This window comes from Eptesicus fuscus, chromosome 3 (genome assembly GCF_027574615.1).
Source record: "Eptesicus fuscus isolate TK198812 chromosome 3, DD_ASM_mEF_20220401, whole genome shotgun sequence".
In the NCBI taxonomy this organism is placed as follows: Eukaryota; Metazoa; Chordata; class Mammalia; order Chiroptera; family Vespertilionidae; genus Eptesicus; species Eptesicus fuscus.
In genome coordinates, this window is record NC_072475.1 from 104,612,629 (window position 1) to 104,726,749 (window position 114,121).

General features: G+C 44.7%; 1 protein-coding gene and 1 pseudogene across 1 annotated transcript; both read left to right on the forward strand.

The window, feature by feature from the left end:
* Positions 1-11,120: 11,120 nt before the first annotated feature.
* On the forward strand, positions 11,121-53,306 carry MINDY4B (MINDY family member 4B). Its single transcript, XM_054710171.1, has 13 exons — positions 11,121-11,133; positions 11,877-11,913; positions 13,619-13,646; positions 15,514-15,681; positions 23,864-23,983; positions 24,701-24,792; positions 31,655-31,820; positions 32,375-32,440; positions 36,686-36,813; positions 38,383-38,455; positions 39,188-39,346; positions 51,237-51,417; positions 52,913-53,306. The coding sequence occupies exons 1-13, from the start codon at positions 11,121-11,123 to the stop codon at positions 53,053-53,055; spliced, it is 1,374 nt and encodes a 457-aa protein (XP_054566146.1). The 3' UTR covers positions 53,056-53,306.
* A 7,167-nt stretch (positions 53,307-60,473) lies between these two features.
* LOC103302128 (PRELI domain containing protein 3B-like) lies at positions 60,474-67,020 on the forward strand (annotated as a pseudogene).
* Positions 67,021-114,121: the final 47,101 nt, after the last annotated feature.

Genomic DNA, 114,121 nt, shown 5'->3' on the forward strand with positions numbered 1-114,121 from the left:
CCTCAGGGGCAGGAGGTGACCCGGCAATCAGGGGAAGGTGACACCCCCATCACACCTCTGCTGCTGCCACTGCCAGCAGCGCAAGCCTCAGCCGGCCCTGGTTACCTGCTCCTAGGGCGGCCCTGGGCGGCTGGGCAGCTGCCATCCAAGGCTTGCCTGTGCCTCAGGCTGGCCCTAGGCGGCTGGGCAGCCGACATCTGAGACTTGCCTACACCTCGGGAGGCCCTGGGCGGCTGGGGGTGAGGGGACTGGGGGACTCCAGAGGCAGGTGCGCTGAATAGCTGGACCCGCCTGGGGGTGGGCCTGGCTGTGTCACGCTTGCCGCCCCAGCAGGGCTGAGGGGACTGGGCACCGCCATCTTGTGGCTGTGGGTGCCACCATCTTTGAGGGCGTGTCAATCAATTAGCATATTCCCTCTTTATTAGATAGGATGTCACCCCAATAAATTCAATTTTAAAAAAGGATGCAGTTGTAAAGCTATCCAAAAAGTAACAGTATAATAAAAAAATTGCAGGGTAAGTTCTTCCAAAAACTAAAATATGTAAAAAAATAAAGTATATGTCATCTACTGAAATTGTTAAATGCTTAGAATTTTAACACAAATTTTCCTCTTTAAGGAATTTTCTTTTTCTCATAGGGAAACTTTCTCCAGATATTTCTATTATAAACCTAGCTACAATGACTGTAATTATATACTTTTGGCTCTTGTGTGAGATTTTTTTATAGGCCTAATTTTTTTAAATACAAATTTTTAATCACTGCTTGTGAACATTAAATATTTTAAACTTTTTATTATGAAAATTTTCAAATATACACATGAAGAGAGAAAATAATATAATGAACACCTACATATCACATCTTTACCAATTTCTAACCAATTTTGCTTTACCTATATGGCCTCATCCACTTCCACTCCTCCCCAATCCAAGTGGATTATTTTGAGGCATATCTCAGACCTCACATCATTTCATTTGTAAATATTCTGTACACATCTCAGGTAAGGACTCTTAAAAACATTATTGTAATATTATTATTGTTACAGAATTTACCAGGTGACCGAAGAACACACAGGAGTACTTGGAGACACAGGAAATACCCATTTATTTTCATATGTTTCACATGTACCGGTACAGTGACTCAGGGGAGACTGTTTCTCCCAAATCCTGAGCCCCCCAATATGGAGGAAGCTTTCCCTTTATACCCTTTAGTTTCTTTGTCCCCCAAATATGGGATGGGATATCCGGACCTTTTGCAAGCTTTGCAAAAAGCCCCATGTGTTGGGGAGGGGACCATGAGACCACACCTAAAGGCCTGGCCTGGCACCAGCGCTGATAACTTCATCTGGGGGTTGTGTATTGTTCATGGTTTATGGCCTCTCTAAAATGGGAGTAGTACTTAGGTAAACAGGTCTTGCAAGACCAGATAATTAAAGAAGGGGCAGTGACTAGACTATAGGCTAACAAGAATGTGCATTAGGTTACTGGCACAGGTTCAGATTGCTACCCCCCAAAAATGTCTCATTTTCCCCATCATTATCACACCTAAAAATCAATAGTTTTTTATTATTATCAGTCATACAGTGTTTAAATGTCCTCAGTTTTCTCATCCTTTTGGGTTTTTTTGTTTGTTTGTTTGTTTGTTTTATTTTTGCGGGATCCAAATAAATTCCATAGATTGCAATCATGTAATATGTCTCTTTTAATGTATGGGTTACCTGCACTTTTACAAGAAAGACCAATGAGCTGCTAGCTTGCTTAAACCACTGTTGCTTGGAGTGTCGTGACATCCTAACACCTCGCCTCTCCACTAGACTGCAGGTGCCTCAGCCCAGAACCACTGCAGGCCCTAGCTTTCAGGACAAGTCTATGGCTCATTAGAGGCCTGGGCCACCTAGAGCAGTGGTCGGCAAACTCATTAGTCAACGGAGCCAAATATCAACAGGACAACGATTGAAATTTCTTTTGAGAGCCAAATTTTTTAAACTTAAACTTCTTCTAACGCCACTTCTTCAAAATAGACTTGCCGAGGCCGTGGTATTTTGTGGAAGAGCCACACTCAAGGGGCCAAAGAGCCGCATGTGGCTCGCGAGCCACATTTTCCCGACCACGGACCCAGAGCAAGGGCAGGGCTAATGTTCAGAGCCCAATTCAGTCTTGGGCCAAGACATTTTCAGTCTGTTTAAGGCCATCTATTAGCCAGGACAGCAAACAGGACTCACTGAAAGTACCAGATTTCCCCTCAGAGTAGCTCAGGCCTGGTTCACCTAAAGCCTGAAATTTCTTTCCCATGTTGAGAAGGAGTATGCTGAGATTTAGTGAATTTGTAAAATGGTGTTTTACAGACCCAACCTAGGACAGCTGTCAGCAAACTTTTTCTGTAAGGGGCCAGATAATAATTACTTTAGTTTCATGTGGTCATATGGTCTCTGTTGCAACTATTCAATTCTGCTGTTGACTGCAAAAGCAATCATAGAGAGTATGTAAACAAAAGAGTGTGTTCCAATAAAACTTTATTTATGGATATAAATTGAATTTAATATAGTTTTCATGAAATATAATACACAGTATATTAGTATCAATTATATCTTATAATTATACATTGTTATACTATGAAATAGTATGGTATTTAGTGTCATAAAATATTATTTTTCTTTAATTTGTTTTAGACCATTTAAAAACGTAAAAACCATTTTTAGCTTTCTGGCCCTACATAAACAGATGGCACCAGATTTGTTAGCCCGTGGGCCAAAATTTGCCAATCCCTGATCTAGACCAATCTTCTCATTTCTCTTACTGAGAATTAAACTGAAAACCAGAGAGGTGAATTAATGCACCCAAAGTCACACAGCAAGTTGATGACACAGGCCAAAGAGGAGAAGATGCAAAAACAGGAAACGCAAGAACTATTTGAAAGGCCAAAGACAGAAAACCACAGCTTATACTCAATGCCACGTGGATACACAGTGACAACAGAGAGCTCAACTGCAGTGCCTGTCGCCTAGTAACCACAGCATCTCTGATGAAAGATTGCTCCAACTTCTTATTTATAACTTACTTCCCAATAGGGAGGGTGAGTGATTTGTTTATATTTAGTTACAAGAGCTTGAGAAATCCTGATCTACCATCTTAGGATAGACACAACCTTATAGCCACAGCTGCCAGGAGATGGAAGAAAGCAAAGAAAGCCGCAAGGAACAGTGTTGTCCCTGACACCAACAACAAGGGTCACATATAGCAGTTACTGACTGTGCCATAAATAGCAGATGGTGTGAGGGAGACAGGAGGGAAGGGAAGCATTCCTATTCAGACCCTACGGAGGTGGTCATTAGGCAAACCTTTCTGAGCCTTGTTCATTACTGGGAGCTTTTGTTAATTTGCCTGCTTTTGACTTAGCATTATTTTGCTTCTGGTTCCTAGAATTATGTTCCTGAGGATGAACTCTGCTGTCTCTAAAGGGCTTCCTTGGGTCCATAGGAAATTGATGATCTGAGGTCTATGGAGAGAGCACAAAGCATTACACATACCACAAACAGCCCATAAGTAGGCAAGGGTTCATGGGCCCGAGTCAGAGATTTCATGTGGAGTTAGGTAGAGTTGACAAATGAGGCCAAAATCAGAGAAGGTGGACACTGAAGGGGTTATCTGAAGTGTATCTAACGTGGTCCAATCAGCTCCCCTCCCCTCTTTTGTTTTACCTCTGCAGGCTCAGAGAGGATAAATGACTTCCATAAGATCATACTGCAGATTCTGAGTCCATAGTTCATTGATCGCTGCTCCATGATCTTTCTGTTGCCTGAACAGCCTCTAAACTGAGGCAGAAAATATCTCAAAGCAGCAACATGATGAATAGATGCAGAGCCTTCATTTCCTTCCTTCCTTCCTTCCTTCCTTCCTTCCTTCCTTCCTTCCTTCCTTCCTTCCTTCCTTCCTTCCTTCCTTCCTTCCACAAATGCAAACAGACAACCACGTGTCATTGCACCATCATAGGACAGTAGTTGAAAAGTGACATTTTTTAAAAGAATGAGGAAGATAAGCTCTAAAATGGTAACCACTCCATTTGTGTGGTGCTTTTCAATTAACAGAGACCTCGCAACGCCCTGGGTTTTGTAATAACTATAAAAGTGCAACCAGGCAGGAGTTGTTATCACTGTTTTGAAGAGAAACAACTTAGAAGTCATAAATACCAGCTATGTGCCACTGTTCTAAAAGCTTCAGAGGTATTAATTAATGAATCCTCATAGTGACCCAATAAGATAGTTAAAATTATTATCCTCATTTTACAAGAGTAGAAACTGAGGCACAGAGAGGTGAAATGTTTGGCCCAAGATCACTGCCACTATGTAGATGTGGTGGACACACCTAGGGAGACCCCGACTCCCAACAAATCACGCTTCGGTATAATACTCTCACCTAGCATGTTGGTGGGACCTGTACTTGACTTGCTTCTTATCAGCAGAACATGGGATAAGGAAGGGCATCACCTTAATGATAAAGGGGTCAATTCTCCAAGAAGACATAACAATCCTTAATATGTATGCACCTAACAACAGAGCATCAAAGTTTGTGAGGCAGCCCTGGCCGTGTGGCTCAGTTCATTGGTGCGTCATTCTGTACACCAGAGGTAGCGGGTTTGATTCCCAGTCATGGCACATAACCAAGCTGTGGGTTTGATCCCTGGTAGGGGCACATACAGAAGGCAACCAATCGATGTTTCTCTCTCACATCTCTTTCTCTCTCTCTCATTCTTCCTCTCTCTCTCTCTAAAAAAAAAAGAAAAAGAAAGAAAAAAAAGTGAGGCAAAAACTAATAGAAGTTCAAGGAAAAATAGATGAATCCACTATCCTAGTTGGAGACTTCATAGTTGAACTCAACAACATCATCAACAAACTGAATATAATTGACCTCTATAGACTACTTCATCCAACAACAGCAGAATACAATTTTTCTCAAGCTCACATGGGATGTTCACCAAGAAAGACATTCTGGGCCATAAAACGCACCTAACATACTATAAGATGTTCTGTTAGAGCCCACAATTTTGGATATAAAACACACCTATCTGGTTAAATGGTTGATCTCTTAGAGTTGTTACAAAACTTAAATTAAAAAAAAAATAGAAGTCATACAGCTTCTGCTTTTAGACTACAATGAAATTAAACTAGAAATCAATAACAGAAAGATAATGGGGAAATTCCAAAATATGTGGAGATTAAACAACACACTTCTAAATAAAACATGGACCCAAAAAAAAAACAACAACCTTGAGATAAATTTAAAAATACGTTGAACTAAATGAAAATGAAACATGACTTATCAAAATTAGTGGAATGTAACAAAAGCAGTGCTTAGAGGGAAATTTATAGCATTGAATAAATCCTATCTAATAAAAGAGTAATATGCAGATTGACCATCATTCCAACACACAAGATGGCTGCCCCCATGTGGTCAAATATCCTGCCCCCATGTGGACACAAGATGGCCACCACAAGATGGCCAGTAGGGGAGGGCAGTTGGGAGGGACCAGGCCTGCAAGAGAGGGCAGTTGGGGGTGACCAGGCCGGCAGAGGAGGAAAGTTGGGGGTGACCGGGCCTGCAGGGAAGGGCAGTTGGGGGGGACCCAGGCCTGCAGTGGAGAGCAGTTGGGGGGGACCAGGCCTGCAGGGGAGGGCAGTTAGGGGTGACCAGGCCTGCAGGGGAGGGCAGTTAGGGGTGACCAGGCCTGCAGGGGATGGCAGTTAGGGGCAAACAGGCTGGCAGGGGAGCAGTTAGGCATCGATCAGGCTGGCAGGGGAGTGGTTAGGGGGTGATCAGGATGGCAGGCAGAAGTGGTTAGGGGCAATCAGGAAGGTAGGCAGGCGAGCTGTTAGGAGCCAGCAGTCCTGGATTGTGAGAGGGATGTCCAGTGGGATCGGGCCTAAACAGGCAGTCAGACATCCCTCGAGGGGTCCCAGATTGGAGAGGGTGCAGGCTGGGCTGAGGGACAACCCCCCTCCATGCAAGAATTTCGTGCACAGGGCTGCTAGTATATTATAAAGAAGAAAAATCTAAAAGTAACAATCCAAGTTTCCACCTTAGGCAACTAACAAAAATAAGAGTAAATTAAACCCAAGTAAGGTGAAGGAAATAAGTAATAAAAATTAGAACAGAAATTAATGAAATTAAAAAGAGAAAATCAATAGAGAATATAAATGAAACCAAAAGGTGGTTCTTTGAAAAGATAAAGAAAATCAATAAGCCTCTAGCCAGCCTAAGAAAAAACAGAAAGAGGATACAAATGACTAATATCAGGAATGAAAGGATAATAAAGAAATACTATGAATAACTCTATGCTCACAAATTTGATAATCTGAATGAAATTGACCAATGCCTTGAAAGACCAAAACACACAAGAAAGACCATTTGAATACAGCCAACAGAAAAAGGCAAAGGTGATGGGACATCACTCCCATGAAAATGTTATATGGAAAAGTGAAGGAATTTTGCAGATGTAATTAAGACCCCTAATCAGTTTGACTTTCAGTTCATCAAAAGGGAGATTATCCCACGTGGGCCTGACCTAATCAAGTGAGCTCTTTATAAGAGATCTTGGGCTTCCCCCAAGATCAGACTTGAAGCATCAGAGACCCCCTTTTTCCTGCTCATCTTAAAGAAACAAGTTCTGTACTCACAATAAAACGAATTCTGCCAACAGCTATGTGAGCTTGCCAGCGGACCCTGAGCCTAGATAAGAACTCAAGACCTAGCCAACACCTTGATTGAAGCCTTGTGAGGCCCTGAGCAAAGGACCAGCTAAACCATGCCTAGACTCCTGACGCATGGAAACCGTGAAATAGTAAACATGTTGTTTTAAGCTGCTAAATCTGGGGTAATATTTTATACAGCAATGAATAACTAATACTGTACAGTCAAGGAGCAGAGATTCCCAACCAAACAATCTGACTCCAGGACATGTACTTTAAATGTTGGTTCTCAGGTTCTTTCTGACCCCCAAATGAGAGGGTTGTTTTCACCCCCAGACCAACCAGTTTTCTAATTCTCCAACACCAACTAGATGTCCTAAAATTGAAATCCTTTCTTAACTACCTGGAGTTAGACTCCACAGGTTTAAGCGCTTGGTCCCACAAGACTGCTGTCACTTTAGTACAAGTACCAAGTCATCTGTAGTTCTGACCAACCATCCATAAGTTGGGGTTCCCACAACCCCCTCCTCAAGTTCAGTAATTTGCTAGGATGGCTTACAGGACTCAGGAAGCCACTTTGCTTATGCATAACATTTTGTGATAAAGGATACAAATAAACAACCTGATGAAGAAGGATACAGGAAGCGTGAGGTCCAGAGAGTCCTGAGCATACAACCCTGGACCCAGTGGAGTTGGGGAATGCCTCTCAGCACATGGATGTGTTCACAAACTTGGAAGCTCCCCAAATCCCATTGTTTAGGGTTTTTATGTAGGTTTCATTACATAGTCATGATTGATTAAATCATCGGCCATTAGAGATGAACTCAACCTCTAACCTGTCTCCCCTCCCTAGATATTGGGGTCTGGGGCCGAAAATGTCAGGCTTTTCATGAAGGCATGGTCTCTCTGTGACCACCTCTCATTCTGAAGTCATCGAGGGCCCAGCCAAGCCGAATTAGAACAAAAGACAGTCCTAACATCCTTGCAACACAGGACATGCTAAGGATTTTAGGAGTTCTATGCCAGGCACTGGGGACAGTGACCAAATATATATTTTACATCATACCACACTGGTCTTTAGGCCTTTCAGATGAGGACCGGGACTCACACCAGTGGCTAAGTGACCAATAGAAGGCTACATGGCCAGTAGCAAGGGAGTTGAGTTAGGGCCAATGCCCCAGTATTATCACTTTAGGACTTTTGACTTTTAGCTCTATCCCTGGCCCAGGCTGCAACCCCTAACATACATAAAGGCAGGGAAAATAAAGCTTTTAAAAGAGCATTTTTAACATATAAGAGGCAAGAAAACATTGGTTATAGGTTAGTAATTTTCACATAAATCATATTCATTTTGATTCTCTGAGGTAAGTAAAAGAAGATACGGAAAATGAAGCTCAGAGAGACTAAATAACTTCTCCAAGGTTACACAGTCAGGAAGAGGCCCTGGGATTTAGTCCTGGGCCTGACACCCTCTTCCTCCCCTACACCAAAGAACAAAAGGAGGCTGTATCAGCTATCTTCCAGTTTCCAGTGGATTGGTGGACATCTTTAAGGAAGGAATATAATCAGGAAATTTCCATCTCCACAGAAAGTAGAAATAAAGAAAATGAATGATAATTAAAGCATAAAGGATTTAACTTAATCCTAAGGAAGAACTTTTCCAGGGTAAGGTTAATTAAACACTAATGAGATTTTGTTTTTAAAAAAATCAACGTCTCTAAAATTCTGCTTCTGATTTCTGTTTATGAAGCATCAAATGAAAACATCAAGGAGAAAGGTTGGGGATAATTTTGCAAGCTAGTCAAAAATGCTTGCAAGCCCAACGTTTTTCAAATCTCAGTTTAAGACTAAATTGAGTAAATGATTATAAAGATCAGTCATAACTTTCTGGGAAACTATAGAAAATGTTAATAACATTAAATTTTTACATACCAGTTTCCACGTTTGGAAGAAATACTAGCTTTTCTCATGAAATCAGTGCTATTATTTTTTCAAAATGTTAGCAAAGAAAGCAAATGGATTAAGGCACAGATTCCTGCACTTACTCAATGCATCTCCTTTATAGGGGGACAATCTCTACTGTCGCCTCCCACCCCCAACCCACCGCCTGGCTGCAAAACTCTCCTCCCTAAGGCCCCTGCTTTGTCCTTGCTCTTTGCCTATGCCGCTGCAGGCTTATTGCTACCCCAAGCCTTTGATGTGTCAGGGCCAGTCTTAGGACAGAAGTTTTAGGTGATTTCATATGTCATGTGGAGGAGGCAAGGCATTAAGAATATTGAAGGGGCAATTCCAGATTCTACATATTTCTGTATCCACACCCCCCCGCCCCCCGTCCTATTTATTCCTCCAGATCTGGATCAGTACCCCCAATGCTATCTTTTCTTTTCACCCCACTTCTTACAGCCAGGACTCCTACTCTAAGTCTTTGGACAAAATGCCTAAGAAAATGGTGGTTTCCTCTGATGTAGGAGAATCAGGTGCTTAACTCTTGGTGTATTCCAGAGACCAGCGCTTCCATCTGTAGAGCCCTTATCAACATCTAACTGAGAAGAGAGAGAAAGGTAGGGAAGTAAAATCAGCATTTTCTTTATTGAAAAAGGTGGGACCATGAATTCTAAGTCAGAGATAAAAAGAATAAGAAGGGCTGGGCAAGGAATGCTCAAGAACAATGATGAAATTTGACAATATGTAGCAAAGTCTTTAAAATTACTATATTTGATTCAGGGAATTAAACAATGGGAAGATAAAAAAAGGTCTAAATAAGTGATATGCCATTTACATAGATTATCAGAAGTCTCAATATAGTAAAGGTATGAAATTATGCCCATTTCACAGATGAATAAACTGAGGCATAGAGAGATTAAATAATTTGTCCAAGGCCATAAAGCTAGTAGGAGGTGAAACCATGATTCAAAACTAAGAGTTTGGACCCAGAAGCCATGCTCTTTTCTCTCTCTCTCTCTCTCTCTCTCTCTCTCTCTCTCTCTCTTCCTGACCCCTGAGCTCCCACGGTCTCCGAGCCACTGTCCACGTAGCACTTTCTCTTTTGTATGTGTCTGTTTCTTCCACTAGAAGAGCATGAACCACATCTTATCTGCCTTGGCATCTCCAAGTGTCTGGTACACAGGAAATACTCAAAATATGTTTATTAAACCCAAAATCTTTTTTTTTTAAACAATAGAATGGTTTATTGGTAAGCAGCCTAATCATTAAGATTTATACTTCTGCCATCACAGAATTCTGTAAATTAGACACAGACAGCCCAAAATATACATATTTAATAATGAGTCTTAAGAAAAATAATTTTCTTAGCTTTGGGTTGTTAAATAATTTAAATAGCAGGCCCAGAATTTATTTTTTAATATGATTTTCTAAATAGAAAATTCGTAGACATTTCTGACCATGATATTATTTGAGTGTGAAAATCAAGTAAGTTCTTAAATGTTTTATACTGGGGGGGAGCAATAAGTATTAAATACTGATACTACCATTAAAATTATAAAGAGGAAAACAATAAAGCTTTTTTTAAAAAAAGGAGGAAACTTAGAAAGAATTTTTATGCCCTTTATATTTACAATAAAAATACTAAATCTGGTGGAAATTTATGGACCTGTGAAGTGGTTAAACAACCACCAAAAATTAGCTGAAGAAACTAGAGGTGTAAAAACCTGGAAACCCAGGCAAAGCTGTGGACACCTAAATTCATCTCTGGTTCATGTAGTGACTTGCTGTGTTTCAAGGTCTTCACAATCTTATCTAATTAAAGAATAATATGCAAATTAACTGTCACTCTGTCACAAAGATGATGGTGTCCATAGCCACAAGATGGCGGCACCCAGTCTCTCAGCCCCGCCAGAGTCCCCCAGTCCTGGGGGGGCAGCTGCTGAGAGCGGGCAGCGTGAGCAGACTGGTGGAATGCTTGCCTCATCACCGCGGCGACAAGGCAAGCATTCCGTGCTCGGCCGCGGATGGGCCTCTGGGCCGTGGAGAGCCTCTGGGCAGCGGGCGCGGAGCGGCCAGGCCCTGCAGAGAGCTACTGGAGCATGGATTCTACAGAGGTTCCTATGGCCCCACGAGGGTCCCGGCATCCGCTTCTTGCAGCTTCTGCCGGGGTTTCCGTGGCCCCACTTGCCCGGAGGCAGGGCATCGGGGCGGCACTCCAGGCCTCAGGGCCATCCTGTGGCATGCCAGTCATGCGGGGCGGGACTCTGGGACTCGGACCGGAGGGGCAGAGCCTGGAACCATGGGAAGGAGTGCAGGTGCCGGCCCTGTGGGTAGGGGCGTGGCCTTGGCTAGCCCAGAGATTGCGGGAGGGGAAACTCGGGCACAGGAATTACTAGAGTTAAAAGCAGGGACGTGGGCACAAGGGACAGACGTGGAGTCAGCAGAATGAGGGTGAACACCAATAGAGACGAGGGGCCACGGAGTAGTGTACACAAGGATGTACCCTGAACGTGAGAGCGCGCCCAGTCCATAGGGCACAGCTTTGCTGCCCTCAGAGGCGTCGTGAAGATAGTCCTGCTAGAAGGAGGTTTGAACCCAGGCGGAGGGCAGGGGCGGGGCCGAGTTACCTCGCAGGTGCTCGATACCGTGGAAGAGGCTCTGAGAAAAGCTGAGGTGCCCTTAGAGGGCATGGCCAGGGCGTGGCTTAAGGCGTTGTTGGACAGATGGGGTGTAATGTGAATAAGCAAAATGACGTGACCGGCGTGAGGGGCGTAGTGAGGTGTAAGGGGGCGTAGCCAAGATGGCCGCCCACATGAACCTCATCCCAGTAGCAAGTGCAGGGGTTTGTGCTCAGAGCATTCAGGTAAGGTCCCATGGCCCGAGGGTGGGGGGCGTGGGGGAACGGTCCCAGGTCTTGCACGATTTCACACGATGGGTCACTAGTGTTATATATAAGCAGTCCCCTCAGTGCTGACCACTTGAGTCATAATAAACCCAAAGGACCTCTTTTCCTTGACCTCTTAGCATTCCCAGGATTTTACAAAACTCATGATCAGAAATGTTTATAGAGAAAACTAGAGGCCTGATGCATGAAATTCGTGCAAGGGGCTCGGCCCTCGCAGCCCTGGCTGGCCCTCACAACCCTGGTTTTGTCCAGAAGGACTTCCAGAAGGTCGTTCAGCTGTTCAGTCTAATTAGCATATTAGCTCTTTATTATATAGGACGACCTCCGGCTGAAGAGGTTCAATTTTAGTATTCAACCAAGACAGAAAAGACAACAACACTTTCTGGTAACCAGTTTGTTTGTTTGTTTGTTTTGTTTTTAATATATTTTTATTGATTTCAGAGAGGAAGGGAGAGAGGGAGAGAGAGAAACATCAATGATGAGAGGGGATTATTGATTGGCTGCCTCCTGTACACCCCCTACTGGAATTGAGTCTGCAACCCAGGCATGTGCCCTTGACCAGAATCGAACCCAGAACCCTTCAGTCCACAGGCCGATGCTCCATCCACTGAGCCAAACCGTCTAGGGCACCAGTTTGTTTTTGATGAACACCACTGTATTACTCAAGGTGCTATATAGAAACAGATCCAATAAGATAGGAAAGAGAGAGAGAGAGAGAGAGAGAGAGAGAGAGAGAGAGAGAGAGAGAGAGGTTTATTTTAAGAAATTGGCTCACATGATTGCGAGGCTGGCAATTCTGAAATATACAGACAGGGCCGGCTGGCAGGTGGAGACCCAAGGAAGAGGTGATGCTTCGGCTCAAATCTGAAGGTTGTTTGGAGACAGACTTCCTTCTTCCTTTGGGGACCCGTCTTTTCTTTTAAGGCCTTCAACTGATTGGATGAGGCTCACCCACATAATGCAGAATCATCCTCCTTACTCAAAATCTATTTAAATGTTAATAACATGTAAAAAATACCTTTGCAGCAACACCTCGACTGGTGTTTGACCAAAAACTGGTTACCATAGCCTAGCAAGTTGACACATAAAATTAACTATCACAGCCATCAATATTCCTTATTATCTCAGTTATTACAACTACAATTTGTTTCTCCCTTAAACAAATCAAGCTAGTTCTTCTACAAACTGTGTGCAGGATTTCTGTGTACTAAAATCTACATCAAATATCTGTTGGCCTGTGTTTTCCCTGGCCTACATATTACTCAACTGTAGTTGGCAGAGTTCTTTGATATAACAGGGTGGCTTTTACCCTCTTGGGCTGCATGTTTTCTGTTCACTAATATTTCCTAGAGGCACTACAGCACTGGGCAGTATCACGTTCCAGCAGCATGCATCTCTCATCAATTAAAGTATCCCAGTTGCTTTGATACAGATAAGTAATTGCAATCCTTTTGTTTATAAATCTGTGTCTTGGATTAAACATTCATGGCATCTATATAGTGAACAAAAATACACAAAGTATTCCACCTCTAATGAAAGTTTAACCAGGATCTGATAACGGGCTCACAGAGAGCCCAGAGCAGCAGCTGAAGTGTGATCTCCTTGCTGGTCAAAGGTAGGGGCAGCAGTCCTCACCTGGCCACCTGTGACAGCCACCACCTCTCTCCACTGCCAGACCTCTGGTCCATCTTAACTGCTTCCTTCCTTCATTTCTGTACATTATATAACTAAATGGCTGTGGCATTCCTGGACCAGGAACAAAGCTCCCAAGAGCTGGATTTGGAGGAGATAACTAGGAAAATTTCTTTTCTTGACAAATGGAGGGAAATCTTTAGTTATCACAGGTAAGATGCTCTCGTTTTCTCATTTTTCTATTTCTAGAAATAGAACCAGAGGGATTTTAGGTGTTTAAGTAATCATCTTTTATCCTTGCTCCATGAAAAGCTTCCATTATCAATTTACATTTAAAACACTTCAGGCATAACTATTTGCAGAAAAAGACTTTCCCAGTAAGGCTGGGTTGAGGAGGTTTGCATGTGAGGGTGGAAAAGAGTGAGTAATTTTCTTGATGTTTTCTCTTTCCTCTTTAGGTTGGGAACCAATAATACAGCTTCTCAGGTAATTGCTTTTCTCAAAGCCAATGTGTTTTCTTCTAGTTGCTTCTTCAAACAGCCATGTTAACAGCAAAATCCACTTATTCTATGCACATAATGTCACTCAGGCACCGGCATTTAACATGTGGAAACATACAGCTAGAAAGCCTGCTGAATATCTTTTCTTGTGCTTTCTTTTTTCATACAAATCTCTTTCTACTTTTAAGAGCTATTTTTCATCATTAAAGCACCATATGGTTATTATTTTAGCAAAAAGTAATATTAGAATCTAGAGTTCCCACACTTGTGAAATGACACTGTATTTTGAGAACAAAGAGCTCAGTGTCCCTGAAGAAAAGCAGTTTTGAAAACACTTACCTTTATTCAACTTCTGAGAAATTGTTTTCCTTCACCATTTTCAAAGGAGAGGAAGATGACAGAATTCTGGTGTTAAGAAAGTATTTTAAAATCTGTTATACAATGTAAGATAAAAAATGTTTGTATTTCATGTCACCTGAAAAGGTTAGACGGTAATAGACTTTGTATTTAGATACTAATTCAATCATTGAATAAACACAGCACAAAATATTAAGGTGATTTTCAGTAGTATATGATATGATCAAACAATGGAATTATTAATACTTTAACCACAACACTAAAGCATCTTGCCCCAACTAACCTGTGATCAAAAGCCTTATTTGTGCTACTCTCTTAACCATAGTCTAAATGAGAATCAGGGAGATAGTGATTGTATTTTAGTCCTGGAAGTATTAAATGGAGATAGCTGACATTTGGGGTAATAGAATGCTCAAATGATAAAACAACCTTTGAAAGAAAATAAATAAATAAACGCCAAGTTATGCCTTATGCAGGTGGTGGAAATCCCTGGCACAAAGGTAAAGATTTTCCATTTGATTTACAAAATGCATCTTATCCCATCAGTAGCCTGTGACTTGGACGCTATATTTCTGAGATAAGAAAGCATCTTCGCCTCTAGGAATCCAGAAAAACTAAGAAAGCGGTTTCTTTCATGCTTCAGCTACCAATAGGGCAGATTTGTTTCATAACATTAGTGTAGAAGTTAAGTAAATTGGAAGAAGAGTTAATGCTAACATATTTAAATGCCATAAAATCAGTCACAAAAAAATAAAAATAGATTTTTTTACCTTAAAGATGGGGCATGAATTTTTTTTTTTAAAGAAGAAAATTATCCCTAGCTGGTTTTGCTCAGTGGATAGAGCATCAGCCTGTGGACTGAAGGGTCTCGGGTTCAATTCTGGTCAAGGGCATATGCCCCAGTTGCAGGCTTGATCCCCAGTAGGGGATGAGCAGGAGGCAGCCGATTAATGATTCTCTTTCATCATTCTATCTCTCTCTCCCTCTCATTTCCTCTCTGAAATCAATACAAATGTATTTTTTTAAAAAGAAAGAAGAAAATTATACTCACTTATTGGGGAATAGGAATCTGATAAAAGTAAAAGGAGGTAACTTGACTTCATTTCTTGGCCAGTTAACAACATAATAAAAAATACCTGGTATAGACTTGAAAGAGTTACCTGTTATTTATAATATGCTGTCCTCTCAAAACAAGACACACTGACATTTATATTCTTCTCTAAACATAATTTCGAGTCAAGGTCTTAATAGCATTAATTATGCTTCCATAGTTTCATTTAACCTCCTCGAGTCACATAAATCTTAGGAGAAGCCCCTTTGATGCAGACACTGGGGTTTTTCTGCCTTTTTTATTGCTATGTATCACAATTTTCAGACATCTTGGAAAGGGAGACAACATTTTCTGATAAAAAGTATTTCAGAGAGAAAGAAAGAAAAGGGGAGAGGTCATCACAGCACTGTTTGCTTTGTTTTTTTGGTGGTGGCATGTGACATAGAATCATGAAGGCAGCCATGTGTCTGCTGATAAGAGTGAAGATGGATCAGGAACACCTCAGCCCAAAAGACAAGGACTCTTGCCATCAAGTGGCCCTTGTTCTACTCCCAAGCCCTCTATCATCTCTTCAAAATCGAACAGCTTTCCTATCTCCCTAGCAATGGCCACGGTGAGTACAGCTTGTCAATTAAACATGAAATGAAACGTAATCTTCCCCAAGCAACAGGGCTGGAGAATCTTATCTGCTGTCATGTGAGAGCATTATGAAGATAAGACTACAGACGGTTGTTATTGGTAGAAGGAGGATATAATTAAAATGACTTATTTATAGTATTTTTCAAGGGCACTGCTGATGTTACAGTCTTTTCCTCCCAAACACTGAGTCTCTCTTTATTCACTTCCTGGACCTGACAGTTAAATTGGAGGGAACAAAGTCAGATGAGTCACCATATAAGGTAGGGTAGGGTAGGTTGGCTGGGGAGTGCTACAAACATGCAAGACAATGTCCAGGGGTGAGACAGGACCCTGTCCGCGTGTGGGCAGGAGGGAGGGAGGTGGGGACCTGTGCCAGCCCCAGTCCTGGGCAAGAGCTGATCTCAGGAAAAAAAGATGTTCTTGGACTGCCAACTAATATGCAGATTTGAAAAAGAACATGATACTTGAGGATCCAAGTAGATCTGGAAGCTTCTGGTCCTAAGGACCATTTGCTTATTTCAAAACTTGGCCAGGGTGGGTGCGAAGGCTATGGAGACCCAGCTAGGAGGCAGGACCAACAGCAACTCACTGGACTAAACAGGCCAGGGCTGGAGGCAGGGCTTTGGCAAATGTCCCAAAGAACCAGCTGTCATGGTCAAAGAGTCACATTGCAAACGGGAAGCTCAGCCAGGGACGGAGCCAGGAAAACAGTACCTGCTAGGTGTGAGATCCCTCCAACTGCACGACCCTCCAATATAGCCCCCACATTCACCTCATCCCCCAACTTCAACCTGTATTCTAGAGCCTTGGACAGAGACCTTTCCCAGGACCCTAAAAGCAAGAGGAGGAAGAAGCCCCTCCTTCCTGACCACAGGCTGTCCTGCACCCGGGCACGGGTGCAGACACCTCCGGGCCGAGCCTGGCCATCTGAGCACACAGCAGCAACAGGTGCGCTGTGCTCACAGCTCCGTGGTCCGGCACCGTCCTCGGCCCCTGCTGAGGGGGTTACTGAGGGGCCTGGAAGCCCTTCAGGGGGAGTCACAGTCTCCACCTGTTTTGTTTTATTTAATCCTCACCCAAGCATATGCTTACTGATTTTAGAGAGAGGAAGCAAGAGAGAGAGAGAGAGAGAGAGAGAGAGAAACATCTATGTGAGAGAACATGGATTGGTTGCCTCCCCTACACGGCCCAAGCATCATCCCATAACCTTTTGGTGTATGGGATGATGCTCCCACCAACTGAGCCACCCAGCCAGGGCTGCGCCTGCTCTTTGAGCACAGAGGTGGAGCTGGCCGGACCACAGCGTTCCTACTCTGAATACGGCCTTTCCCTAAGCTCCCCAGATTTAGGGACTCCAGCCCCTCCCCCACCTCCCTCACTCCATTGCTTTTTATCATGCATGTTCACACAGGCCCCACTGTCACATGTGCAGTACAAGTGTCCTGGAGACCTATTTGCTCCTTCTCATCAAAAGTCTTTCCACCTCAATCCACCTTCCCTCTTCTACTCAAACGCCAGAGGTCACAGAAGATAGGTCAGCAGGGCTCTCATAAGATGCTACACTTTGCTTGCTGGCCTCCCAGCCCCTGGGTGGTGCCTTCACTTGTGTCTTCGGTACCTATCTAGTGAATCCTCCCCTTTGGGTAATGAAGACAGTTGATGCGTCATCCTGTGAGGGTAACCAGCCTCCATGGTTACACGGCCACACTATGCTGGAGGAACAAAAGTTAGAGCAACTAGCTGTATTTTACTGGCCAAGATAATGCTTTTAATGAACACCCTCTAATAAAAATGTAGTATTGAAATAAATGCCTATGGAGAATATCACTTTAAAATTCATATATATATGGAAGTAGGCTACATTTTGTGTGAAAGAGAGAGAAACTATAATTCTCTACTGGTATTTGCCTGTGTGTGCTGCAGAAATTCCGGACGAGTGCATAGCATGGAGTCGGGGGATCATGGGGACCAGAGGCACGGGTGTGAGGGAGTCTTTCTCAGCGGCCTTCTTGTACTCTGGATTTTGAACCATGTGAATATACAATCTATTTTTAAAAACACACATACAAACTTTAAAAATAGAAAAATGCATTCACAGATGCTTCCAGAGCCTTCCAGTCCCCCTCTGTTCTGTGGAGGCAGGAGAGTCTGGATCTGAATTCTCTCCTTTCTCCACGAACACAAACACAACGCAGTTGGACACCGCCCCACTGACTTTTCCATCGCAATTCTCTACCTTTGGAGAAGACTGGGATACAAAGGAATCGGACCACGATAGCCTGAAATGGATTGATGGAGTATTAAGGAAGTCCCAGAAGTAGAGATGATTGATTTTTCTTAAAAAAAAAAAAAAAAAAAGATTTGGGCTTATTCCCATTATATGGGCCAGATGATAGGGTGTCCTTTAAATAGTGGTCCCATTAATTAAACACTCCCTGGGACTTGAAGATGACACCTTGGGGTTCTGAATACGTGAGTCCCAGGAGGTCGTTTAGAAGCTTGGCCAATTCTACACGTTTTGGCAGTGCGGCCGCCTGGCAAATTATCAGAGCTATTGAATCCTAACACCCACTGAATTATGCATTTTTGTCGCCATTCTGCTGTCTTCTTCCCCCTCTGTTTGAAGTAGGCATGCATGGGACTGCCTGCCATTGGCACACACTCTTCGTTGGGAATCTGCTCAGGAAGTAGGGTTAGGTGAGGGCCCTATGTACCCTTGCTTTCCCCAGCTCTCCTATCTCTCACCTTTTGTGGCCCTATTTCCAACGTGATAGCCTTCCTCCTCCCCCTTCTAACATCTGAGGTGGATGTGCTGCCGTGAGCTCTGGTCAGGACGGCGGGCCCAGGGGAGCTGACGGAGCTCGTGCACCTGCCCTGGGCTCTCCCACCAGCCTCACGCCATGCCTTCCTTCCCTCCAGCGGCAGTTTTCCATCCTCCTCCACAACCAGACCCTCCGGAACCCAACCTAGAACACACTCCTGTCGCCTCTTTTACTGGCAGCGAGTAAGCACACCTTGGTGTATTTGCATCTCTCCCCAGCAGGATCACACTACACTGGCTGGACCGCGTGTAATGCTGGGAGAGCAAGTATTCTGGGGAGACTGTAATAGATGAAGCTGTAATAGAGAACAGAGGGCAGCAGGCAGAGAGATGGCTTTTGGGGAGCAGGAAGCACAGCCTGGTGGCCACAGCGTAAGGTCTGGCGGATAGATGGGCCCCAGGTTATGTTTACTTAATCCATTAACTCACTGCTCTAGCTGATCCCCTGGAGAGGCATTTCAGCAGGGCTCATTCGTGTGCCACTTCAGAGGCACCCTCTAACCTGAGACTGACGGTAGTGCTCCCTCCTCCTCTGGCTTTCTGTCCGGTTTATCCAATGGGAACTCGGAAGGGAGACTGGAGGGAGGGAAGGGAATGAAGTCAGGTTGTGCAAAGCTGGCTGGATCCCCCTCCTCCGATGCAGTCCCCTCCCTAGGACTCTCCTTCTTGGTTCAGGTAACCACTCCTCCCCCCTGCATTAGTCATTGTGGTTTCCCTTTAAGTAGCCCACATCTTTTTAAATAGTTCCTCTATTAAACTTTCCTCAAGTTAATCATCCTGACTTGAGAGAGCCACTGTTTCCTGCTGAGACCCTGACTGGTATATGTTGAAAGGCTTGCATTTGGGTCCTGGCACTGCCATTTACTAATTATGTAACCTTGGGCATCCCAATTAATTGCTCTGGGCCTCAAGATCTTTACATGTAAAATGAAAGGGTTGAATTAGATTTTTTTTAAATTATTAAACAAATGCTTATTGTGAGCTACTCTGTACCAGGCACTACTCCAGATGTGGACAAATCCATGGCAAACACAACCCCGCCTAGAGCCTGGTCTGATGGGCTAAGATGCACTAACCCTGACAATCTCTGCTCCATGATGGGCCAGTAATTTTTAAGACAAGAAAAGATTTAGGGAAGGAGTTTCAAAGAGAATTATTCTACTTCATGTTGGGTGGGGGTGGGGGGTAGAAGAGGACTGGACCAGGTTGTCCCAAGGAAACTCTAAGCCCAGTGACAAAGGACAAACAGTTGGGATAAGGAAATTAAACCTGTTGAGTGTGTGTGTGCTAATGATCATCATCATTATCATCATCACAACAAACAGGAAAGAGGTATCCATTACAAATCCTAGAAAACAAAGTGAAAAGAGAAAAACTATAAACTGTATTTGTCTGTATTAAATAGTAATGATCATTACAATCATTTATTAAGACCACTTACCATTGTTTCATTCAGGCAGCAGAGCAACATATGTATGTCACTGAACATGTATCCGGTTAATCTTGTTGTAAATTACATTTGATGTAAAATAAACAGTAAGATGAAGCACCTTTGCTGTCACTCTAACCAGTGGGGTTGGCCTGAGGCCTGCAGGCCTCTGTCCTAGGCCTCCCAGGTGCATCCGGATGGTGACACTCTGCAACAGAAACAGGAGATGGGATGGTTTGACTTGCAGAATTTTTCTAATTGAATTTGTATTCTAAGCCTCTTTAGTCTCGACAGTCTTAGTCTCTGCATTCACACACAGCTTCGCCCTCATTCCTGCCAGCCTCCGGTCTTTTTCCCGGTGTTAGGACTTTCTTCCTACCTCACAGACAGGCTGTTTCACAAAGGTAGTAACACCCTCCGTTTACTCAGCACTCATGGTCCTTTTCTCTTTCAAGGATAACCATGTTAACCAAGCAGGGGTTCTCCCCATTTTGGGATAAGCAAATAAATCTTACAGCGGCTGGGCAACCTGTCGAGTTCATATGGTCAGTAGGAGCATAACTGGGACTTCTCTGCACTGGTCGGCCTTTCCTCTGAGCTGTGTAGCCTTGGTGGCAGGGAACCACTTTCTGTCACTTTCAGTCCTCTGCTGGGGATGTCCTGGGCTAGTGGCCCTCTTTGGCCATGGCACAGACTGAGTCTGTGTCTTCTAAGAGCAGCCTCCGTGCCTGTCTGCTCCCTCTCCTGGATTGGCAGTCACAGATGGCACATTCAGGATTAAAGCTGGGGAGGCAACCAGTGGTGTTAGAATGGGCACACATTCCAGCTCTGCTTCTACGAGCTGGGTGACCTTTGGCAAATACTTCTCTGTAAAGGGGGAGGGGGGTAATAATGTACCTACCTCAAAGAATTAAATTAACGTAGTGATTGTAAAGCACTAGCCCAGTGCCTGGTGCATAAAAATACTCAATAAATGCCAGATGTCATTCGCCAGCCTAGTTGAAATGCCACCTCCAAAGCCTTCCCAAGTGTTTCAGTCAGAGGTTCTCTCTCCTTCCTATGTTCGTTCATGGTACTTTGCACTTGATTTGTGGAGTTTCACACCTCTGTCTTGTACATAGTTGTGGGGTGTTAGACTTTTCACATATCTATAGCCCACACAGAATTAGCTCATGCTAAACAATGAATACATCTCTGATTATGAATGGATCCTCTTTTTTCATGTGTTTGGTTTATAAAGGCTTGTTTCCATTTTGATAGTTTCAAATCTCAATGTACTATCAAGTTCTCTGGAAAACTTTAAAGATTCTGGGGCAAGAGAACAGAGAATGCTTGTTTAATATCATTGAAACCACTATTGTACTCAGGACAGAAACACAGTCCTGTATATTCCTTTTTAAGAGAGAGAGAGAGAGAGAGAGAGAGAGAGAGAGAGAGAGATTTCCTCCTTTAGGTTTACTTCTTTTTATTTATTTATTTAACTAGAGGCCTGGTGCATGAAATTCGTGCACTTGGGGTGGGGGGTGTCCCTCAGCCTGGCTTAGTGGGCCTAAGCTGTCAGTTGGACATCCTTAGCATTGCCACAGAGGTGGAAGAGGCTCCCACCACTGCCACTGTGCTCGCCAGCCCGGGGAGCACACTGACCACCAGGGGGCAGCTCCTGAGTTGGGTGCCTGCCCCCTGGTGGTCAGCACACATCATAGTGACCGGTTATTCCACCATTCAGTCATTTGCATATTAGCCTTTTATTATGTAGGATACGCTGTAGATGAGGCCCCCTAGAACCGTAAGAAATGCAAAAAATTCACTGTTAACTCATTCTCGAATTGCCCCCACTTAAAATCAAATTGTCCCCTCCTCCCCCCCCCCCCCCCCGCCCCTGCCCCGTGGGGCGTGTGCTGCACCTTGGGAACCACTGGGCTTGACACTTTTCCTCTCTGAGCTTCATTTCTGAATACATACGCATATACCATGGGAATTGTAATCTCTTCTCCGCCTACCTCACTGGGTTGTCATGAGGAGGTTCTGAGCTAATGAAATGTTTCATCAAGTAAGTGATGTCTAAACAGGAAGGGGTTGTTATTTTTAAGCTCACAGGTAGCTTCTCAGGTAGCAGGTGCTGATTAGGGGAGGAGGGCATGATTGTTTCCTGGGACTGTAGCTATGGAAGCTTTGCAGAGGGTTCGGCAGGCCTCGGAGGGGCGGGCTCTGGCCAGCAGCCCTGTAGCGTTAGTCATCCCTGAAGGCGCTGATGGGGGGCAGGGAGTTAGGGGGGCGTTAGGGGGGTTGCGAGGCTGAAGGAGGAGTAACTGTCAAACCTTCCCCCTTGGCGCCATTCTTTAAATTGTACGTGGCTGTTTCACAGCTGTACCTGCTCAGGGCAGGGCTCCAATCTCCTGGAGCGGGGGTGGGGGCCTGGCCAGGGCGGAGCCAGACGGGCTAGGAGGGCGGGTTTGGCTGCGCCCCCAGCGAGGTTCAGTGTGCTTCCTCTGCAGAGATAGCGCTGCTGCTGGAGGGGGGGGGGGTAGGATCTGACCCTGGGGGGCTGCTCAGGCCTGCCTCCACCCGGGTCTGGAGTTGTAGGGAGGAGAGGCGTGCCCAGCCCTAGCGAAGGGGGCCCAGCAGCGGCGGGCCACGGGCCCCAGGTGCCTCAGGGGTGCTGACGGGTGGTTGCCGGTGTGCTCTTGTTTTGGGCGCCCCTGGCAGGGGTGGCAGGGGAAGAGATCAGGAGTCGGAGGCGCAGGCTGCAGGTACCCCTGAGGCTGGGTCTTCTCCCCATCCTGTCAGCCTCCCATCCCCCTGGGGGTGTGGGGGCTGGGGTAGGGTGTCCGAGCAGGGGGATTGGAAGAGTTCCCCGTGGCCACTTCCTCTTCCTTCTTTGCAGTCCAAGCTACTGTCAAGCACTCTCCTCAGACCCCCAGGAACTTGGCTCTGGCCGCCTGCCCCCTGCTGCACACCCAGCCTCCTGCTGGTCTGTCAATATGCAAATTGGTCATTACTGGGATGCCTTAACAGACAATTAGCATATTACCTCTTTATATGTATAGATTGATTTCAGAGACAGGAAGGGAGAGGGAGAGAGAGATAGAAAACCTTAAAGATTCTGGGGCAAGAGAACAGAGAATGCTTGTTTAATATCATTGAAACCACTATTGTACTCAGGACAGAAACACAGTCCTGTATATTCCTTTTTAAGAGAGAAAGAGGGAGAGAGAGAGAGAGAGAGAGAGAGAGAGAGAGAGAGAGAGATTTCCTCCTTTAGGTTTACTTCTTTTTATTTATTTTTTTAACTAGAGGCCCGGTGCATGAAATTCGTGCACTTGGGGTGGGGGGTGTCCCTCAGCCTGGCTTAGTGGGCTGTTTCACAGCTGTACCTCCCATAAATGATGAGAGAGAATCATTCATCGGCTGCCTCCTGCACACTTCCTACTGGGGATGGAGCCCAGAAACCACACATGTGACCTGACCTGGAATTGAACTGTGACCTCCTGGTTCATAGGTTGATGCTCAACCACTGAGCAATACTGGCTTGGCTATTCCTTTTTTTCTGGAGCAAGTCATGAATATAGGGACAGCAGCACAAGAACAGAGCCACCGCCTGGCGTGTACTTCGTGGGGTAGAAGGAGAGATGGCTAGCAATGAAAGGGGATACAAGGACTACATCAAATAGGGATTATATAGGTTTAGGGTTGGCACACTGAGCTTTCAGGATAAAATGTCCTCAGTGAACCTGACATGAATCTTTTGCACAGGACTTTACAATTAAAATAGAGAAGTGTAGCTCTAAATGTAGGAAGGGGACAGGCCACCTCCATGGTTTCACTGCCTTAGTTAAGATTGATGAGGAACGTGTCTCAGAAGAATTATCTTCCTTTGAACTCACCGTTTGTATTCCCTCCTCTCAGAAGCTGCGGCAGAGCCTCTTTGGAAATACGGTCTATGTCTTCAGCTGTGACTGGAAAAAGGCCTGTTTCAGGTTCCATGATCCTTTTTCTGACCTGGCTTTTGCTTTGGAAGTGGGAAAGGTAATAGCAGGTGACAATTTTTTAAAACCCCAATTCCATATTCCTTATCTATGTTCCCCTTTATTCTCATCCATGTAACACATGTTTTCATTGTAATAACTTGTAGAAACATATCAATAATTTAAAAATTGAGCTTAAATGATAACAGCTGTTTAAAATTATAACCTACTGTCTGAGTTGTAACAACGGCTCAGACTTCTTTTTCTTCTCTCTCCCTCCTTGTAACTTCCAATTTTCCTGGATCTTTACCCAAGTCCTAAGCATCCCTGAGGATTTAGAGGCAGGAGATCTAGCAACTTCTCTCTGGCTTATTCAAAACCTCAATAATTCATGTCATTGATCAGCAGTCACACAGAAGTTCGAGAGCTACACATCTATTTCCTTGTCTCCTACAAATGTGCAAGTTGATATGAAGCAGGGGCGCCAGGGAGTCAGGGGGGAAGAGAGCATGTATCCCCAGGTGCCAGTGCTCCATAAGGAAGTTGATGGCTGCAGATTCCAGCTTGGCAGCAGCCCATGGAGAAGGGTGGGTCAGTGTAGTACAATGTCCCTTGCTCAGTCTAGGGGTTGCTGTACACCAGAAGGGACGAGCTGCACGGAAGAACAGAGCATGATATCCATTTGCATGAGTTCTCCCTTGGAACGTCAGCCCTGAGAGGTTCCATTACAATTGTGAAGCTCTGCACCTAGCCTTACCATTCATCTTCCCCTTTGCAGGGAGGTGCCCAAAGCATTCAGATGGCCGTACAAGGATTGATCATCAAGTACTTGCTGTTTACAAGGGAGGAGAAAGACTGTAACTTCCACAGGTAAGAGGAAGTACTTGGAAGAGTCACTCATTTCATGAGAACCTTTATATGCTAAATAATGACAGCAGAAATCCCTGGGGCCCCTCAGGAAGGAGACTTGCTCACAAACAAAAATGGGGCTGGTTCTTCCCTCGGAGCTGAATTCTGTGATGGGGATGGCTCTCCTGGAGTTACTCTCAAAGCGCAGTTGCAGAATAATGCTGACAGTTTTATGCTCTGCTGCAGATCACCCTGTCAGGTAGAATAAAGCACCAGGTCTTGGGTAGGCTTCCTTGATAATATTCGACAGGAAGTTTCAACCTAGCAATTCCAGGGAGGAACAAAATGGCAATGAAAACCCCTGATAAGTGAAGGACAAATATTCCTCTCTAATCAGGCTACCAAAGTACAGTGTTTGGTAGTTGCCATTAGTTCAAATTACTTTATTCTTAGAAGTTAACAAACCCTATTGTTTGCAAAACTTTATGCTTGCTATTAAAGAAAATATAAATAAGTAAAAGGCATCTATTTGCCTTCAAGCAAGATAAGTCATCACCAAAACTGGAACTAAATGTACAATATATTCTAAGGTAGTGAATTGCCAGGTTCCTTAGAAGCAGAGCGAGCTGAAATTCCTTATATGAGGGGTTAATGAAGGGAATGCCCTCAGCTGAAACCTGGGAGAAAGAGTGGGAAGCAGGATGAGGAAGGAGAGGCTGAGAAAAAATAGGATTCTGAACAGTGACTCTAAATGACACACTAGATCAGATGGATTTAGTTGACATTTACAGAATAATTCACCCCAAAACTATGGAATATACATTCATTTCAAGTGCACATGGGTCTAAAGATAGACCACATGTTAGGACACAAAACAAGTCTCTACAAGTTCAAGAAGACTGAAATCATATCAAGCATCTTCTCAGATCACAATGGCATGAAATTAGAAATCAACTACAGTAAAAGCACCCCAAAACATTCAAATACATGGAGGCTAAATAGAATGTCATTAAACAATGAATGGGTTACCAATGAGATCAAGAAAGACATAAAAAACTTCCTGGAAACAAATTAAAATGAACATACAACTACCCAAAATCTCTGGGACACAACAAAAGCAGTCCTGAGAGGGAAGTTCATAGCACTACAGGCCTACTTTAAAAAACAAGAAAAATTTACAATAAATTATTTAACCCTACAACTTAAAGAATTAGAAAGAGAACAAGAAAAACCTAGAGTGAATAGAAGGAAGGAAATAATAAAGATCAGAGCAGAAATAAGTGACATAAAGACTGAAAAAACAATACAAAAAATAAATGAAACCAAGAACTGGTTCTTTGAAAAGATAAACAAGATTGATGAACCTTTAGACACATTTCATCAAAAAACAAAGAGATGACCCAAATAAATAAAATCAGAAACAAAAGCCGTGAAGTAACAACTGACATTACAAAAATACAAAGGATTATAAGGAAATACTATGAACAACTATATGCCAATAAATTGGACAATGTGGATGAAATGGAAAAATTCCTGAAAAAATTCCTAAAAAAATACAATCTTCCAAAACTGAATCAGGAAGAGCCAGAAAACCCAAATAGGCCAATAACAACTGATAAAATTAAAGCAGTAATTAAAAAACAAAAACAAAAAACTCCTGGCAAACAAAAGCCCTGGTATGGATGGCTTCACAGGAGAGTTTTACCAAACATTAAAAGAACTAACACCTATCCTCATCAAACTATTCCAAAAAATTCAAGAGGAAGGAACACTTCTGAGCTCTTTCTATGAGGCAAACATTATCCTAGATAATGACACTACAAAGAAAGAAAATTATAAGCCAATATACTTGATGAACATAGGTGCTAAAATCCTCAACAAAATATTAGAAAATTGGATCCAGCAATATATTAAAAAGATTATACACCATGACCTAGTGGGATTTATTTCAGGGATGCAAGGCTGGTGCAATATTCACAAATCAATAAATGTGATACATCACATAAAGAAACTGAAAGGAAAAAAATCACATGATCATATCAATGGATGCAGAAAAAGCATTTGACAAAATACAGCACCCATTTTTGATAAAAACTCTCAGCAAAGTGGAAATAGAGGGATCATACCTCAATATAATAAAGGCCATATATAACAAACCTATAGCCAATGTCATACTCAAATGGCAAAAACTAAAACCATTTCTCCTAAGACTAAGAACAAGACAGGAATGTCCACTTTCACTACTCTTATTCAACTAAAAGTCTTAATTACAGCAATCAGAGAAGAAGAAAACATAAAAGACATCCAATTTGGAAATGAGGAAGTAAAACTCTCAATATTCGCAGATGATATGACATTGTACATAGAAGACCCTAAATACTCCACCAAGAGACTACTAGATTTAATTAATGAATTCAGCATTGTAGCAGGATACAAAATTAAAACCCAGAAATCAATGGCATTTTTATACACCAATAATGAATTTTCAGAAAGAGAAACTAAACAAACAATCCCATTTACCACTGCAACAACAAAAAAATTAAGATATTTAGAAATAAACTTAACCAAGGAGGTAAAAGACTTATATTCAGAAAACTACAGGATATTGAAAAAAGAAATAGAAGAAGATATAAACAAGTGGAAGAATATACTGTGTTCATGTATATTCTGTATATTCTGTAGCAGTGGAAGAATATACTGGTAAAATTAACATCATTAAAATGTCCATACTACCCAAAGCAATCTATAGATTCAATGTAATCCCTATTAAATTACCAACAGCATAATTCACAGATCTAGAAAAAATACTCCAAAAATGTATCTGGAACCTGAATAGCCACAGCAGTCTTGAGAAAGAAAAAGAAAGATGAAGGAAACACAATACCAAATATCAAGTTATACTACAAATCCACCATAATCAAAACAGCTGGTACTGGCACAAGAGCAGACATATAGATCAATGGAACAGAACAGAGACACCAGAAATCAACCCAAGTCATTACACTCAGTTAATATTGGACAAAGGAGGCAAGAGCATACAATGGAGTCAAGACAGTCTCATTAAAGAGTGTTGGGAAATTTGAACAGATACTTGCAAAATAGTGTTGGGAAAATTGAACAGATATATGCAAAAAAAAAAAATGAAACTAGTTCATTTTTACACCATACACAAACATATTAGTAAGCTCAAATGGATAAAAGATTTAAATGTACGTCATGAAACCATAAAAATCCTAGAAAAAAAACATAGGCAGCAAATCTCAGACATCTCTCATAGCAATATGTTTGTGGATACATCTAGGGCAAAGGAAACTAAGGAGAAAATAAACAAATGGGACTACATCAAAAATTTTAAAGTCTGCATAGCAAAAGAAACCATCAACAAAATGAAAAGATGCTGGGAAAAAATTGCACTGTATGAACATATTGATAAAAGGTTACTATCCAAAATATATAAGGAATTCATGCAACTTAACAAAAGGAAGACAATCTAATTAAAAAATGAGCAAAGGACCTAAATGAACACTTATCCAAAGTAACAAATAGATATCCAAGAGACATATGAAAAAATGCTCAAAGTCACTAATCATCAGGAAGATGCAAATTAAAAAAATAATGAGGTATTACCTCACACCTGCCAAAATGGCTACCATCAACAAATCAACAAATGAGAAGGGCTAGAGAGGATGTGGAGAAAAGGGAACCCTAGTACACTGTTGGTGGAAATGCAGACTGGTGCAGCCATTATGGAAAACAGTATGGAGTTTTCTAAAAAAATTAAATATGGAACTGCCATTTGACCCAGTGACCCCTTAGGAATATGTCGTAAGAAACCCAAAACACCATTCAGAAAGAACATATGCATGCCTATGTTCATAGCAGTGCAATTTACAGTAGCTAAGATCTGGAAACAGCCCAAGTGCCCATCAGTAGATGAGTGGATAAAAAATCTGTGGTACATTTACACCAGGGAATACTATGCAGCAGTAAAAAAGGAGAATCTCTTACCCTTTGAGACAGCATGGAGGGACCTGGAGAGTATCATGCTAAGTGAAATGAGCCAAAGAAAGACAAGTATCACATGACCTCACTCATACGTAGAATCTAATGAACAAAATAAACTGGTGAACAATATTGAACCAGAGACATAGAAGCATGGGACAGAGTGGGTGGGTAGAAAGAGATTCACCAAAGAACTTGTATGCATATATGAATAACCCATGGACACAGACAATAGTGTGGTGAAGGCCAGGGGCAGGGCGTGGGGAGGGCGGGCGGGCTAGAAGCAGTGAGTGGGGAGGAAGGGGACATATGTCATACTTTCAACAATAACGATTTATTTTTTTAAAAAGAACAGGGTTCTTGTGAAGTCTAGCCTCAACCTGATCCCAGGAGCTCATTGCCCATCCACAGCTGAGGGAGCAGGGCTTTGGTACCTCCACTCCATCAGGCATTGGCCTTGGCCATCCTGCAGGAGAGGCATAACTCCTCCTCCCCTCTGGGCCAGGTGCCTCCAGTACTTCAGAGAAAGTTGGAAAGTAGGAGCCAGTAGCAGCAGTACTGGAAACAGCTGGGTGACATGTCCACCATCTAAGTAAAAGGGATCCCAGGGAATCTAGATGGAGCGCACACAATTTGCTGCACGAATGTAAAGCATTTAGCACAGTCCTGGCATGTGGCAAATATGAAATACACTAGAGGCCCGGTGCACGAAATTCGTGCATGGAGGGGGGTTGTCCCTCAGCCCAGCCTGTACCCTGTCCAATCTGGGACCCCTCAAGGGATGTCCGACTGCCCTGGGGGATGGGGCCTAAACGGGCAGTCGGACATCCCTCTCACAATCCAGGACTGCTGGCTCCCAACTGCTTCCCTGCCTGCCTTCCTGATTGCCCCTAACCACTTCTGCCTGCCAGCCTGATCATCCCCTAACCACTCCACTGCCACCCTGTTTGCCCCCAACTTCCCTCCTCTGCCGGCCGGGTTACCCCTAACTGCCCTCTCCTGCAGGGTTGATCACCTCCAACTGCCCTCCCTTGCAGGCCAGGTGCCTCCCAACTGCCCTCTCCTGCTGGCCATCTTGTGGTGGCCATCTTGTGTCCACATGGGGGCAGGATCTTTGACCACATGGGGGCAGCTATATTGTGTGTTGCAGTGATGAGCAATCTGCATAGTACTCTTTTATTAGATAGGATAGAGGCCTGGTACAGGGGTGGGGGCCAGCTGGTTTGCCCTGAAGGGTGTCCCTGATCAGGGTGGGGTTCCCTTGAGGCGTGGGGCGGCCTGAGTGAGGGGCCTGTGGTGGTTTGCAGGCGGGCGACGCCCCCTGGCAACGCAAGCGGAGGTCCTGGTATCTGGAATTTATTTTCCATCTACAATTGAAACTTTGTAGCCTGGAGCAGAGCCAAGCCTGGGGCTCCCTCCAAGGCCCTCAGCCATTTGTGTTGGGGTTATAATTGAAACTTTGTTGCCTTAAGCGGGTGGGCCCAGCCAGGGTGTGCGGAAAGCTTTGCTTCCCCTGTTGCCGGCAGCAACCCTGGCCTGCTCTCTCAAGCTCCATTCTGCCCCCATTTGTTTGAATTTGTTTACCTTCTATAATTAAAACTTTGTAGCTTGAGTGGAGGCTTAGGCCTGCAACGGCTGTCAGAAAGCTTGGCTTCCTCTGTTACCTAGGAAACCTTGCTCTCTGTGGCTGTAGCCATCTTGGTTTGGGTTAATTTGCATATTCGCTCTGATTGGATGGTGGGCGTGGCTTGTGGCTGTGTCGGAGGTATGGTCAATTTGTATATTTGTCTATTATTAGATAGGATGGTGATGAGTAACTGCTGTGATAGATCAGCTCCACGAAGCCTCCCGCACCTTTCCAGCCATGCGTTCTCTCTCCTGTACTCTCATAGCACTCTCTTTTGTTCTCATCTGCCTCCTACTAGGATGTTGAAGTATGAGGCTCCTTGTGACTCATTTCTGTATTGCCACAGAACTAGATGGATTCTATAAGTTATTGCTGAGTTAATTAATGAAACCCTATGTGTTTCTTCATTGGGACAACAGTTGTCAATGTAAAATACTGAGAAAACAGGCATAGTTAAGTATACGACTAAAGATGGGTTTCTATTTCCTGGGAGGTTGGGCAGCCTGAGATTATTACCCAATGGAGTGTAATGGTTAGGACTAGGGAATCCGGAGCCAGACTGCCCACATTCAAATCACTGCTCTACCGCTTTAAAGATGAATGACCAGGGGCAAATTACTTAACCACTCTGTCTTAGCTTCACCTCTAAAATGGGAGTAGTAATAGTACCTACCTCGTGGTTGTTGTGAGGACTAAATGAGGTGATATGTGTGAAGTGCTCAGTGAGTGCCAGGTGAGTGTCAGCTCCTGGTTACCACGGGCAACCTGAAGTAGACTTCCAGTGATGCACAGGCTGGGGTCAGGCAGACAGGACATACATGGTGTGCACATTAAAGGCAGACAACTGCATGAGCAAATGGGGGAAATATGTTCAGGGACTGGTCCATCTGGGGCAGAGAGTTTGCAAAATGGAAATCTGGGAGATAAAACTGGGAGAATTGTTTGGGGCTGTGCTAGGAAAGGGCCTGTGTTATTGGGTTAAAGAGCATAGCTCAGTCCCTGCTAGAGTTCTGGAGAGAGGACAGTGGTGGGACTCGATGGCGGCAGTAGTAACACCCCCCCGCCATATTACTAAGAGCAATATGCTGCTGCCAGGACGCCAGTTCCAGTGACAGCAGAGAGGACAAGCCCTCATGACATCCTCACAGTGTAGGTTGATGAAGGAACCAGCCCCGTATTCAGAGTCCATAAGAGTGGAGGCCCCGGCACTCCGCCAGATGACAGTCCGTCCTGACCCCACCTCCTGCCTTGCAGTCTATGTGCAATCAGCAAGCAAGAGCAGAAGCAGGCCCTGGCTGCGGCTCTCGCTGGTACCCTGTGGGCGGCAGGAGACGCTCAGAAGGCCACCATCTGTCTTGTCACTGAGGACACTCAAGTCACCTTGACTCCTGACTATGCTGGGGACAATTTCACTGAGAGGGTGAGTGCAGTCCCGCCCGTTCTGGCAGAGAAGGGTGGACAAAGCCTGGGTACTGGTTCACCATGGAAGCGGAGGTGGGGCCCCATCGATGGTTCTGGGAGTGTCTGCTGTGGCCAGAGGCACCATTTAAAGAGGTGCGGGGCAAGGGTTGTAGGTGATCCAAGCAGCCAAAACAGAATCCTGCTACGGATTTCTCCTTCCACCATGATCAAGAATATCCCATACCTGAAATCATCATAAAGTGCATGTCCATGCCCACTGTCTTAAACATAGCTAAACTCTACCTATTGGGGTGGGGGGGGGGGGATATCTTTATGGTTTTACTGCTCAAGATATCATATTGATTTAAAACTGAGGGATGTAAACATGAGGCCAGTAGCCACCCAATTTTACCATGTTTTATATGGCCTTAGGTAAGAGAATATGTCAGTTTTTAGCAATGTGATTTTACAATGAAGCAAAAATCTCCCTTGAGGTAATAACAGTGAATTGACATCTTATAGGTGTAGCTTTCATCTTCCCTCTCATTTTAATCTTCTCTTCCTGATTTATAGCTCCAGCTGTTTGAAGTTTTGGAGAAAGAGGCCGCTGAGAAATTCATCTATGATCATTTACAATGTGTAAGTGTTTAAGTACTGAGATAATTACTTATGCTGAACTGATCTTACAGGAACCTTCTCTCTTTTACAGTGTCTTTTTAATGATACTTGTTAAGAAAACCAGGTCGTCTTGAGGGCTCAGGAAGGGCAGAACAAGAGAAAGGAAGCCGCCTCTCCCTCCCCGCAACCTAGAAAGAGGCAGATCACACGCCGGCCACTCCTTGGCTAATCAAGCCCAGAAAATAACACGATAGAGGGCATCTGCCAAGATTTCTTTTGTGGAGAGAAAATGTTAAAGTCTTGCCTCATCTAGTGAATAAAAGACGAAAGTGGTAGACAACGAAGGTTCTAGTCCCAATTGCCAAAATGACCATTCACATCTATGCCCAAGAAATTACTTCTGGCCTGAAAAACCTCTTCCATCAGCACTTCCCACACAGTGTTCTCCTCCACAAAGGTTCTCACCCAGCCCCTGGAGAGTAATGGAAGGTTTTATTTCAAAAGATTCCTCTGCGGAGAAACAAAGGAAAGCTGATTTTCTGAGGAACTGAGATTACGGTGTGAAAGCAGAGAACCTGAGCAGGGTGACGGTGAAGCCACACAGCTTTGGGCTGTGTAGAAGGGGACTGTGATCCCTGGAACTCACTGCTCCGCTCCCTTTCAAAGGCCGCAGAGGCAGAAACCTGGGGGCTGAGTTCTCAGCCACACTAACTGTATAGACTGGTGCCGCTGGGCCCATCTCGCCCACCATCTCATAGGTCTGTGTTCGGCAAAAGAATCGTCTCCCAGAGATGTCCATACCCTAGTCCCTGGAACCTGTGACCGTTACATCACCTGGCGAAGGGGAATTTAGGTCTCTAGTCAGCTGACTTTACAACAACAGGGAGAGGATCCTGGGTTACCCAGGTGGGCCCGATGTACTCACAGGCTCCTTGAATGTGGAGGAGGCAGAAGAGAGGGGAAGAGTGATGTGGGATGAGAGGTGTCACCACAGTTGCAGCTTTGAAGATGGAAGGTGGGACCGTGAACCAAGGAATGTGGGCAGGGCCACTACAGCTGGAAAGGAAAGGAAACAGATTCTGCCCTGCAGCCCCAGAAAGAATGCGGCCCACTGGCATCTTGATTTTAGCCCAGTGAGGTAGCCATTTCAGACTTCTGACCACCAGAACTGTAAGATAATACGTTTATATTATTCAAGCTTCTAAATTTATAGTAATTTGTTATAGCAGCAATATGAAACAAATAAAACCTGTATGATAGATTTTCAATGGCTGACGTGAAATGTTTAGCTGGAAGCCTGCTTAGAGACTATCTTGCAAGCAGGAGATGTCTAATGGGGTTACACAGAGAGAGAGGAGCCATGTAAGAAATAAATGGTCCTTCCAGCTAAAAGAGGCACACGCTTCCCGCTCTGTCTTCCATCTCTCCAACTCACACCTGGGGGAGTCTCATTTACTAGGAAGGACCCCACATCTACAAGGTCTTCTCAGGAGCTGAGAATCAGAGGGCCAGCGCGGAAGCTCCACACAGGCTTTCCCCGTCAAAGGCTAGGAGTGCGCTGGAAAAGCTAACAAAGGCCCTAAGCAGAAGCAGACTGTGCAGCACGGGTGGGCTCGGCACAGAGCTGCCTGCATCAAGCCGACCCAAGCTGACCCTCTCCATAGCCACGCTGCGGATGGGTTGGCCCCATTTCCGGAGCGAGGGGGAACTTGGTGCACATATTCTGAAGGGCGCTTCCTGGCCAGAGGCTGCTCGTTGTGATCATCCCCCATTCAGACGTTTACCAAACCCCATTCGCCCTCAGAATGCACCAGCCCTGTGTCCTAGTTTAAAGCACAGATCTCAAGTGAGGGGTCTGTGAGCAGCAGACCTGTTGTTATAGGTTGAAGTGCATCCCCCCCAAAATGATATGTTCAAGTCCTAACTCCCAGGACTGATGAATGTGCTCTGATTTGGAAACAGGGTCTTTGCAGATGCAATCAAGTTGAGATAAGGTCATGCTGGACTGGGGTGGCCCTAATGCAATGACTGGTGTTTTTATAAGAAGGAAATTTGGGCACAGACCCGGACATGCAGGGAGAGCACCCTGTGATGATGGAGACAGAGACTGGGGTGATGCAGCTCCCAGACCAAGGGACACCAGGGATTGCCAGCATCCACCAGAAGCTTGGGAAGATCAAGGAGGGATCCTCCCCGGGGCCTGGAGAGAGAGCGCGGCCTTGCTCTGACACCTTCAGTTAAGACTTCTGGCCTCCAGAACCAGGAGAGAATAGTGTCCTATTGTTGTAAGTAATTCAGATTTTTAGTAATTTGTTATAGCAGCGCTAGGAAAGCAATACACCTATATCTGCAGCATTAACCCACACGGTATTAGATTTTTTTTTTTTTTAATTTGAGTCAGCAATAGTCAAAACCAATCAGGAAATCCCACATAAAAACCTGAATTTTAGCTTTCCCCCCCCAAAAAAAAATCAGGAAATTTGGCTGCTCTAGACCTATAGCTTGGCATGTCATTAGTTAGCTGAGTGTGATTCCCATTAGACAAGTTGTGATGGAGTGAATGATGTTACCTAACAGGTATGAAGGGCTCTGATGACGTTTAAGATTTTGAGATGGGGAGATTATCCTAGCTTATCCTGGTGGGCTCAATTAGTCATGGGTTTCATAAGGAAAATGAGGTGGTGGGGAAGGAAGAGGAAGAGGTGCCATGCCGAAGCAGAGGGGTAGGGCTGTGTAATGTGGGATCCTCGGCCAAGAAACAAGGACGGCTTCCAGACACTAGAAACAGCAGGAAAGCCTCCAGGTGGGATGGAGGCTGGCCAGCCATTTGAACTGGGTGCACTGACACCAGGTTGGGTTTCTAACTTCCAGAACTTCTTACTAATAAAAGGCTAGAGGCATCACGGCCAAAACGACCAGACGACCGATCACCAGGAGGTGCATGGAGGCGGGGCACCTCGCGCATGGCGGGAGGCAGGAGGCGGTTGCTATGAGGTGGGAGGCCTGCGAGGGGAACTGGCTGGCTCGCATCTGCAGTGGTAGCCAGGGACTGGCAAGTGGGTAGAAATGGCCCTGATCGCAGGCCAGGCCTAGGGACCCTAACCACGTACGATTTCGTGCACTGGGCCTCTGGTTAAATAATAAATTCATGTTGTTTTAGGCCCCCAAATTTGTGGTAATTGGCTATGGCAGTGACAGGAAACTAGCATGCCAGCCTTGTCCAGGTTGCCTCAGGCCCAGCCCTCCCTCACAGCCTGCAGTGCACCCATTTGGGTTCCTGTCTAGCTCCTATGGCACCAGAGTTTGTCAGGCCCTGGTTCCTGTGGCCCTGGAACTTATTCTCCTGCCAGGTCACAGGCAGTGAAGGGGACAAATGAATCCATAAGAGGCGAAGCACGGGCGGTTTAGCCGAAGCCTCCCTGATGCAGTGCCTCTAAAGAGAGGCCTTACCCCTGGTATCTCGAAAGCCAGCCAAGGAGCTTCTTTGCAGCAGGTGAAGTGTTGACCAAAACCTAAGGTAAGGCCAATGAAGGAGAGGCCCTGAATGTTGGCTGGTCAATTTGGATTTGATCCTGGAGGTCACAGGGCGCCTTCAGGAGGTTCTGAGCAGAAAAGCAACCTGCCCAAGGGAAGAGACGGAAGAAGTGCCTCAGGAAAGAGCAGGTGCTGGGACCTAGCACGTTTCCTTCTGAGAATCAAGGCAGGTATTTGCATTGCGTCAGTTCACTTTTGCAACAAACCTGGCGGAATGGTTTTTTTTTATATGCAATTGCAGATGAGGAGATTGAGCTCAAAGAAGTTAGACAACTCTGAGTTAGTAAGTAGTAGAACTGGTTCTGAACCCAGGTCTGTATAACTCCAGGTCTGTATTTCTATAAAGCCTCTCATCTCCCACCCCCACCCCCACACTTCCCCTGAGTTTAATTGGGCAACCAAGAGGGATTCACTGACTAAGGAGTGACTGGGCAGGGAGGCCAGCCAAGAGCAGGCCTGGGACTTGGGCTAGGATGGACCCAGAAAAATGGAGAGGAAAGATACGCTACATCTTAGCCACGGTTTGAAGAAAGTCACAAGACAGAAGTGGAGGAAAGAAAGAGAGGTTGGAAATCAAGAGAATGATGTTATCATTGGCAGGCTGGAAGCAGAGAGGAGAATGCATTTGAGAGTGGAGATAGATCCAGGGGGGCCATAGAGAGTGCCAGCTGCCCTTTAAGCGGCTAGAAAATAAATCCCTCAGGCAGTAAATCCCTGAATTCATGCCCACAGGTATACATAGCTGCATTGCTTGGAGGCAAATGTGCTTTTCCCTTGCTTTCCAAACAGTTCAGTGGGGAAGGAAGCCACGGTGTCATCCTGTTTCTTTACAGCCTGATCTTCTCCAGAACATTTGAAAGGTAAGTCCTACAAATATTTACCCAGCATTTCCTTTGGCTCTGGGGTCACGTAAACCACGTACTCTGGTGTTGGAGAATACTTTCATGCCTACTGGAAACATGAGGGCAATTTTTTTTCTAGTGGATGCTCTTGCTGCTGATACGTCCGTTTCTATAATCAGTTTGGCCACAGTAATGGGTAAATCACTGTCAGGAAACTGAATCTGCTTTTGTGGTACAGTCCTAGGGTCCTTTTTGTGGTTATAAATATTGGCAGACAACAAAGCTTATTTGTACAATTTTCATATAAAAATTTTTTATTACTTATATGCACAGTAAAATAGATTTTCAAGTATTTATTTTTGCCTCTGTAATATGCAAAGGCCTGTTATTCACACTGTGGAAAATACAGATAAAAGAAGATAGGACCCTGGCCTCCTGCAGGTTCCAGTCTGGGAAAGAAGAGAGGTCCAAGTAGAGCCTGGGTGAGTCCCAGCTGGTACTTGATGGGCCAAATGAGGTGTGAAGGCAGTTAACCCAGTGGGCTCCAGAGGAGGAAGGGTGCCCAGCAGTTATGAGAGTCAAGGAAGGCTTCTTAGAAGTAGATTGAAAGAGAGGTAGGCTTTGCGAGAGCTAGAGAGCCTCCAGGAGGGAAGAATTACAAGCCCTGCAGCAGTATTCCTGAAACCTGTCTTTTGGATATCTCCATCACATTTTTGTGGTCTATATTATTATTTGCTTAAGCTTGCTTTAAATCAACACACATTTAAATATTAACTTCTTTCTAAACATTCATATCCTTTAAATCGTGTATTTGGTGTGCTGAAGAAAATATGCATTAAAAACATCACTATAAAAAATATTAAATGCTCATCTCTGTACCATCCAAAATCATGCCATACTTTGGAAAGCACTGCCCTGAATTGTACCTGATGCCATCAAGGCATTCGCCATGCTTGAGCAAGTCTCTGGGTCTTATTCGCAAAAGGGAGTGACCTCTAATCCTAGGAATAGGTTCTGTCAAGGACACATACAGCTCTCATACCAGCCCCTTCCTCTCAGTGACAACAGGAGCCACGTTGCACCTTGACTTTAACATTGTCCAGGGTAGAAACCCAACCCCTGGCCTCTGATGAAACAGTAGAGGCTGCCCTTCTACAGCCAAGAAATGAGCTCAACCCCCAGCTGGTGTTTTCCACTTAAACGGTCTGTTCAATTCTGCCATGGCCAGTTCTCTCTGGCGTGGTCACCTGTCACCACCCTGAGCTAAGCATCCTTGTCCCAGAGCAGTTTCTCTACTGAGCCCAGCATGGGAGCCTACACAGGGATTCTAACGCGTGAGGTCTGTAGCTTCTCCCTCACCACTTATCACTGGTTTCTCCCACCTGCTCCCATAGCTTTCCCTAAGCAGCCCCGGTCCTAGAAGCTTTCCTGTGAGAGAAGGAGACAGGGAGGGCGCATGGGAGGGACAGTGACCAGGCACGCCCATGTGACGGCCGCTTTGTGTTGTGCTGGAGGGAGGAGAAGCTGCAGGTCCTTGGCACAGTCATCCTCGCTGACCAAATGCTGATGGCACCTCCCGTTCTGCAGGCTTCAGAAGGACCTGGATGTCTCCACCATTCATCTGCTACAACCAAATGCTGGAGGCTTCCTATGCAGGCAGGTAGGGTGGAAGGCTGGCTTCGGTTGTAGAGTGTGAATTAGGCTTTTTTAAAATGAGCATATTCTCTTAAATGAAGAGAGGTCAACTTACCCTTGAAAGACTAAGATGCTGCCCTGAGTTTGTTATCAGATTTGACCTTCCAGTTCCCATTACAGTCCTTTCTAGTTTACCTCTGAGAGGCCTCTATCCCTGAAATTCTAGAAACATTCGAAAATATCCTTTTTCCCCTTTTTATTGAATTATTGGGGTGACACTGTTAACAAAATTATAGAGGTTTCAGGTACACAGTTCTACAGCACATCATCTGTATACTGTACTGTGTGTTCACCACCCCAAGTCAAGTCTCCTTCCATCACCATTTATCCCCAATACCTTCCTTCACCTCCCAAAAATATTTTGTCAAGATCCACCAGGAATCCCTAATAACTGAAAGAAAAGTGCTATAACAACATATTAGTCTTGTGCTTCTTAAATCCTAACTACGGAAACTAGGGAGGATGAGCAACTGGTTCCAAGTGGGGCACATGGGAAGTTATGGACTATGGCTCAAGAAAAACAGTTGTTTTAACCCTAAAATGTTAAAGACATACATTTTTCCCGAATTACATATTGTGTGATTTCATTATTTCCAATAAAAATGGAAATTTAAAAATGATTATTTAAAGAAAAAAGAAATTAAGATCCTTGTGTTATTGCTACCTAAAATGTAGTATTTATAAACTGTGTCACTAGGCAGTTTTGAACATGGTTTTAACGGGAAGAGCGAGTCCACATGTCTTTAATGGCTGTCAAAATGGGACGTCTCAAGAAATACTACACGGAGTCCCGGCACGCAGTGACATTGGCTATTTGCAGTGGGGGAAGCACACCTCAGAGGATGGGCTTTCCCAGGTGAGTGGTCCTGATTCTCAACTGCATGATCAAGTGCCAATATTTTGACATGTTTAAGTCTCTATGTTAAGGTAGTTCAAGTGTGATCTTACTTTTACCCTTTCCTGCATACCTCCCAACCACCACACACACACACACACACATGCACACACAGAGACTTTCAGGCCTAAACAGAAATAGCCAACTCTACTTACTTCATATTTTATTTTATGTATTTTACTAGAGTCCCGATGCACGAAAATTTGTGCAAGAGTAGGCCTTCCTTCCCCCAGCTGCCAGCACGGGCTTCCCTCTGACACCTGGGACCCGGGCTTCCCTCCTCCGGCTGCCCGCAGGCACCGGGGACCCAGGCTGGCTTCCCTCCACCCCCAGCTTTGTCAGGAAGGACATCTGGAATGACATCGCAAGACGTCTGATCTAATTAGCATATTACCCTTTTATTAATATATATAGAGAGTATAGGTAATACAAGTAATATGCAAATAATTTTTTAAAAAACAAACCTGAAATAGCCCTACCTGGTTTGGCTCAGTGGATAGAGTATTGGCCTGCGGATTGAAGGGTCCCAGTTTTGATTCTGGTCAAGGGCATGTATCTTGGTTGCAGGCTCCTCCCCATCCCAGGTCTTGGTTGGGGCTCGTGCAATGTGTTTCTCTTACATTGATATTTCTATGTCTTTCCCTCTCTCTTCCACTCTCTCTAAAAACCAATGGAAAAATAACCTCGGGTGAGGATTTTTAAAAAAACAAAAACAAACCTGAAATATACAGATGAAAGGAAAGTCCTCTGGCATCCCACCCAGCTACAGATCCCCTTCTCAGAAATCAGTATGGTCAATAGCTGGTGGGTATCTTCCCAATCCTTTATTTATGAAAATGAACAAATACATTTTATCTATTGCTCAAAGCCTTAAAAATATATCACTGGGGGATAAAGGGAAACCCTTGGGTTTTTTAAATTTTATTTTCAACTAGAGGCCCAGTGCTTGAAATTTGTGCATGGGTGGGGTCCCTAGGCCTGGCCGGTGATCAGGACCTATCAGGGCCAGGCCGATTGGGGCCAGTCCAATCGGGGCCTGCCGGCCAGGTGGAGGGTGGAGGGAAGGGACCACGAGATGTTGGCTGCCAGCCCCAAGGAGGAAGTCAGCCTTTGGACCCCTGGGAAAGGGGCCACATCCACCGCCACCCACTCCCAGTTCCCTGTCCCAGCCCAGAGTCCAAAGGCCCCAGTGGGGTCAGGAGAGGAGGTAATGGTCACCAGGCCGGGTGCGGAAGGAACCGACACCGGATGCCGATGCCCACCATCGGCACTCTGCCACCGCACGGTTCCCTGCCTCCCTCCCTCCTTCTTCCCTCACTGCTGTGCCACCACCGGGGCTTGCCGGGCGGGGGGAGGGACAGGTCCTGCCGGCCAAGAAGAGGGATAGGGGGAGGGACCGCAGGAAGTTGGCCACCAGCCCCAAGGAGGGAACCAGCCCTTGTTCCTTCTGGGAAAGGGGCCATGTCCACTGCCACCCAACCCCAGTTCCCGGTCCCATACTGGGGCCTGGCCCCGATCAGGTGATTGGGGCCTGCTGGCTGGTGGGAGGGACTGCGGGAAATTGGCTGGTCGAGGGAGGTTGGCTGTGGGAGCGCACTGACCACCAGGGGGCAGCTCCTGCATTGAGCGCCTGCCTCCTGGTGGTCATTGTGCATCATAGCAACCAGTCATTCCGGTCGTTCAGTCTTAAAGGTTGCTTAGGCTTTTATATATATACTAGAGGCCCGGTGCACGAAATCGTGCATGGGTGGGGTCCGGCCATCCCATCCCGATGGAGGCTGATGGGGGCCGGGCCAGTGGGGGGTGAGGGGACACGGGAGGTTGGCCAGACAGCCTCACCCCTGATGGGCCGGTTGGCCACCACAGTGAGCGTCATAGTGACGGGTCATTCTGGTCGTTTCAATTGTTCCAGCATTCCGGTCGCTGGCTTTTTATATACATAGATATATAGAGATTACAGTTGACAGTCAGTGTTATTTTATATTAGTTTCAGGTGCACAAAACAGTGAAGAGGGCCCACTTGTGAAACTCCCCTCACAAGCTTTCCCATGTGGGGGCTTTACAGCCTGTGACAACTGGAAAGTATAATGTGCTATTGAAAGGCACAATGAGCAAGTTCAGCAAGATGACATTCCACAAAACCAACAGGAGAGAGTAAGAAAGCAGATATACTCACCCAGACCACAAATCAAAGGTGCTTTTATTCTATTTTCACAAAAATTTTTATTCTGAGACCCAGGGAAGGCAATGTGGATTCTGTGAAAAGCAACTAATTCTCTGGAGTGGCCTTGAACTAGTTGTGATGTAATGCAATATGATAGTGACAGAAATCCCCAGGCCTCGCCATCCCCAATGTCTCCTGACCAGCAGCACCAAGGAGGCCTGCGGCTCAGTGCCGTCCCGCCCCTCATGCTCCCTGTCCCAGCTCACAATCTCTCCATGTGCGCAGGGCTATGCACCTGACAAGTCCTTCTGTATCCACAGCGCCATGCACCTTCCCGCCCGCTGGGCACTCCAGCTGTGTGAAATCAGCATCTTACAACGCATACAAACCCTGCATCCAATGGTGTCAGGACAGTCGTGTGTGACTACAGCAGAATCAGTGTGTTTTGTGTACAAATGTTATTCCTCGAGTTTGAAATCTAAATTCATCACAGAAAAATGAGGAGAGACAGAGAAGCTAAAAGAAAAAAAGCTGAATCCAATCCTATCACTTGGGTCAATCCTTTCACAAATAGATCCTTCTCTTCTTCTTTCTAATATAAATATGTTCCATTCTACTCTCCTGAAACCTGCTTTTCTCATTTAACACAAATATCTACATATCAGCAGTAATTGTCCTTCATTGTATTTAATGGATGCAAAGGGTCCCACTGTACAAACAGGAAGTACTGTACTTTGAATACCCCCTGGACAGAAACTGGATCTGTTATTATTATAAAGTTCCTAGTCACTTGTCCCAGATATTTGGAAATTCATCTTAGAATTTGTTATATATATACAATGTCCATGGTCAAGCACTCTATCAATCAGAGCCCAGTAATATGCCAAGACTCTGTTTGGAGGAAAATGGCATGACAAGTTTCAAGGAGTGGCGGCACAAAGCCCACAACAACAATTTAATGCTTTGTCTACTTTTACAAAGCTCTTTTACAATATTAGTTCACTATATCCTCATTATCAACTAAAAAGATTTAAAACAGTGTCTCATAGTTCAGTCATTTGAGTAGATAATTCACAAGCTTTGTCGTCTCTCCACACCACCTCTGCTATTGTTTGCTTAATATTTTTATTTAAACCAACTCACTTTTAAAATTTAAATCTAAAAAAATTGAATCTAACCTTTTCTGCAGCAATAATACAAACCACAGACTTGACAGGCTGTTTTCTTTCCTAATACATATTTAAATATATAAACATGTTTTGTTTTCAAAGTTTCCCCTTTGTACCACTGACTTCATGGCACACGCCAGCAGTGGGCACTTGCTCCACACTGTGGAAACCTGGTGTAAAAGTGAGGAGATCCTGTAGCATGTCAGAAACAGCCCTGGCCTATGTTTATAGCAGCACAATTTAGCATAGCTAAGATTTGGAAACAGCCTAAGTGCCCATCAGCAGATGAGTGGATTAGAAAACTGTGGTACATTTATGCAATGGAATACTATGCTGCTGTAAAAAGAAAAAACTCTTACTATTTGCAATAGCATGGATGGACCTGGAGAGCATTATGCTAAGTGAAATAAGCCAGTCAGAGAAAGATAAATATCACATGATCTCACTCGTTTGTGAAATATAATGAACAATATAAACTGATGAACAAAAATAGATCCAGAGACAGAGAAGCATCGAACAGACTGTTGAACCTCAGAGGAAAGGCAGGGGTGGGTGGGTGGGTGGGAAGAGATCAACCAAAGAACTTGCATGCATATATGCAAAACCCATGGTCACTGACAACAGTGTTATGAAGGCCGGGGGTGGGGAAGGGGGAGGCAGGCTAGAAGGGGTCAATGAGGGAGAGTGAAGGGGACATATGTAATACTTCCAACAATAAAGATTTTCTTCAAATTTTAAAAAAGAAAGAAAGAATGGAAGAAGATCATCCAATAAAAATGAAAAACATTACGTGGATGTTTGACAGAACCTAAAGCCAGTGAAGAGGCTGAGGCATAAGAAATAAGAGCTTTCCTGCTGGGAAGAAGGCAGAAGGTACCCGGCAGCAGGGCTGCCGTCGTGATGCTTGCTCACAGATGAATGTAGGCAAAGGACGGGAATGCTCGGGTTAGCTCTCCGTCTACATAGCAATCAAACCTATGCTGCTTCCATCTTTTCGAAAGTGACTAATGTGGTTTCCCATCCTTCCTTTTGGACTCGGTGTTCTGTCCCCACGGAGACTCCTGTGAATCCTGGCCACAGTGAAAATTGACTGAAATTGTGCATTAACGGCCTGCAACCCTGAGGATGTTTATTAAGTTATCTCTGTCGTGCTCTTGAAGTTGGGTTTCAGAACAAACGTATTAAAGAGCAAATACAGCTGGCAGCTAGTTTTATCCCTTGAACTGCTGGGATATATGAATGTGTTAGACATATACTTGTATACCTACAAAGTTTATTGTATCCGAGGTGTTTTTTACTCTTTCTATATCAGCTTATTATTTTAGGATAAAAGTAATACATAACTCATCTATATTATTAAAATAATTACAGCCCAGCCAGCATGGCTCAGTGGTTGAGCATAGACCTATGAACCAACATAGGTCTATGCTCAACCGAGCATAGAGTCACGGTTGAACCGAGCAGGTCACGGTTCACTTCCCGGTCAGGGCACATTGCCTGGGTTGTGGGTTCAGTCCCCAGTGGGGGGCATGCAGGAGGCTGCTAATCAATGATTCTCTCTCATCATTGATGTTTCTCTCTCTCTCTCTCTCTCTCTCTCTCTCTCTCTCTCTCTCTCTCTCCCCTTCCTCTCTGAAATCAATAAAAATATATTTTTAAAAATAAAAAGGGAAAAGAAAATGGTAATTAAAGAAAGTACAGCAGATCCTCAAATAACCAAATAACACCATTTTGTTCAATGTCGTTTAAGTTACATTTATAAGATGCCATAGAAGTTTAACTCTTGTTTATATCAACTAGTCTAGCCTAAAACTGGTTTCATTATATGTCTTTTTGCTTCAAGTTTCAGAACCTATTGATGGCATTTAATGAGGACTACTGTGTATATGAAGCTTATTTATTCACTGTTGTGAATGCGTCCTATGTGCTGGGCTCTCTCTGAGCCACTTGCAATGACACCTTATTTTATTTAATCCTCACTTCCACTTAAAGTTACAATCAGTGTAAGTTTAAGTCCAGTGTCTGTTGTTCGGTCATTCATTTAGAGATGAGAAACCCCAGGCTGAGAAAGGGATAGAGACTTGCCCAAGGCCATCAGCGAGGTCAGTGACAGAGCCAGGCTTGTGATCCCAGGTCTATGTACAGTCAAAGCCCACCTTCCACCCACAGGGCCATGCTGCCTGCATTATCATCCTTACTCGTTTTCTGATAAGTGGTAAACACAAAATGCCCATTCTTGGAATTATAATCTAAGTGCTTTTATAGTCAAATATATATATATATATATATATATAGATCATACACACACACACACGCACACATACACACACACACAAGCATACACACACACACACACTAGTAGCCCGGTGCATGAAATTCGTGCATGGGGGGGTGGTTCCCTCAGCCCAGCCTGCACCCTCAGCCCAGCCTGCACCCTCTCCAATCTGGGACCCCTTGAAGGATGTCCTACGACCAGTTTACAGGGATCAGGCCTAAACCAGCAGTCGGACATCCCTCTCGCAATCCGGGACTGCTGGCTCCTAACTGCTCACCTGCCTGCCTGCCTGATTGCCCCTAACCACTCTGCCTGCCGACCTGCTCACCCCCAAATGCCCCCCTGCCAGCCTGATCACCCCCAACTGCCCCCCCTGTTGGGCTGCTCACTCCAAACTTCCCCCTCCCCCCGCTGGCCTGATCACCCATAACTGCCATCCCATCCTGGCCTGATCACCCACAACTGCCCCCACCTCTTGGCCTCTAACCTCCTCTACCTCGGCCCTGCCACCATGGCTTTGTCCAGAAGAACGTCCGGAAGGTCTTCTGGAAGGTCTTCCAGTCTAATTAGCATATTATCCTTTTATTAGTATAGATAGAGGCCTGGTGCATGGGTGGAGGCCGCCTGGTTTGCCCTGAAAGGTGTCCCAGATCAGGGTGAGGGTTTCCTTAGGGCATGAGGTGGCCTGGACGAGGGGCCTGTGGTGGTTTGCAGGCCGGCCACGCTCTCATGGGGTGAGGGTCCCCGCTGGGGGCGTGTGGCCAGCCTGGGTGAGGGGCTGATGGCTGTTTGCAGGCTGGCCACACCCCCCAGTGGGGACTCTTACTCCATGGGGGCGTGGCTAGCCTGGGTGAGGGGCTGAGGGCTGTTTTCAGGCTGGCCATACCCCCTTCAGGGTGGGGGTCCCCACTGGGGTGGCTGGCCAGCCTGGGTAAGGGGCTGAAGGCCATTTTCAGGCTGGCCACGCCCCCTGGTGACCCAGGCTCCCAGCCCCTCTTCTTTTTTTTTTTTCTCCAGCTACTCCTTGAGCAGCGGCCAGGGCAGGCGGGAAGCTTGGCTTCCTCTGTCGCCAGGGGCAACCCAAGCCTCCTGCTTGCTCCAGCTCTGTGGTTGCCACCATCTTTGTTGGGTTAATTTGCATACTCGCTCCTGATTGGCTGGTGGGCGTAGCAGAGGAATGGTCAATTTGCATGTTTCTCTTTTATTAGTGTATGTGTGTATGTGTGTGTGTGTGTGTGTGTGTGTGTGTGTATATATATATATATACATACATATATATATGTATATATCTTTATATGTAGATGCAGACTCACATTCCCTAATCTTTAATATCTATAGTGAATCTATAATACATAGAATCTACAATATATAAGTGAATAGCTCCTTTGTGACAAAATTGCAGAGGCTGCAAAAACACATGTCTTTCAGTCCCAATGTCGCAGCCCAGAGGGTGAGGTTTTTTTAATGGAGCTCTCATTAGATGACATAGCAAGCCCCCAGAGCCACAGACTGGCAATGCCCACGGAACACAGCCAGGACTCACAGGACGAGGCTGTTCGGAAGCCTCCCGTCCTTTTTCTATTTGAAGGTCCAGGTTTGAGTGTGAGGTTCCAATACTTGGGTGAGAACACAAAGCAGTTTGAGTCTAACACCATCTGGAAAGCCTTAGGAGGTTCACATTATCTTCGCACCTGCCACTGAGAAGAAAAACCAACGCTGATTTCAGAAGGGACTGAAGCCAGTCAGGTCTGCTGGAATGACTCCCCAGCAGCCTGGCAGAGCACAGCCCCTCCCAGCTGTAGCTCTTCCCTCGTTACATTTTCCTTTAAAGAGACTGATTAAACTCCAACCATAAAAGTACCAAATGGAGCTGCTCCTGCGCACTCTGCCCCTGAGTTGCTGAGAAAGTGTCTTGCACACACAACAGCACGGTGCACGCACTCACGGAGGGCACTTCGACTCTGTTCCAGGCGGCAGAGACGAGAGCCAGTCCTTTAACAGTTATGCATGTGAGTCATCCCCAGGAATCAGCGAAGAAAGCACAAGGTTTCCGACTCCTTTCTCCTGTTCAGATTAGCAGACTGGGGCCTTGGGACTTAGGATATCAAGCTCATTATGCAAAGGCACATTCTATATGCCATTGTTCTAGAGGGCATGAAAACAGAATTACAGGGGCTCAGTTCTTGCCCTCTAATGTTAGAATCTGTCCATCCTTTCTCTTGCCCTTGTAATTTGACATTCTCTTAAACAATACATGTTATGAAAGGCCTGGTTGCTGCATGTAATGTTGAACCTACTGGGCTTATTACACAATGAAGTAAACTTAAGAAGGAAGGTATTTTATTTATAGCACCACTGTATCACAATTTAATTTCCTCTTTACCATGGCAACAAGGCAGCATGCACCAATTCTGCATTGGTGAAATCTCACCAGTAAAACATATTTAGAATCCTGCTTTGTGGGGAGGGGTAGCTGATAAACTACCTAAAAAGCAATACAAATTCTTGACTAAAAATTCCAGCCAGACAGATTACGTGGTCTGCTGAGAAAAGAAGGGGGTGGAATACCTGGCTGGATTCAGCGGGGGGAAGGGTGCTTTGCTGTGTTTTTGCAGACCACACTGTAAGCCAGGTGTTTCTCAGGGTAATTGGGAGGCCCACCTCTTTGAGTTAATACCCAAAGTACGGTGACAGCCACACGTGGCATTTTCCTTCTCACCAGCATCTCCCAAGGCAAGCAAGCCTCTGTCTGCTCAGCGTGGGGTCCCTGTCTGATCACTTTGGGGTTGGAGATGGTTGTATTTATAGCTATACAGCTGACCCTTGAACAACATGGGTTTGAATTCCACCATCCACTTATGCGTGGATATTTTTCAACAAATATCTGCTTTTGATCAGCAGTTGGGAGTCTGGATGTGGAGGGCTGAGCATGTGTACCAATCCACACCATTTTATGCCGGGGGCTCAGCATCAGCTAGTCTGGCATCCCTGGGGGTGCTGAAACCAACTCCATCCCCCGCTGATACTGAGGGACAACTTCAGTTTTGAGGGAGTTAAAAGTTATACACAGATTTTCCAAGGGTCAGCGCTACTATCCCCTCACTGCGTTGTTCCAGGGTCAACCATCCTTCTTTTTCGTCCTACTCTAATAAAATCTTGAAGAGCTTCGAGTCCAGGAAAGAAAACCGCCTGCTGCATAAAGTGACACTAGTGTGGTGCCAGCTCCTTGCACAGCCTGTTATCTGAGTGCCAGCTGAGTTTTCCTACCTCACAGAGATTCTGTGAAGCATTATCATATGTGTCTATAATCTCTTACACCAACCAGACATACTTTAGCGGAGCACTCATTGGCTTAAAATCAGCCAGAATGTCCACCTGAAGTTCCACATGAGTGGCATTTTATTATGAGGAATCCTCGATTCCTAATTAGGTTATCCAAGTTTTCTAATCCTAAGAATTCCAGGTCCTCTGGATCCTGGATTATACGTAACCTTAGTATAGAAGGTGCTTAAGAAAGAAAGTGCTTAAGTTGTAACTAATGAATGGCTATAATGTTGTTTGGAACTTTGGGGTTGATCTGGAAGGTTACCTCATGTGGCTGCTTCAATGACACATCCTTGTTTTATTTCCAGCCAGTGAGCAATTTGCCCCATGTTTGATATGGGAGATGCTCCTGGTATATGCAGCCCCAAGGGGCCAACTGGAGTGTGAAGAGATGAGCAAACCCTGTACCCACTATGAGTAGATCCAGATTGGGGTGCTAGGCTTGCACCCCTTTTTTAACTATCAATTAAAACTGAGGTCATTTCTTTCAAGTACAGTTATATAATTTTTCTGTGGTAGTGCCAAGTGAAAAGCTTAAAGACAAAAGCATCTCTGATTCACCCACACTGAAGAATTTAAAGAAAAACAAAGAGATTGGAATAGAACTATTGAGAATTCAAAATATCAAGTTATTAGCCTTTAATGCTTGGGTTTTCAAAACACGTGATAATTGTTCAAAGCTAGATTTTCCACAAGACAGACTATGTTCCTGAACATACAGTACAACTCTGAGGACTGAGAAGGAAAGAGACAGAATCAGATTTTACTGTCATGGGAAGACACGCCAGGGCAGAGTCTGCCTGGCATCATGTGGACATGATAGCGGTTTTCCCATGTAGCTCATGTTTCTCTCTCTAAGTAGGAAACAATTGTTTTTTATGTTAATGAGTTTTAATGGCAATCTTTTAAAAAACATTTGCTTCCCTACCTCTTTAAACAAAATAGTAGCTATCATTAATAGAAATGTGCTACAATAGCATGATACCTTCAGGAACTACTGAAATGTGCTGGCTCCTTTTACTCTGGGCCCCAGAGTGATGCTTTTGTGAATCTGATCCACTAGCTGTGAGAATTCAAGGCCGAATTGACAGTTGCCTGGAAAAAAAAAACAGTTAGCAATGTAGTTATAACAGTAAACTTACTATATATAATACCAAACTAATACATTCAGCTCCAAATACATCTTCACAGTTGATCTATGTGTTAACATACAGATATGTGTATATACATACTAGAGGCCTGGTGCATGGATTTGTGAATTGGTGGGGTCCCTCAGCCTGGCCTGCGGGGATCAGCTGAAACTGGCTCTCCGACATCCCCTGAGGGGTCCCGGATTGCAAGAGAGCAGTTCTCGGGTGACACACCCTGGAATCGGGCTCCTTCCTCTCTGGGTCCAGGGTGCGGGTGAAGCAGATTCGGGGCCGACAGTGCCGCAGCAGCAACCTAACCCACGGCCAATTCCGCAAGGAATTGGGCTCCCTCCTCTACTGAGGAGGGAGAATCTGCCCCCTGGTGGTCATTGCATGTCATAGCTAACAGGTGAACATCTGCCCCCTGGTGGTCATTGCACGTCATAGCTAACAGGTGAACGGTCCAATGGTCAGACGGTCGCTTAGGCTTTTATATATAGAGATGAGTGTGTGTGTGTTTGGGTTCACCTCATTTCCCAGAAGTTTTTCCTATATTCAAAATATTATGGCATCATCCCATACACCAAAAGGTGGTGGGTTCAACAAGAGAGAGAGAGAGAGAGAGAGAGAGAGAGAGAGAGAGAGAGAGATATCGAGATCCTCGGGTAAGGATTTAAAAAGGATATTCTATATTTCTATATCCTAAATAATATTTTCCTCATGTTCTAAATGGTTAGTGTTGCTAGAAGTCTGACCGCCTGCTGAATGCAGTCTGTCGCACCTTGGGAACAGGAGTCATTACACTGGTCAGTAAACACAATGGGAGTTCTCTTGTTCCACCCTCCATCTATATTTCAGTTTATCTTTGTGCTCTCTACCTCACTTCAAAACCAGGCTAAGGTGTTTCCACCTCCTCCGTGAGGCCATTCTCAAACATCTATATATATAAAATCCTAATATGCAAATAGACTGAACAGCAGAACAACCGAACAACCAGTTGCTATGACATGCACCGACACCAGGGGTTTCACGTGGAACATGGTGGGCGTTGGCAGCAGGCAGCAGAGCATGGAACATGGAACATGGCAGGCATCGGCTACGGCAGGATGGTGGAGCAGGTGAGCAGGGGCGCCAGAGCAAGGTGGGACACCGATCGCTGTCATCAGGGCAAGCCTCAGGTGGTTACTGACAATTCTTTGCTTCCAGGCACCATGGTCCCCCGCTGGCACCTGCTGCTGGCTCCCAGCGCTAGTCCCGATCACTCGGCACCATCAGCAGGTGCGAACAGCGGCTGCCGGCCGATCACCCCTGAGGGCTTCTCCCCCTCCCCACGCTCCTGAGGGGCAATCAGAATGCCAGCCCCAATCGCTCTGCGTAGTCAGCGGGTGCTAGCAGGGCTGGCACCATCAGCACGTGGGAGCAGCGGTGTCAGGAGCAGTGGTGGTGGGAGCCGGGCTGTGGGCAGACAGGGGACCAGGTGTGGAGGATGGGCCAAGACCCGCCCCTGTGCCCATGCAGCCTCGAGGCCCACAGTTCCTTTCAAAGGGCAGGAATTCCTGCACTGGGCCTCTAGTTTTAAAATAAAATCCAGAGAGAGAAAAACAGCATGCTTGGCAGAACACCATTCACCGATGTAAATTCATTCAGGAAGCTCTCTTTCCAGTCTCCCTCCCGGAGCCCCTCTCCGCTACAGGGGCAGCGCGGTGTCTCAGAAAGCAGAGGCCGTATCAGCATCGGCCGCAAAGTCGGCAAAAGCTATTTATTCACCTGCATGTGCTTCCCCCTCCAGGTGGGCAGCATGCTGAAGACTCCCAAAGTGCCCATTTGGCTGTGCAACATCAATGGAAGCTGCAGTGTCCTTTTTAGCACCAACAGGCAGCTCCTCGCAGACTGGAAAGCCGAGCGGCGGTTTGATCTGCACTTGTATGGTGGGCAGCCCTCCCAGAAAAAGCCGGCCCGTCTTACCGTGGGTGAGCATCCCTGACTCCACAGGCCGTGTGCTTTAATGGGCTCAAAGAGACATTTAGCAGCGGTGTGGCTCTTCATGCTAGGTCTGCATGAATGCTGAGGCTTGCTATCTGAAAGGAAACCCTGCATGAGCTCCACGGGCCTACACCCCGCACTGTAACCTGGGAATTCTAAGCCAGCTGTAAATAGAGCGGGGGCTTAGAAGAAGCACAGAGGAGCAAATAACTTATAGGCTAGAGGAAAAACAAATTTCCAAAAAGCCTTCTCCAGGGTCATTTGTCTCTGAGCGTGTGGCATTTCATGCCTGAGGAAAGAACCGCTAAAACAATTGGGAGGAGAGGGTTCCCACTGGCCAATGCCATCCCATGACCCAACATCAGATGAGCATCCAGTGACATAAGTAACCAATCTGATGGTGCATTTCTGTTCAGATTAGTTCACAAAGCCTTTATGCGGGCCTACTAAGTGCCAGGCACTGTGCTGAACGCCAGGAAAGCAACAAGACAGAGGTACAGTCCTGCAAACATCAGGAGGTTCTAGTCCAATGGGACAAGCAACCACATGGGTCATCTCACTGCAATTTCAACATCTTCTTTTTATAACTCATGCGGAAAAGGACTAACCTTAAGATGGCTTTAAACACTGACCCTTCGGACAAGGGAATAAAAGTGATGAGAACAGCGTCTGTCGATTTCATCTCTGACTCTTTGTATGGGCATCACAGGCCTGTCATTATTGAGACCAAATCTGGAGAAGTATCTTAGTGACTGCCTTATCTGTGCAGCTACTGATGCTTTTTCTTTCATTCTGAAATATATATATTAACCTGTTTAATTTAGTGGGGAATGGACAATATGTTCCTTAAAATATATTATCATTTCTACTTTACTGTCTTCTTTGAGGAAAGCATCATTTTTTATTAGCTCGCATGCATGGCAAGCATTCTGCTGTGGGCACTGTGTTGAAAGCTTTGCATACATTATCCCATTAAATTCTCCCAACAGTCATATGAGGTAGATACTGGTACCTATTTTTACATGGAGGAAACGGAGGTGGCCAACAGTTACTAATTGACTAAAGGAAGCTGAGAGGTGTTCAGTGCCTTCTCAAATGTTGCCTGCAACAAATCCGGGCCTTAAACACAGTTCTTGATTACCTTACCAGAATACCTTGCTCTTCACCCAAAATTTCACAGAAGCATTGAAGAGGTCATAGCATTCCACTTTACCTGATGTTTTTCTGACAACACCCGGTGACCTACACCTTGCTCTAGGTTAGATCATGGTATCGTCATGTTCATTACATGATTTATCAATATGCATGTTCCAAAATACACAACAACCCGGTTTTTCTACGTACCACCCCCCCTCTGCTTATGGTTCTAGGAACACTCGCTGAGCCTGACTCCTGCCCACCACCCTGTTTGCCTTCCTTCCTGGCTTCCTCTGGAACAGTGTGCATGGGCTGGGGTCTAAGTGCCGGCTGTTCCTCCCCCAGATACTCACTCCCATCACTGGGAAAGTGACCAACCCGAGGAGGAACATGGACCAGGAAGACGGTGTTCTCCAGTGGAGATGGCGATCAGAACCAAGTGGAGAGAAGCCACCATTAACTGGAATGGAACTGTTCCCTTTTTCTAAAGAGAAAGCCAGGATGTGCGATGAAGTGTCAGAATGATGGGTACAAAGATTAATTTGGGGGGAGATCATTTCACATCTACATCGCCCACAGAAAACCCCCATTGTATTTTGGGGCACTGTGTGTTAAGCCCTCTGCAGCTGTAGGAGAAACATGGGCCCTTACTGCAGGGCCTGGGAGCTGCATCCTCTATATACATGTAGACTACTTCTTTTATTTTATTCAAAAGAGAAAATGAAGTCTCTTTCCTGCATGCTCTTTCCAAATTGTCCTTTCTTGGTGTGATTCTGCCCGAGGCTGATCGAGTGGGAGGCTAGCTTTCACTTGGGATGAAGTCATTGGTAATGCATCAAACTTTTAGGCCTGGCAAGAACTCAAGCTTCCCAAAGACCTCCCGGTGTGGAGAGCATGCCTTTCCAAGGTTACCTTTCATGTGCCCGCATTAGCAAGTTCTTGTCATTAAAATAATAAATGGGCTTCGTCAGGCTTGATGTGGGTGCTATTCCTGGTGGGCTGGCATCCATAGCAGTGAACTTGTGGATTCAAATAGTCATGGCAAGCACACAGAAGGAGACAACCTTTCAGTGCTGTTGGTTTCTTTTCTTTATAAGCTGTTTATAGATGCGTAGACAGACCAACAGAAAGAAGTCTGGTTCCTAGATAAAATTAAATTATATATAAAAATAAGATCTCTCCTTATGTCATTTTTTTGTCTCTGCTAAGCCCGCTGCAGTTGCTTTCAGTGTTTAGAGGAAACAACTCTTTTGAGAATCTGATCTTTCCCTGTCCTGTTGAATGCCTACATTTTCCTGAAGAAATACACAGAGTAAGACATATTCTTTCTAAGGGAGCACATAGGAACTGCCTACACTTTTCCTACCCACCTCACCGGTCTGCCAACTCACACACAAGCCAAAGGTTAGTTTGTAAAGAACAACTTTCTGCACATATTTTCCAAGTTAATTTGTTAATGCATTTTCATTTGGTTAAAAGAAAAGTGTTTTAACTTAGGGAGCATGCAGAAAATGAAACTTCAAGGCGAGTAATAAATTACATCAAAAGAGAAAGCCAATTTGGCATGGGTTGCTGATTACAACATCTGTATCATGGGTATTTTCATTCAGGATTTTAAATACATTGGGCAAACGAATGAATCCCTACAGACCCGTGTCTCATTTGGTCTTAATTTAGCAATATTGTGTTTTTTCTGTGCAGCTTGTTTTTGTTTTAGGGACATGGAGTTATCTCTAACAAAATGTCCCTTTGGAGTGGACTGCTGGAAAGCTATTGCCAAAAGAATCCTAGCAAGAGCCCAGCACAAATATGAGATCTCTCTACAAGCGTCTCACACAACCAGGACATTCCTTTCTAACAAGAATGGTCCAGTGAGGGGTCCATGACTCGTACACCAGTCACAGCTCACCCTCTAGGACTGCGCACAGGACCCTTGGTTCCTGTAGAAGGAAGGGCAGGGTGGCGGTTGTGTAGAACCCAGCCTAGTGGTGTTACTTCTTACAAAAGACATTTTTAATTGACCTAGTTTCTGAACTTATTTTCTGTTCCTATTATATTTTGCCTTTGAATTTTAATTTATTTATAATATATGTTATTTTGCCATATTTTATAGGTTGTACTTAAATTATTCTTGGAACAAATCTTTAAATGAGTAAAATAATACAGCAAAGATTAAGTATGTTTTATACATAAAGGTATAATAATTTTTATATATAAAGGTATTAATAACTTTATAGTCAATGTTCAGTGAAAATAAGTTTTTATTTTACCTTATAAACAGGGCACCCAGTAATAATTGAAATCTTTTTAAGGTAAAAAGTTATTTAAAAGAAGCTAGAAATTTCCTGGGACCATCAATTTACCTTGAACTTTCTGTGTTTTGAGAAAAATGACTAATTGTCCTTTCAGATTCTCAAATATGGAGCAGGCGAAAGCCATTTGCTTGATGACAAGGATCATGATTTTTCTGAATAGTTACCTACACTGACTCTTGTCTTTAATGGGACTGAACCCTGAAGGAGATGGCAAACACTTTTCTTTTTCTCAAATATTGACTTGGACTGGAATGTCCCTCAAAATTATAGTTTGTTCTTAAAGAAGATGCAGGTAACATTTTTCCAAATGTGTACTCACCAATGTTAATAGACCACGTGGGACCAGGCCAGGGGGCAGGCAGGCCTGCGATCCCCTTCGCCTAGCACTGGCTGGTGTGGCTTCGTGCTGTACAGGTTACATGCAAACTTCAGTCACACCTGGACCTGATTTTATTTTTAAGTGAGTAACAAACTATGGACATTGTTGACTGTTGCAAATGCCTTGTCAGGGCCCTGGAGACACACTGTTCATTCATTGGGGAAACCTTTTAAACCTCCCCTATGTGCCAGGTGGAGGCAGGAGAAACGGTGCGCAAAGCCAGCCACGGCCCTCCTCTCTCACAGAGCTTAGGCTCTTCTGAGGCCATGACAACGGGAATAATAAAAACACCTTAATGAATATAAACTTGAAAAGTGAGACAAGGGTTTGGAGGGCAGGTGTTTCTGATGAGTAATACCTTGTAATAAAGGCCTGGAAGTTTAGGAAACAGCATGTCTGAGGAACAGACGGTTAAGCTGCCTTTGGAAGGCTGAGTAGAGATTACTAGGAGAGGGGAAGAGGACGAAGGTACAAATCCCTGTGGTGAATGAGCCTGAGGAACAGAGAAGGCCCAGGGGCTGCCATGCAGAGAACAGGGTGGAGGTGGTGGAGAGGCAGCTGGAGGGGCAGGTAAGCACCACCATAGGCAGGGTAGGTGAGAGGCCTGGGCAACCTCGGAAGGTTTTAAGTGGCCTGGTAAGATTTGCATTTTGAAAAAAATGGCTCAGTGTGGAGAATGGGTTGGAGAGAACCCAGAGTCAATGCAGAGACTAGTTAGAAAGCTATAGCAACGACTAGGCAAGACAGGACCAGGGTAGAGGGGCAGCAATAAACGTAGAGCAAATACCACTTGGGGGTAAAATAGACAAGAGCAAGAGATTGATTGCAGGGGGATGGAAATGAAGGAGAAAAAGGGCTCAGGAATGACTTTTAAGTTTCTGGTTTGAAAAGTGGTGGTTGTGCCTCCATTGAATTTGAAAACACTAAAGAACAACAGACTTGGAGTGGAGAAAGTCACAAGTTCAGTCTTGGACATGATATTCATGTGGAGAGATAGAAGAATGCATTAGAGAAAAACAAAGTTGGAGGGATCACAATACCAGATATCAAGCTATACTACAAAGCCACTGTTCTCAAAAATGCCAGGTACTGGCACAAGCACAGTCATATAGACCAATGGAACAGAACAGAGAACCCAGAAATCGACCCAAGCCATTATGCTCAATTAATATTTGACAAAGGAGGCAAGAACATACAATGGAGTTGAGACAGTCTCTTCAATAAATGGTGTTGGGAAAATTAGATACATGCAAAAAAATGAAGCTAGACCACCAACTTACACCATACACAAAAATAAACTCAAAATGGTTAACCCTTTGCACTCGCTTGCTTTTTTCTTGATTCCTTTATTCTACTCGGGATTTAATTTTTTAAATACCCCAGATTTTACAAAGCACGGCAGTAGAATAAAAAACTGGAGTTTCGCTGAAACCGGTTTGGCTCAGTGGATAGAGCGTCGGTCTGCGGACTGAAAGGTCCCAGGTTCGATTCCGGTCAAGGGCATGTACATTGGTTGCGGGCACATCCCCGGTAGGGGGTGTGCAAGAGGCAGCTGGTCGATGTTTCTCTCTCATCGATGTTTCTAGCTCTCTGTCCCTCTCCTTTCCTCTCTGTAAAAAATCAATAAAATATATTTTAAAAAAACAAAACTAGAGTTTCTTTTCATACAAACTTATTTATTTGGATTTTTTTATATTTCAAATTATTGATACATTCAATAACCGTCACACTCGACATCCGAGTGCAAAAGGTTAAAGGACTTAAATGTAAGATGGGAAACCATAAAAATCTTAGAAGAATCGATAGGCTTAGAAGAGGAAAGGCTTAGAAGAATCGATAGGCTTTGCAGTGCCCTGCAAAATATCAGACATATGTTGTAGCAATATCTTTACCGATACAGCTCCTAGGGCAGCGATGGGCAACCTTTTGAGCTTGGTGTGTCAAACTTCACCAAAAAACTGAGCATAACTCGGGTAGTGTGTCACTTTGAGGAAAAAACATTATTTCGCAAATGTTTCATCCTCAGCATGCAGCCGCCTCAGCGGCCGCGTGTCATCAGAAATGGCTACGCGTGTCAGTGCTGACACGTGTGTCATAGGTTCGCCATCACTGTCCTAGGGCAATGGAAACTAAGGAGAAAATAAATGGGACGACATCAAAATAAAAAGCTTCTGCACAGCAAAAGAAACCATCAACAAAACAATAAGAGAGCCCACTGCATGGGAGAATATATTTGCCAATGTTATCTCTGATAAGGGTTTAATCTTCCAAATTTCTAGGGAATTCATACAACTTAACAAAAGGAAGATAAACAATCCAATCAAAAAATGGGCAAAGGACCTAAATAGACAGTTTTCAAAAGAGGACATACAGAAGGCCAAGAGCCATATGAAAACATGCTCAAAGTCACTAATGGTCTGAGAGATGCAAATCAAAATGACAATGAGGTACCATCTCACACCTGTCAGAATGGCTGTCATCAACAAATCAACCAAAAAGTGCTGGCGAGGATGCGGAGAAAAAGGAATCCTCATGCACTGCTGGTGAGAATGCAGACTAGTGCAGCCACTGTGGAAAACAGTATGGAGTTTCCTCAAAAAATTAAAAACGAAACTGCCATTTGACCCAGTAATACCACTTCTAGGAATATATCCCAAGAAAACAGAAACACCAATCAGAAAGGATATATGCACTCCTACGTTCATAGCAGCACAATTTACAATAGCTAAGATTTGGAAACAGCCTAAGCGCCCATCAGCAGAAGAGTGAAGAAAACAGTGGTACATCTACACAATGGAATAATACGCTGCTGTAAAAAAGAAGGAACTTTTATCATTTGCATGGATGGACCTAGAGAGCATTATGCTAAGCAAAATAAGCCCGTTGGAGAAAGAGAAGTATCACATGGTCTCACTCATTTGTAGGAATATAATGAACAACATGAACTGATGAACAAAAACAGATCAGAGACAGAGAAGCATCGACAGGCCATCCAGCCTCAGGTGAGGAGTGTGGGGGAGGGGAGTTAGAGAGCAACCGAAGGACTTTTATGCATGCATATAAGCATATCCCATGGACACAGACCATTGGGGGGTGAGGGCATGTGTTGGAGGGTGGGAGTGGCCAGGGAGAGGTCCATGGAGGAAAACAGAGACATATGTAATACTTTAACCAGCGGTCGCCAACCTTTCAGACCTCTTGGACTACCAGTGGTCCATGGACCACCGGTTGGCGACCACTGCAAGTTTAAACAAGAAAGAGCCAAAACCGGTTTGGCGCAGTGGATAGAGCGTTGGCCTGTGGACACAAGGGTCCCGGGTTCGATTCCGGTCAAGGGCATGTACCTTGGGGGCGGGCACATCCCCAGGGAGGGGTGTGCAGGAGGCAGCTGGTTGATGTTTCTTTCTCATCGATGTTTCTAGTTTTCTATTCCTCTCCCTTCCACTCTGTAAAAAAAAAAAAAAAGTTTAAACAAGAAAGAATTTTATTTTTAAAGAGTGCGTTAGAGCCCAGCTGGTGTGGCTCAGTGGTTGAACATTGACTCAGGAACCAAGAGATCACTGGTTCAATTCCCGGTCAGGGCACATGCCCAGGTTTCAAGCTCAATCCTCAGTGGGCCTACAGGAAGCAGCCAATCGATGATGTTTCTCTCTCATCAGTGTTTCTATTTCTCTATCCTTTTCCCTTCCTTTCTCTCTAAAAATCAATTTTTAAAAATATTGCATTAAATTAAGGACCTGGGACGCAGAGAAGAGGTTTGGACCAGAGAAATAAATGTGGAAGTCACTGATAGTAACATGATGGTCTGGAATAAAATTGCATAAGGAAACTATGAAGCAAGAAGGGAGCTAGACCTACAACTGAGCCCTGAGGAATTCTAGTGTCAGTAGTCAAGTGAAGTACTTGACTAGTAATAGCCTAGAAAGGAGGCAGAGAACACACAGCCAGATAGAGGAGATGGCCATCAGTGATACCCAACTTAAAGGTATTTTCAAGCTTCTGGTTTGGTTATGTGAGGCCCAAAGCTTCTGCAAGTTATGGGGGACTATTTAGAATGGATGAATTAATTAATTAATTAATGATTTTTAGTCAATGACTCTTTGTGTTAAAATCAACCAGAGAGGATTAAGTTTATTTATTTATTCAATCCAGTCAGTTATTTTCAGGATATCCAGTTTAACTTCAACTCTGTTGAATACATTCATATCCCATCTCCTTCCAGAAAGACTCAGGGTGGCTGATAACTGGTAAACCCCCTGGAGAACTTTGTATGTCTTCAGGTTTTTGTTATTGAACCCAATTTAAATAAATAAATAAATAAATAAATGAACAAACAGAAAACTTCTCATTACTGTCCACAAGGTGGTGCTATTAGAGTAATTTTTTTTTTCAATCTCGTTATCCAACATAATTACCAAAGTAAATATGGACATTTAGTCACAATACACACACATAAAGTAAATAATTATAAAATTGGTGTAATGGATATGTAATCGTTGTGATACTTATAAGTGGTGTCACTAAGCATGGTGAGTAGGAGTCTTCTCTCCGATGGGGACAGCAAGAACTATATTAAACCAAGTAGCTCCATGTGTACCATCTCTTCCCAGTACAGGTGCCACTGTCTCTCACCTGGACCTTTAAAATGGCCATCCAAGTGCTCTCCTCATCTTTTCTCCGCTCCCAATACTTTTCCAACAAATATCGGTTCTCTTCTAAAATTTGAATGATCATAGTATAGTAATTCATATTATAGTCATTTTTGTGTACTTCAGACAAAATGCCAAAATCTTAACATGATTTACAAGAGCTTATAAGATACTAGAGGCCCGGTGCACGAATTTGTGCATGGGTGGGGTTCCTCGGCATGGCCTGCGGGGATTGGGCTGAAACCGGCAGTCCGATGCTTCCTGCTGCTCCTGTCTGAGGCTCCCGCTCATCCTGGCCACACTGCTGTGCCTGCCTCAGGCTCGCCCTGAGTCAGTCCTGATCAGGAGAGGCTCGCACCACTGCAGCAGCACTCCCCAGCCATGAGCCCTGAGTCTGGGGCCCGTCCCAAGGGGGATGGCAGGGGGGAAGGGGGCAGGATGCAAGCCTGGGATCTGGATCTGTCCCACTGACATTCACACTGGTTGTTGGGAGCCACCTGGCAGCCGCTTTTATATCCTTTCTTCTTTGCAGAGCATCTAGGGAGAGGAATCACCCGCAGTGCATGAGGCCAACTTCCAGGAGGCGCTGTCGAGATCGTGCCAGAGGCGCTGGTACATCGGTCCCTGGCCCGTTCTCTGGAGAATGGACCTGCAGGACTACTGAGGGAGTGAGTGGCTACCGCCTGCTGGTGGGCCACCAGGACAGGTCGGTCAGCTGAGCGGCACTCCTGCTGTGGGAGCGCACTGACCACCAGGGGCAGCTCCTGCATTGAAAATCTGCCCCCCAATGGTCAGTGCGTGTCATAGCAACTGGTCGACAGGTCGTTCCAGTGGTTCCAGTCATTCAGTCATAACGGTCGCTTAGGCTTTTATATATATAGGCTAGAGGCCCGATGCACAAAATGCATGCAAGAGTAGGCCTTCCTTCCTGCAGCTGCCAGCACTGGCTTCCCTCTGGCACCCAGGCTTCCCTCCGGCCACCAGCACCTGGGACCTGAGCTTCCCTCTGGCTGCCAGCAGGCATCCAGGACCCAGGCTTCCCTCGCAGCCCCAGCTTCATCCAGAAGATTGTCAGGAAGGACGTCTGGAAGAACATCCAGTCTAATTAGCATATTACACTTTTATTATTATAGACTAGAGGCCCAGTGCACAAAATTCGTGCATGGGTAAGTTCCCTCACAGATGCCAGCTGGGGCCTTCCTTCATTTCGCAATGCCCCCTGGTGGTCAGCGCATGTCATAGCGAGCGATTGAACTCCTGGTCTCCCGATCGAACTCCTGAGGGGACACTTTGCATATTAGGCTTTTATGTGTACACTAGTAGCCCTACACACAAATCCATGTGCCAGTAGCTCACCAGTAGCTTGCTGCCACTCTCCAGTAGCTCTCCACCCGCTGCCCCACCCTCCTGTAGCTCCCCCACCCCTCCTCTCTCCACCCCCCCTCATAGCTTGCTGCCCTGGCCCCTCCTATAGCTCTCCACCACCTGCTTGTAGCCAGTAGCTTGCTGCCACCCTCCTGTAGCTCTCCGCCCGCTGCCCCGGCCTCGTGTAGCTCCCTCTGCCCCCCCTCATAGCTTGCTGCCTTGCCCCTTCCTGTAGCTCTCCACTGCCCACTTGTAGCTCGCTGCCCCACCCTCCTGCTGATCCGTGACCCAGTCGCTACGTGGTTGGTCCTTACGCTTCACTGCATAACAACCATTTGCATATTACATCTTTACTATATAGGATAGATAGCTCCTGCCCCATCTCCTGCCCTTCTCCTTCTCCATCCAAATCAAAGTTACCCCATTTCAGGGGCTTTGCACATGCTGTTCCATTCCCTCTGCCCACAATAATCTTCACTCATTTTGTTCTTCAGATCTCTGTTTAAGAAACTGCTTCTTCAGAAGGGCCTTCTCTGAGAGCATCCCCCATCTAATAGGTCCCCCTGGTCCTCTCTCAATACCTTGTTCTTCTCTGTATTACCATGGTTTCAATTGTGTACTTATGTGTATATTTATGTGTTAAATACCTATGCCCACTAGACAATGGTTCCCAAACTTTTTGGTGTCAGCCCCCATTTATGCTCTTAAAATTATCAATAACCCCAAAGAGTTTTTGTTTATCTGGGTTATGACTATTTAATATTTATCCTATTAGAAATTAAAACTAAATAATTACTTAAATATTTCTTTATTTAAAATAACAATAATAAAACTTATTACATATTAACCTAAGATAGTATTTTTTAAAAGAGTCAATATTTTCAAAAAAATAGTGAAAAGAGTGGCATTATTTTACATTTCTGTAAATCTGTTTAAAGGCCAACTTAATATGAGACAGCTATAGTCTCATTTCTGCCTCTGCATTCAATCTATTGTGATATGTTTTTAGGTTGAAATATATGAAGAAAGTCAAGCCTCACATAGATGTTTAGCTAGTAAGGCAGGAGAAATTTAATAGCTTTGTGGCTGTTCTTCTTTGATGCTACCTCAAAACTCTACAAGTAGTCATTTCTTTAAGTTTAGTTGCAATGTGGAGTCTGAAACCATGCCAATAAACTGTTCAAACTCTGTTACATTAAATGGCACTTTCAATGTATACATGGCGGGGGGGGGGGGAGAGGGGGGCCTGTATACTAAAGAGCATTTAAATAGGTAAACTTTATGGAATGTAAGTTATATCTCAATAAAGCTGTTTATAAAGATAGCTACTTATAAGGAGTACTGATACCATTCATTTGAAAGGGGTCATCGTAAAATTATAAAAATCTGACAGATGTGTGGGGACAAACTGTCTGTTTCTCTGACTAGAATGTTTTGAGAGGCATAAGTGTGTCTGGGAGAGAGGTGGTGAGAATTTCATCACCACACCCCTCCCTAGCATAGCCAACACAGGTCCTTTACGAGAAACTAAAATGTGGACTGTTTCACACCCTGAAAGCAGACCCTCCCTGCTTCACTTCTAGGTAGCCTTTGTTTTGCATGACATTATAACCCCACAGAAGGGATGCAACCAGCCCCTTCCTCTGCCAAGGACTCTCGAGTTCACAGCACTCTTTCCCCTGTCTCCCTGTGGTGCCTGCACGGCCGAGCGCCATCCGCAGACGTGCGCGGGGAACGCACAGGTTACCCTCAGCAGCAGCCCAAGAAGCCACATCGTGCAAGAGTTAATCAGACTGTCAACTTACAGCGGGAAGGCTGGGCAGTGTTGGGTGAGGCCGGGGCGGGGGGTAGGTAAGAGATCAACCGGAGGACTAATATGCATACATATAAGCATAACCAATGGACACAAGACACTGGGGGGGGGGGATGTGCGGGGGGGGGGGGCATGTGCGGGGGGGGAGGGGGAGGGGGAGCGGAGGGGGAGGGGAGGGGGAGGGGAGGCCAGGGGAAGGTCAATGGGGGAAAAAAAGGAGACATATGTACTACTATTTGTAATACTATTGTTTAAAGTTAATCAGACTTGACCGCACAGAAAGATGGGAAGCCTGGCGAGCAAAACGAAAGTGGCAGGTGAGCAGCCTACTTGACAGCTACTTAACCTTAAGCCGGATGCACTAACTCAGCAATTTAAAACCACGGGGCCGGGCGGGGCGGGGCGGGCACAGGAGCTGGCTAAGCCCCAGGGACTAAGCTGTCCTGTTTGCAGAAATAAAATCGCCCCTTGCTATTGGCTGGTTCTCAGGTCCCAGCGCAGGTGTTGCCGGCCACGGGTGAGGTGAGTGCGGGAGCACCTCTCTGAAGGTGGAGCCCGTTCAGAATAACAGCGGAGAGAGGCCCGCCCCTGAATTTCCAGGCCAGTGATGGCGAACCTATGACACACGTGTCAGCACTGAAAGGTCCCAGGTTCGATTCTGAGGCGGCCGCATGCCGAGGATGAAACATTTGCTGCTCCTGAGGATGAAACATTTGCGAAATAATGTTTTTTCCTCAAAGTGACACACTACCCGAGTTATGCTCAGTTTTTTGGCGAAGTTTGACACACCAAGCTCAAAAGGTTGCCCATCACTGTCAGAATCTAGGCAATAAAAAGGCAGAAAGTTACGTGCACGTGGCTGTAATCACTGCTTAAAGTCGTTTGCAGCTGCCCCGGCAATTGGCATGTAAAATCAAAAGCCAATTTAGAATCTTTCCCAGAAAATGAGATTTCCCATTTCGAAAAAGGCATGGTACAGCCTGGAAAATACTTTGCTCCTGCAGCGACCTGGGTCACTTTGCCCTGCTCACTCAGGCTGAGCTTGCCAGCTAAGGGAAAGAATGAACTAAGGATGTAAGACGCCAGGGCTCTTTGTTCTGCCTCCACATTAAAAAAATTGTGTGAACAACTGCGAGGCCAACCTGCAGGCCACATCTGGGCTGCTCTTTTCTGGCTTCTTCTCCATGGAAATCCTGAGGTTTTTGATAGTTTTATTTACATGGAGTCTGCTACTGAATAAATAATTCAAAACCAGTCTGTCCCGTCCATTTTTTTTTTCCTTTCTGTCTTGTGAGTCATCTTTTGGCCTGAGAAATAAATGTAATCGATCCTTTTATTGAATGGTATCTTTAGGGAGGGAGGGGAAAAGAGAGAGAGCGCGCTTCCAGAGTGTTTAAGACAGGCTGGTAAGGGGCAAGCTGCCCAGAGAGCTGGACTGGGAGGAAAGAGAACAGTGCACCCTGGTACGTTTTGTAAAAAGCCATAACCGACACCTGCTTCATCGGAAAAGCTGACTTCTTGTCATGTCTGGCTTATTTTGCACCAGAAGAAAATAGTATTCCCTCACCGAGTTTGTTTTCTCATTTTAAATAACTACAGCCCACAATCTATTTCCAAAAGTATTAGGACTACAACAATACATTAAGTGCTTTAGGCTCCTTCTGACAATAGTGAAACAATCATCACGGGGGGAAATGATTCAACCTTTAGTTGAAGTTTAATAGTTAAACAGTCGGCATATGTTTTTAAACCCAATGTGTGTGTGCACTTAAAGATGTGGAATTGAAGAGTGCAGGTAATAGTTCCTAACATTGACTTAGGTGTAAGCTTTGCAATTGCTCTCTCCTCCTCACTCCCCACTCTTGAGCTGTGAGATTTAATTATTAAATTATATACACAATCAGTTTTTTCATGCAAATGCCTTGACATAAATTTAATATTTTTAGAGCATCAATAAACATTCCGAGTGTGACCAAATAAGGTTGCTTATGAGATTACAGACAGCATTGAGGTTTCAGGCAAATAATGACCAAAAATTAGTTTATTATTAAGTTACAGCAAGGGACACCCTGTATGTGCAAATCAGAGCCACAGGCAGTGGCTTTTCCTTGGACACTAGGAATAGAATTTCGTGCAAGATGGCAGAGAGGTTCGGACCTGTTAAAAGACCTCCATCTACCCGGCCTGAGACAGCATTTCTCCTAGTGGTTCTGCACCTGAACTTTCATCACCCTCCATCCCACCTCCACCTGAGTCCCGAGACACCCTGTGAATTTCTACCCCTTCTTTTCAGCCCTAGGAACAGGGACCTTGCTACTAGGTCAAATCCTAAGGGCCCCCTACTACAACAGAGGAGGTTCAGACTTAAAGAGAAGTCTCACACTGTCACCAAGTAGGTGCCTGACATGCTTCCTTAATCTTTGATTTAAACCCCAACTTGAAAATAGCTTCAGCCCCTGATACCGAATTGGAAATGCGGTTTACATGGCAAGAGAGAAAGGGTCACAAAGAAAGCACATGACAGACTTCCAAACTGATCACCTCTGTCCCTAGGTGTTTTTTTTTTTTTTAGCTCATAATCAATATAGCTTTAAATCGACTGAAACTGTGCATTAGGTTTGCAACATGCTTTTCCGTGTATCAGCTATTGTAACCTTCACAATGATCCTGGAGGCGTTTTAGCAGCCCATTTGCTGGTGAGGAAATACATTCGGAGAAGGTAAACAAGTTGAAGCCTCACGTCTAGGAGGACTCGAACCTGGGACTTGTGATTCCTTGAGGGGAGAGGTGTCCTTCTACCTTTGTCTCTGCTGCCACCTGTTTGCTAAATCAGTGCAGGAGAGGCCAGCCCACCACCCCTGAATAAATGCACCAGTGTCCCATATATGAGCTATCCCCTATAGTGACTAAATATTCATTCATTCACCATTCATGTGTGTTCAAGGCGATAGGCAAAATCACAGCAGAAGTGAAAAAGGAAATGGCAAAATTATGGAGGGAGCTGCCCAGAAGGGGATCCTCTCTGTACTGGGGGCCAAACTAAGATACAGGGGGAGAGGGGGACACATAGTAGCTCAGTGCCACCAATCCTCTTTCAAAACCCTGAAAAGGTGGAGGGTTAATTATAGTGTAACCTAGCTTTTTTTTTTTAATCACTATATAGGCTTTTGAGACAAAACTGGCAATTTGGATATTAAAGCAAATGTGTATCATAATTTATAACTAAGATCCCTAAAGGAAATGGATGCTAGCAGATATTGATTACACCTCTGGACCAAATGCCTAATAAATAACCAAAGATTCTTCATCAAAGTATCACAGAGCTCTAGCCCTTTGCCTCATTGTGGCGCCCAGACACCGCTCAGGCTGCAGCCCCTTGAAGATCTGGACTTCGGAGCATGTCTTTGACCACCCACGGAAACTGTTACAACAGCCGCAATGCAGAAATACCCAAACCCTATGGGCCCAAGTACTGGACAGACATAGAGGTCCTTCTGGAAAGCTGCACGGCCATAGACTGCTCAGCACAGAGTGGGGACTGCCTTCCGCTGTGAAATCTCTCGTAGGTGTGGCAGGAACCAAAACACATGTGCAAGACCATCCTGAGTTGACCCTGGAGAGAAAACAATGGAACGAAAACCCACTAATATTTCATTTGCAAATAAGGTTCCAGTAGATGAGAGACTTATACACAATCCACATCCTCAGGACCCAGAAAACACACATTTCAACTCTAGAGGCCGTAATCACTGTGAAAGGAGCCAGTCTCAGAAGTCATCTCAAAGGGCTGCTGGCAAGTCCATCTCAAATGCTGACAGAGGCCTAGAAGCAATGGCATGGCTGATGCATAGAGTAAACGCTGAGATTGAGAATTGACGGCTTCCACAGGAGGGAGCATGCAGATGCCAATGGCAGTAGCAGCAGCATTTGTAGAGCAAGCATGTCAAACTCGTGGCCTGCAATGAGTATTTTTGCTGCCCAGCCAATATAACGGTATGTAAGAAATGCTTTAATAAAAAATTCATAACTTAAGTTTTACAATATCCTATTACACATAATTATTAATAACAAACTACAATGTTCATTAGTGACTGATGACTATAATCGTGTTGCATTCATTTCCCTTACGCGCCTTACGCACAAGCACACCATTTCTCTTCACTAATACCAGCAGCAAATATTTTAGCAGCCGATTGCCACGTCATTAGTCTTGCACTGACTTGTTTGGTGTGTGCAACAGGAGCTATTTTGCTTTCAGGGAACAAGAAAAATAGGTTTATTTGCGTTGTGCTTATTAATTTGTGCAGTTATTCAGTATCTGGTAAGTTAATGTTCAAGAAAAAATGTTATTTTTTATTTAAATGTTCTATTATTTGATGTTAATGATTACTCATTTATTTCAGCCCTTTGTATTCAGCATGTCTGTATCGAAATAAACCTATATTTCTATGAAAATTGAAGCTTTTGTGTTTTTTTTGCGGCCCACATAAACTTAAACCTTGTTTATTTGGCCCATGTTAGCCTTTGAGTTTGACATGCTTGTTGTAGAAAATTGATGGAAGTTGGTATATAACACCCAATCCCCAGATCTCTACTAGCTGACATTATACTTATTTGTCATTTAAAAAATACAACTATATTTTAGGTTAAATTTTTTTTAAATAAGTTGAAGAAAGGTTATGTGATTTGATCAAAACAAAGAGGTACAGTGTTTCTAAATATAAGGGGACAGTGAAATTATTAATGTTGTTTGAAATGACTGTCTGGCTTTGAAGGTTCCATTATTTATGTAAAAATTAAACAATTTTTTTAAGTACTTGGAAATTAGTGTTGAGAAGGCTAAAAAGGGCTAATTCCAATGTAACCCTGATATTTGGGGGGATAGTGATCTGAATCCATGCCAGCAAGCTCAGTGTACATTCTTGATAACCTATAATTAAGTCACTACCTCCTTCCCAGAAACTGGTCTTGCAGAACCTGTTACTGTGAACAGTGCACTGCCCCGGAGGGAGGGTTATTAACGCTGGCGCCAGACCAGACCATCAGATATGGCCTGGAGACCCCAACACCTGGGGGCCCTCTTGCAAGGCCTGCGAAAAGGACCGGAAGCATGATCCATATTTGTGGGACAAAGACCCCAGAAAGATATGAAAGAGAACCCCCCTGCATGTTACTTTATTCAGATTTGGAAAGTTATTCCCTGAGTCCGCTGGCATAATAAAAAGTGTCCCTCCTTTTCTTTAAAGCATCGCTTGGTTTTTCTTTGGTCTTCTGCAACAGTGTTAGCATATTAAATCTTCTTCAGGTAGAATTTAAAGCTTTTCATGCATTGGAACTCTACCTGGCTTTGGAGCAACCCCAGAACAAAGCAAAGCCACCTGCAAATAGACACAAATACCCTGCTGTGGAAAACTTCAAGAGGGAACAATACAATTTCTCCTTAGAAGAAATACAATTTCTTCTTCTAAGGAGAAATTGTATTGTTTTAAAAGATGTTAATTTGCATAAAATAACTTGTGTTTTACTTTGGTACTTAAATGACATTTGTTAACATAAAAACATTCAAATCTGTAAAGAATTTGTGAGTTTATTTGAGCCAAACAGTTGACAATTGCCCAGAAGCAGTATCTCCCTGGATTGGGATAGTGCTCTGAGCATGGCGGGTTTTCATCAATTTTTATACATTGCAATCAAAGGAGTGGACGTAGGTGGGTTACATGGAATCCATTGGTGATAGATTAGAGAGGCGAGAGAAAACCAAGTGGGAAAACCTCTGGGATTGGATAAAAAGTAAAATGATGGACACATTACTTAGATGGGTGTAGGATAGGTTGTAGGATAGCCAACAGTCAACAATTAACATGATAGCAATGAAGGAATTTGTGGTATCTGTCCTGTCGCCCAGGCACATTAACTTGTTCTGCAAGGGGTCCGGAAAAAGGGAAGTTACAAGCTACTCAGACATTTCAAGGGTATGTTATTATAGATGCAAAAAGAGAGATAGGCTCGGTTAAGGTAAAGGTTGACCTTGTCAGTGAAGATACCGGCCTAGGATGTAACTGCCCACCATAACTGCGTTTAGTTAAAGTTTCATTCCAGACCATCCTTTGTGGTTACCTTAGATCTCTGAGTTTCCAGACTGCCATGCAGGCCTTCCCTGGGCTTGTCAATTAGCATGTGGCCCCTTTTGTCCACACATTTTGGGAGTGAAAATTATCACTCAAGTAAAATATAACTCCAACAAAAACATGATTTGATTCTATTAAAGAGTACTGTATTTGAAAGATGAAACGGAGGGCCGGAGACCAGGGACCAGGACACAGGCTTTATTGGAGAGAAGACCCCTGCTGGCTCCCTTCCAGAGGGGAAAAGAGGGCGTGCAGGGGGTGAAAGCGCCTTTTGAGGGGAGGAAAGGAGGGGCCGGGGCTTAGGGTACTCAGCACACGCTGATTGGTGGTTTCATGTAAGGCACCTGATAAGGCACCTAGGGACTTAGGAATCGGGGGCTTAGGGTATTTGGCAGGTGCTGATTGGTGGTTCAACGTACAGTCCATATAAGGTGCCTGGTTAGGTGCTCAGGAATGTCCAGCTGCAGGTGGAGTTTACGTCATACTCCGTCCATCAGTTGGGTAAGGTGACCAGACGTCCCGCTTTTGGCGGGACAGTCCCGATTTTTAACAATTTGTCCCGCGTCCGCGGCGTTTTAAAAAAGTCCCGATTTTTGGAAAGAGTGCACGGCAAGCTAGGGAACAGCGGGAGAACAGGAAGGGAATAGACGGTTTTCGGCGGCCATGTGGCTATTTAGCCAGGATATGAGTTTTATATTATTTTTGTTAATTTTATAATGTTAAACTTTAATAATAACAAATAATTGTTGAGAACTGATTATCGAGAACTGCTTATCAAAGTTCATATTGTTGATCAGTTGTTAGAATTCGACCACCATTGTTTGGACTTAATGAACAATGGCATTTTTTGAGATTGGCAACGACGAAAACATTTTGTAACTGTCTCTCAGACGATACACATCATACTGCGTGCTAGTGAGCTAGTTAAACAAGTGACTGTCATTACAAATCAGCTATTCAGATAATTTAGGTAAGTAATTTACTTATTTATTTCATAAATACATAAATTTTCTTGAATTTAACAGACAGTACTCGTATTATTTATATTTTATAGTGGCGGCAAAACGTCTAGCGCCGGCCTTGAAAGTGACACTTACGACTTACATTACGGCAAATTCAGAGGAAAAATAATTCAAGTTAGTATTGTTATTATTTAAAAAGAAATATAGGATTAAAATAATTTTTAAAATATAGTTACTTTATAACAATCAAATTAATTTAATTTATAAACTAACAATAAAATATGTTCATGTAATTATGTACCTACTTACTGTGTTTTTAAGCAATATGTATATAAAAATTTATAATACAATTTAAATTTTTTTTTTTAGATTTTTAACATAATGAGTAAGAAAAGAGGATGCAAATTCAACGATGATCTAAGAAGTGAATTTCCTTTTATTAAAAAAACCAAAAGCGATTACAATATAGACCAAATTTTTAATCAAGAACTCCCCCCGCCCTCGACCGGGCCGAAACCGGTTTGGTTCAGTGGATAGAGTGTCGGCCTGCGGACTCAAGGGTCCCAGGTTCGATTCTGGTCAAGGGCATGTACCTTGGTTGCAGGCATATCCCCAGTAGGGAGTGTGCAAGAGGCAGCTGATGGATGTTTCTCTCTCATTGATGTTTCTAACTCTCTATCCCTCTCTCTTCCTCTCTGTAAAAAATCAATAAATAAAATATATTTTTTAAAAAAAAGAACACCCCCTCCCCTCCCCCCAGTCAATGGTGTTTCGCTTTACCAATGTTAAAATCTGGTCACCTTACAGTTGGGGGAAGGGAGGATCTATCAGTATTGATTTGCCAAAGTTTTGTAACTTAGTGAAGGTGTTACCTTCCTTGGATTTGTATGCTAAGAGTCAGTGTGCTGTATTGGGGGCTGGTTATGTTAACTGAAAAAATAAAGTCATTACTGAATTTTGCTGCACTCTAAACTTAAAAAAAAAAAAAAAATCACACAGCCTTAAACAGCAAAGTCCAAGTCTTAGGGGTCTAGGAACAGAGCCTGGAGCTGCCTGCACACTGGACTTTGCTTCTCAATGTCCTGATTCCTCAGCAGGAAGGCAGAAAGGGAAGAGGGAGAAAGGGGGGTGGGGGAGGGGCAAAAAAGGCAGAGATAGTGGAGTTGGTTAGGAAGGAGGTGCTTTACGTGACTGGGCACATTTTTTTAAGCTAATAGTTAAACAACAACAAAATAACCCTGGTTTTGTAAGGTGTTTGATAATTACCAAAAACAAAAAACAACAACAACAAAAAAACACCCTGGATTTTAGAAGCTTCATTTCAATAATGCTTAAAGAATATATTGTTTGGTATGATCCCAGAGTTTAACCATAACATGTGGTATACTTTATTTACATATTTAGAAAATGCTTCTAGCAGTTCTCTGGTAGGCAAAGACAAAAGGTCCCCTCATGCCTGGTCACTTGAGGCAGCAGGGTCCTGGAGATGGCTGGACTCCTAAGGGCACAGTGTGCCCATGCATGCATGCATCAAGTCCCAACTCCCAGCCTAGTGGCATCAACTTGGTAGGTTGAATTGGCCATGGTAAGAGTATTTACATCACAGAAATTGGCAAACAATCAGAACTTTTAATTTGTTCAGAGATCTGTGCTTAAGCATTTGCCAATGTACGGCTGATTGAGAGGTCCTTTAAACAATAGAAGTACAAGGTGGTGGCCACCTGTGGTCCTGAAGAAAAGGGTGTAATGGCCCCCATCTGTTGTGGTAAGTAGGACTGGAGGATTGTGGGGATGAGTAGATCTATTAGCATAAAGTGCCAAAGCTCCTTCGGGGTAAGAAGGTGCTATCTGCTCTACCCCTGCTTACTGAAATTCACATCAGTAATTTCTGAGAGATCTGTTAGGAGAATCATGGGATGATCCCAAGCAAAACCCAGCTTAGCAAAGGGCATCAAGGTCATGATATAAAATTACCCTGAGGGAAAGGGGTAGTTTACTAGTCGACTGGTCCAGACTCAACCCAAAGGATTTGAGGACTCAGGGGGGGCTATAGGTTCCCCAGCTGTGTCATTCCTCGGAGCTTTCATGCCTTGGGCACCCATAGCTATGAACGTGAAGCTAACATGTGAAGCACCTTTGCCACGTTTCAGAGAGTCTGGAAGTCATTGGTTCAATAGCACAGAATGGTCTTCAGGAGCAATGCATACCAGGAAGCAATAAGTGGTGGAGGAATGACCAGTTTCTGGTGCTGCCCATGCCTGACAGCTGAAAGCAGGACTAAATCACTATCCCAAGTAAACTCCTGCAGTTTTTCAACAAATAAGGGGAAGGAGACATCCCTTCAGAATTCATGAAGGAAACACTGGGCTTCATGCTAATGAGGTAGAATGGGTGCTCAAGCCATCACAGGATAAGCAGAGACCGTTTTATGTGTAGATATAGAAGAAAATAGATTCCAGTGGTAATAATAATTATAGGATGTTGGTATTGTGGATGACTTTTTTTACACTCTGTTTTCTACAGTTATTTAAGAAAATTAACACCTAAGCCCTTATGCTTTATTACTGGATCAAAAACATTCAAGTTCCTCCCAATGGCAGGAAGTTGCTCCCAGACCAAAAGAGTTGGCACTTTCGGGCTAATGAGGGAACCACTTGGACTGTACCCTGCGGTTCCAACCACTCCAGGGTTTGGCCCATGCGAGGCCCCAGGTCTCTACCATGGGACAAGTATGGGGCCTGGGAAGGTGATGGGCTGTCAGCCTCAGCAGGACTGGGAAGAGAAACACAATCACAGCCAGGATCACAGGTTCCTGGACACCCACAACACCATGAAGGTCACCAACCTCAGCTGCTCCCAACAAGGCTCTGGCACCATCGTAGGTGAGTGGGACTGTGGATGATCTTTTATCTTTTTCTTAAATGTTTTTAATGCCATGTTCTTATAATTTAAGAAAAAAAAGAGACAAAAACAAGATTGGCCAACAGATAGTAGATAAAATCTCCTCTATTATTTAAAGTAGGGACTCCACAGTCAAGGTGAGACTGTGCTATTTTCCTTGCTGAGTGTCTGAGGGGGAGTTTTTTTGAGGGTATGAGGTGAGGTGGGGGAGGACTTTTCTTCTAACATTAACTTGACTCCAACTCCTTGATGCCCCAGCTCCACCTGCCTGTCTGCCCACCCCCGTGTGGATGACAAGCTCCTCTGTGGCAGGGCAAGGGCAAGAACCACTCGAGAGCAGACTTAGTAACTCCCTCTCCACATGCTAACATGGGATCAATATGATCTAAACTGAAATATGTGGTTGAATGGCTTTCTGACAAAGTCCTGTGCCTGTAAGTCTTTACAAAAGTTAAAATCCTCCAGGGAAAGGGAGGGGTGGGGAAGGAGAGAACTCCTGTGGACGGGTATTGTGCCTCTAACTCATTTCACAGAGATGACAGAGAAGAGAATGAATTTTGTTGCTGATGGAATGGGAAGTGGTATTTGAGGAAACAAGGTAATCTCTGGAAAGCAGTCTGAAAGGTCAAGGCCTGGGCATTTGTCCTTTATTAGGGACAGCAACTCCATGGGCAGAAGTGAGGGACAGGGCGTGAAACAGGGAAAAAGGTCGATGCAGCACACGGCGTGTGCTTGACTGCTGGACTTCAGACCACTCCTCTGAGAAGCCACTGAAAACACGCCTCAAGGTCATTCAGCCTGGAGAGAAAGGGCTATTATAAACGAATCCATCAGGTCTTATCTCAGGCATAGGGTGTATTTGTGTGCACTGAATGGGGCCCCACAACCTCTCACGTTCACCATCACCAGGGAAGCCCCAGAACTGAACACAAGAGTTCTGAGCACAGGCGTGTAGCTGGGTGCTGTCAGGTGGCGCTGGCATGGAATTGATGGTGGCCCATGTGTATCTGGTCACCATTGCAGCCTCAGAACCTGGATCCATGGGCTCACCTTCACCTGGCTAACTCCTACTGATGCTTCAGAAATCAGATCAGACCCTCCTCCCTCACGAAACCTTCTCTGACAAGCCACTCCTCCATCCTTCCACTAAACTGATTCACTTAATAATGCAAACACTGACAAGTTATTCCAGACAAAAAGTTCTTAGAGTCTATCAAGTAAATTACTTTCAACATGTTGATTTAACACAGCACAAACATATACCCAAGATAGACTCTATAGTGATTTTTAAATTCTTGTTCACTGTGGCAAAAATTGATAGTTATGCCCAAGTATTCATTTTTCTTCTTATATAGTAACTAGAGGCCTGGTGCACGAAATTCATGCACGGGGGGTGTGTCCCCTCAGTCCAGCCTGAACCCTCTCCAATCCAGGCCCCCTCGGGGGATGTCAGACTGCCGGTTTAGGCCCGATCCTAAACCGGCAGTCAGACATCCTCTCACAATCCAGGACCACTGGCTCCTAACTGCTCACCTGCCTGCCTGCCTAATTGCCCCTAACTGTCCCCCCCCCCCCCACTGACCTGATCACTCCCATCTACTCCCCCTGCCAGCCTGGTCACCCCCAACTGCCCCCCCCCCTTTGCCGGCCTGGTCACCCCTTACTGCCCTCCCTGCCGGCCTGGTCTTCACCAACTGCCCCCCCCCCGCCAGCCTCGTTGCCCCTCACTGACCCCCTCTGCTGGCCTGGTTGCCCCTCACTGTCCCCCACCCCCACCGGCCTTGTCGCCCCCAACTGCTCCCCTTTCTGGCCTGGTTGCCCCACGCAGCCTGCTGTTTGGTCATTTAGTTGCCCCTCAGTAACCCCCCTGCTGGCCTGGTCACCCCATGCAGCCTGCTGCTCAGTCATTTGGTCATCCCTCACTAACCCCCCTGCCGGCCTGGTCACCCCACGCAGCCTGTTCGGTCATCCGTTCGGTTGTTTCGGTTGTGACAGTCACTTAGGCTTTTATATATAGAGAGAGTAATACTAATAGTTTTTATCTGGGCACATGGCCTCCCAGAATGCATTTCCCAGGCTCTCTTATAACAAGGTGTAGCCACATCACTCAGTTCTGACCAACAGTATGTGAGCGGAGGTGAGTAGTGTAAATACCAAGATGGGTCCTTAAAGGGAAAGAGTGAGTGCTCCCCTTATTCCTTTCTCCCTTCCCATTGGTTTGAATGTGGGTGGAAAAGAGCAGCACTTCCAGGATGAAGGAACAAAGAGATAGAAGGAGCCTGGGCCCTTCCCCCTGTGGCTCTCTCCCAGCCTGAATGCTGGATCCAGACTGTCAGGTGAGGAAAAGGTACACATCACACATTCATTGCCTAAGTGAAAAAACTGTATTGACTGTCTTATATACTTAGGACTTCCTAAGTTCTAGGAGCTCAGAGTAGGGATATGGAGATAACAGATGTAGTCCCTAGCTAAAAACAAAGCTGTTAGCCTGGTAAGGAGGGAGACTATAAAAAATTACACACACACACACATGTATGACAACTGCAGACAGAATTAACTACAGGTACCATGTGAGTGCCTGTGAGAGGAGATGATGTCCGTTCTGATTTCTAAACAAGGCAAAGGAGTTACGGAGGTATGAAGGGCAAAAGGAACAGCATAAACAAAGATGGAAAGCCAAGCAGAGCGTGGTACTTCCAGAGGAGAGGCAAGGCAAGGCATTGGCTCTGTGGTCAGACTGCGTGGGTTCAAGTCTTTGTCTAGCACTTACTAGTACTGGCTATAGGGAGTTACCTGGGCAAGTTACTTCCGCCCTCTGGGTCTACCTCCTAGAGTTGTCATTAGGGCTAAATGAGGTAACCCGTATACAGTCCTTAGCACTGTACTTGACTTGTGGTACAGAGCAGGCTCAGTGAATATTAGCTTTAAAAAAGAGAAAAGTCGATAGGTATGATTGGAACCCCGGGGCAAAGTGAAGTTACCAGAGATGAGACTAGAGGACAGTCTATAACCATATCATCAGAGAGATGAATTTCATCCTGGAGCCTAAGGAATTTTAGGCAGGACACCAACATATTCAGATAGGTTTCTGCCTCAAGAGCTCAATTTGACAGCAGAGTGACATGGTCAGAAGGCGCTTGGCCTTCTTTCTAAATGAATCCTGGCTTTTTACAAAGAAGCATTATTCCACACATTGCACACCCTGGACAAATAGATTTTGTAAACTGTAATGGTGAAACTGGGTGAACTGAGTAATATAAACAGGTTACCTACCTGGTAATGACAATTCACAACTGCCTTGTCTTTGTTTAAAAGGAAAGCTTATTACAGCAAAACCTTGATATAACGGACTAATTCGGGCGAGGGGGTGTCCATTAAAACCAAAAGTCCATTATATAATAAAGTAGGTTTTTTAAATTTGTATGCTAAAAATTAACATATTAATTAGTTTACCTGTTTTTACTTATGTAGACACTGGTTTGGCTCAGTGGATAGAGTGTCCGCCAGTGGACTGAAAGGTCCCAGGTTCGATTCCGGTCAAGGGCATGTTCCTTGGTTGCGGGCACATCCCCAACAGGAGGTGTGCAGGAGGCAGCTGATCGATGTTTCTCTCTCATCGATGTTTCTAACTCTCTATCCCTCTCCCTTCCTCTCTGTAAAAAATCAATAAAATAAATAGTTTTAAAAAATAAAATTAAGTATACATGAAAAGTTTAATTTCACAGAAAAGTTTTCTATATGTATTACTATAATTTTAAATTTATAGGAGCAGGTGGGCATCCTGCAGGGCAGGAGGCCTAGCCTTCCAGAGCGCGGTGAGGGTGGAGGCAGAGGCACGGGGAGGGTGACATGAGAAAAGGCACAAAGGCTCCCACAGCCTCCAGGAAAGTCAACCCAGCGCTTCTGCTCCCCACCTCCCCAGCCTCACACCCCCCCACCCCCGCTTCCGCTGCCGCCCTGGAAGGGGAAAGAGAAGCCCATGGCCACTTCAATGCCAAGACGGAAGAAGCAGACTCAGTGGCAGCCGCCGCCCCAGGACCACCTAGCATCCGGGGACCTCCCCCATGGCCAATGGAAAGCCTGGTGACCCCAAGTCAGCCCAAATTGGAATGACATGAGAGGACTTGAAACAAGAAGCCCGACACATGAAAACATGCTCAACGTCACTAATTATCAGAGAGATGCAAATCAAAACAACAGTGAGGTACCATCTCACACCTGTCAGAATAGCTATCATCAACAAATCAACAAACGACAAGTGTTGGCGAGGATGCAGAGAAAAAGGAACCCTCCTTCACTGCTGGTGGGAATGCAGACTGGTGCAGCCACTGTGGAGAACAGTATGGAGTTTCCTCAAAAAACTGAAAATGAAACTCCCATTTGACCCATTAATCCCACTCCTGGGAATATATCCGAAGAAACTAGAAACACCAATCAGAAAGGATATATGCACCCCTATGTTCATAGCAGCACAATTCACCATAGCTAAGATTTGGAAACAGCCTAGGTGCCCGTCAGCAGATGACTGGATCAGAAAACTGTGGTACATCTACACAATGGAATACTACGCTGCCATAAAAAAGAAGGAATTCTTACCTTTTGCAGCAACCTGGATGGAATTGGAGAATATTATGCTAAGTGAAATAAGCCAGTCAATGAAAGAAAAATACCACATGATCTCACTCATTTATGGATAATAAAGAACATTATAAACTTGAACAAAAAGATAGATACAGAGGCAGTAAAGCATCAAACAGTCTGTCAAATTACAGCAGGAAGGTTAGGGAGAGGTGGGGGAAGATAAGAGATCAACCAAAGGACTTGTATGCATACATATAAACATAACCAATGGACGCAAAACTCTGGGGGGTGAGGGCATATATGGGAGTGGGGGGGGGGCAATGGTAAGATATGTACACATATAATACCTTAATAAAAAAATTGAAAAACAACAACAACTAGACCCCACCTGTAGAGGCTGGACCCCTTGTCTCAGAGCCTTAGCAGCAGCAGCTACTCTGGCCCTAGAAAGCTCTAAACTTACCTTTGGGCAGCACACTACTATCATTCCCCTCATCATCTTCAGGACCTTGTGAGCCACAAGGCCATACAACATCTCTCACCTTCACGACTTCAGGCATACCATCTGGTTTTCATCGAAAACCACCAGTTTTCTTTCCTTCCTTACTCTCCCTTGAATCCTGCTACTCTCCTCCCTGTTGGGACGGACCCTCCTCTCCACTCCTGCATTGAAACAATTACCCAGTTCATATCTCCCTTTCCTCATATTTCACCCACTCCTCTCTCCACACCCAAGCAAACCCTTTACATCAAGGTTATACTATAACATAACCTGCTTTATCTAGTCCCGCACAAAGGAGGGACTAGATAAAGCAGGTTATGCTATAGTATCTAGCGATTCATCCATAATAGAAGCAAGTTCCCTTCCCCCAAACACAACATCTCAGCAAGCAGAACTCATAGCCCTTACCCGAGCTCTAACCATCTCAGCTGGCAAGTCCATAAATATCTACACTGACTCCAAATATGCATACCACATAATTCATTCTGGTGCCAGCATATGGCGTGAACGGGGATTTCTAACCACCAAAGGCAATCCCCTACACAACCATACTCACATCAAGGCCTTACTCGATGCAGCCATGCTGCCAAAAGCAGCTGCCATCATACACTGCAAAGGACACCGGAATTCTACAGACCCTATTGCTATTGGCAATAACCTGGCAGATAGGACAGCAAAAGGAGTTGCCCAGTCAGGCACCACCCAAACTAACTTAATACTACTGGCTATACCTACAATTTCCCCACAATACGCAAAAGAAGAACATCTCAAGTACCTAGGGTACTCTCAGAAGCAAGGATGGTACACTCAGGCAGGAAAAGTCATCCTTCCCCAGGCCCAAGCAATGGAGATACTCCAGGGAATCCATAACACTTTCCATGTGGGACAAAAACCCCTTCTGCTGTACGCCACTAGCTTTCTGTCCTTTCCGTCTTTATCCTCCTTAATACAGAAGATAACTAACACCTGTGACATCTGCAATCCCTGCTCTCCTCAGGGTGGAGCCTGCCTTCGGCCTTTCCCACCACACCAGACAAGGGGAAACCTCCCAGGGCAGGACTGGCAGATAGACTTCACACACACGGCCTTGCACAAAAAACACCGTTATCTCCTCATTTTAGTTGACACATTTTCAGGATGGATAGAAGCCTATCCCACCAGCAGGGAGAATGCTCACACAAATATCTATGCATGAAATATCGCCAAAAGGGGGATTGTGACGATGTAGGGGAGCTCTACTGTCCATATTGGCAGTGTTCTCACTACCACTCTGGTGCTTTACGCAGTCCACCGGTAAATCTTAGACGCCCCTTGGATTGTGGCCCTCTTACGTGTAATCCTGTCAGCTTTACCATATCAAACCCAGCAGACCCACTCTGGAGCCAGGCTCAGCCAGCAGGAATCAGAATAGATGGAGAAGGTAGAGATCCCGGGGGTATAATTATCTTTATTAAAACTTATATTAATCCCCGACCTATCCCTCCCTCACTAAAGGACATTCTCTCTCGCCCTACGAACCCTGGACCTACTCCTTTGCCCACCCTCATCAACACAACTTCCCATCTGCTCTCTAATATCAATCCCTCCTTCTCTACATCCTGCTGGATTTGTCTCTCACTGGCTCGAACCCTCATCATAGCCACTCCAACCCCAACCTATTGGATCACTAACTTAACTTTTACCTATACCAGACCTCAACGCACCCTATACAACATCTCTCTCTTTAATACAGAAAACACTACCTGTTTAACAAATACCTCTCAAACCACTACCTCAACTACCTCTACACCTTCCTACTGTGCACAGTCTATAAATTTACCCCCTCCCTTAGCCTGCCCCACAACCAGGTATTTTTCTCCTCTGCGGGACTACGGCTTACACCTGTGTCCCTCAAGACCTGTCACACTCGCTCTGCCTTTATGTCTTCCTAACCCCCAATCTTTCTATCAGAACAGAGGGAGAACTCGAATCCTCTCTTGGTCTTTCTCAGGCCTTGCCACAAAAGGGCGGGCCTTGTTCCCCTCTTAGTGGGTACGGGAGTCCTCACTGCAGTGGGGACAGGAGTGGGAGGCATTTCCTCCTCTGTTCATTTCTACCACAAATTGTCTGCTGAATTTTCAGAAGATATCTCCATCATTAGCAGTTCCCTTGAATCCCTTCAAAGGCAGGTAGACTCCTTAGCAGCGGTAGCCCTACAGAACCGGCGTGCAGGGAAGAGCAAAACCTCTTCTAGCTCTTGGAATGTCTCATGGATTCCTCGCCCTCAAAACATTCCAGAGCCAGGCAGCAGAGCTCCCCAGGACTCTAATTGCCTCTGGCATAACAGAGCACTGCAGCGTGGCCGCTCAGAGGTGGGGAACATGAAAATCAAACAGATTCCATTGATTCCAACATCGCTTAGTCATGAGCTTACCAAACCTTTCAATGATTTCTGCCTTTGAAAAGCAGAAATTGTTCATTCACAGATTGGGGCAAGCTTCACGATTATTGTTATAGTTCCTCAATGTCAGCTACTAAACTAGGAAAACACCCGGAGTGTGCACATACAGATTTATCCCATTCCCAAGGTGCCTGACGACTTACTATGCACTGCCACTGTGCTGACGTTAGCTATGCACACGTACTAGTATCACTTCTTCTACCAGATTAGAAGGTCTGGGAGGGCAGAGAAAACCCCTATTGCCTCTTTACTTTGGGGAACAAGCTGGAGAATAGAATCATGGACACACAAATTCACACACACACACACACACACACACACACACACACACACACACACTGCATACCCCACAGCCCAGCATTGTGCCTTTCCTATTACATTTCTTTTTTTACTATATATATTTTTTATTGATCTCAGAGAGGAAGGGAGAGGGAGAGAGATAGAAAGATCAATGATGAGAGAGAATCATAGATCGGCTGCCTCCTGCACACCCCCTACTGGGGATCAAGCCCATCACCCGGGCATGTGCCCTGACCAGGAATTGAACCGTGACCTCCTGGTTCTTGGGTTGATGCTCAACCACTGAGCCACACCAGCCTGACCTTGTTACATTTCTTAATTCTTTTTTTTTTTTTAATTTCTTTATTGATTAAGGTGTCACATATTTGTCCTCATCCCCCCATTCCCATCCCACCCCTCTCCCCACGCATGCCCCAATCCCCTGTTGAACTTAACCGTTGGATAGGCTTATATGCATGCATACAGGTCCTTTGGTTGAACTCTCCCCCTCCCCCCCACCCTCCCCCTACCCTCCCCTATCCTCCCTCTGAGGCCCGATAGTCCGATCGATGCCTCCTTGATTCTGGTTCTGTTCTTGTTCCTCAGTCTATGTTGTTCATCATTTCCTCTAGATGAATGAGATCAAATGTCACGAGATATATACTAATAAGAACTGAATGTGAGACGAGCAATAATATTTATGCTGACAGGCAAATGAATCAATCTGTAGCGAGCTTCCCCCTGGACCAACAGTTCTTTTGAGACCCAATTTCGATGTCCAGTAGTTCCTTATGTGTACATGTCAGCACTGACCCCTCAGCTCTGGATGGTGGACAAATGGTGGTAATGGAGGTCCGACTCCCTCTGGTTTGGTCACGGCTGAACCCAGGGGCACGGCGTCACCTGGACTAAGGGGCACGTGGCCTCACCCATACCCAAGGGGCGCGTGGTCTCACCCGGGCCTGGGACCCAGCCTCACCTGGATGGATCCAGGGGCGCACGGCCTCACCCGGACCCAGGATCTGGCTTCACCCGTACCCAGAGACGCTTGGCCTCTCCCAGACCCAGGGGCACATGGCCTCACCCGGGCTTAGTTGCACAAGGCCTCACCTGGATCCAGGGACACATGGTCTCACCCAGACCCAGGAACGGTTGGCCACTCCCAGACCCAGGGCCACTTGGGCTCACCCGGGCCTAGGTGCACGAGGCCTCATCCGGATCCAGGGACGCATGGTCTCACCCGGACCCAGGGACGCTTGGCCTCTCCCAGACCCAGGGCCACTTGGGCTCACCCGGGCCTAGGTGCACGAGGCCTCACCCGGATCCTGGGACACATGGTCTCACCCAGACCCAGGGACGCTTGGCCTCTCCCAGACCCAGGGCCACTTGGGCTCACCCGGGCCTAGGTGCACGAGGCCTCACCCGGATCCAGGGACACATGGTCTCACCCGGACCCAGGGACGCTTGGCCTCTCCCAGACCCAGGGCCACTTGGGCTCACCCGGGCCTAGGTGCACGAGGCCTCACCCGGATCCAGGGACACATGGTCTCACCCGGACCCAGGGACGCTTGGCCTCTCCCCGACCCAGGGCCACTTGGGCTCACCCGGGCCTAGGTGCACGAGGCCTCACCCGGATCCAGGGACACATGGTCTCACCCGGACCCAGGGACGCTTGGCCTCTCCCCGACCCAGGGCCACTTGGGCTCACCCGGGCCTAGGTGCACGAGGCCTCATCCGGATCCAGGGACGCATGGTCTCACCCGGACCCAGGGACGCTTGGCCTCTCCCAGACCCAGGGCCACTTGGGCTCACCCGGGCCTAGGTGCACGAGGCCTCACCCGGATCCAGGGACACATGGTCTCACCCGGACCCAGGGACGCTTGGCCTCTCCCGACCCAGGGCCACTTGGGCTCACCCGGGCCTAGGTGCACGAGGCCTCACCCGGACCCAGGGACGCTTGGCCTCTCCCAAACCCAGGGCCACTTGGGCTCACCCGGGCCTAGGTGCACGAGGCCTCATCCGGATCCAGGGACGCATGGTCTCACCCGGACCCAGGGACGCTTGGCCTCTCCCAGACCCAGGGCCACTTGGGCTCACCCGGGCCTAGGTGCACGAGGCCTCACCCGGATCCAGGGACACATGGTCTCACCCGGACCCAGGGACGCTTGGCCTCTCCCGACCCAGGGCCACTTGGGCTCACCCGGGCCTAGGTGCACGAGGCCTCACCCGGATCCAGGGACACATGGTCTCACCCGGACCCAGGGACGCTTGGCCTCTCCCAGACCCAGGGCCACTTGGGCTCACCCGGGCCTAGGTGCACGAGGCCTCACCCGGATCCAGGGACACATGGGCTCACCCGGACCCAGGGACGCTTGGCCTCTCCCCGACCCAGGGCCACTTGGGCTCACCCGGGCCTAGGTGCACGAGGCCTCATCCGGATCCAGGGACGCATGGTCTCACCCGGACCCAGGGACGCTTGGCCTCTCCCAGACCCAGGGCCACTTGGGCTCACCCGGGCCTAGGTGCACGAGGCCTCACCCGGATCCAGGGACACATGGTCTCACCCGGACCCAGGGACGCTTGGCCTCTCCCGACCCAGGGCCACTTGGGCTCACCCGGGCTTAGGTGCACGAGGCCTCACCCGGACCCAGGGATGCTTGGCCTCTCCCAAACCCAGGGCCACTTGGGCTCACCCGGGCCTAGGTGCACGAGGCCTCATCCGGATCCAGGGACGCATGGTCTCACCCGGACCCCGGGACGCTTGGCCTCTCCCAGACCCAGGGCCACTTGGGCTCACCCGGGCCTAGGTGCACGAGGCCTCACCCGGATCCAGGGACACATGGTCTCACCCGGACCCAGGGACGCTTGGCCTCTCCCGACCCAGGGCCACTTGGGCTCACCCGGGCCTAGGTGCACGAGGCCTCACCCGGATCCAGGGACACATGGTCTCACCCGGACCCAGGGACGCTTGGCCTCTCCCAGACCCAGGGCCACTTGGGCTCACCCGGGCCTAGGTGCACGAGGCCTCACCCGGATCCAGGGACACATGGTCTCACCCGGACCCAGGGACGCTTGGCCTCTCCCAGACCCAGGGCCACTTGGGCTCACCCGGGCCTAGGTGCACGAGGCCTCACCCGGATCCAGGGACACATGGTCTCACCCGGACCCAGGGACGCTTGGCCTCTCCCAGACCCAGGGCCACTTGGGCTCACCCGGGCCTAGGTGCACGAGGCCTCACCCGGATCCTGGGACACATAGTCTCACCCGGACCCAGGGACGCTTGGCCTCTCCCCGACCCAGGGCCACTTGGGCTCACCTGGGCCTAGGTGCACGAGGCCTCATCCGGATCCAGGGACGCATGGTCTCACCCGGACCCAGGGACGCTTGGCCTCTCCCAGACCCAGGGCCACTTGGGCTCACCCGGGCCTAGGTGCACGAGGCCTCATCCGGATCCAGGGACGCATGGTCTCACCCGGACCCAGGGACGCTTGGCCTCTCCCAGACCCAGGGCCACTTGGGCTCACCCGGACCTAGATGCACGAGGCCTCATCCGGATCCAGGGACACATGGTATCACCCGGACCCAGGGACGCTTGGCCTCTCCCAGACCCAGGGCCACTTGGGCTCACCCGGGCCTAGGTGCACAAGGCCTCACCCGGATCCAGGGACACATGGTCTCACCCGGACCCAGGGACGCTTGGCCTCTCCCCGACCCAGGGCCACTTGGGCTCACCCGGGCCTAGGTGCACGAGGCCTCATCCGGATCCAGGGACGCATGGTCTCGCCCGGACCCAGGGACGCTTGGCCTCTCCCAAACCCAGGGGCACGTGGCCTCACCCGGGCCTAGGTGCCCGAGGCCTCACCCGGATCCAGGGACACATGGTCTCACCCGGACCCAGGGACGCTTGGCCTCTCCCAGACCCAGGGCCACTTGGGCTCACCCGGGCCTAGGTGCACGCGGCCTCACCCGGATCCAGGGACACATGGTCTCGCCTGGACCCAGGGGTGTGTGGGCTCTCCCAGACCCAGGGGCGCTTGGCCTCGCCCGGGCACGGGATCCAGCGTCATCCGGGTCCAGGGGCACTTGGCCTCACCCGGACCCAGAGTCCGGCCTCACCTGGACCCAGGGGCATGTGGCCTCACCTAGACCCAGGGACGTGAGGCCTCACTTATACCCAGAGGCGTGTGACCACACCCGAGCCCAGAGGCGCGCAACCCCGCCCGCACCTGGGTCTCAGCGGGGCCCCGTCTTCCCGATCCCAATTCCTGCCGGTCAATCCCCCCTCAGCAATTCCCCTGGCCATCCTTCCGGAGCTCCAATATGGCTGCTGCAGAACTCGTCGGGCGGCGGCTCGGCGAAGCTCCGGTGCACCCGGTGCATGGCGGTGGGCCAGTCTGGCGTCGCTGTGTCGGCCCTTGGGTCTGCATCAGTGGCCGGTCGCCGAGCATGCGCACCTGGCCGCTTCCGGGGCGTTGAGATTCTTGACGGACTCAGAGGTCAGCAAGCGCAGAGTCTCCCACCCCATGTCTCATAGGGGCTCGTCTGTCCGTGCTTGGCTGCCAGTGGAGCCGTCCCCTCAGCCGGAGACCGCCGGGGGAACTGCGCCGAGCACGTTCCAGGCCGCTGTTGTATCGCCTGAGCCATAGTTCTTTTGTGTCGCCTGAGCTGTAGTTCTTAAAGTGTGGTCTTTGGGTCACCGGCATCAGCATCATCCCACATCCCCCTCTTTTATTCTAGTTGTAGAGCATCTACTCAGCCAGCCCTATGGTGGTCTTGGATGGTGTCTGCTCTGCTCTCTTGTCGTAGTCTCAAAGTTGTTGTGGTAGGCAACAATCAGGCTTCCGCCCTATGCCTCCATCTTGGTCCTCCTTTGTATAGTTAAGTCTTGATTGTTGTTGGTGTCACTGGGGGGGCTCTCTTTGTCTATAAAGGAAGAGTTGCTGTGCAGGAGACACGTTTATGGGCCGGGTCTTGGTGCAGCAAAGCTTTGGCGCTCACTGAATATTCCCGTTGAATGTGTCCCTTATGCACGTGGTTGAAATCTGGTGTCATCTCCCACAGACCACTAGATGCCCTCGTTTCTGGGTCTCCAATGGGGTGTAGATCAGCTACTGCCTTAGGCACTCAGCAAGGATTACAGCAAAAACTGTAGTTTCTTCCTCCTGTCTGAGTGGCCCTGGAGCAGTCCGACTAGAACAGCAGATCATCTGGTCCGCTGCCAGAGGGCAGTCCACCCACATGCATAAGCCGTTGCTTGGGGCGCAGGTGTGCCTGCAAGACTTGCGGGGCAGGTCTTCAAGACGTGCGGGGCGGGTCCCAGGGCGGGGCGGGGTCTCAGGGCGCCAACAGGCCATGGTGCGGCGAGCCTCGATGGCTGTGAGTCTGGTCCTTCTGCCTTCCATGTATCTAAGTCCCCTCGTTCCGCACTCCAGCGCAGCAAACACTGATTGCTGGGCGCACCTCTGCAAGAGTCCCGCCTCTCCCCGCAGGCATCTGGGTCTCCCGGGGTTCGCCAGAAGATGGGTTTCAGGGTGATGGAGAGCTAATCTCCCTTAGGTTTGGAACAAAAGCCCCTTTCCCCCGCCACCAGCCAGACCCACGCACCTCCACACCTCATCCCCTCCGATTTCGCTGGGTGCGAGGCAACAGAACAGCCTTTAACCTCCGCCGCCATCTTTTTCAAACTTCTCAATTTGTACTTCTTAATCCCTTCATTTCAGTCAACTTTACTGAAGTCTAGCGCCGCTGGGAGGTGCACGGAAAGGGCGCCCGGGCCTCCGTCCGGTGCGCGGTGCGCGCGTCCCGCGAAACCAGGCGCGCGAGGGCCGCGCGGCTGGGATGGGCGCTGGGTGGCCGCCGAGCTCCAGGCACTGCCATCGCCATGTTCCGGACGTCGCCGCCGCGGCGTCCCCCCAATTTATACTTCTTAATCCCTTGAAGTCAGTCAACTCTACTGAAGTCTAGCTCCGCCGGGAGGTGCACGGAGAGGGCGCCCGGGCCTCCGTCCGGTGTGCGGGGCGCGCGGCCCGCGGCACCAGGCGCGCGGGGGCTGCACGGCGGGGACGGGTGCTGGGAGGCCGCCGGGCTCCGGGCGCCGCCGCTGCGGCGGCGTCCCCAGCGTCCCGGGCCGGGCAGCCTGCGGGGGGCGGCGGAGTTGCGAAAGTGAGTGAGTTTCCCAGGGTTTCGCCCGGAATGGGGTTCAGTGCAATCGGAGCCGGTGCTCAGCGCACTCCATTTCTTAATTCTTAAAAGTAAAAACAAAAAATATATTCAAAGACTAAATGACAAAAGCAAGATACAAAACTGTCAATACAGGTTATTCCCAATATTGTCCAATATAACCACATAGAGGCCTGATGCATGAAAAGGAGTTAGTTAGAAGACATGAAAGTGTTAATAGTTATTCTAAGTGGTAGAATTTTTCTTTATTCACAAAGTTTCCAATTTTTTTTAATGACATTGTAATTATATTTATAGAAAAGTATAGAAAGATGTATCTCCCGCTCTGGAGCCTTTGTACAGGGCACAGTTTGCACCCTATACTATCTTACCTAGGACTATCTATCCTACCTAATAATAGACAAATATGCAAATTGACCGTACCTTCGCTATGCCCACGATTGGCCAGGAGGCGCGGGGGGGCGGGACTCGGGGTGGCCGTGGTGGCCGATTGGGCCGGCGGGAAGCTGAGCTCACATCGCCAGAGGCGGCGCAAGTTCAGTGTCTGCGTCATGGCTGTGCTGCAGCACAGAAGGGGCCTCTGGAGCAGCGAGCCCACCTCCCGCAGCGGACCATCAAAAGCGGGGGAGCTGGGTGCCTGTCCGCTGGTGCACCAGGCCTTTCAGAAGCCTCTGGCACGGGGGAGGCCCCCCACGATCGAAAGCGAAAGTGGGGAGCAGGCTGCTAGCAGTGTCCGTGGAGCATGCTAGGCTTTGCGGGGCAGTGGATATGGCCTGGATGGCAGGTTAGGCCTAGGGTACCCTACACGTGCATGATTTAATCATGCACTGGGCCTCTAGTATATATATAAAAGTGGAATATGCAAATTGACTGGATGGTGGAACAACCAGTCACTATGACATGCACTGAACTCCGGGGAGGCAGACGCTCAATTCAGGAGTTGCCCCCAGCCCACAGTCCCCAATCGCCTAATCGGGCCTATGGACCAACCTCTCAGTCCATCCCACCAGCTGGCAGGCTCCGATCACCTGATGGGAAAGGAACCAGGGGTGGGTGGTGGCAAGGGGTGGGGCCAACTGCCAGCAGCCAGGGAAGATGGCCCTGATCACAGGCCAGGCCTAGGGACCATACCCATGCACGAATTTTGTGCACTGGGCCTCTAGTTTCTGTAGATAAAAATGATTCCTTTATATCATCTAATACCCAGGCCATATTTACATTTTCCTAATTGTCTCAAAAATATCTTTTTCAGTTGGTTTGTTGGAAGTAGAATCTAAACAAGGTTCATGCATTGCATTTTTATTAAATCTATTTTAACCTAACAGTTTCCCTTGCCCATTTTTTATCCCTGCCACTTATTTATGAAAAGAAGTGGACTATTTGTCCATAAAATTCTTTTCATTTTTATAACTGTGTAGTACTCCATTGCAAGTGTGTACCATAGCTCTTCAACTAGTCCTTTATTTATTGACGTTTGCATTCTCTCCATTTGCACTTATAGTTTAGTGCTGCAATGAAGAGTCGTGTGTGTGTGTGTGTGTGTGTGTGTGTGTGTGTGTAATTTCATATTTGTGCCAGTAACTCTGTAAAATGGATTTCTATAAGTGGAATGGAGGTAAATGCATATGGACTATTGCTAGATTTTATCAAATCTCTTCCACAAGGGTTATACTATTTTACATTCCCACCAACAATGTAAAAATTTGTTTCCCCAGAGTCCTGTCAACGAAGTTGTCAAACATTTGATTTTTTTTTTTTTTGCCAGTTTTACATCTCTTGAGTTTTTATTTCAGCCATCTCAAGGAGTGGCTGTTTGCTCCTCCACATCACTAACGCTCGGAGGTGTCCTCTTCATTCGTCATTGCCACTTGGAAGCCAGAGTTCCTCATCGCTGAATCCCAGCTCTGAACCTCATCCATGCATTCCCATCACCTACTGACCCACTGCACTCCCAGGTCTCTCCCCCTCACTTCTCCATGAGTTTCACTTCTCTCAGCATAGTTTTCCCTTGCATTTCCTTTATTTTGAATGAGGCTAAACCTTTTTCCTTATGATTATAAGCAATTTGCAATTCTTTTCCTATGATCTGTTTATTCATCTCTCTTGTCCATTGTTTTTTAATCAGCCTATCTATTTTCAAAGGATGAATCATCTGAGGGAGAATTTCATGAGAACAAAGCAAAGAAAGCACAGATAGAAATCTGACTGCTAAAAATAACTCTTTTCATGTATTTAAACAAGAATATTTTCTGCTATTCTCAATACTCACGTCTTTAGTTGGAAAGAAAAGCAACTTTGAACAGACGAAGCAGTAGAGAGTAGTGATGCTGATTCTTTTAAATGAACAAGAATATTTTCCAGATTGGTGAGATTTTCAAGATACACTGGAATAATCTATGGATAGTATTTTCTTAGGTTTAGTGTATATGGCTACTAGTTCATTAAAATGTATTTTCTTTATCATGAAATATTTATTTTAATTACAGTAAAATCTCATTTATTATATTTTATAAAATGTTTAATTTTTTAATCTCCTATTAATAAAAATATAAAAGTTATATTCTAGCTGCTAGGCCAATTAGTTTTTAGCAGTATTTAACTTTCTCTTTTTATAAAATAAACTGGAAAAGTTTGATTACAGTGTTCAAAAAAGCATTATAGTTGTTTCTGACTATTATGCTAAATTCTAATATAATAATTCTCCAAGACAGAAAACCAGGGTTTCTATGTGCTCCCTCACTCAATTATGGGAGGAATACCATGCCTTTACCAAAAACTGACTTCAACAATAAAATAACTTACCATGTAAGCCACAGATTGCATTGCAGTATTACAAATTTTTTAAATAGCATATTGGTTTTAATTTATTTTTATAACCTACTATCCAATCAGAGTTTTATCAAAGAAGCAGAACAAACCACTAATCTGGGAGTTGTTACAGGAATTGGACCTCATGCAACTGTGGGAGTTAAGTGATAGGGCCCTCAGTAGATTAGATCATGCCAGGGATCACACCTGGCCAGTTTGGACAGGGCCTTCTGCTTTGCCTGCTTCACTAATTCAAATGCTAATCTCTTCTGAGACATCCTCACAGACACACACAGAAAGAATGTTTCCCAGCTATGGGGGCATCCCTTAGCCCAGCCAAGTTGACACATAAAATTAACCATCCACACTAAGGCGCTGGTCTTCCTGACTGATGCTGAGCAGGCAGTTATGAAGGGAAGATGGATGTAAAGTGTGTGTGGGGTGCGGGGGGGGGGGGGGGGGGCGGTGCGGGCGGGGGGAGGCAGCAAGAACAAGCTGGAACCCACAAGCACCAATGGGAGCCCACAAAGGCAGACTGAAACCTACATCAGTTTTTGTTGCCTCTGACTTGAAAGTGTCCTTCAGAAGCCAGGGTCTTTTGTCATGTAGCTAAATACAGATCCTTAAAGAAGTTAAAAATAAATAAATAAATAAATACAGATCCTTGCCCAGGAGTCAGAAGACTTAAAGTAGACCCATCTGCTGCCTCTTGCAGACAAGGTGAGCCAGCAGATAACAATGTATGAGCTGCTTCACTTCCACCCTCCAAACCCACCAAGAATCTCCTAACAGGAGTTGATGAACCCTAACAGGAAACATAGGAAAGGAAATTCTGAGTAATGCATTTCAGCCTAACCAATTTGACACGTTTCAAAGCCACAACACTCTACCCCTTGTCAACTTGATTACACCAAGGTTACAGGTTCGATCCCCAGTCAGGGCACATACAAGAATCAACCAATGAATGCATAAAGACTTAAAGTAGACCCATCTGCTGCCTCTTGCAGACAAGGTACAAGCAAATAGATTCTCTCTAAAAAAAAATCAATTAAAAATATTTAATAGTAGTACAGCAAATAGATTCTCTCTTAAAAAAATCAATTAAAAATATTTGGTTGATATATTTAAAAATAAGAAATAAGTATTATATTTGCAACTGGGCATGTGTGTATAGTTCTTACCTTTCATATTCCTGTTACCCTCATCAAACATCTCAGATAATCATGACTCCTTGCGAGGTAGAGTGGACAAATCAATTCTATCAGGTCCATGTGATTTAAACAATAACCTCATAACTTTCATAATCTATCTTACAAGTTATTTCTCGGCAGTTGTTATAATATCCCTTGAAATGTCAGAGTTCAAAGACTGGAATGATGTTGCTGTAGCAAGACTCCTTCCACAGTTATTTAATTATATACAGGCATAGCTCACTATATTGTGCTTCACAGATGTTGTGTTTTTTACAAATTGAAGGCAAGACCTTCTACCAGCAAAAAGATTATGACATGCTTTATTGTGATAATCACTTCATAGTGGTAGTCTGGAACCAAATCCACAATATCACTGAGGTATGCTTGTACGTAAATAAATATTCTCACTTTTTATAAAAATAAAATTGAGAAAGTAATTGATGCTAACCCTTGTCTCATTCTAAAAATAAATAATATTCATCCAGATATAGTAGTTGTTTTTTAAAATCATATTAAGTTTATTTCTAATACAAGTTTAATTTTTCTTTAGTAGATGTTTATCAAACTTTATAATACATTTATATTATTTTGATTAACTGTATGCAAAAAAGTAACTGTAATGATAACCCAATTCAAATAATGTTTTAACACTTACGGTAACAGGAAATAAAATGAATTATAAAATGGACTTACATGCATCTATTTGTCATAGAAAATACAATAGGGCAATCAATAATACTAAAGTATAAAAATATGCTACCACCCTAACCAGTTTGGCTCAGTGGATAGAGCTTCGGCCTGTGGACTGAAGGGTCCCAGGTTCGATTCTGGTCAAGGGCATGTACCTTGGTTGCAGGCACATCCCCAGTGGGGGGTGTGCAGGAGGCAGCTGATCGATGTTTCTCTCTCATCGATGTTTCTAACTCTCTATCCCTCTCCCTTCCTCTCTGTAAAAAATCAATAAAATATATTTTTTTAAAAATATGCTACCATAATCAACAAGGAAACAGCAATCCTCAAAGAATCACTAGATCAGATGGAACTAATTGGCATCTTCAGAACATTTCACCCCAACGCTATGGAATATACATTCTTCTCAAGTGCACATGGCACATTTGCCAAGATAGACTACATGTTAGGACACAGGCTAAGTCTCTACAAATTCAAGAAGACTGAAATCATATCAAGCATCTTCTCAGACCACAATAGCATGAAATTAGAAATCAGCTACAATAAAAACACTCAAAAACAATCAAACACATGGAGTATACTATTAAACAATGAATGGGTTACCAAAGAGATCAAAGAAGAAATAAAAAACATCCTGGAGACAAATGACAATGAAAACACAACAGTCCAAAATTGATGGGACACATTAAAAGCAGTCCTGAGAGGGAAGTTCATAGCACTACAGGCCTACCTCAAAAAACAAAAAAAAAAAAAAACTTGTAATAAGTTATCTAACCCTGTAAGTTAAATAATTAGAAAGAGAGCAACAATAAAAGCTCAGAGTAAGTAGAAGGAAGGAAATAATAAAGATCAGAGTAGAAATAAATGACATAGAGACCAACTCCTGCTTGACATAGTACTGGAAGTGCTAGCCACAGCAATCAGACAAGAAGAAATAAAAGGCATACAAGTTAGAAAAAAGAAGTAAAACTTGAAAAACATTTTTTAAAAAGCCATAGATTTCTGGGTGTTAATTTTGTACCCTGCTACATTACCAAATTCATTTATTAAGTCTAGTAGTTTTTTGATGGAGTCTTTGGCAGTTTTACTTCTTCTTTTCCAATTTTGATGCCTTTTATTTCTTCTTCTTGTCTGATCGGTATGGCTAGCACTTCCAAGACTATGTTGAACATGACAGATAAAAATGGGCATCCTGTCTTGTTCCTATTCTTAGGGGAAATGGTTTTACAATATGTAGAGAATATTTTTAATGGCAAGTAATTGAGAAACCAAAGTCAACTGGCTTGAAAATATGGAACTGTATTATTTCACCTAATGAGATTCTGAGAGGCAGGATGAGTAGAAGTTCAATCTTTAATCCCCAGTCTTCCCTTGGCCTTTCCCTCCTCTGTGTGGATTCCCATCACAGTCATTATACCTCCCCTGCCAGTGGCTGGTTCAGGACCCTCAGGCTTAACCTGCCAGTAGCTGGCACTCCCACGGCTGGTCCGGGCACCGGGGGGGGGGGGGGGTGGGGGGGAGGGGCAATATGACCCAAATGGTCTAATCTGGCTGCAGGTAATACCTTATTTCATGCTTGAGGGAGAGGTTTTCTTCTCCTTGCCAAGGATGTGAACAAGGAAGTCTACTGTTCAGTCGCTGCTGATCATCATCTTGCTGCCATGGGGGAAAGTCAGCTTGAGAACATTCCACAGAGAAGGGGAAGTCAAAGAAAGAGCGGGAAGTAGAGCCGGAACGCTCACTGTAACACACCACCTTGCCTCTCGAAGTCTGACCTGGCCTCACTGGGCCAAAATCAAGGTGTCAGCAGGGTTGCGTTCCTTCTGGAGGCTCCAGGAGAACCCATTTTCTTTCCTTTTCTGGATTCTAGAGGCTTTCTGCATTCCTTGGCTCCATGGACCTGTCCTCCATCATCAAAGCCTGCAATGTTGCACCTCTCTGGACACTCCTCCACAGTCACATCTCCTGTGACAATAGCCAGAAAAGCGTTTCTGCCTTTAAAGACCCATGTGATTAGGCGGGACCCACCCCAACAATGGAAAATCTCCACATCTTAACTGGATCACATCTGCAAAGTCATGTAAAATAATGAAGTCAGAGATTCCAGGGACTAGATGTGGACAGCTTTGCGGGGACGTTATTCTGCCTACCATACCGCCTCATAATTTCTCAGGCCCAGATTCACACTTTGTGGTTGTATATTTCCAAACTGTAGCTAGAGGTCAAGAATGTCAGGGAAGCCTGGCTGGTGTGGCTCAGCAGTTGAACATCGACCCAGGAACCAAGAGGTTACCAATTCGATTCCCGGTTAGGACACATGCCCGGGTTTTGTGCTTAATCCCCAGTGGGGAGCATACACAAAGCAGCTGATCGATGATGTTTCTCTCTCATCAATGTTTCTATCTAAAAATCCATAAAAACATATATTTTTTTTTAAAAGAATGTCATGGGAAAAAAAGTATTTTCCAGGAAATAGAAAGAAAAACTTAAGTGGATACAGCAATGTGTTCCATTTGATGGATAGCAATCTCTCCCTGGATTAAATGACAAACTATTCACAAGGCTCTACAGGTTAACTGTAACCAAAAGAAGACTGAGCAAAACCCAAATTAAACTGTGGAGGTTCCATGACGTCTTTGGAGAGCTTGCAGTGTGAAAGGGAGGTCACAGGTGACATGATATTTCTTATAACCCCAAGGACACAATAACTTTATGTCAAGCTGGAAATGAAATAAAATGCTGGCTTCTGAAAATTGTCAGATCAAGGAGAATATCCTGACTGGACAATGAGAAAATGTATGTCTTCAGTCACCTCCTCAATCCTTTTAACTCTGAAGACTGCCATACAAAAGCTAACCTAGCCATGGAAATTAACGCCCCAGTCAAAAAGAATGTGTCTGCCTGGGATGAACAGCAGAGGATCTGGCTAAAAGCTCCTGTTCTCTTAGCTTGGCTACTCAATAGAGAAGGAAGGGGAAGGGTGAAAAAATCAAAGAGAACAAGCAATGAGGAATTTTTCCAGCTACATTTTTAAAAAATAGCAACCTGTGCGGAGATTGAACATAGGGAACTGGCTCATCATACCGGCATCCTAGCTGGACAATTAACCAGTTGTTAAGACTTTGCTCAATGGCTTTAACGTCTTAGGAATCAACCCTCATCCAACTTTTTAATTCTAAACGTATTTATGGGAATCTTATTTAAAAATGCATTAAAGGGAAAAATCATAATACCCCATGTGAACACACACACACACACACACACATCCCTCCTCTCATGCTATCCCCCCAAGGGTCAGAAGCCTAGTAGGTACCTTCCCAAACCTTTCATCTTGCTTGTGTGCAAACATATATTCCTACATAGAGTTTTCTTCTTACAAAAACTGAATATACTACGTTCAAGACTCGACAATTTCATTTTTTTACTCAACTTACTTGTCCTTTAGAGAAATACTGAAATTGAAATTATGAATATACCAAATTATATTTAGAGTAAATACTGATGGACATTCAATTTTGTTTTCTTTTGCCACTAAAAAAAAAAAAAAATGCACCCAAGCATCCTTGACTATTTATTTTTATGTTCTAACAGTTTTCTTTTTTAATTATTTTTACAATATACAAAAGAAATTTATTACCAGGTTGAAGATACAAAATAATTAGCCATTTACATGCAATAAACATTAATATTTCAAGAAAAAATGATTTTAAATATAATAATATTACATGTAATAAACATTATTACCAAAACTGTACTAATTCTATATAATAAAGAGGTAATATGCAAATTGACAATCATGCCCTCACAAAATGGCTGCCTATGACCAGACCGTCAGGGGGGGTAGTGAGGGACGACCAAATGTCTGAACAGCAGGCTGCGTGGGGCGACCAGGCCGGCAGGGGGTTTTGTTAGGGACAACCAAACGACTGAACAGCAGGCTGCAGAGGGGGCAGTAAGGGGTGACCAGGCCGGAGGGATGGACAGTTAGGAGCAACCAGGCTGGCAGGGAGGGGGCAGTTGGGGACGACCTGGCTGGCAGTGGGGGGCGTTTAGGGGCAACCAGGCCAGCGGGGGATGAGGGAGCAGTTAGGGACAACCAGGCAGGCAGATGAGCGATTAGGAGCCAGTGGTCCAGGATTGTGAGAGGGATGTCCAACTGACAGTTTAGTCCCGATCCCCGGGATCTGGCCTAAACTGGCAGTCAGACATCCCCCAAGGGGTCCCGGATTGGAGAGGGTTCAGGCTGGGCTGAGGGTACCCCCCACACCATGCACAAATTTTGTGCACCGGGCCTGTAGTCTATATTATAAAAAGCCAGTGGCCATAACTCTGTAACGCCGTAATGACCAAATGACTGGTCACCAGGAAGGTGCATTTCTAGGTCTCACGGTGCGGCGGGTCTCATGGCACGGAGGGTCTCGCAGCGTGGTGGGTTTCTGGGTCCCACTGGCATGTAGCAGGTTTCTGGGTCTCGCGCAATTTCGCACGCTGGGCCTCTAGTGTAGTATAATATCAAAAAAGTTGAGTGAGATCATGTGATATTTATCTTTCTCTGATGGGGTATTTTGCTTAGCACCATGGTCGGCAAACGGCGGCTTGCGAGCCACATGTGGCTCTTTGGCCCCTTGAGTGTGGCTCTTCCACAAAATACCACGGCCTGGGCGAGTCTATTTTGAAGAAGTGGCATTAGAAGAAGTTAAAGTTTAAAAAATTTGGCTCTCAAAAGAAATTTCAATCGTTGTACTGTTGACATTTGGCTCTGTTGACTAGTGAGTTTGCTGACCACTGGCTTAGCATAATGCTCTCCAGGTCCATCCATGTTGTTGCAAATGATAAGATTTCCTTCTTTTTTTATACCTTTGTAGAATTCCATTGCATAGACGTACCATTATTTTTTAATTCACTCATCTGCTGATGGGCACTTAAGCTATTTACAAATCTTAGCTATTGTAAATTGTGTTACTATGAATATAGGGGTGCATATATCCTTTCTGATTGGTGTTTCCAGTTTCTTGGATATATTCCTAGAAGTGGGATCACTGGGTCAAATGGGAGCTCCATTTTTAATTTTTGAGGAAACTCCATACTGTTCTCCACAGTGGCTGCACCAGTCTGCATTGCCACCAGCAGTGCAAGAGGGTTCCTTTTTCTCCGCATCCTCGCCAGCACTTCTCCCTTGTTGATTTGTTGATGATAGCCATTCTGACAGGTGTGAGGTGGTACCTCATTTCCATTTTGATTTGCATGTCTCAGATGATTATGATTTTGAGCATGTTTTCATATGTCTTTGGCCTTCTGTATGTCCTCTTTTGAAAAGTGTCTATTTAGGTCCTTTGCCCATTTTATACATATATTTTTTCTTTATTTATTGATTAAGGTATTACATATGTGTCCTTATCCCTCCATTGCCCCCTCACACACAATAATGCAATCACCCCCCTTGTGTCTGTGTCCATTGGTTAGGCTTATATGCATGGATACAAATCCTTTGGTTGATCTCTCCCCCACCCTCCCCTACCTTCCCTCTGTGGTTTGATCATCTGATCGATGCTTCTCTGTCTCTGGATCTGTTTTTGTTCATCAGTTTATGTTGTTCATTATATTCCACAAATGAGTGAGATCATGTGATATTTATGTTTCTCTGACTGACTTATTTCACTTAGTATAATGCTCTCCAGGACCATCCACACTGTTGCAAATGATAGGAGTTCCTTCCTTTTTACAGCAGCATAGTATTCCATTGTGTAGATGTACCACAGTTTTTTAATCCACTCATCTACTGATGGACACTTAGGCTGTTTCCAAATCTTAGCTATGGTGAATTGTGCTGCTTTGAACATAGGGGTGCATATATCCTTTCTGATTGGTGTTTCTAGTTTCTTGGGATATATTCCTAGAAGTGGGATCACTGGGTCAAATGGGAGTTCCATTTTCAGTTTTTTGAGGAAACTCCATATTGTTCTCCACAGTGGCTGCATCAATCTTCATTCCCACCAGCAGTGCACGAGGGTTCCTTTTTCTCCGCATCCTCGCCAGCACTTGTCATTTGTTGATTTGTTGATGATAGCTATTCTGACAGGTGTGAGATGGTACCTCATTGTCGTTTTGATTTGCATCTCTCAGATGATTAGTGACTTTGAGCATGTTTTCATATGTCTCTTGGCTTTCTATATGTCCTCTTTCAAAAAGTATCTATTTAGGTCTGTTGCCCATTTTTTGATTGGGTTGTTTATCTTCCTTTTGTTAAGTTGTATGAGTTCCCTGTAAATGTTGAAGATTAAACCCTTATCAGATATAACATTGGCAAGGATATTCTCCCATGGAGTGGGCTTTCTTGTTGTTTTGTTGATGGTTTCCTTTGCTATATACTCCCATTTGTTCATTTTCTTCTTAGTTTCCATTGTCCTAGGAGCTATATAGGTAAAGATATTGCCACAACATGTCTGATATTTTGCTGCCAATGGCTTCTTCTAAGATTTTTTATGGTTTCCCATCTTATGTTTAAGTTCTTTATCCATTTTGAGTTTATTTTTGTGTATGGTATAAGTTGGTGGTCTAGTTTCATTTTTTTGCATGTATCTGTCCAATTTTCCCAACACCACTTATTGAAGGGACTGTCTTGACTCCATTGTATACTCTTGTCTCCTTTGTCAAATATTAATTGAGCATAATGGCTTGGGTTGATTTGTGGGTTCTCTATTCTATTCCATTGGTCTATATGTCTGTTCTTGTGCCAGTAGCAGGCAGTTTTGAGAACAGTGGCTTTGTAATATAGCTTGATATCTGGGTTGTGATCCCTCCAACTTGGTTCTTCTTTCTCAGGAGTGCTGCGGCTATTCAGGGTCTTTTTTTATTCCATATGAATTTTTGGAGAGTTTGTTCTAAGTCTGTGAAATATGCCATTGGTATCTTAGTGGGGACTGCATTGAATCTATAGATTGCTTTGCATAGTATGGACATTTTAATGATGTTGATTCTACCAATCCATGAACACGGTATATTCTTCCATTTGTTTATGTCTTCCTCTATCTCTTTCTTCAATGTCCTATAGTTTTCCACATATAGATCTTTTACCTCCTTATTTAAGTTTATTCCTAGATATCTTAATATTTTTGGTGCAATAGTAAATGGCATTGTTTTTTAGTTTCTCTTTCTGTGAGTTCATTATTTGTGTATAAAAAAGCCATAGATTTCTGGGTGTTAATTTTGTATCCTGCTATATTGCCGAATTCATTTATTAAGTTTAGTAGTTTTTTGATGGATCCTTTGGGGTTTTCTATGTACAACATCATGTCATCTGAGAATAATGACAGTTTTAGTTTTTCTTTTCCAATTTGTGTGCCTTTTATTTCATCTTCTTGTCTGATCGCTATGGCTAGTACTTCCAGTACTATGTTGAACAGAAGTGGTGAGAATGGGCATCCCTGTCTTATTCCTGTTCTTAGGGAAAATGGTTTTAGTTTTTGCCCATTGAGTATGATGTTGGTTGTAGGTTTGTCATATATGGCCTTTATCATGTTGAGATATGCTCCCCCTATTCCCACTTTGCTGAGTGTTTTTATTAAAAATCGGTGTTGGATTTTGTCGACTGCTTTTTCTGTGTCTATTGATATGATCATGTGATTTTTGTCTTTTAATTTGTTTATGTGATGTATCATGTTTATTGCTTTGCAAATATTGTACCAGCTTTGCATCCCTGGAATAAATCCCACTTGATCAAGGTGTAAAGTTGTTTTTTTTATATATTTGCTGGATGCAATTTGCTAATATTTTGCTGAGAATTTTTGCATCTATGGTCATCAGGGGTATTGGCCTGTAATTCTTTTTCTTTGTAGTGTCTTTATCTGTTTTTCAGATTAGGGTAATGTTGGCCTCATACAAATAGTTTGGAAGTGTTCCTTCCTCTTGGATTTTCTGAAATAGTTTGAGGAGTATAGTGTGAATATTTCTCTCTTCTCCGCGTCCAGCACTGCTAGAGAGCAGTCCGGTTCCTGAGTAGGGGCTGCTGGGGATTGAGAAAATGAAAGAGACAGACACAGAGATAGAAGGAAAAAGCTGGGGCTGGGTGGGACCACTGTCCTCTGACAGGGACAGGAACCCAGAGCCAATACAGCATGTTTATTTTATACAGCAAAAACCAGGAAGTTTTACTAAAAGTCAACACAAAGGAGATTATGTGCATTCTTGGGTGGGCCCAAGTCATATTCATTCCTGGTGTTTGGCTGGATTTAAATAACAAAACCAACCCCCTGGCACCTGGACTGAAGGTCAAGCTGACAACACTCCTGCCTCTGGCAAAGTGTGTTTCCAGGATGTGGCTTTGCCAACGCCACTGGATTCAGCTGACAATAATTAAAGAAATACCCAGGCACTCTCTACATCTCACCCTTTTTTTTTTGTTTTTAAGCTACTATAATAAAAGTAAAATTTAAACATCAAGAACAAAGCTCTGTTATTAAAACAACTGCAAACAATGCCAATGTAAAAACCAAACTACATAAATGTTATCATTTTAAAACTTGAATGTCAAGAGCAAAACTCTGGCTATTAAAATAATAACAATAATGTCAATGCAACACAGCAATAAGAGAGAAATCAAACTACAGACATGTTAACATTTTTAGCTACTAAATGAAAGTTTCTTTTGCCTCTGGTGTATTTTTATTCAGAGTCCTCGGACTTGGCTGTGAAAGACTTTACAGAAGACTGGCAGCTAACAAATGCTAGCATAGCCAGAAACATGGTTGACAAAGTAGCTTCCTCTTCTTGCTTTTCTACCATCTGCTGGGCTTCAGTCATTGACTTCTTCAGATGACCCCATGTTGGCACCTCGGTCCCTTGCGTAGCCTTCAGTTTTCTTCTTCTTTCACTTTGCTGTCATCAGGGCAACTCTCAGTCTTTTTGAGTGAAGGGACAAGGAGCTTCTCTGGGTCCATTGTGGTGATGCACGTAATGCTCTGGCACCCAAATTGGCTGCACTGCTCCTCCTGGAAAGATACAAAACACAACCTCTTCCCCACATCATTACTAAATCTGGTAAAACTCGTGTCTGGTTTGTGCATCCTTCCACAAGGCTAACCAGCAAAAGCTATTGTACAGGAGGCCTGATGCCTTTCCGGCTACTGTACGACCCTCTGCCTTGCAAGTCTAAAAATTTAAAGTATAAAGAGCATGACTGAGTTTGTTTTAAGGTGACACATAACATCTGTCTCCCCCTTTTTGTTTTAGTAATTGCATTTTAAGAGTACGATTGGCTCTTTCCACTATTGCTTGACCTTGAGGATTGTAAGGGATACTAGTTTTATGACAAATTTGATATTGCTGACAAAAGTGCTGAAAAGCAGAACTAGTGTATGTGGGTCCATTGTCTGTTTTTAGCTCTAAGGGAGGTCCTATGCCTGGAAAAGCCGCTAGGCAGTGGTTAATTTCATGCTTTGCACTTTCCCTTGTTTGGGGAGTAGTGAAAATGAAGTGTGAGCATGTATCTATGGAGACATGGACCCACTGAAATCTGCCAAACTCAGGTATATGAGTGGCATCCATTTGCCAGATTTTATTAGGTTTAAGTCCTCGGGGATTTACCCCTAATGCTGGCACAGGGAGGTGGATAACACACTGAGGGCATTGGTTGACAACTTGGTGAGCCTGCTCTCAGGAAATACGGAGTTCCTTGTGCAAGGCAGAGGCATTTTGATGATGTAGGGCATGCAAGGCCTGTGCCATGGAAAATGGAGTGACCTCCTCTACTGAGGCAACGAGGCGATCTACTTCCTCATTACCTGCAGCCAAGGGACCCGGGAGGCCAGAATGGGATCTAATATGGCCAATAAAACATGGAAATTGTCATTCTCAAACAACCTTTTGAAGGCTGAAAAATAAATGAAAGAGTTCCTCCGAATTAGTGTGCCCTATAGTAGCTGTTTCAATAATTTTGGCCATACTTACCACATAAGCACTATCACTATAGGTTGATGGGCTCTGTAGCAAAATCTGTCAAGGCATAAATAAGAGCTTGTATTTCTACCCATTGTGCTGAAATATAAGGGGTTTGAAGGACCTTTGCTCCCCTTCTGCAGTAGATCCAGCCTTTCCAGAACTGGATCCATCTATAAAAATGGTTAATGCCTGAGGTATAACATCTCTTTTAATGTGGCAGCTAATACCATTCCCTGAACGTAGGCTGGTATTTTTATGACTATTCATTTAATTTAATTGGCCAATTTAAATCAATCTGAAATAAGGTTTATTTTTAACTTTACTTGTCCTAGGTCTGTGGTCGGCAAACTGCGGCTCGAGAGCCACATGCAGCTCTTTGGCCCCTTGAGTGTGGCTCTTCCACAAAATACCCCGGCCTGGGCGAGTCTATTTTGAAGAAGTGGCATTAGAAGAAGTTTAAGTTTAAAAAACTTGGCTCTCAAAATAAATTTCAATCGTTGTACTGTTGATATTTGGCTCTGTTGACTAATGAGTTTGCCGACCACTGTCCTAGGTTATGGACAGTAAATGACATTAATTAAATTTCTGCTATTAGTCTTTGAGTAACTTTACATAAGCTTTGTCAGGGAGGCAAAAACACAAATTACTTACTTTTTTTTCTCAAGGCCTAATATATTGATTTTTAATTACAGTTAGACATTTGAAGGAAACCTCTCTTTATTTCCTTCTGGAATAATTTTTAGGCCACATGGTTTCTTTTTGAGATTTTAACAAATACTGCTGCTAAGCCATATATTTCAAGTTATTTTTCATTTATGGTGACTGTAATTATTGTCAGATTTAGCATTTTAACAACAGTCTTTAGTTTACCCAGTAAATATTAGCAGAAGAGATTTCAAATTTTTTTAATTTCTCCTTTTTATTAAGCTTAGAATTATATTTTTAAAGAGTATTCCCTTAGGCTTATTTGCATATACAGAGGGATCATGGGCAGTCCCAGTAACTTTCAGAGGGGTTTATTAGAATTTAATTGTTTATAAAATTATTGGCTTTTCATTTAGCTGAAATTATATGAAACCTTGATTATAATTTAAAAAGCTAATTTATAAAATAATTAAAGTAGGTATCTTTATTAAAAAGGCAAAGCAAGTAAATTTAGTAAAGTTATACTTCTGATTCACAAGGCACAAACGCTGCCTCACCTCCAGCCTATTTAAAATGCAGGCGGCTAGGGGCTTTTTGTCTTTTAAATTTCCATTGCTGAAAAATTTGGCTGTATTTAAGAAATATATTGTTACTTTATTTTGGCCTTCTTAGAGGCCAAAACCTTCATAACATTTAAAATATATGTATATAAGTAAAATATAGTTATTAATTTTTATTTGATAAAGCTTTCCATGTGATTTTAAGTACATTAGATTGGCTTAATTCAAAAACATTCCCTTTAAGAAGAGAGAACAAACCTTTGAAAACATTTCAGGGTCCGTGAAATGATCCAAAATTATCCCTCAGTTATAGCCTTGAAATTTAACTTGGAAAGACCATCAAATATATATAAAATAAATTTCTATACTTTAGGCATTTAGCTACCACAACTACATTTTCTCCCAATTTAATTTGAACCTTGAACTTTTAGAGCTGGCAAGTCAAATATTTAGCATTTCTTAGATTAAGCTGCTAGAGTTTGGTAGCCATACAAATGCAAATTAGTTACATTCTTTCTGCTGAAAATGTGACCAGCCCTAAGGAGGGGAAGCCGGGAAGCAAGCTTGTCTTTCGAAGTTGCTGTAGCTGGAAACTTATGTTTTTGGCTGGCAAGGGCCTACCCGCTTGGTTTTAAAACTACCAAGTTTTTTCTGCTGGGGGAAGGGCGACTAGCCCCTTCCTCCATTCGAGAGGTGCAGCTAGCCTTCCCCCCGGCTATTGGACCTTTGTAATTAATATATTATTTATTATGTTTCAACAATTTTTTGAGATTTAAATCCAATTATAATTATCTTAAGGCATTTTCTTTGGCAAATTTTTTTTTCAATTTTTTTTATTAAGGTATTATAAGTGTACATATCTTACCATTGCCACCCCCCACCCCACTCCCATATATGCCCTCACCCCCCAGAGTTTTGCATCCATTGGTTATGCTTATATGCATGCATACAAGTCCTTTGGTTGATCTCTTATCTCCCCCACCTCTCCCTAAACTTCCCCCTGTAATTTGACAGTCTGTTTGATGCTTTACTGTCTCTGTATCTGTCTTTTTGTTCAAGTTTATAATGTTCTTTATTATCCATAAATGAGTGAGATCATGTGGTATTTTTCTTTCATTGACTGGCTTATTTCACTTAACATAATGTTCTCCAATTCCATTCAGGTTGCTGCAAATGATGAGAATTCCTTCTTTTTTTATGGCAGCATAGTATTCCATTGTGTAGATATACCACAGTTTTCTGATCCACTCATCTGCTGACGGGCACCTAGGCTGTTTCCAAATCTTAGCTATGGTGAATTGTGCTGCTATGAACATAGGGGTGCATATATCCTTTCTGATTGGTGTTTCTAGTTTCTTCAGATATATTCCCAGGAGTGGGATTACTGGGTCAAATGGGAGTTCCATTTTCAGTTTTTTGAGGAAACTCCATACTGTTCTCCACAGTGGCTGCACCAGTCTGCATTCCCACCAGCAGTGCACGAGGGTTCCTTTTTCTCTGCATCAACAGAGAACACTTGTCGTTTGTTGTTTTGTTGATGATAGCCATTCTGACAGGTGTGAGATGGTACCGCATTGTTGTTTTGATTTGCATCTCTCGGATAATTAGTGATGTTGAGCATGTTTTCATGTGTCTCTTGGCCTTCCTTCTGTCTTCTTTTGAAAAGATTCTATTTAGGTCTGTTGCCCATTTTTTTATTGGATCATTTATCTTCCTTTTATTAAGTTGTATAAGCTGCCTGTAGATGTTAGAGATTAAACCTTTATCAGTGATGCCATTTGCAAATATGTTCTCCCATGCAGTAGGCCTTCTTGTTGTTTTGTTGATGGCTTCTTTTGCTGTGAAAAAGCTTTTTATTTTGATGTAGTCCCATTTGTTAATTTTCTCTTTAGCTTCCATTGCCCTAGGGGCAGTGTCAGTGAAGAATTTCTTTTGGCATATGTCTGAGATTTTGCTGCCTGTGGATTGCTCTAGTATTTTTATGGTTTCCCGTCTTATGTTTAAGTCCTGTATCCATTTTGAGTTTATTTTTGTGTATGGCGTAAGTTGGTGATCAAGCTTCATTTTTTTGCATGTATCTGTCCAATTTTCCCAACACCATTTATTGAAGAGACTGTCTTGACTCAATTGTATGTTCATGCCTCCTTTGTCAAATATTAATTGAGCATAGTGGTTTGGGTCAATATCTGTATTCTCTATTCTGTTCCATTGATCTATATGTCTGTTCTTGTGCCAGTACCAGGCTGTTTTGAGAACAGTGGCTTTGTAATACAGCTTGAAATCTGGTATTGAGATCCCTCCTACTTTATTCTTATTTCTCAGGATTGCTGTGGCTATTCTGGGTCTTTTTTTATTCCAGATGAATTTTTGGAGCGTTCTTTCAAGGTCTGTGAAATATGCTGTTGGTATTTTAATGGGGAGTGCATTGAATCTATAGATTGCTTTGGGTAGTATGGACATTTTAATGATGTTGATTCTACCAATCCATGAACATGGTATGTTCTTCCATCTGTTTACGTCTTCCTCTATCTCTTTTTTCAGTGTCCTGTAGTTTTCTGCGTATAGGTCTTTTACCTCCTCAGTTAAGTTTATTCCTAGGTATCTTAATTTTTTTGGTGCGATGGTAAATGGGATTGCCTTTTTAGTCTCTCTGTCTGTAAGTTCACTATTGGTGTATAGAAAGACCATAGATTTCTTGGCATTAATTTTGTATCCTGCTACGTTGCCGAATTCATTTATTAAGTCTATTAGTTTTTTGACGGAGTCTTTCGGATTTTTTATGTACAATATCATGTCGTCTGCAAATAAAGACAGCTTTACTTGTTCTTTTCCAATTTGGATGCCTTTTATTTCTTCTTCTTGTCTAATTGCAATGGCTAATACTTCCAGTACTATGTCAAACAGGAGTGGTGAGAGTGGGCATCCCTGTCTTGTTCCTGTTCTTAGGGGAAATGTTTTTAGTTTTTGTCCATTGAGTATGATGTTTGCTGTGGATTTATCATATATAGCTTTTATTATGTTGAGGTATGAGCCTTCTATTCCCACCTTGTTGAGAGTTTTTATCAAGAAAGGGTGTTGGATTTTGTTCTTTGGCAAATTTTTGTAACAGAGACAATTTACTTATTTTCTTGGCGGCTTTAATGTTAACCTTTGAACTCAGTCCTTTATTATTTTAAAACGACTCTTTATTATGGAAATACCAATTTTGTTGCTAGAACCCAGCCTATATTTTTTCCTTGGGTCAAATCTTCCATCTTTCTGAGGAAAAAACCAGTCTTGGGTTTTATTCTGTAGCATTTGTAAAGAGATTAAGTTTAGCTCAAAACTATCTAATATCCGAAATCGGATGATGTGCACACATTTTTAAAGCTAACTTCTCTCTTTACACGTGCACAGAAATCCCAGACACATTTCTAAATTTTGTAAAACTTTTAAGTCACTAGCTGGAAAAAATCATGGCAAAGATGAGAACTTTAAAAATAGTTTCTCGGGGAATGGGCGTCCACACAGAATCGCCACGTGTCTCCCTTCCCCCACCTCCTTCTTGCTTTGGGGGGAAATTCAGTAATGGTCTAGCATCTACTGTTTTTTAATTTTTTTTAATTATTTATTTTTATTTTTTATTTTTTTTTAGAGAAAGAAAAATATATTTTAAGATAAATAATTATTGGCAGTTGCTGAGAAATTCCTTTAATCCTTTCTACTTGGTTCAGCCTAATACAAGTAGTTTGAGCCTCCAACAAAATGAAATATGAAGTCACTTTCACTTTCAGCTGAGCGCTTACATCCAGCCGTAAAGGCTGGGCAGCTGTGAGCAAAACCTTTCTTATCATCTGAGTCATCCCGCTCACAGTGACACTTGTCCGGCTCTGCCTCAAACTCTAGCTCCTGCTTATAATTACGAGGTAAATCTTTATCAGGTGGGCTCTTGACTGCAGTCGCAGGAGCAAAAGGTGGAGGCGGAGGAGGCACAGAGCGGGGGGTTGGGGGAGGAAGTGGTGTTTTTAGGAATTCGTACCCGTCTACTGTAGGCTGTAAAGCCATGGCTACACCCTGCTTAGACATTCTTAAACTCTCCTGTGCTGGATCAAGGCAATCACAAATTAATATAGGAATAGGAATCTTCTCTGGACCTTCTGCTGTGTATCGGTCATGCAATTGCTTTCCAACCTTTTCTCACACCTGAAAGTTGACGGTTCCCTCTTCAGGAAACCAAGGGCAAGTTTCATTAACAAAACTTAAGAAATCAAGAATATGATTATGCTTAACAGAGCATCCTGGAGCTTTAAGCACAGTTTTAAGCATTTGAGAGTAGACATCTCTTTCCTGAGACCCTGAATTACCCATGTTTTACACCCAGCTAATACAACTTACAACAATCTGCTCCTTACCTTACTTCTTTAATCTGTTGCGCGGCGCACTTCTCGGAGCGACCCCCTCGCCTGACTTTTGACTTTCATTGTACTCAAGTCCCTGGATCGGGCACCAAATGTGAATATTTCTCTCTTCTCCACATCCAGGGCGGCTAGAGAGCAGTCCAGTTCCTAAGTAGGGGCTGCTGGGGATTGAGAAAATGAAAGAGACAGACACAGAGATAGAAGGAAAAAGCTGGGGCTGGGTGGGACCACTGTCCTCTGACAGGGACAGGGACCCAGAGCCAATACAGCGCTTTTATTTTATACAGCAAAATCCAGAAAGTTTTACTAAAAGTCAAGACAAAGGAGATTATGTGCATTCTTGGTTGGGCCCAAGTCATATTCATTCCTGGTGCTTGGCTAGATTTAAATAACAAAACCAACCCCCTGGCACCTGGACTGAAGGTCAAGCTGACAACACTCCTGCCTCTGACAAAGCGTGTTTCCAGGATGTGGCTTTGCCAATGCCACTGGATTCAGCTGACAATAATTAAAGAAATGCCATGTGCCTTCCCAGGCGCTCTCTACAGTATAGGCATTAGTTCTTCTTTGAATGTTTGGTTAAACTCCCCTGTGAAGCCGTCCGAACCTGGGCTTTTGTTTGGTGGGAGTTTATTGAATATTGCTTCTATTTCATCAGTTGTTATTGGCCTATTCAGGTTATTTTATTCTTCCTGATTTAGTTTTGGGAGATTGTATTTTTCTAGGAATTTGTCTATTTCATCAACATTATCCAGCTTATTGTTATATACTTGTTCATAGTATTTTTTTACAATCCTTTGTATTTCTGTGATGTCAGTTGTTACTTACCCACTTTTGTTTCTGATTGTATTGATATTGGTCCTCTCTCTCTCTCTCTTTCTTGATGAGTCTGATTAATGGTTTATCAATTTTATTTATCCTTTCAAAGAACCAGCTCTTGGTTTCATTGATTTTTTTGTATTGTTATATTAGTCTCTATGCTATTTATTTCCGCTCTAATCTTTATTATTTCCTTCCTTCTACTTACTCTGGGCTTTTCTTGTTGTTCTCTTTCTACTTCTTTAAGTTGCAGGGTTAAATAATTTATTGCTGATTTTTCTTGTGTTTTTGAGGTATGCCTGTAGTGCTATGAACTTCCCTCTCAGGACTGCTTTTGCTGTGTCCCAGAGATTTGGGGTTGTTTAGTGTTCATTTTCATTTGTTCCCCAGAGGTTCTTTTATTTCTTTCTCTTTTTAAAAAAATTTATTTTATTGATTTTTTATAGAGAGGAAGGGAGAGGGCTAGAGAGTTAGAAACATTGATCAGCTGCCTCCTGCTCACTCCCTACTGGGTATGTGCCTGCAATCAAGTTCCATGCCCTTGACCAGAATCGAACCTGGGACCCTTGAGTCCGCAGGCCGACGCTCTATCCACTGAGCCAAACCAGGTAGGGCTTTATTTCTTTCTTGATCTTGTTGGTAACCCATTCATCTATATATATAAAAGCCTAAGTGACCGTTACGACTCAATGACCAGAACCACCAGTCACTATGACGCGCAGATACTCAATGCAGGAGCTGCCCCCTGGTGGTCAGTGCACTCCCACAGTGGGAGCACTGCTCCGCCAGAAGCCAGGCTCACGGCTGGCGAGTGCAGCTGCAGTGGCAGGAGCCTCTCCCGCCTCCACGGCAGTGCTACTGAGCAGCAGAGGCGGTGGAGGCAGCAGTTGATGCAGCGGGGCTGGGATGAGCAGCAGCGGAGCTGTGCCCAGCCCCAGCTGGGGCTCCTACCCGGCAGCCTGCTACTTCGGCACTGCTACATCCCTCAGAGGGATGTCAGACTGCCAAGTTTTGGCCCCATCCCCATAGGCCTGGCCTGTTCAGATTGGGCCCAAACCTGGCAGTCCAACATCCCCCTGAGGGATGCCGGATTGCTAGAGGGTGCAGGCCAAGCTGAGGGACCCCACCCGTGCACGAATCCATTCACTGGGCCTCTACTTGTTTAATAATATGCTAGGTAGCTTCCATGAGTTTGAATGTTTTGGGGTGTTTTTACTGTAGTTGATTTCTAATTTCATTCCACTGTGATCTGAGAAGATGCTTGATATGATTTCAATCTTCTTGAACTTGTAGGGATTTGTTTTGTGTCCTAACATGTGGTCTATCTTTGTGAATGATCTGTGTGCACTTGAGAAGAATGTATACTCTGCTACATTGGGGTGGAATGCTCTATAAATGTCAATTAAATCATCTGACATTTAAATCATCAGTGTACCCTTTAGAGACTCTGTTTCTTTGTTGAGTTTTTGTCTGGAAGATCTATCCAGTGAAGTCAGAGGGGTGTTAAAGTCCCCTACTTTGACTGTATTGTTGTTGATCTCTCCATTAAAGTCCTCTAAAAGTTTTTTTTATATATATTTAGGTGCTCCTATATTGGGTGCACCAAGCTTATATCCTCTTGTGAATCTATCCCTTTAATATTATGTAGTGACCTATGTTGTCTCTTGTGATGGCCTTCATTTTAAAGTCTATTTTGTCTGATATGAGTATTGCTACTCCAGCTTTTTTTTGTTTCCATTTGCATGGAAATTTTTTTTCCTTCCCTTCATTTTCATCTTGTGTGTGTCTTTTGTTTTGAAGTGGGTCTCTTGTAGACAGCATATAGTTGGGTCATGTTTTTGTATCCATTCAGCTACTCTATGCCTTATGTTTAAAGCATTTAATCCATTTACATTCAGGGTTATTATTGATAGGTACTTATTGATTGCCATTTTAATTCTGTATGGCTAGGTTTCTCTCTCTGTTTCTTCTTCTCATTACAACAATCCCTTTAGCATTTCTTATAAAGCTGCCGCTTAGATAGGCACCAGCTGAGCCATTTGTGGAGGGTTTATCATCCCTTCTGGCTGTTTGCTTGGAAACCACAAACTCAAATAGCAGTGGAATGCTGCATCCCCTTATCTGAAACCCTGATTCTCTAGGCCAGTGACTTAGATGCCCCAGGCAAGTGTGGTATGTATGTCCCTTTCTTACTGATATGATGGCACACAGCCACGTTTTAAGTAGTCTAGGATTTGGACTCATACCCGGGCCAGCGCAGGGGGCGGGGACACAGCCTGCTGATCAGGTTGTTACATGATGGCGTAATGGACAATTTGATATTCCTCTATTATTAGTATAGATGAGTATTGCTACTCCAGCTTTTTTTTCCTTTTCATTTGCATAGAATATGTTTTTCCATCCCTTCACTCTCAGTCTGTGTGTATCTGTTGTTCTGGGGTGGGTTTCTTGTAGACAGCATACATGTGGGTTATGATTTCTTATCCATGCAGTCACCCTATATCTTTTGAGTAGAGCATTTAGTCCATTTACATTTAAGGTTATTATTGATAGGTATTTACTTATTTCCACTTTTATATTCTTTATGCCTATGATCCTCTCTCTCTCATTTTCTTCTTCTTAAAGCAGTCCTTTTAACATTTCTTGCATTGATGGTTTGGTGGTAATGTACTCCTTTAACCTCTTTTTGTCTGGAAAGCTTTTTATTTCACCTTCAATTTTAAATGATAGCCTCGCCGGATGCAGTGGTCTTGGATTTAGGCCCTTGCTTTTTATTACTTCGAGTACTTCATACCACTCCCTTTTGACACTAAGTGTTTCTCTTGAGAAGTCAGTTGACATTCTAATGGGAACTCCTTTGTATGTATTTCTCTCTCTCTCTCTCTCTCTCTCTCTCTCTCTTCCCCCCCCCCCTTTAAGATTCGTTCTTTGTCTTTAACATTTGCCATTTTAATTATGATGTGTCTAGGTGTGAGTCTCTTTGGGTTCATCCTGAATGGGACTCTCTGTGCCTCCTGAACTTGTGCAGTGTTTTCCTTTACCAGACTGGGGAAGTTTTCTGTCATTATTTCTTTAAACAGGTTCTCTGTTCCTTGCTAATCCTCTGCCCCTTCTGGCATTCCTGTAATTTGGATGTTGTTACATTTCATATTGTCTCAGAGTTCCCTTAAGCTATCTTCCTGCTTTTTAATTATTTTTTCTATTTGTTAGTCTAATTGGGTATTTATTTCTACCTTGTCTTCCAAATCGCTGATTCAGTCCTCTATTTCATCCAATCTACTTTCAATCCCTTCCAGTGTGTTCTTCATGTCAGATATATCATTCTTCATGTCTGTCTCACTCTTGTTTATGGCCTCTATTTCCCTTCTTGTGCAGTTATAATTTGCACCAAGTTTCTTAAGCATCTTTATAACCATTGCTTTAAACTCTATTTCTGATAGGTTGCTTGCCTCCATCTCATTTAGTTCTTTTTCTGGAGATTCCTTCTTTTCTCTCATTTGGAGGTTGTTTCTTTGTCTCCACATTTTAGCTGTCTCTTTATATTTGCTCCTACATTATATAGAACTGCTAGGCCTCCCAGTCTTTGTGGGATGGCTTTATGTAGGTGTCTTGAGGGGTCCAGTAGTGTAGTCTTTTTGTTCACCTGAGCTGGATGCTCTAGGATTATCCCTTGTGTGCATTGTTTGGATTCTCCTGTTGTAATTGGGCCTTGATTACTGATATCCCATTTGTGGGAGGGATCTCCCCTATGACTTGCTTCCAATGAGGTTCAACCCCGATGTTGTTGTGCCAGCTGTCTTGTGTTCAGGGACTCCTTATCCCAGAGGCTGGGTCTGCCTTGAATCTCACACCTTGATTGACCCTGTTCTGAACTGTACTTCTTCCTCTACTGACTTCTTCCTACAGGTGTCAGCTGCAGGTGCTTGGGGTCCTGCTGGCTTTTGCCTCGCTGAGCAGTCTGGGTGGTGTCTGTAGTGGGGACCCAAACTGCTGTTTCTAACTAATTAGATCAGGCAAAGACTCAAAGCCTCCAAGGAACCACCTCTGCCTACAGACTGATTGGGTTCAGTCTGGAGTGTCCTCAAGCAATTGTCCATAGGTTGACTGAGTGGTTTTCCAATAGGGTGGGACAATTGCTTCTGCCTGAAGGCTAATTGTTATTTTCAGTCTCTTATTGGGCATCAGAAACTCCACAGAGTGGGGCAGAAGATTTTCCAATAGGATAGGTCAACTGTCTTCTCCCCAGGCAAAAATGTCAGGATAACATAGGATTGCCTGAGAAAGATGACCTCTGCAGTGTGAGGGAATGACTCAGCATAGGAAACCAGGGTGTCTGCCTTCCAAGCTCTAATCTCAGATTCCCCAACCCTGGCTTATGCTTCTACAACTCCAGTCCACTCTGCCCTCTCTCTGCCAGAGCCTAAGGTGAGTGGTTCCACCGAGAATTTTGTGCATTGGCCCTTTAAGAAGATGCCTGCATTTCCAGCCATCTCTCCCTGGCAGACAGCAACCATGCTGCTTTTCACAACCAGATATTATGTGGGTACCTTTCTGTTTTTGTGTTCTCTTCTGGGGGGAGGGGAAGCTTGGGGATTAGACCCCAGAATTCTCAGTGGGAACCTCCCACAGCTGAGATATTCCTCTGGGACCTCAGCTACTGTCAATGGGAGCCTGGCCAACACTTTCACGCCTCTGCCCTTCCTACCAGTCTCTATGCACTCTCTAGTTTCTGTTCTTGGTTATCATGGTTCTCTACAGCTAGTCTTCAGTTGGTTTTTCAGGGTGATTCTTCTGTATTTTAGTTGTAATTCCAGTTTGGTCCTGGGAGCATGTCTGTGAGCTTCCACTTACTCCACTGCCCTTTTTAATCTCCTGGACACCTTTTTAGCTATAAGTCAATCAGTGCCTGAAAGTAGTCCTTTGTTTGACCATTGTGCAAAAATGCCTCCACCACATTTTAATAAAGACTCTCAAGAAACTGCCAGAGACATCTAAATTGCAAACAATGGCCACCACCACAGAGGCAGAAGAGATGAATGTTAAGTTCAACATAAACTATTTTTTGACACTTAGGCATTGCCAAACCTGAAGAGGCCACGTTGATAGTGACCGCCTCTAAAGCACTGGATTGAGAAGCATTCTCAGGCCAATCACAACTTACCATAAAAGAGAGACTGGGCAGCAATGTGTGCCATGGGCACAAGAATCTAAAGGGACAATATCCCAGAGTGGGAAGAGAGTGGGATTGTCTCCTGGAGCTCAAAAGTGTGGGAGCTCTTGATCTAGGTAGGAAAGACATCACCCTCGTCACTCCTCACTGAGCCTGTAGGAAGCAAGGATCGGAATAACCCTGCCCTCTGTCTACCCCCAGCCTGCCTCTTCTTTGACCCTTTTTCATTTTATCCAGAATTCACCTGAATAAAAATGTTGTGAGAAATGAAAGTAACATTGCAGTTTTCCGCACCCTAAATCCACTAGAAATGGCCACACAGGGCTAATAAGGGAGAATTAAATGATGTTTGAAAATCTGCCAAGAAGAAAAACTGCAAGCAAAATAGATATACAATCTATGGTCCTCTTCAGAGAATTAGCTTTCAAGCCAGAAAAACAAAACAAACAAACAAAAAACCCCACCTCTTATTACTAAAGCTCAGAATGCCTACATTTCAGGTCCCTTGAGGAATGATTACATCTTTCTCTCTCAGAAATGAAATGCAAGTTGGCTAGGTGCTGTCCTTCCCTCTCCTTTCTCTCCTTTCTCAGGACATCGCCTGACCCCTAGTGGTCACACTGCCTCCTTCAACTTGTCAGTTCTAATTTGTGGATAGGTAAGGCATTGCCTTTGAAAAAGTGATGTTTGTAAATTACTACAGTAATGAGTATCTGAGTTCAAGAAAGTCTTCAAAACAAGTAAACTTAAGAGAAATTACCAGAGAGGCCTAAACATCAAAGAACACAAGTAACCTTTTGTCGTTGACAGTGCTACATGGCATGTCTCCTCTCTGGGCCCCT

Coding starts and splice junctions, on each gene's coding strand:
- MINDY4B (XM_054710171.1), top strand. Junction 11,914..13,618: donor AAAGACAACAACACTTTCTG/GTAACCAGTTTG, acceptor TTTCCTCTTTAG/GTTGGGAACCAATAATACAG. Junction 31,821..32,374: donor GGGACAATTTCACTGAGAGG/GTGAGTGCAGTC, acceptor CCTGATTTATAG/CTCCAGCTGTTTGAAGTTTT.